The sequence below is a fragment of the Lepeophtheirus salmonis genome, chromosome 6 (genome assembly GCF_016086655.4).
Source record: "Lepeophtheirus salmonis chromosome 6, UVic_Lsal_1.4, whole genome shotgun sequence".
Taxonomy (NCBI): Eukaryota; Metazoa; Arthropoda; class Copepoda; order Siphonostomatoida; family Caligidae; genus Lepeophtheirus; species Lepeophtheirus salmonis.
The window spans coordinates 3,248,481-3,379,718 of record NC_052136.2 but is presented as its reverse complement, the minus strand read 5'-3'; the positions used below and the strand labels follow the sequence as shown (position 1 = coordinate 3,379,718).

General features: G+C 31.6%; 3 protein-coding genes across 3 annotated transcripts in view; 2 read left to right on the top strand and 1 right to left on the bottom strand.

Annotated features, from left to right (window-relative positions):
• Positions 1 to 3,374: 3,374 nt before the first annotated feature.
• On the bottom strand, positions 3,375 to 6,189 carry LOC121120203 (inter-alpha-trypsin inhibitor heavy chain H3). The gene has a single exon (XM_040715047.2). It carries the CDS (start codon positions 6,050 to 6,052, stop codon positions 3,506 to 3,508), a length of 2,547 nt encoding a protein of 848 aa, XP_040570981.1. The 5' UTR covers positions 6,053 to 6,189; the 3' UTR covers positions 3,375 to 3,505.
• Positions 6,190 to 31,992: 25,803 nt separating this feature from the next.
• LOC139905821 (dynein light chain roadblock-type 2-like) lies at positions 31,993 to 105,218 on the top strand. The gene is made up of 6 exons (XM_071889568.1): positions 31,993 to 32,029; positions 60,105 to 60,149; positions 73,763 to 73,796; positions 75,231 to 75,307; positions 83,846 to 83,936; positions 105,171 to 105,218. The coding sequence occupies exons 1-6, from the start codon at positions 32,012 to 32,014 to the stop codon at positions 105,215 to 105,217; spliced, it is 312 nt and encodes a 103-aa protein (XP_071745669.1). The 5' UTR covers positions 31,993 to 32,011; the 3' UTR covers position 105,218.
• A 21,675-nt stretch (positions 105,219 to 126,893) lies between these two features.
• LOC121120644 (uncharacterized) overlaps positions 126,894 to 131,238 on the top strand; it is a 7,725-nt gene continuing 3,380 nt past the window's right edge. The window contains exons 1-3 of the mRNA XM_040715514.2: positions 126,894 to 127,035; positions 127,102 to 127,311; positions 128,506 to 128,602. Coding sequence (XP_040571448.1) covers positions 127,030 to 127,035; positions 127,102 to 127,311; positions 128,506 to 128,602 — 313 coding nt within the window. The 5' untranslated portion in view covers positions 126,894 to 127,029. The remainder of the gene's footprint in view (positions 127,036 to 127,101; positions 127,312 to 128,505; positions 128,603 to 131,238) is intronic.

The window sequence follows — 131,238 nt, the reverse complement described above, 5'->3', positions numbered from 1 at the left end:
TCCCCAAACACTACTTTTTGAAGCTCAATGAGGTTAAATAGGGGGTTCAGTTACAAATCAAAAAGTGACGCTTTATTAATTTATTTAAAATCAAAAAGTTTTTGGGAAAAAAAAGAAATCGGTGAAAATTGCAGTTTCGTTTTTTCCGGTGAAAAAAAAAAAAAAATGGAATTCCAATGCAATATTTGATTCGTAGAAAAAATAAAATTGTCGAAATTTGTAAATGAATTCGTTTGCATATAAATAAGACAAATAAAACTTAATGTTTAACTGAAATATTTTTGAAATAATTTTTCAATATTTTTCACTTTTTTCCCCCATCATAAATGCATTTTAGACATCAAATTAAAACCCTAACATAACAATATAGTATTTTCAATTTATGGAACATTTTAGTATTTGTTTTTTTGCAATATTAACAAAAATAAACTAGTTATCAAGGGTTATTTATTCGGCGAATTTATTCTCCATAATTTTTTTGATTTTGCAAGTACAATTTTTTTTTGTTAGGTTCCTCTTTTCAATGCTAATTAATGCTATTAACTACTTTTTACTAAATTAGGGCTAAAATTTTTCGCAATTTTCTTTGCAAATTTCGATTTGGCAATTTTTGGACAAAAATAAAAGATGTAATTATGATCTAAACAAATTTTTTTCATGCATATATGTTGGTATGTCATTTAAAGTTTATAAGACCATTTTTTTTAAAATTCATAATAATACATATATGCTGGGTAGGGCAGCAAAACGTGGACTTTTAATTAATTTTTATTTTCTCATTATTATAAAAAGGTTCAGTGATTATTTTTTAATAATCTGTTTCTGCCGTCTTTTTTGCATAAACAAACTATACCAATCATTTATTCATTTAATCATCGTGAGCGAGTAACAAGCAAAAAGGCAACGCATCTTAGATCTCCTAGATGCTGGAGTTGATGTGATGAATATTAAGTACATTGGTAAGTGTTCTGGGAGCCTGGTTTTTAATTTGACAAGATGAAAATAAATAAAGAAGACCTCTCTAGGATGTCAGGAAGTGAAGGGCATAATTTAAAGAGTGATACGAAGTTCTTGTTAAGTTTGGTGAAAAATATGAAGGATGATTATACTAAGTCGATGAATCGCCTCGCCAACAACTTCTCTGTGGCTCATAGGACTATTAGGAGCTATAAAGTACAACTTGGGATTAGTTTCTTTCACAAGGACCCCACACCACCTTCTGAAAGAGGAAATGAAAGCCAGGAGGCTCGAGAGGTGCAAGAAAATCATCACATGGATCAAGGTAATTGGGTCAATTGTGAAAATTTTCTCGGACAAGAAGATTTTCACAGTTTATCAATTCCAAAACCGCTGGAACGACTGCTGGCTTTCAGAAACAAAAGAAGAAGACGAAGAGATTTACTACACCAAATTCACGGTCCAAAAAATGTTTTTCGGTGTTGTGGCCTCTGATAGAAAGAAGTTCAGGAAAATCGGCCAGGAAGCCTACTATAAGGTGCTTAGGTACACCATCTTGCCAGGGAGGGTAACTAAATTTGCACTCAAGACGGCGTCAATTATATTCAACCCCTGATTGAATACTCGAGTGTACTCATAAAAGACGAAGCGTAACCCTGAGGATTTGCTGCAGATTTATAACTGTAAGTCCTTGTTGAACTAAGAGTAGAATTGGGGATCAACATAAAAGTAATTCTTTGGTTATATCCTTTTCTCCTTCCTCTCTTGTCATCGCTGCTTGATGCTGATCTAATGAGACGTCATGAGCATTATTCTTTCTCTCCTCCAAAACATTCTTCAAATTGTCAGGGTTACCATGAGTATTTTCGGTTTCTTTTTTTTAACATTGCCAAAATGCCTTCGATCAGCAAAACTGATATCCCATCTAAAGAAGACCGATGTTCTGCTTCACCAAGATCTTCAAGTGTAGCTGGTAGAAAGTGATCTATTGATATTGGAGTGTAAGTTGTGCATATAATTTTTTTAATAACATGCTCTACTTTGAAAGGGCTCTTCGATTTAATGTCTATGAACCAGACTGTTTTATCATCTATTTGGTTAATAAAAGGTCTACACCGATGACAATCGTAAAAAAAAAAGAAGTTGGAGAAAGTTTCATTTAAAGCTGTGTAGAAGATACAAACCTAATCACTTTTCTTTTTTTTTAACAAACCTATTCTACATTGGATTTTAATAGTTGTTATTCTTTCATGATTCATTATTAAAAATGGTCATTTTTTATAATATAGTTGTTAGTACTTTGTTTTAATATATTTATGAAAGAATTCAATTCAATTTAAAAAAAAAAAAATATGAAGTTAAAAAAGAACCGAACTTACTTTTTAAATATTAAATACTTAAATGAATTTTACACCATAAACTTGAATAATATTTTAAGAAAATAATACATTAATTAATTTTAATCAAGACATGTGTCGCACAATTTGATGTATACTTCCAACTTTACCTTAATCCCTGAGTAGCTCTCAGAATAGCCTATCATCTGCCTGTTATAGTTGCCTTCACAAAGACAAGCTTTTCCAATATGTTGACCAAATGTGCCATTTGTATTCAACTAAGAGTGGGAATAAAAGATGCCAGTTGACGCCATGAATGCCTGGATTATTTATAAAGAAACTCAGGGAATTGACATTTCTCGCCAACAGTGTTTACTAAATGTAGCCATTGAATAATGTAAAACAGATAATTTGGAACACCATATGGACCAAGAAGAGCAAAACATTTGGGCAGACAATTTTACATCCTGAAAGCTTAAGAATTGTAGAAAACAATACTTCAAAAACAAAACACCTTTTGCCAAAAATGTAATATGTTTGTGTGTGTTAAGTGGACAGGAATTAAAAAGAAAATTTGGGAGACTATTTACAATTTTTTTTTTTGAAAATTAAAAAAATTGTAATATTAAACCTTTGGCTCGTTATTTTTTATTCAAATGATATGATCTATGGCATAAGGGTAAGAAATGACTTTATTTAAATAAAAATCAAATCAAGTGGGGGGGGGGAGGGGTATTCTATGTGGCTTAACTAATTGCAACGGGCTTGGTATTTAAATTAATTTTTTATATGTATCCATAATGTTCCAATGTAATAGTTAGAACTCATTCCCTGTTTAAAAATTCAAGTTCAACTATTTATTTATATAATTCATCAATTCTTTTATGAAGGACTACTAAAGAGTTTACTTAGTTGTCCTCTGTTGTTATTAAAAGAAAAAAGTGAGATTCTGAGGTTTTGTTGACTTTTAAAATTATCTAGTAATTCATGACTTAGCTAACTTCTTTTATTTAGAGCTTTTAATCAAATAAAAGCATGTCAATATTCTTTCGATTTGTAAAGGAGAAATAAATAATGTTATATTGGTCCAAGATATATTGAATTCAAATAATTAATTAATATAATTTATATACATATAGGTACATAAGGTTCAATAAATATACAAAAGTCCTATTAAACTAGTACATGAAAGACACAGAAAAAATATTTCTTTATGAGCAAACCGTTTTTTTAAGAGAGAAGGCATTACGAAAGACATCATTCATCTCTGAAGCAGAATTAAATGCTCCATCATCTGAACGACTATGACTAAATTGAAAAAATTCCGACTTTCCTTTGAAATCCACTTGGTTAAAAACTCTCCAACAACAGGAGCCTTCAACCTTCAAAGAAACTAATTTGAAACCCCCCAAGTCGGCTTCTTCATCTGATAGAAGCGTTATATTTTCTCCACGAAGATAAGTTTTGGCGAACAAAGTAATATTACCAAGGCAAGGGGTCAGTGTTTTGTTTTGCTGAGGAGTAGTAGACATGGCCGGACTATCATATTCATCATATAAATCTGCATTATCCATGAGTTTTTTATTCAAATTTGATATAGTGGTAGTGGAATATCGAGTAGTGGTAGTTGTAGGTAAAGGTCCACTCGGGCCATTACCACGAATGGATCCTCTACTTGGAAAGTGGTTAGAACCGAACAAACGGTTCGAGCCTGGAAGTATATTTCCTGTATTTTTAAGAATAGGTAATTCGTCGAGATAAAAGTCATATGTGTCCTTTATCACAACCATTGATGTAAATGGCGTAACAAAGTTATACTTGACACTTAGGTCCAAGGCCTGTTTCTTACTTAGTTCTATTTCCGTTTTGTTTGGAACTTCACTCTTTAATTCATTGTTATAATGGAGTAGTAAGCTTTTAATTGTCTTGAATGCCCACAGTCTTTCAATAAAGTTTTGTGAAGGCGATTGAGGAGGTTTAGAGTGAATTGGATTAGTACAATGTGCAGGAAGAGGAAGATCATGATGCATAATTTGCCATTCTTCAGCTCGTAAACAAAGAGTAAATTTTTTATTTAAATCACCATCACTATTTTTAGCATTGAGAGTAAATGAAAGAGATTCCGGTTCAGGATCTCTTAATTTACCAACGACTATAAATTCTTCATTTTTGAAAAAAGTTCTTAATGTAGGCTCAGTAAAATTTTGTACTAAATCTCCAACATATTTAACTTTTACATCAGATAGTAGAGGTGATGATAATTCGGTAAAAAAGTTTTCTAATTGAAGAGCAGCATCTGCTCCTGCATGAATTCTTCGAGCAAATCCTCCATTTGAAGTGGAGGTGGTTTTAATCAGATCAAAGTCGGCTCCTTCTCCAAAAGCTAAGCCATATATTAAAGCATGGATATCAGAATTCTTAGTGATAACATTTGAGACGATTCTAGATGAGTCCGTTTCACCAGAGGTAGCTTGACCATCAGTTAAGAATAGTAACATTTTAGCTGTTCCATAGCTTATTTCTTCCTGCAACGACACGTTTTGAATCATTTGAAGACCTCTTAACATTCCATCGTTGATATTGGTTCCACTTATAGGAATCAGTGTAAGAATGAACTTCAAAGCTTTTTCTTTAAAAAGATCTGTAGCTGGATAAGAAGTGACACCGGATTCAAAAATCTGGTTTCCATCATCCTTTGATGGTACCCAATTCCAAACGTCATCACTAAAGGTCAGTATATTAAATCGATCTTCAGGTCCAAGTTCATCAATGATAGTTATCATTGCATCTTTCATTTGATCAATTTTTGTGCCTTGCATAGATCCAGAAACATCTAGTACAAAAACTACATACTTCGGTAGAACATTGCCATTACCTTTGGGAACGATGAAATGTACAAAGTATCCATCGATGACTTGAATTTCATTTTCTTCTTTGCGGTCAACATCATAGCGAACCACAAATCTAGATGATTTAAGGGAATTATTTTGTTGATATTCAGGACTCAATCTCAAGAAAATCTTTGCTTTGGAAGGATCATCATCCAAATTCCTTTTAACAACAGCTTCTTCATTTTTACTTAGAAAATTGGAGCCTTTGGCATCGTCTACAAAATTGTTTTGGTTCAGAATCTCAGGAACATTGAGATATGATATTGGAAGAGATTCATTAATATTCACAGTAATAGTATATTCAGGGATAATGTAACCCCTTGTGTCTAAATGAATTCCATGTTCGTAGTATGATCGTGTACGAGGTAATAGCTCTTCGTAGGTTATAATAAAACGAATTTTTCCCTTAGGTTCCACATTAGATTCAACAGTAAAATCTTTATTGGAATTTTTTAAACTTGCAGAGACTAAACCTGCCGATGTACCTGTAGACACTGCACTGTCATACTCCTTTTTCGCTACTTCCTTCTCCTTAACATTTGATACAAATTCTTTTCCATCAGAGAGAATCATGGAAAGGTTTGAAATAAAGGCCTCGTCCGGAAGCTGGATTCTAAATGAAGCTTCTTGGCTTTTTGTTGAGGATGGATTCTTAAAATATGCAGATATTTTGGTTTTTGCATATCTAAACTGAATATCAGTCACGATCTCCATTTTGCTAAAAATAATGTTCTGAATTGGACCATTTTTCTCTAGTACACCGACTGTAGTACCAAAGGATCGTCCGCAGGAAAGACAAAACAGTCCGGAAGAAATTAGAAATGTGAACAACAACATTACCTGAAGAATATACTTCGTAAATAACATGAAAAGCGAGGAACTTACGAGCTTTATATAGATATATGAAATAAACTCGTTTTTTTTTATGAATTCCCCACTTTGAAACGTAGTGAAGGTTAACTAATTAAAAAACTAAGAAACCCCCGGCTTTAATCATGTTCTTTTTCACAAGTAAATATTATTTTTTTGTCTGTTCATTGCGTAATAATAAACTTTTGATGGGATTTTTGTGGGGAATATCAGGAGTAAAATTATTAGTTATTAGGGATAATATTATCTTATTTTTGTTGTTGGATTTATTTTCCAAATTTTCCATGTGCAGTTAGTTCTATAAGGAAATTCTATAAATAGTTAGATGATCACTCTCAATGGTTATTTTGTATATTTATGAAATTACTTCTGTTACTTCAAAATTTACATATTGTACTTTTATCAGCTGTCGATTTTTCTGTTTCTTTCCTCTAATCAGTGTTCTGAACCTTGATTGGTTGAATTTGAATGATCTTTTGTTAATTATTTAAGGTATGAAGAATTCCCAACAACAATTATTGAATAATAATATTGTTGGATCGATCATAGTAAAGATACTATATGGGAAAGAGGCCTCATGTATATCTATCAAAAATGTTTTTTTTCTTATCTCTAATTCTGATTCGTCTAAAATTCTGTATATGCTCAATTTTAAATCTCTTGCGTAGTTCATTGTTATCACGTCTTTTGACTAAGATCCATCTAATGTAATTTAATACAGGTCAAGATTTTGGACAGGGTTACGTATTTTTCTTTAGATTTAACTAGAAACATAAACTATTAATTAATACCATAGTTTATAGTATCTGAATCATAACTATACTCTTAAAAATTATAAAAGTTATTGTAAAACAAAAGTATATAATCATAATCATCTACGAAGGGTATTTATATTTTATATTTTTGTATCGAGGTTACGTGAATCCTGAACATAATTGATATGCATAGTTTTGTTTACTTTTTATCTCAACCATCTTGTCTTCTCTTTTCTTTTCAGTCTCTTTAGTCTCTACTATAGGACTGTAAGAAAAGAGAGGTTAAGGGAAAAATAAGTAATTGAATCTAAAAACAAGGAAACCTATGTTCCTAACACTGACCAATAATATCGTGTTATTGTTGTGACGTAGTCGCCCTTATTCTTCTCCTTTCACTAGGGGGAGACGGCCTCTTCTAACTGGCTGCCTGCCTGGAGGAACATGTAGCAGCGTCTAATTTTAAATCAATCAGAATTGAGAACTACTACATCCTACCTTCCTTGTCTTGAGTGTCCACTCTTTGTCTAGAGTTCTTTAGTTACTACTAACTTAAGGACTCAAGGGAAAGAGCGGACATTCCAAGATTAATAGAAATACAAGTTTACAACGCTCTTTCCTCTGAAGTTTGAGTTCCAGCTCGCTTTTTGATAGTGAAGTCAAAGAGTTTATTATATTATGACAATTAATGATAGAATTTCTAGTATTATATGGTGTTAATATACTGTTGTTATACTCTATGACGTCAAAATCTGTCTTTCTTGCCCACCAGTCGGTACGGTACATCAAATAGAACATTTTAGCAAGCCCGATTACATGATGTTCTAAACACAGACATGGTGTTCCAAAATAAGGTAAGGTCTCAAAAAATGAAGCAACATCTAATATACATACATTCTTGAAGTCTGCATGCCCACTGGATCAAATCTTTCCCAAAATCATTATAAAACCCACACAAATCAAAAATGGTTTCCAATAGTGGTAGACATAGTCACAGTGGTTACTCCTACTTGTGTATCTGATCCAGGTATCCTTGAAATCCCTGTGGAGAGACTGAACAGCTTACTCGCTCTAAAATCCTAGTGGCTCTTGGTATCGGTCAATAAATTGCTTGACATGGAGAGTACAGTGTACCTAGGGGCTAATTGTAATTGCAAGTTTGCAATAATCTTTCTTCTATTTTTGAATAAGCTTGGCACAATTTGAATAAAGAGTTTTGCCAAAACACCCCTGCCTTAATTTGTCGAACGATGGAAGGGTATCAATAAGTAGAAATAAATCTTTGGGTACAATTTGCTCAAGAGTATCCAGCATGGAAAGTAAAAGTACACAATTGGGGGTATTTAGTTGGCCTCCTTGATAGCCTTCCCGAACTAATTAAGGACATTTAAAAGCCTTTTGCCAGCAAGTGTATCATTGAGGCTATCAAAAGTCACATTGACAAAAGTAGATGTAGTTCTGACGGAGAGCTAAATCCCAAATGACTACATAATTGGCTTGTCCAATTAGGGGCTCATGTATACAGTTTTTGAAGTCCCTGGCAATCTTTAAGTCTTCCTTGTCAACATACTTAAAATCATTATAGTTTGCATTGATGTTGCCAAGAGTTCTCAAGGTCGTTTTCTCATCTTTTAAAGGTTTCTTGGTCTCACACCAGCTGCAAGATTCTGAAATACCAGCAGAATATTTATCAATTTAAAATCACATGCCAAAATATGGGTGACACTTATGTTCAACCCATCCAGGATGGTTCCGACATTAACAAAATTTCAAAAACAGTCCTCCACAATTGCAAGCACAAAAATGTTCTTCACCCCAGAGGGCTTTTGAGGTGGAGGGGTTGTTGTAAGCTGGATCTTGCTCTTGAATACTTAAGCATAATTTGAAAAAACCCCTGGCCACTATCCATGGCAAGTTTCAGTTTGAGCTTCTTGCATTCTCTCTTCTCAATGATGTATTTTATACAATTTGGTAGATCACTTTAGAAGTCAGACCATTTTTCTATTTTTCCGTAATTAGAGGCATTTTTTTTTTTGAGCTAGAAACAGAGTTAGAGTCCTTTTCATCCACGTCCTTGGCATCAAATATGAACATTTCGCCCTCAAAGAAAGAATCAAGCTACAGTACATCAAATATAAAATTTTAGCAAGCCCGATTACATGATGTTCTAAACACAGACATGGTGTTCCAAAATAAGTGTAAAGTCTAAAAAAATTAAGCAACATCTCATATAGATTTTTGAAGTCTGCATGCCCCCTGGATCAAATCTTTCCCAAAATCATTATAAAACATACACAAATCAAAAATGGCCATTCTTTAAAACCATTTTTTTAAAATTAGATGCAACAGATGCTGTAACACCTATGCTCTTGAAGGTACTTCGCAGCAAGGACCCTGAGTTGATGGTCTTTCTGACACTGAAATTAAGTTCAATGGCCATGTTGATGCATAAATTTAAGTTAAGCCATTGGTTGGTAGTATTCTTTGTTTTCCTAATTTTCACTTTTATTTTGGCACCTTGGCTTGTCTGAAGAAAGATCAAACCATCCTCACCCGGTTCACATTTCTTCAAATAGTCAGACACCATAATGGACATGGCAGTGGACACTAAGATATCTTGTCAGCAGCTTTTTTTTTAACAGAGGAGCATTGATGCCTGATCCCTCGTCTATTCTTGCAATTGCAAGTCCCACAGGCATTGTAGTCCAGTGAAGAGATTGCATTTTTCATGGGTTCTTTAGTTATTTGGCTTCTCCAAGAAAAGAGAGGGTAGGAGTAACCTATCTTTGGCTTTTGCGATTCTACAAATTTCCCATTTGCATGGTTGATCCTCTTTTGTTCTTGTGAATTTTAGAATGGATCTCATAGAATCAGCCAACTCTTTGAAGCTTGGAAAAGATTATGAAAAAAATCAACTTAAATCAAAATACAAGAGCTACCCAAGAAACAACTATTATACCATATGTTTTGAGATCTCAAGACTGTGTAACAATTGTTACACAAAGCACATAATAAGAATCCTTCATCGTCATTGAAGTCATAGTACACTTTTTCTACTATTATTTTCTTCAAGTAATAAGGTATGGGATGAATGATATCCTTTTCAAGGCAAAAAAGACAATTTTTTCGCCTGTTCTCCTCGTGATTCCTCTTGAAGTAAGGCATTTCTTTTAAAAGGATAAATAAATTCTCTAAATTAATAATGATTAACTTTAAATAAGTATTTCCTTAAAATTACCTTATTTTTAATCGAAGTATAATTGTAAGAATAGATGGTCTTGTTGCTGTGTCCGAATTAGGATTGAGATAGAGGGAGCAATCACAGAGTACTCAACATTTTTGTTTATATGTCGACCGAATATGTACAAAATAAGTCAATAATGATTTTGATTGGCTATGAATAATCCCAAATCATACTGGTTAATCCAAAAAGGATCTGCGTACCCTTTTGCTCACATCATTTGATGAAATAATTCAACTTTTTTTAATTTGTTATAACTTTGTCAAATCTTAACCAAATTGGTCATTTTAAAAAAATATATATATTTTACTAAAGGTGTAAAAAAATATCTACTTTTTAGTTGGAATGGTTTTACGGCCCAAATATAATGCAAAAACTTATATAAAAGTCGGTTTTTAAATGTATCTTAGTTTTTTAATTACACTACCTCTGCACAAAAAGTCGAAGCACATATCTCTGACGGATATAGATCCCTGATTTTAAAATTTTCATTTTTCGATACCTATGGCCATGCAGGCTTCAAATATGTATATGAGATGTTCTTTCATTTTGTTGTAGACCTAACTCTTTGTTTATGAACACCGTGATAGTGCATATATATATAGAGGTCTAGCTACAGACAAGCGCTATACGTAAATGCACGACAGTAGCGCCCTCAAACGTTCAGAATGCAACAACAAGACATATAAGTAAATAAATCTTCAAAAAATTAAAATTTTCAACGAACATTAATTAGGTATGTTGGTTACAATAAACATTAAGCCCCAAACTGACATTTTAATATCACTTTGACATTTTAATGGCTTGATAAAACATTTCCCTACTTCATCTAAGAATACTTAGCTCATTTAATTTTCAGTGTCCTTAATCCAAAATTAAAATGGCCTGGGGAATTTATTGTGCTACGATACATTGTTCCATCAATTGGAAAGCCAACCGTTTACATTTTTTTAGATTTCCTCTTAACGATTATATGCCCAAAAGCTGGATTCAAAATTATCTTCGAGCAGATTTAAAAGGAAGGGCGAGTTAGTCATGCAACGTTAGTTTTAGACTATGTGAAAAACATTTTGAGGACTGCATGTTCATGAATGCTCAAAAAAAAAAAAGGAAAAAAAAGAAGAAAGAAAGACTAATACATCATACAATTCCCACTATGTTCGGTGTACCAAATCATCCCCCCAAAAAGTATATATACTTGTAAGAAGATATAGGGATTTAAAAAGTATTTTTTCGTAGATAAGATTTGCATGGATGTCTCTTCAGTCTCTACACCTGGTAAATCCGAATTAATTAAATTAAAAGCTTTATAAAAGCTATACGTTGTACCGTTAGATATATTCAAAAATATACTTGCTTTAATGTGAAAGCTTGAAAATCTTTTTTTAAGGATCTAAGTATGTCCTTTACCCTGCCTCATTGGCTTAAAGTTTTTCCATAATGCCTTTGTTGATGATTTTGCGTAGTTTTTGGACCAAAGGTATAGAAAAAACACACAATTGAATGCCAAAAAAGACATTAAACAAAAATATAACCAATTTGAATAATTATTTTTATATATTTTATTATTTAAGTATCAAGATTATCCAGTGAAATGAAGGTAAAAAAACACATTTAGATGCGCGACCCGCAGCACTAAAATTGTATACTTCTATCTATCAATGTTATTATCTCTTATATTGAGCCATTTTTACGGAAAAGACTTCAACATTTTCAAAAGATTATACACTTACCTCAGTTTCTTATTTTCTAATAATTTTTCTAATACAAATTTGAAAATCAGAATGATATACATATATATATTTTGTAAGACTTCTATAAATAAAAACGTAAAAATCATAAAAAAGTGATTATTTTTATTATGCATAAATTTATTGAAGTCATTATTTTTCAAACAATCAAGTTATTGCCCATTATCTTCTACGGCTTGAAGGAGATACTCTCTCTGATTGGGATTTTTATTCATTATGTTCGCATAGTCAGTCATCATTTTTATTCCTCTTTTTGTAATATCCGAACATTATATGAATAATTTATTGCTATCATGTCGACTTCATTTCCTGATGCAACATGCTCTTGAAGCCAATCTGAACCTATATTTAGTATGATTAAAAAAGATTCGATTCTAGACCAATAAGATTATCTAATTTAGTTTTTTTCAGTTATAATCTAAAATATAGGTTTTCCTCTTCTAAAGCTATCAGGTTTTTAGTCAAATATAATTTCAGGGCTATATTCCTCTTGTGATCATCATCTAAAACATTGCTGAATAGAGCGAACAGAACCAACTCCTGTATCAAATACCACATATGATTATTAAGCTTTTTCATGATGACAACCTCTCTTAAATCATGGTCAATTCTTCTGAACAATAGCATGTCGGGGAAAAATTAAAATCATTTACAGGAGCATCCACTGAAAATGCTGAAGTCATCCACATTGGCGTATAAACAAAGTTAGAACTTTTTTCCTCCTATCCAGCGTTTTCATTGTCCCTTTATCATATTTCATTTCCTCAATTAATAAATAAATCTTTTGGGAGTATATGTTTATGGCCATCTTAACGGGCTTGATGAATTGCTCCTAGTTTCTTCAAGTGAGTACCTAGAGGGGAAGTGAAATTATAGTGAGTTCTGCTTTTTTTTTTTGACAATCAGCTCTCGGAGAGGTATCTGATTTCAAAATTTTATCCAACTTCATTAAACAATTTGCCCCATTTGTCCTAGTAGTGTTTAAACCAGAGGTTTTTCTAGAGACTAAACTTTTCTCAAACTTAGCCTGCAACTACCTTCAGTAAATGCTGTATACACGCTAGATAAAATAACTTGATGTCTAATTGGTTTTATATAAGCTTAGCGGCTCCCTTGTGAATTCCACTATTCCTGGAGGTGGTGTCAAAAACCAGAGCAGTAATCCTATCCGTGAATTTTGATGTCCCTAATATATCTTTGGGTGCATTGGCTTGGCATTCTCCTGTTGAGCTACAAATCCCAACACTTTTCCTTCAGGATATCCGGGTTGGATCCATGAAAATCTCTCAACATTTTGATATCCCTTTGTCGTCCAGCATATGAAGGAAGATCTCCAATGAATCATTATTCATCATTATTTATCATTAAACATGTATGTTTAAATAATTTTATGGCTTGAAATAATTCTTTTTCGACGCGTAGTTGATGTAGATAATGAAAATATCTAAGTCAGCCCTGCCGGATTTTGCACGTGGCAAAAACAAAGGCTGTTAGTGTGTTTCCAGATAGTCCTAAATGATCAGCAGCATTGCATATTATTTCTAATTTCATAATTTTTTGGGCTAAGCCATTCGCAGTGTAAATCATTTTTGCCTAGTCATTTCCTTAATCTTAATTCATTAATAAAAAAAAAGTTGCTAAAATAGATTATTAATGACATAATTCAGTAACTTCTTATCGTAATTTTACGTTTTCCAAGAAGATATGTAGAATAAAATAAAATGTAAATCATTCTGATTTTCAAATTAGTATTAGAAAAATTATTCCTACATAAGAAATTGAGGTAAGTCTATAATCTTTTGAAAATATTAATATATATTTTCCGTAAAAAATGGCTAAATATATGAGAAAATAACATTGATAGATGGAAGTATACAATTTTAGTACTGCAGTCCGCGCATCTGGATGTTTTTCTTTCCTTAATTATACTAGGCAATTTTATAGTTACATAATAAAATATGCAAAAAATATTATTCAAAAGTAGCTATATTTTAGTTTAATACCTTGTTTGGCGTTTAATGGTGTGCTTTATCTATACTTTTTGTCCAAAAAAACTACACAAAATTATCCAAAAATACATTTGGGAAAACTTTAAAGCCGATGAAGCAGGGTTTAGGGCACACTTAGATCCCCAAAAAAATTATTTTCGAGTTTTTCACATCTTAAAACATGGGGAAAATGCAGAAACATATCAAAATTCAAAAAAGTATACTTTTGAATAGGTCTAAATCTAGGAAAAACTATCTGTCTTAACTACTTACTTCATATATTGTTAGAAATATATATTCAAGTCTGATGAACATTAGCGATGAATAATGAATCGAGTCCCTGATAGAGTCAGTTGCCAAAGAGAATAAAATCTATTATTAATTATTTTTCATCAAAAAAGTTATTGGTTACTTAGTATTTAATATATATTCTTAGTTTCTGAATCATAATTATGGTCGAAAAACATCGAAAAGTTGTTTTAAACAAGAATTAATTATCTACAAAGGGTATTTAATATCCATACTCGATTTATTTATTGAAATTACGTGATTTAAGAACATAATTCATATATGTATGTACCTACATTTTTTTAGTTTTAATTTTTATTTCAAACGTCTTGTATATTTTCTCTTCGTGCTTTAAGGCAATATCGAGGTTTTGTAGTCACAAAATGTTGAAATAGTCCGAGGATTTTTCTATTTGATGGATTAAATAACGATGAGATTCAAATAATTCAGTAATATTTATTTCGTTAATTTACTACAACACAGATGAATAAGTATGTTTTTTTTTTCATTATTCAAAATATATAAAATTAATAATTTTATCTATTAGATTATTATTTTAAAATCTAAAAACTTTGACCTTATAAAATATACCTCCATTTTTTCCCACAAAAACTCAATTTTTAATAACTACATATGGTGCTTTTAAAGATGCTATTTTTTTCATGTTGAAAAATGAGTAGAAAACTTTATATGCATTCAATAATTAAACCAAACATCAATATGTAGACTCCAAAAGCAAAGTTTTTAATTTTCCTGTTATTTGACATAAGAGACAATATATGATAACCATGATAATCCCCGGAAACAAAAATGCTTTTCCAGAGTAATATCCTAAGGTGGTATGGAGCAAGAAGCCGCAGTGAACATGATATAAGATTAAGCGGTGATAACGGGTCTATTTGAGTGACTTTCCCCACGCATTTAAACCCTATGTTTTCCTTTAAAGCCTAAAATTCATAATTCTATTATTTCTTTTATTTGATCTCAGTTATACAAGTGATTTTTTTATTTGTTGGACAAAAATAATAGGTACTTGATCATAGGGAGGATCGGCACATTTTTATTTAAATGCAAATTACAGTAAAAGTTATAACCATTAGTGTTCTTGTTGTACAAAAATTTGTTATGTCTTAGTCGAATAATCTTCATGGAATTGAACAAAACGTGAAGCTTTACACTCCAAGTAATTACTTTTTTATGTAATGTTATTTATTGGAACTTATGTCTTAGCAAAGAAAAAAGAAAATGCCCTGCCATTCTTTAATTAAAATCTTTATTAATCTTTTTCTGATATACAGCCATTGTCAAATTGATTTATTCTATTCAACCGCCATCGTCAATACAGATTGCGAAAAAGCTTTTAGCGAAAAGAGTTGCAAGTATTGCAAATGAAGTTCAGGTAAATGGCGGCCCACTCCTTGTCTACAAATGGCATGGCTTCAACTTTCGGGTGATGGATGCTACAGATCATCTTATAGATGTGGGGCCAGAATGAACAGTCGAAGGGATGGACATTTGGACTATACTGTTGCCACATTCTCTCTATGTTGTCAGCTAAGAAGGTCTGAGTAATTTTCGCAGTGTGAACAGGGACCCCATCTTGATGAAAGACTGTGTTGCCAACGGGGAAATTTTCCTGAACCCAGGGGAGCAGATTGACCATAAAAAAATAGATGTATTTGGCTGCCGTGAACCTTTATCCTCTGAGAACCAGATCAGGGCGTCCATGTAGGCATCTGAGTTTATGATTGATTTTTTCAGGAGCCCGCCGTCTTCTCTATGGTCTTGGATGTGTCTTCTTAAAATTGTAAATGGTGTTGGAAGCCATTCCCATCCTCCCAGCCACCTCTGTTGGAATATGATCTGCACGAAAAAGAGTTGATGCCCTAAGCTTTGAATCTCGCTGCGATGATATTTCTCGTCTGATTTAAAAATATCGAAAAGTAACAGGTGCTTGAGATATATGGTTACCTATACAATTACAGACAGTTCTAATTTCCTCGTACAAAACCTCTCAAATTAATCTAATACAAATGTGTAAGTTTCAAGCTTCAACACAGTACTTATCCTTAGAAGTGTCTATCATATTTATGAACTTTGTAATTAATAAAATAGAGTAGTAGGCTCTAAATTGAATTTAGAAATATTCAATTTTTTAAATTTAATTAAAATAATTTAATAGGGAATAATTATTATATTATTTTTGAGAGGCAAAGAGGTATCTTATTGTTAAATAGAATAAATATTTAATTTGAGCTATTCTGTATTATGTTAACATTTTAAATTAATCATATTGTTCAAACTTTCAATAAATATATTAAGTCGTAGGAAAGAGGGTTGTAATTCCTCCCCTATAAAAGCTACTATTTAATAGGATAACATCTTGCTGAGTCTTACAGAAATCTATTGCAAATGACTTCTATAATCCAGAAGTTATCAACAAACTTAATGTCCCAGGGTTTATTAGTAAACTATTTTCTGGTCCATAGATGAATGAATAACTGTTAGACTTCGTATCAAACTAAAATAAATTATTTAGAAGATATAAAGTCAGTCAAAATAATTATTCATTGACTATCAAAATATGAAATAGTCAATTGTAAGGAATGGGTGAAACACAGAGTATACTTCTTTGGAGAATTAGTTTTTTTTTACTCAACACATAATTCATAAAGATCTTATAAAAAAATATATAAGTCCTTTAAATATGTAAATTTTGACTTTGAATCCAAAAACTTAATTTTCTTTTCTATGTAGAATTACAATATCTAAAAATGTTACTATTAACATCTTAAAAGAAATGTTTGAAATAGAAATATATAAGATAAAGCCACAAACTTTGAAATTAAGGAAAAATATTCTTCTAATTATAAAAAGATAAAAGAGGATGTAAGTTTAAATTAAAGGAAGTAAGTTAAGTTATGTTAATGTACGTCTCAATTCAAAGTTTCTATTGAATCAGAGAATGAATATATTTTGCATTAGAATTCTAGCATGAGTTCAACTTCAAAATAAGAGAATAATATGAAGAAAAAAAGAAATTGCGTTTTGGATTGGAGTATCGATCATCTTTACGGAAATTTAAAAAAAATATCCCAAATTTTATTACTTTGGGAAATTGTCATCAAGTTTATAAATACAGAAAAACTATGTATAATAATATTTCTCTAATTATGTATGTGTAAATTAATATAATATCACTTATAAATAATATAGCAAATATAACAAAAGATAATAATGTACCATAGTAAATTAATGATTTAATAGTAAGTTATTTAATTAATAATATATTAAATAAATAAATTATTATGAGGTTTGATATAATTAAATGAGTGTAATGTCCAGCAATCTCTTCTATGATAATTTTTAAACAACATTTTTTACTTTTTATGTATAAAATTTACTCAAGCTAAGCTTTCCAATGACGTCACAAGCTAAAGAAAGAGAGATGGTTACTTTATTAACTATTTTTTACTTTTTATGTATAAAATTTAGCCCAACTAAGGTTTCTGATGACGTCACCAGATAAAGAAAGAGAGAGTTACTTTATCAACTAGAATGGGGACTCGATCGAGCGCAAAACCTTCCTCTAAAATCTAATTGAGTTATTTATCTCAATTTATTCTCAAGTAATGGTCGATTATGCAGTTTTAATCAACGTTTTGTGTTACCTTTACCTCCATTAATGTTATAGTCTCTTACCGTGCCTATATATAATTTTCGTACCAAGTTTGATCAAAATCGATCCATTAATTTTTGCTGTAATCCTTGTGACTTCGTTGCGGATGTAATAAAGGTTAGCAAAAAGTATGTTTTAAATAGAACGTTTTCACGTCACGTCAGAATTGTGATGTCTTATAATAATGAAAACACTTTTTGTATAAATATTAAAGGGCATTGTGTACTACTATTGGATGTCAAAATGGAACCAACAAATAAACTTAACTTAAATCTAACTGTCAATAAAACGTTTATCCCTCTAGTTATATCTGACCCTCCTAAGTATTAAAAATAATCTTATTTCGATGTAGTATTACGCCAGTGAAAATAATCTATAAGGGGCACGGCGGAGGTTAAATTCTTCCGCCTCTGAGCATCAAGGAACCCTTCTAATCTCCTATAATACAGCTCAGCCCGTGGATTGTGCAGGTGAATTGCCTGGGCCCAATGCAGGTTACATTACTCCGCTGGGTCTTTCTTAAGCATCAAGGACACCTTGTATTTTCCCAAAATATTCATCACCCGGGTCCTTGAATCACAAGGAGGCGGTGACAGAGAAATTTAACCCGCCTCGGGGCCCAGCAATTCATTTGTACAACCCGTGGGCCCAGGTATATTATAGCATATAAAAAGGGGCCCTTCATTCTTACAAACGTGGTTGTGTTGGAATTTAAACTGCCTTGGGGCCCAGCACTTCCCCTGTACAACCTAAGAGCTATTGGGTATTTTTGGATATTACAAGGGGTCGATGATTCTCAGGGAAGCTGCTGGGGGCTTTTTTATATCATTCAATAGTTTGAATCTCGAATATAATGTATTTGAAGTGAACTTGTATGCGATAATATTGTCTTGCAATGAAATTACTCACAATCATATTGGTTCACGATGATACAGGTGTGCGCGTCTAAAACTGAATACTCCTTTAAATTTTACGCCATGCACACATTCGTAATTTTATTGAGTTGAAACCGGTTTATACTTCGAGGCAAGGATATTGACTAGTTATAAACAAAACTCCAGCAAAATCTAAGTAGCAACAGTGAAACAACAGCCGATAATATGGAGAGACGTTGAGTCGCAATTTTGGAACTTTCCGCGTGGGGAAAAACTCCCACTGAAATTGCCAAGGTTCTGAACTGCAGCCGCACCACCGTTTACAGCGTGGTAGCCACAGGGACTCCTGAGGCGACCACAAAATCTAAGTTAATGCCTCGAAGGTCGGACGAAATGGTTGCTGCGGTGAAAAAGTATGTCAAGGACAAGAGAGGCAAGGTCACCGTCAGCGTCAGCAGAAGGACCATGGACCGGCTAGTTAAGAAAGATCTTGGCCTCAAGGTCTACAAGAGAACCCTTCGTCAAGCCCTCAAGCTGTAAAATTGAAAGGAGTGTTCAGTTTTAGACGCGCACACCTGTACTACCCACAACAATTTTGTCTCACAATGTTACATTGTTAAATTAACGATTTTACTAATGCGACGATATTCCTCCCCCCCCCGCATCCTTTTTTACAAACAAAAATGAGTCTTATCTCAGTTCTTATTTAGAACTGAAGACTGTTTTTCCTCCAGGTCAGTCCTGGATATGAGTCCTAAACTTATTTAGTTTGGTCCTTCACTCAACTCTTTTTTTCTTTTTTTAAATCTGTTCTAGCACAGACAGTCCGAAGGACAGACGGTCTTACGGATCGGTCCCAAGGATTGATAGGACCGGTCCTAAGACTGGACTGGACAGAATAAATAAGGACTGACACAACACTAACTGCGATCATTTTACCGGACACAAACTGTATCACCAACTTGCAGAGAATATATAATTTTTATAATGCAATTTGTGACGTCAGGGAAAACGCTCTGTTCTTTTGTCGTTGTTTTTTATGAATAAGACTAGCTAAACAATAAAGGAAGTGATTGACAACAACAAAGAATTTGAATACCCATTTTTTTGCTCTCTTCATGACGGGGGAGGAGATGAAGAGGCTGTAAATTTCATTACTAATCAGGGAAAAAATGTTTTTAAAAAAGCCCCACTACCATTAGCATGATAATAAAATGAAGGAAAAGAAAGAATCGGTTTCTATGGTTTTTGTCCTAGGCTACACATTGGTTTGTAGAATGTATTTATGTAGAGCCACTCATGGTTATATGACCATTATGCGGTAAAATGTGTATGTGTGTGTCCTATTTAGTGATTAAACTTTCAAAATGAAAAGTAATAGATATTATGTATGTCCTAGTACATAACTTACAGGGTCGTCCAGAATTAGAGTCCAATTTACTCACTTTAAGGAGATAAAGTAAGACTATTTTGCAGTGGAACCTGAACTATTGGGGCCATGGGGTCATTTGTAGTTTTGTGTTGGTAAATATTGTTCGGCTTAGTCTAGTCTTAGCACCGTTCTTATCGGCTTTTAGGACTGTCGGTCCTTGAGCCCCCCAAGACTGCCTGTCCTTAGGACCGGTTCTTAAAGGCAATAATAAGTGAGAGCTGAATTATTAAAATTAATTCATATTTCAATGTCTTGAAGCATAAGCAATTAGTTACAAAAAAACAAAAATAAAAAACAGAGTCCTCTAGCTTACGTACAAGTCCAGAAAATGACATATGAACATGATCGACGAATCTCTATTCGCGCACTCCAAGCAGTGGGGCGTCTCCAGGAGCAATGTCTATACTGTCAGCAATTCTGAAACATTAAAGAGGAAAAGGGCTCTGTTAAAAAGGCCAAACAGGATCCGGAGAAGTTAAAAAAAAACAAAAAAAAAAACAGCCCAGGCCACTCCCTTCAAGTCCATAGGGGCCCATGCAAGAGATCTTGATCCTCACACCAGACTGCCAGAGAGCTATCAAAAAGTGGGCGGAAAGAGCCTTATGAGGGTGGAGAGGCCACTTTTGACACCAGCAATGAAATACACCCATCTCCTCCGTTGTAAAACTATTTTTGAACTCTTTTTCGAGATTTTTGACCTCCCTACAATCCCCTCGACATGCACCCAAAAGGTGTAGGCCCGAAATGTCCGTAATCCAAACATCGAACCTCTCAATGCCACTACCAGCCAGCAGTTGACGCCAAGACAGAAGACTACATCTGGAGTGGGTGCAAGGCCTTCCTCCTCTTCCTAGAAGTCATCATTACTGCTAAAGATGACTACATTAACGATTAAGAGAACTACGACACACATCTATTTATAATATTACTTTTGTTGAAATTCTATTGTTAATTAATAAATTATTTATTTTTAAAGTTTAAAATTCAAAGTGTTCAGATTTAAATGGACAACTCAGTTTTAAGATTTTTGTACATTTCTTGAATACAAATTCATGTTTTTATTATATAGTTAGTTTTGGATTGCTCTAAAAATACTAAAAAAACTTCAATTCTATCTGTTCGGTACTGATTAATTTTGTCAGTCCTAAGGCTGGTCTTTATCTTCTTTTGACTGGAACTATAACAACAGAAAAATAGAAGAAAGGCCTTCTGTATTTTTCTTATTGCCAACTGTTAATTATTAAGATATTATAGTAGATGAATAAATATTAATTAATCAAAGTATATTGTATACGATATTAATTTAATTGCAGTCCTTGATTGATAAAAAGCAATATAAAAATTTCAATCCAGTGTAATACCCTTTTGAGTACATAATACGGTTTACAAAAGTCAACTCACGAAAGTTAATGAAAAAAGGTGGAAAATGTACAAGTGGCAATTGTAAATATATTCCAGTGTGGCTCGTATTCAGCCTTTCCTCTGACGTCAGCATTGTTGATGTCTGCCATTTTGTATGAAAAAAAAAAAAAATTATGAAAAGTTGTCTCTCAGGAAGGCCTTGTTCTTAACACGAAGCTCCGTCTTGAGTCAAAACAAAGATGTTCCCGAACTTTTTTGTGGCCAAAGATAGTACTTTCTTTTCCAGAAGTTTGATGTAAAGCATCTGGGAGGACAGACTCCATAACGCCCAAGGCTATGGTTCTGGCTGGATTTTTTGTTCAAAAGAACTGTCTCACTGAAGCTGAGCTATTCCCTGAATGTTCGGTTGTGATCTAACGGGCTGTTCTGCTTATTCACTCTGGCATAAACGGTACAAAAAAACATCAGAAAAGAGAAATAATTTACACCAATTTTTGGTGAGCCTAAAGAAAGTTTAGAATCATCTTTGATCAACCGTCTCACCTTGCTTTGTTCAGAGATAAGATGTCTTGTTGACCTCTTTCGTGATTTTCCTCCAATACCATTCCAGATGGAAAAGAATAAAATGTATACCACTAGATCAGATCATATGAACCACAATTCATATATATTCCGGTTCCACTCGTACTGTGCGTAGAGATTTCGTCATTCAAGTCATAAATATTGCAACATACAGTAGGATGTCACCATATTCTACACTTCAAATCAAGTACAAGAATGATGCATGCGGCGTTACCTCACTAACAAAAAAATTGACGCTATATTTTTGTTGTCAGCTCTCTATTTTTCTGCTTCTTTTCTTCTAATAAGTCTTTCGAACGCTGATTCATTGAATTTGCATTAGCTCTTGCTAAACTGTAAACAATTCTCAACAACTACCTAATTCCATAGCTAGGAAGAATTGACTAACTACCAACCAGGACTGTGAACTTGGACTCGTCTAAACTCAGTGCGAGTCCCTAATTATTCCTTTTGTTTTGTATTATTTATGAAAGTTTATTGTGGCCCACGCCAGTTTGGTGCTGAATAGTCTGTTTTTATTTACGTAGCTGTTTTTTTTTTGTAAGCTAAAGGGTATTTGCAACGTTGAGTAATTCATTCTTTATTAGTAAATTTTACCCAAGCTAAAGAATAATATCATTGAAGGAGTGCAATTAACAATGTCGAGAATGGACCTAAATTCCGAGATAAAGCAGTCTTTGACGCCGCCATAAACAAAGATCTTTCCATGTATTCCTCGAACTTTAGTGCCCTTGCGTAATCAATCATGTCAATACCATCGCAAGAAGTTAGTGTCAAACGATTGTTCTCTGCTATAAAATTCATGTTAAGTGATCAACGGGAATCAATGAAGGAGGATCTTCTGAGTGCAATCCTTTTCGTGTGAACAATCTGAAATATGTAATCACTGATTACATGTATGTGGGCCACTTTGCATAGTATGAAAGTGTGTTTCATATTTTTTTCGTTGTGTTTATCAAGAATGATAGACAGCTTGCAATATACGCATACATATATCTATCCAAATGTGGGTCTACTTCCTAGATTCAGGAGTTCTATTTGAAAAGTATAAGAAGACCTTGTGTTGGATCAGTATAAAAATCCTAAAAAGATTGGAGCCCCATCAGTCCAGTACTGATAAAATTTGATAGGACTAGTCATTATCAGTCTTTTAGGGTAATGACAACAGCTGAAGTGACATACTATTTCATTTCAGCTGTTCAACGTAATCTCCCTCAAAAAGACAATATGCCAAAAGTTTAAAAGAGGGAGTGTGTGGCTAGAAATTATTATTTTACATTCTAGCTGTTATTCATTATTTTTTTCATTTTTATTTACCTAAAATCCAAGATAGGGGTGGAAAAAAAAAATATAGCTAGGACCGTTGGACTGAAGGACCGACGTATCGGTCTTTAGTAACGTTGAATGGTAAAAGAGATTGGACCGATATAAAAAAGATTGAAAGTGAGTTTTGAGGAGGGAGAGGGACTGATTAAGTAATCTGTCTGTGAGACCGATCCAATACTAATAATTCTCAAGTATAATATGCTCTAGCCAAACACCTCCTACTTTAAACTACGGGTATTTCGTCTTTTTGAATGCCGGTAAGATAAAAATTCTACAGCTAAAAGGAAACTAGTTACTAACTACGTCATTTCAGCTGTTGTAGTTACCATAAAGTCCCAATAAGAATCGGTCCTAGGACTGACAAAATTACTCAGGACTGGACTGATAGACTCCAATCTTTTTTATTTAGACCAATCCAACACTACATAGATATTGGTCAATTACACCTTGTTAAATGCTGTAAAAAGTATTGATATTATTCTAAAACAAAACAAAATATGTGAGTAAGTTAATTTCTTTTATGGTACACTAATTCAGGACCTCCCGGTTTGTTGTTGTTCCTTATTACCTTTCTTTTTCTCTCTGAAGAGACGCAGAGAGCAAAAAAATACAAAGTAAAAATATGGAAAAAACCGTTTGACCATTGTTGCAATGCGACAAAACTTCCATTTAGGTCTTTTTGTGCTGTTTTTGCAAAAAAAAAAAAAAAAAAAATCATCTATTTTTCAGGCTAATTCGACTTTTTTTTCTCATAACATATTATTATATATGATTTCAATTTGTTTCATTTCTATATAATATTAAAGTAGAGTGATCATATTTTGACTCCAGAGAGGGACATTATGTGTTGTTAGGGACGGGAGAGAAGGAAAAGAACTAACCCCAAGTGGCAAAATGGATGTTGGGTAAAATGATGGATTAAAAAGGTACCAGAGAAAATTGTTGGGCTAATGTCGTTGCGGGGTACAATCGTGGTGCACATTAGAACATTGTGAGACAAAATTGTTGTGGGTAATGTCATCGTGAAACAATTTAATTGCAATCAATATGATTGTGAGAAATTTCATGTTCAGATAATATAATCATGTGCAATTGGATTGCAATTATATTATATTCGGTTAATCAAACAATTGAATAATAAAAAAATCTACAGCAACCGCTTCTTTGAGCATATCCTAATATCCCTCGGGTTGTACAGGTGAAGTGCTGGGCTTCAATTAGTTTCAATTGCACCTCCACGGCGTTTCTAAACATCAAGGCCCCTTCTAATATGCTATAATAGACCCTGCGAAGGCTTGTGCAGGTGAACTGCTGGGATCCGAAGCAGGGTAAATTTATCCTCTGCCGCTTTCATGAGTATCAAGGAACCCTTTCAACAAGAATTGTATAAAAACGCTATATAAAAATGAATGAAATCTCGCAGGCGTTTAGGTCAACTCATATTATTATTTTTTTTAAATAGAGAAGTACTTTATATAAAAAGTGAATGTGACTTAAGATAAGGTTTAACAACGAGTTAATGTACTACCGGTTCAGCTTGTCATATTATTATTTTTTTCTCAAGCTGTTAACATTACTATTGAGGAGAGCACATATAAATATTAAGTAAATATGTGCTTGTGTGCTCATGAAAAACAGAAAGTAAAACCGATGATTTGTGGGGGAGTTATCATTTATATTATGAAAGTAAATTCTGGGTATTCGTTGATCCATAAAAACTCTGAGGAGTCCTGGGTACTATTGCTTTTTAAAAATATATTCAGGAATGTATAATGTTAAAAATACCCGTAATAGAAAAGAGTTCCAACAAGAGCCGATGCTTGGATTTTTCGTAGTTGAGGGGGGTTAATATTTTCCAAATTTTACGACTGATATCTCATTTTTTGCAACTCTAATATGAGATGACTTAAAAAAATAATAATATTTGGGCCTTTTCATGTTTTCCAAAAAATAATAAAAGGGGATTTCTTAATAAATAATTCGGTTCATATTACTTTTTTAATGACCTTTTTTATATTGTCCCGTCATTCCAAGTTTATAAAAAAAGTCACAGCGTAGAAAATTCAAAAATTTTGAGTTACATCTTACTCTTCCAACTCTAATACTCCATTTGGGGAGGATCACCCCCATCATCCCTAGTTTTGACTTCCCCGAAATTCAGCAGATGAAATTAAAAATAATCAATAAATGTAAATGTTGTTGGGATAACTCCAAGATGAAAGTCATCGAATAATGGGCTACAAATTATGACTTTTATATTATATACCAAAAGCTCATCCGTAATTACGTTAAAACTTTTTGAAATCAATACGGGTAACTATTAAATATTTATTTGAACCTATGTACTTTTTTTCAGAGTCCTTCCTTCATGGATAGGCATTGATGAATACTTAATTTTCAGACAAAAATCAAGACAAAATATTTTAACAATCTTTTCTCAAATATTGACCAAATAAACATGGCTCATTACATAAATCATCATTTAAAATAAATGAAAACGACCTTAATTGATGAAATAATTGTGATATGACATTTGAACTCTAATAAGTATGAACTTACACAATTGTGTTGTCCATAGAATAAAATTACTATCAATCTACGTGTATACTATTAAGATCCTAATTAAGTCAAAAGGTAATATAATCTTAATTAGTTTTTACATGTTTTCATTTAGACTAATAAGAAAGGAAACAAAAAAAAACCCTAAAAACATTATTTTATAATGTTCCCCCTAATCATAGTAGTCATAGGATTAGTCGTTGTTGTTTTTTTATCACTTCTTATTTATTAAGATATGGTCCAAGAATATTAAAAAAAATATTTTATGCTATTTTTGGAAATAAAAAAGAGACTATAAATCTAAACATTTGAAATTAAGGTTTGTATCACTCCTTAATAGGAACTTCATTTTAAATAGCAAGTTCCTTACCAAAAGTGGTCCTAGTTATCCGAAACTAAGTTAATATGGTTGCTTTGTTTGTTGGTCGTATATAATGGAGAGAGAATACTTATTACTATATTGCTGTGATCCTCTCACTCAATTATATAGAAATTTACAAAATTTACCATGTTGTTAAACTGATATTATCTCTAAAGTTATATCTCACAAGGAAAAAGTTTTTTGTAGCCACGTGGTCGTTTTTTCGTTAAAAAAACTGTTTACTCTGTTTCTACTGCTTTTTCCATAATCAGGATTTTGAACGTTGAAGTCGAATGGACGCTTATTAGTCTGTGAATAATTGGCTAACTACCAACTGATTTTGGTCTTTTTCGGTAGATTTTGAGAAGAAAGATTCCTAGATACAATAAAGGTAACGAAGTGCATGTCGTTATCTCACTAATACAATCATATACACTGTATTTATTGTCAGCTGTCGATGTTTCTGCTTCTTTTCTCCGAATCAGTGTTCTTACCGCTGTTTTGTTAAATTCGGACTAGCAATTGTTAAACTGTAAACAGTTACGAACAATGTTTGAATAATAACTAGATAGGGGGAAAGAATTCCAAATGATTTTTAGTTTTTTTTCTGTTTCTTTTCTATCGAAAGATTGGGAGATACAACAAAGGTAAAGACGTGCGCGGCGTTACCTCTCTAACACAATAGTATACACTGTAAATTTTGTCAGCTATCAAATTTTCAGCTTTTTTCCCCCCCTAACCAGTGTTTTTAAAGTTGACTGGTTAAATTTGAATGAGCTCTTGTTAACCTGTGAACAATTCCTAAGAATGATTGAAGAATAAGTACATATTTGGGAATAATTGCCTGAGTAACAACTGATTTTTTGGACCTTTTTTCTCCTTGTTACTTTTCGGAGGAAAAGTTGCGTGATACAATATAGGTAACAACGTGTGTGAGACCAGATAAAACCAACGACCTAAATGGAATTTTTTGATCAAAGAACGAATGAATGGAAAAAGTTTGTATCTAATCATTATGTAGGTTTAGTATATAACATGAAATTGATACTAATCTTGGGAGGTTAAATGCTTATAAAAACAGAGCTTATACATTGCAAAAAAATAGGAGGTACATTAAACTATAATTAGACTATTTCATGACGAGTGATTAATCAACATAATTTCAGAGTCCCTCCCTCATAAAATTACAAGAAACATAAAGTAACTTAAGTACAAAAAGAGAGCAGTTCTATAAACTAAGGAACATGTTTGTTTGCAAGTTGGTGGATCTTGAATTATATATATTATTCTTATTTGCTGATACCTATGGGCTATGCGTAGTTTTGGTTAAACAAAGAAATATACCAATATATAGGTATTACTCAGCATGAACAAATTTAATACGTTATTTATAAGTGTATTAGAGAGACATGTAATGACAAAAGCCACGATTTTTAGTCAAATAAATATTGTAGATTAAATGTACAGGGTTAACTGAAATTAGGGGAAAACGTTAATAGCAAGTATATATAATAATGGTGACGTCATCAGTTTTTTTTTTTTTTTGACTTTCTTGACAATTTTGGCCGAATGTTTTTGTTTCTTTCTATAAATGGAAAATTTGACATAACTTTTTTGTATTCTTTATAAATGACAAAGTTGACACAAGATTTTTTTTAGAAAAGATCAAAAGCTTTTTTTTTTTTGAAATATACTAAATTTGAACAAATAACAATTAAAAAAAAAGGGAAATTGATTTATTTCTATATTTTTTAGACTAGATAATTTTTTAAATTGCAGTAACTATAAAAATTCTGCCAAATTAGAAGGTCAATGGTTTTTAGGGTTCTGGTAGCGCTGCCCCTATACATAAAAACCTTTCATGAATAGACACTATTTTTTAATTGATACCTAATAGTTATTTAGTTAACAAAATACATTTGAAAATTATTTTTTCAAAAATGGTTTGTGAATTTATTCCCAACTTAAAGGTACTTCACATTACATTTATGCTTGTTTATAAAATGTTTTATAAAGAAGGGAGACGAGGGGACAAAACTGTTCACACAAGTAAGTACTTATATAATATGTAGGGAAGACGGAGATAGTTACAACACTTTTTGCTTTTGTCTAAAAGCCTTTGAGTTGGTTTAACTTGGACAATCGACATGTAAAAATCTTACACAACATAGCAACATATATTTGCTATTATATTATGAATTTATCTATATATTACGCAGACTGTTTAACACCCGGCATGACGTGCCTGTAGATGCACGGCGCTCGTATCACAGCAAAACTCAATAGGAATTTAAAGGAAAATTATGTCTATATACATTATGAAATGTGAAAAACCAAGCTAAATGCAAAATTTGTATAGAAATAAAAATTATGCCACAAAGTAAATTGAATTTTTTGAGAGAAGTTTAACTTCCTCTTAATGATTAAGATTTGAGATCCTCTCAGGTTTTACTGGATTCAAAGTGCCCTAGTGACTATTATTCTTGTACATCAAACAGTTCCTATACCAGTTAGTAGCTTTACTACAGATCATATTAGAATATGATATCTAAAATATACCTGCTAGTAGGTACAAATTAAAGAAACTGAAATGGATATGGTAAGCCTGACAATTTGAAGGATGTTTTTGAAGGAAAGCAGCTTAGCTGTCATGCCGTTTCATTAGATGAACTAGTAGCAATCGTGAGAAGAAGGAAATAAACAATTAAAAAAAAGAATAATTCAGAGACTGATTCCGATGGGGAAAGAAATTATAGAAATTAAATTTCTAATTTAAATTTTTTGAAAAAAAAAAAATGAATATTAAATTTTTCGGAGGAAAATTTAATAAAATTCATAGTCATTCATAGAATGCTAAATTTTTGAGAATTTTTTTAAACTAAATTGTAAATATAAAATAAAGTAAAAATCCCTTCATTTTGGAGGGTGCTATTTTTTTTCATTGCCTAGCAAAGTAATAAATACCATTAATAAATAAGAATCGGAATCGCAAATTAAATATTATTTTCCGGATGCCGATTATTGAAAAAAAAAACCGATTTTTTTATTCCGATTAATCGTCCCATCACTAGTATATAGCCAGGGTATATAAGCTGAAATTATTCGAATGTCGATACTCAATTCTACTCCGAATCTAACAAGGACTTACAAAATAGAATGCTTAATAACAAAATTACTATTTATGCTCTACGCCGCAAAAAGTATGTGCTCTTGCAAACCTATTAGTCTAAACAAATTCCACTTAAGATCCCACAAAGTGCTGGAGAGGTTCAATAGGAATAGAATTGTCTTACAGTTTTGTTTTTTGCTCATTTTTGTTTGTTTGAACGATGAGTGACAAATGATTGTCACTAGTGTTAAATTAATTAATTAATATTATTTTGTGATGAATTTACATGGTGTTGTGGAATGTATAGATATATAAAGTTAATGTACAAAGAATAAAATAATTATGTGACTTAAAAGAAAAGAACAAAAAAACAAGAGCTTACACTCATAACACATGTGCAATCCTTCATTCGTTTATGATCACTTGTTCTACTTATTACTTTATACTTTGTCTTCAAAATTTAAGTAATAATGCTAAAAGGTCTGACAAATAAAAAAACCTTGCTCAGATTGCCATCTAGAAAAAGATTCTAGGACATATTTTATACACCCTTAGTGATCAGGCATATGAATACGGGGGGGATACTATTACCCAATCCCCTGATTTAAATCTTGCTGCCAAATTGGTAGAAAAGATACAGTTTATTCTCAATATTTTAATTATTAATATTTATTGTTGTCAAATTATGTCTTTTTAAAGAAATAAGTTTTTTGTCAAAATTTTACAAATAAATAAAATTTATTTTCGCCTACAGTTGGATCGGTCTAGACAAACTAAAAAGACTGGAGTCCTATCAGTCCGGTCCTAATAAAATTCGTCTTTTCAGGACCGGTCCTTATCAGTCTTTTAGGGAAACTACAACAGCTGAAATGACGTATTTACTACTAACTACGTTATTGGAGTCTCTAAAGTTTCATCGTAATTCATAACCTCTTTCAAAGAGACAAGATACCTGAAGTATAAAATAGGAGATGTATGACTGGAACGTATTATTATAAGTTCTAGTTATTAATTATTATTTTCTTTGTTTTTATATTCTTCAATGCTATCTAGAAGAGAAGAATATAAATAGATAGCTCGGATCATAGGACTGAAGGACCAATGTATCGGTCCTTAGGACCGTTACATGGTAAAAAATATCGAACTGATAAAAAAAAAGACTGAAAAGGGGGAAAAAATATTCAATTAGATTTATGTTATTTATCAATAACATAATTCCACTTTAATTCATTCTACAGGTGTTCTTACTATATTATAGCCACTGGGCACTATCCAGGCTATTATACATCCATGCAAAATTGACGATATGGGGACAATTGAAAAAAATATTTGATGCAACTGACTCTCTTTTATTGCACGTTACAATATATCAAATAATTCCTCGATGAGTAAGTTTGGAACTTTGATAAAATTATATCAACTAATACTAAAATAATGGATATTTCAAATGATATTACTTTAATTTGCCATTACTATGAATGAAAAGCTGACTGCATTATTTAAAAAAAATTATGTTTCTCTAAAACAGTCTCAAAATACATTTCTACCCGTTACCTATATCGAAGAAACCTTGCCACAAATTACTGATTTTTCATTGACTATTACTTTTAATAATACTAAAAAGTTGTAATGTACATTTTGTGGGTTTCTCCAAGGTTGTGGGTGGCTCAGGTTCTGCGGTTCTATCGATCCCGGTCTCAGTTTTTCCATTTCATCAGTTTTGGTCTCGGTTCTCTTTTATACAGGCTTACGTTTGCAAGAGGCACATAAAACAAGGAGTATCGGTAGAAAATTTGTCCCCAGCAAATTATATTGGATACAAACAGGGCTGCAGCTTCTATTTTACGTAGAGTGCATAGGCCCTTAGTTCCAGCAGGGGTCCCAAAAACTAAGGTTCTTAAGCCAATGGGTTTCAAAGTGTGGGGAGTGAGGGGAGGCTAATGGTAGAGGCGCAGGAAGATTGAAAAAATGCCAATCGCTATCATTCTATACATATTTAGTTCACATGTTTCGTATACAGAAGGCCTCAGCTAAAAATGTATGAGTGTACGGGGGCCTTGGCTTAAGAAATATAATAGTTATCATATTATAGGGGCCCGACAAGCTTAGTAGCCTACCTGGATCTATAATCTACCCACCCCTTCCATCTAATATTTACATCGACCATTTTTCCAGATCTATATAAAGCCCTTAGCTATTTGGAACTCAGATACTACTGTATCACCCTGGCGACGTAAAAAATCATTAAAAAACGCTGCAATTACACACACAAAAAAAACAACTCAGAAAATGGACTTATTGATTAAAACTAATTTATTTCATATAATACATATTTTCTTTTCTTTAAATATTCTATATAGGAACAAAATCACAAGAACAGAGACGGATAAGCAATATATAGCGGTCTCAGTTCGACTTTGTGGTTCTGGTTCTAGCAGTTCAAGAACCGATACTGCTAGACCGATAAAGGCAACCCTTGGTTTTATCTTTCTTGATAGTGTTCAAGAAGAAGGGCCTGTAAGAACTGTACTCCGTCTTCCCTACATTCTACATACTTAAAAGTGTGTGAGAAACAAAGGGAAAAAGCAAAAAAAAAACTAACATTTTCAAGAAAAGTTCATCACTAAAAATACTTCTTGCATTGGAAAAACATGCCTCAACGGAATCAGGTAAGGAAGCTTCTGTTTCTATTATCACTAATTGAATAATTAATATAATGAGTAATTTCTAAAAATAGTCAAGTCAAGAAAAGGTGTATTAAATAATAATTATTAATGATAATTATCAAACTTTTAAAAGGGTTAAGTTCAGAGCAAGTCGGACACGAACACCAAAGTATGTTAATTAACCTAAATTAAAGAAAGAAACATCCAGAAAAGGGTTATGATATTATAATATGTCGTGAATTCATTTTAAATAAGGACTGATACAACACTATTTTCAACTACTGCACAAAGAAATTTCAAAGAAAATTATGTTATAGCTATTACCCGAACTTTATCACTGGGAAACTGACTTATTTTACTTACAAGTTTCTTTCCTGTTAATCTCGGCTATTTTTATTATACTTTTTTTTAGAAGCATTTATTTTTTGCTGGTGTAAGCCCCATGTCTAGGTCGAAAATGGAGATTTAACAACATGCTCAAGAAAAATACTATTTTTAAATTTACAATTCATGATTTTTTTAATACTACTTCACTCTTGTGCTTAATAACATTTATACCTAAGCAAGGGGTGTACCGATGTATCGGAATCGGCTCAATAATGTCCATTCCACTGATACGTCATTAAGTAAAAAAAAAAAATCAATTTTTATAATTTCAAATGGTCAACCAATAAAATGAAGTGAGGATCATAGTAAATACTAACCTAGGTTTAAGAGTATGGGCTCCTATATGTAGGATCCCCGAAGAAAATTATTTTGATTTTATTTTTAAAATAACATGTAATAAGTGAAATAATATAATAAAAAAATTAAGGTACATCTATTGAAAATGAAAGTCCATTCAGAGGTGCGATGCAATATCTAATATGAGCCCATCAGGAATAGATTGACTCCTCAGCACATTTAACTTTTTAAATAATTTTACATCTATGACTCATATGTTTATGTCCTTTATTGTCAAGTCTTAATTAGTAACAAGTTAAACATTAAAAAAGTAAATCATTTTTTTATTTCTTTTTGTATTTATATATATAATAAGGAATCTGAATCAGCTAAAATTTTAGCATAGGTACATCACTAATATAAACACATCACTATTAATTCTACCATTAACATTCAACCCTATTTGGGTCAATTGTAGGCTTTGTATATACTGAGTAATTTTCCCTTGAAGTTGCCATCGCGGAGTCGTTTATGAGTCTGTATTGCTTCCCTTCTATCATAATCTAAATTACAAAGTCAAGGGGGTTAAGATCAAATTAAGTGAGTGGTCAAAATTTTGTTTCCCAAAAGTATCATTGCACCATTTTTTATCTTCATTTGCAGTCTGAATTGGGATCCCATCCTGCTAGATGCTGCAAAATTTCTGGCTTGAGTAACTAAATCTCTTTAAATAATACTCTTAATTCAATGACGTTAAATATTATGAGACACACAAACCGGACCAGTGGGTATTTATTGTACATATATCCCAATAATTATAGACATTTTTTAATCAATTATAGGATTTGTAATCAAATTTTGGAAATAAGTTGAGACACCTTGAATTTTAACTATAATTTAGAGTAGAGATTCTCCACTAGAGCCCGCAGGCCAAGTCCAGCCCGCAATTTTCTTAAATAACAATAATAAAATATACATAAAGGCACTTGGTATTGGTATAATTAATCTAACTTGGGGTTTATGGTTAGTCTGACATGTGTTACCCTTTAATCTGGAGAGGGGATTCCTACTTTTTTTTTTTTTTAAAACTTGATTACAACAGAATTTATATATTTAAAAAGCTTAAATGAATGGAATTATTATCAATGAATATTCAAAATTAAACCTTAGAAAAAATTATGAATTTATAAACTTGGCAATTAAATTAACCTAATTATATGTAAGTAACAAAGTTATTATTTAACATTTTGATATGCTTAATATCAGTCATAGCACAAAACACTTTCAAAAAATTAAATATGAAAAAAGAATGGCTTATGAATAAGAAGCTTATAATATTTCTTTATTATTAAGGTATAACATTTTATAGCATTTTTTTGAATCTTTTTATAATAATATAGCACTTTACTAGAATGAATATAATAGAAAGTTAATTGTTAATAATCAGAGGCGTCCGCAAGGGGTGGGCTGAAGGGGCTGTAGCCAACCCCAAATTAAGGAATTTTTTGCTTTTTTACTAATTTTCTTGGGTACTGGAGGTAAAATTTTGTATGCAAAAATAGAGGTTCCAATTTTTTTTGGAAAGATTTATTTTCTTAAAAAAGGTCATTTGGCAAATTATGCAGCAGAGCAAAAAAATTAATTTTTGAAAATAGCTATGGATTTTTGACTTTGTTTTTCAAAAAATTTAATTTTTTTGTGAACACTTGTGGATTTTTGAGATTTTTTCCTAAAAAAATTAATTTTTATAATTAAAAAAAATAAATATATATTTTTTTTACCAAAGACTATCATTAGCAATTTTGATTTAATTTCCATTTTTGGAATAGAAAAATCACTCGAGGTTGATATAATAAAATAGAAAAGCTACATTATATACCAATTATAATTATATTTATATTATAATGGGATTTCAAACATTTCAACACGTAACCTCGAGGAATTTCAAAATAATGGAAATCAATATTGTAAATAACTACTTTATAATGATTTGTAATCACCGGATCGATAATACTAGGATTTGGTATGAAACTTAAAATATTTTTTTTTTGGCTTCTAGTAATTTTTATGAATTACTTTATACTGGCATCAGTTTAACTTAAATGCACATAAATTAAGAATGACGTGCATCTTTTTAATGACTCCACTCTTTCAGTCCGTATATCTCTTAAAAAAGCCCAACATTTATCAGCAACATTATTTTAGTGCTTTAACAAAATTGATATTTATAAGGTGTTAGAGAACACTTTGCCGAAAAGCCACTTATTGAAATAATAAATATAATGACTCATGGTTTTTATTACAACGGTTCTAATAGTAGTTTGAGGTAACTGTTGAAGCATCCTCAAAATAATATAAATTAATAAACACTTAATGATTGCAAATAATCATATATTTATCTTTCAAAATTAGAGTAGCATGAATGGGAATCATAATTACTGAAATAAAAGAAAAAAATATTTGAAATTTGAAAATCGCGCTCTTTTCGTAATTGTAGCCTGCAATTTTTTTTATTTAACAAAGCTGTCATCATTATTCTGTTATTATTGAAGAGAAACCACTAATTATAAAGTAATCACAAGTCCATGATAGACGAATGAGTAATTTCAAAGATTTGTTCTGTAGTTATGTGTGTATGTCTTTGTTGGACTCGGAGTAGAATTGAGGATACACATGGCTGTCATTCCTGCTTATATCATTGTTAGATACGGAGTGGGGTTTGTGTTTATTTCTCTCATCTCACAGCTGCCACAACTGATTTAATGAAACGTCATCACAGCTAAGCTGCTTTCCTCTATAATATTTTTTAAATATTTCTTTAATTGAACAGATGGGGTTGCATTAATTAATTATAATTAAACATTATAGTATTACATTTACTCCATCTGACCTAGTATTTTGTTCTAGGTCCATACACATAAAGTATATTTCCTTCTCAAGGAATGAACAGGCGCAAACCTACGCCATTGAGTTCAAGCGTCCAAGACATTCTTTAAATTATCAGAGTGATTTGTCATTTAAAAAAACAATCATACCGGGGTTTCATATTATTTGAATCTCTGGCTCGGATTAACTTTGTTGTTCATGGATTTACTTCGTCTTTAATATTTATTATAGCAGGGATAATACATTATTTTTCTAACACTCACCACATTATTATAAATAAAAGTAAAATTACTTTTACCCCTGTTGTTATAAAATTTTGATTTTTTGTGTGTTTACTAACACCCAAAAGTGAGGACCCCCTCCCACTATTTATCACCAAAGTGTTTTCTACAACAGCCCAAAGAATATTTTGAAAGTATTTTTATAAGTATCAACCCTTATTTCGCTAATATTATCTCTTTTATTCTTAACAACATTCATTTACATTTGAATCATCATCTTATATAAATAAAAGTAAAACGAAAAAATGTCCATTTTTTTTGCATTGCTGTTTATATCTTTGGCAATAAAAAAAGTGCTTAAAAACACTTGACCTTCCAGAGCGTGGTGCACATTTGAAATCAAAATTAATGGAACAGAATCAACCAACGCAACATTGGGCGTGATTTGGTGTAACAGTATCAGAATCATAAACACTAATCACATTTTTAGCCTCCTGGCTTGCGTTTTTGTCAAACTCGAAGAAAAACTATAAAATATGGGGATGTTTCTCTAAGTAACTTCCATCTTTGACGACCGCTCTAACAATACTGAGTTAAACAATCACAAAACTGTCTAAAAAGTTTTTTTTGTATGAACTATCCTTCTTATGGCACCTAGCGTAAACCGATGGCACATGAGATACACATTACTAAAGTCATCTATCGGAAAAATAATGGATTTTTCCCTTACAATAAAGTTTCTGTTGGGGAAAGTGGCTTTGGGCAAAAATATTTTTTTATAACGTGTCCTTCCATGTTTTTCTCAGAAAATTCGATATCGGATATCTACTTTTTTTCAAATTCCTTGAACAGTAAATAGATTTTATGTGTATAAATCCTATACACTGAAGGAAAGACAATCTAACACAAGCAAATTTTACATGATTTTCTCCACTACAACTAATTTTCTATATATGGTTCAAGAAAAGTGTGGTAAAATCCCTATATTGCAAGTCCAAAGGCTTTGCCAACATGTAGAAGTACTTAAATATTTTTGTCGAGTCCAGTTTGAGTCCACAGATGTCTTTGGAGTTCATTTAATGTCGATAATAGTAACTTATTTGTCGATTTAAGTCTTATAGCTATTCTTGAGTCCCGTATAAACTACTTATAATAATTGGAAAATAATGGTCAAATCCGAATCAAGTTTCAATTGTTATATGTATAATATACATTGTATAGAAGTATTTATATATATATATAGTACATTTTGAGTGAGTGTGTCCATCATGGTTGCCCAGCCCGTTTGGTTCAGGAGGCTGAACTTTCCATTAGTGCCTCTTTTGAACCTAGTTGGGACAATACGGGGGTTCCAATTTTTGGGAGGGAGTCATATAAGGGGTTTATTTTATTCCCCAAAAACCAAAATTATTTTTGGATGTCAAGGAGATTAGATGGGGAATTAAGTTAAAGTTATAAATTAAAAAGTGATTGCCGTCTTAAAAAACAACTATACGAATAAGGACGTTTTCTAAATTTATTTAAAATCAAAAAGTTATAAGCAAATAAGTAATCGGTGAAAATTTCACTTTTTTTTTTTTTCAGGTGCAATAAAATGCAAGAATACAATGGGATCTTGGATTTGTAGGTATACAAAAGTTTGTAGAAACTTGTCTGAAGATTCGTTTCCATATAAATTTGACACATAAAAACTGATTTTTTAAATGAAATATCAATTATTTTTTGAATTTTAAGAGTTATATTAAAAAAAAAAAAAATCAGCAAATGTATGCGAAAATTCATCATTCAGAGAGATGTTAACATCATGACGATCTATTAAAGAATGAATAAAAAAGGAACATGAATCTCACCACCAGTCTTACTTCTTTTCTAATCCCGAAATGGTTATTGATTTCTTTTTTGGCCCATTCTTAGTGATTACTTTAAATTAGGGGTGTAACAATGTATCGAAATCCGTCTTTTTGGAAGTATCAGAATCCGTTATCGGAATCGGCTCAATACAGCCGATTCCACCGATACCTATACATAATTATTTATAGGGATAATACGTCTTTCAGCTCATTTTTCGAGGCAAAATAACGATTACAAGTATTAAAAAAAATTCTACATTAGACGACGTTGTTCAAACAAATTCAAAAAAAGAAAAGATGGGGAAAGTACATAGAAAGTTTATACAAATTTGCAGATTTGTAAAGGAATTTTTCCTGCAAGTAAAATTGTTAAATATTCAAATTTTTAGTGCCCCATACATTTGAATTGTATCATGAGTCGTTCAAAAAGTCCATAACGTTTGGAGTTGGGTTGAGTAGTTTACTCTGAAACCATTAAGTAACTTTTTCAATGAATATTTTTTTTTTGTGTCTTTGTTGAATAATATTGTTTATAACAGAACTGGAGTCGAGTTCATATTTTCTGAGTCAAGTTCGAGTCATCAGTATCCATCCCAGGTCCATTACAAAAACACGATTCTAGTCTCGAGCACTGGTTTATACATATTTCAATTCCTAGGGCAAGCATATAAAACTCAGTTAGAAACTGGTGACAATTCAAGACCATTTGATCTGATGTGGCCCGAACCAGTAGTATAATAGAAAATAACCTTTTGTTAGTGCTAAAAGTATTTTTTTTTAGCAGTGAGGCAATTGAAATTAAATCAGAGGCCGAGGGACAAACTCCTTAATATAAATAAAAAGTTAAACATTAAAAAAAGTTAACAATTTATTTATGAAATTTCTATATACATAATAAGGAATTTGTATCGGAATCGTCCATAAAGATGATATCGGAACCGGAATTGGCTGAAAATTTGGTATCGATACATCCCTACTCGTAACTGAAATGTTTTTTCTTTAATCTTTAAAAAAATAATGACAAGTGACAACAGCTTAGGAAAATACAAAACACTTTTCAGGATACCAAGTAAAAAAATCAAATCTTGCATTCGCTTATATCAAGGAAAAAATATTTATTTATTTTTAAGAAAATAAAAAGGTATATTTATATATTAATGGTTTTATGTTATTGCAAAAATCAATTGACAAGTTCTGATTGACATAGTGTTAAATTGCTTGCATTTCACGCTTTAAAATCTTATATGACTGCGTGACAGTCACTTTAAATATGGATTTATTAAAACAATATTGTCAGTTGAATCTTATGATTGTTCATAAAGACAAAAGATATTGCTTTTTCTAGAGTGAAAATATATTTAAACAGTTAAACAGTCAATTTAAAATAATATAATTTTAGAAATAATTATGTGGAAATACTTAATTTTCGAAAGTTAGAACATTTACAGATGCGAATATCTAAAAATGTGGATAATTTGGGGTCGAACATATGAGCGAATATTTAATACACTAAAAAAATTATTATAAATCATAATTGAACCACTGTTGGATCATTCCTAGGTCTGATTTCCTAATCCCTCCTTTCACTCTTTTTTTATCGGCCCGATCTTTTTTACCACTCAGGGGTCCACAGGACCGATTAGTCGGCCATAGCTATCTTTTTATTTTCTTAGTTTTTAGGTAGGTTTGAAGAATATAAAAGCGAAGAAACTAATGAATGATAGGTAGCCAAAAACGTATGATAATACGTACTAGACACATATCTAGTTTCTTTCTCTATAGCTTATGATAAAAATGCAAGAGTAACTACGTCATTTCAGCTGTTGTAGTTACCATAAAACCGTTAAGAACCGTCTTTAGGACTGACCAACTTTATTAGGGCCGGACTGATAGGATTGCAGTCTTTTTATTTGTTTTCTTAGACCCAAAATCCCCTAAAATTGACTTATTACACACCGTTTTTGACTTATCTTTATAGTATCTCGCAACGTTTCCCTCAAATAGAAATAGGTAAAAATGCCTACAATTAGTTGATACTCTGCCAATTCTTCCCATTTAGTTAATTATTAGATATGCATTGTTGAGAATTGCTGATTAACAATAACTCAAATGAAACTAATCAACGTTCAGAACACTGATAAGGAGAGAAAAAGCAGAAAAACATGACAGCTGATAATAAAATATAGTGAAAATTCTTATGTCAGTAAAGTAACACTCCACTGATAGCTTAATGTTTGATCTCAGTCACGTCAATTTTTGAGTAAGACTGTCTTAGTACATAATATTATGTTTGGGAAAAAGTAATTTCGTATTTCTCGCCATTTTTTTTAACTTAGTATATTTTGTTCAATATTGATCAAAATAGATCATACGATAAAGCGTTGTAAAGGTGTGAGTATAAACTACAAATAGATTATTGGGCATAACTGATTCAGTCGTGAATTATTGTACGTCGAGTATGGAGGTCTCAAAGGAATAAATTCGCCTTATTTTACCTTTTTACTATCTGAAAACGAAAAATGCATCGAAAGGGACCAAGAAAATTTGTGATGTATAATACTCTTTTAGTTTGTTTTGGAAAACAGTGATTTAAGGATTTTTTTTGGCTCATTTCTGCACTCTACTGTGAACAACTCGACCGTTTGAAGATGTTGGTTAAATAGAAGCAGGAAACATTAGTGAATAGGAGACAACAAGGCATAATCAAGACAACGACAGGTCTGACATATCTTTGATGACGCTTCAGAAGCTCCGGTAAGCTCGGATAGAAGCTCTTATGCATCCAGCCAAGCGTAATGACCTGGTAGCAAGTGACTTCCACTTCTTCCTGTATATGAACAACGCAGTTGGAGTAATAATGCGGCCTCAATAGAGGCCCATGAAAATTGGTTTCCCCAGTTTTTTGACAATAGGGGCAAGGGCTTCTTCGAAAAGGGCATTATAAAGTTGGATTCTTGTTGGCAACTATTTATCTAACAAAGCGGACATACTTGGCTTAAATCAGATGATTGTAAGACTTCATTGACATAAAGCGAAAAAAAAAAAAATACTTTTCACCAACCCATTAATTATTTATTAGAATCTTTTTAATTAACGTTGTTTTCCCTATTTTTTATTCTTTTATGTTTGGTTATCTGTTACACATAATTATCAAACGTATATTTGACCTCATTTCCCGAAAAGTGTTCAAAATGTCCTTATTAAAAAAAAAAATATCGATGATTTATTTAGTACGAATAGTTATGTTTGTTATGACGGCTAATGTAGTTGTTCATTTTTGGTGTTCGATCCCTTGTTTGTGTATCCTATGTTGTAGATAAATACTAAGACCACTTTGAATAAACATTCTTTGAAACCTCGATCAATATTTCCAAAATTTGCTAGAATCTTAGGCACAAACAAAGTACCCCACCCACAAGCCATGATCAATTAAGAAGTTACAATTTACAGATGTGCTGCTTCAACAAAAAAACTACTTGGAACATAAATAAAAGAAAAAAATAACGGAGAAAATTCTAATTCCTTATTTTATTTCATATTTAAATATTTTTTATGGATATTTGAGTCAATTATAAACATTGCATACACATTTATAGGATGAGTTACGATAGCCAAGAATTTTTGGCTATAGTTTATAACCTTTTAGTGAGCCTATCAAATAATATATGTGTCATTCCATGTTAAATCAACAGAAATAATTAAAAAAATGTCACCCTACCCCCTCAGATTTAGATAACTTTTGGCACACAAGCTCAAGTTCATAAATTAATCAAGTGTGCCAAATTTCAGCACATAATTCTTAGTCATTTCTGAGATATAGATACTCGTTTCAGAACAAAATTTTCAACGTCACTTTAATGCCTTTTTACTGGACGCTAAAAAAAAAAAATCTGAAATAAACTAGGAAGTACTTGATCAACAATAAAAAAATTTGCCCAACTCTTATGAATATGCAACTTTGGCAAAATTTTCTACATAAGTAGGGGTATCACTAATCCAAAAATCATAATGGCTTTTATTTATCATAGCTCCCAGTATGGGATCTCAAAGTTAGGTTACTTTTCTTTGGAAACTTGATTAATTTTACTTAGATTTTTATATATTTAGGTTATTTTATGATTTATATAGACTGAAGAAAGAAAATGGAACTATAGTAATCCATATTCATATCTGAATTTTGGGTACTTTCAGTGTAATTAGCGGTCCCTTCAAATCCTTAATATGAATAATCCTTGCTAATAGAAATGAATGATTATTCTAATAATCATAAAAATGTCATCCATACTCAAATTTAAGTGAAATCCTTCTAGCTTGTTTTTGTATTGATGGGCCATATATATATGTTAGAAGATGAGATAAAATTATGATACACACATATAAGTATTATAAGGATACTTCAGTCCCTGGAGTAGGAATATAAAAATACACTTCAGGGAAATAACAGGCTTCCCCCAAGCTGTATTGGTTAGAAATATTCTACTCAATTCTGGTGTATCAATATACATACATATATTAGTGTTAGATCGGTCTAAAAAGCAACTAAAAAGACTACTGTCTTTTTCCTTATAAAACGTATCAGTCCTAGGACGGTCCTTATTGGTTTTTTATTGTAACAGCTGAAATGACGTATTTAGTAACTACGCCATTTTAGAAAGTTAAAGTTTTATCATAACCTCTTTCAATGAGACGAAATACCTGAATTTTAAAGTAGAGGGCGTGTGGTTGAAACATATAATGATTAATACTAATTTTGGGCATGCTAAAAAAACCGAAAATCAACATGGCCACCCTGACAATTATAAAAGTGTTTGGAGGAGAGCATCTTAGCTGTCACGATGTTTCATTAGATAAGCTAGAAGCAGCTGTCACGAGGAGGGAGGGTGGGACAAGAAAATAAACAGGGTCTACGCCGAGATCGATCTTGAATTCTAATTTGAGTCCAAGAAGGACTTACAATAATAAGTTCGAATGTAATTGAATGTAGTTGAAAAGGAAGTTCACTGCACAGGAGTTAAATAATAATAAGAACAGCTGGGGAAAAGATTACCAACTCCAAATTACGAGCGAGCTAACAAATGCACGCGATTTTTATCACGTGCATTTTTTATTCAAGCATCTTTAATTCTTTTCTTCGTTTTTATCTTCTTTAATTCTAGTTAGGAGTGAAGATAATATTAAGATATTAAGAACCGTGTAGGACCAACTTATTGGGCCTTAGTTGAATGGCGAAAAAGACCAGATCAATTAGAAAGAAGACTAAAAGAGAAAGATATAAAAGTCTTATTTCTAAATCAGTCATAAGACCAACCCAACACTAATGTATATTGATATAAATTATTTCTTAATCCAATTTCAACTTTACCATTTACAATTTATGTACCAAAGTAAATTTATTTCGATGGTCATATAAATTGTATCAAGTTTAATATATATTTATAAAGTGTATTTATTCTCCTCATAATATTCAGAGAAACGTAGTAACTAGAATATCTCATTTCCCGGGAAATTGTCCTTGTGCAGATGCCGGGATTTTTTATTTTTATTTTGGGATCCAGTTAGTAAATGATACATTTTGAAAAACTTAAGTAGAAAGAATCAATTTTAAGCTAATTCTAACTAAAGGATTAAAAGGGATCTGCAAAACACCCCAGAAATGTTCAGCCTTCACGATTGTTAATAAGGAGTCCTTGCTGGAAACCTTATATGTCTTCTCCTCAATTATATCTTGCATTGCAAAGTCAAGAGGTTGATATTAGGTAAAAAGGTAGGCAATATCATTTGGCCGTTTGGCACCAAATTAGAAAATACAAATTTCCACAAAAAAACTAATTTTGACACATTACTATCATTTCTTGACAAAAAACGAATTCTTTCGACAAATTTAGTAGCATAATTTTAGCACCTTTCCATATCCCCCCTGTAGTCATAAGCATTCTCAAAAGTTGCAAAGTAAACAAATATGGCTTGCTTATTAGTGGTTGTACCCTGTGTATAATGAAATGAATAAATGTTGTTCTTTCTAGAAAATAAATTCTTCCGGGAAAATTGGGCTAGGTACAAAATACCGACCAAAACGGGATATTGAGCAAAAGGCCCTTGTAGGTACCTATAATGCATTCTGATGAATATGGAATAACATTTAAATTTAGATTTATTACTTACAAAATATATGTATATTGAGAAACAGGATTAAGAAATCTATATAAATCGCTCTTGAATAGTTGGCTGGAGCGAGTGAAAGATGGAATAGGTGAAATATTTGATATCAAGGTTATGTTTGTACGCCTTCTCCCCCCCCTCTTGTTTCTCATTTTTTTAACATCTCTCCCCATATGCTTTCTTTTACTTATAAAAAATACAAATGTATAAAATATGTATGTACATTGGTACTTTAAAAAAAAATATTTTTACGACTTTAAATTAATAACTGGGAATTGTTTTTTTTTTAATTACACAAATGATCAAATATTATAATTAGATCGGTTTAAATAAATAAATACATATGTAATAATAAATAAAAAAATCTATATGTAAATATAGAAAGTGCTGTGCTTTTATTATTCATCATACAATCAATACTAAATGCTTAAACATTATGCGAATTAACAAGTTAAGGCCACCTCATTGGAGGAGGACGATGAAAAATCCTTTGAATCGTTGCTAAGGATGGAGAAAATTTCTCCAGTTGATTATTTATGAAATCTGTTTCAAGCATAATGAAGAGGTTTTGCGAATATTTTTTTAACATTCCGTAGCTGATCTTTTGTTCATAAAATAATATTAACAAACATTTCACTAGTTTTTCATCAAGAGTGAGCTTGAAGCATCCATCACCCGTTTGACGTTCTCCAATTGTATAAGATATAAGATTGAAACTACTCCATGAACAACTTATTTTTAAGAACTCTGACATGGATAAAATGTAGGATAAGTTCTTCATTAATTAATACATAAGGTGGTCCAAATAAATTGAGAAAATCTACAAAAGTAGCGTCGGACTTAGAACTTTAACCCATAAACTATACCAAAAATTGGCATTACATTTTAACAGCTGTTTTTTGAAGGTTGGCACTAACTGAAAATGAGGTGAATTAAAAAAAATCTAACATCAATCCATGTATTGAGGTAGTAATCAAATACATTGGAGATGAAACATATTTAAATTAGGATTAACATCATTACTAGGGACTGCGTAAAAATATATCAATTTAATTGAGCGTACGTCTCATATTAAAAAAGAATATAAATAAATGTATAAAGTTGTATAAGAATGGTTAATAAAATCTCCCTGGACAACTCTTATTTTATACAAGCCGATACTATAAAATAGGAGTTGAGGTCTTATTTTTAACAACAAGTGTGTGTAGCTAAGCTCATTATACAATAGAAAATAAGTACATTATATAAAATACAAAAGCATATTAAACAAAGTTATTTAGCTCTGATTGTTATTCTTTTATTCTTGAGAAGAGAACATTTAAGTATTGTGTAACTACGTGTGAGTTTGATAATAAAAAACGCTGGGTAACACCGAGGTTTTCTTCAGTAGGTATCTGCTATATTTTTAGAGCAGAATTTGTAAGAACTCCTTGCAATGTCGAATACGATCCCGCCTTCAATTTCCTTGGTATAAACACATCAAATAAATTCATATCCGTCTTCCAACCATTAATAATCATCGATGATTCACCTCTCATTTCCAGTGCTGACTGCCGACTCGCATGACGTAACTAAATGACCCTCTTCAAAGTGGGAATGAAATGTCCGGAATGAATTTACTGGGAATGAAATTACTAGGAATGAAAAGATAGGGAATGAATTTACTAGAAATGAAATGACCTAGCATTAAATTAAACAATAATCACTTTATTGCAAAAAATTATTGATACACTTGGAAGTTTAAAATTAATGAAATTGTAGTCTATACATATTGAAAAAAATATATAAAAAAATACTTGAAATAGCTCAATAAATACTCCAAAGATAAGAAAACATCTTTTTTTTTTCAAAGGTATAATAAGAATGTAAACATTCCTTTGATAAAATTTGATGTAGGTTGGTGCTTATACCATGTGACACAAGCTATGGATATATATATATATATATATATTTTAAACATACAAGAAAAGTCATAAAACTTTATTTTCTTTTAAAAATGTTATTTTTAACTTTCATCTTTATTTATTTATAATTTTCGTAAATGCTAAGTATTTCCCCTATGTTAAAAAAATGATAGGGCAACACTGACAATTTGAAGAATGTTTTATGAAAGAACAGATTAGCTGTCATGTCGTATTATTAGATTAGTTTCAAGCCGCTGTGAAACATACGGGATGGCCCAAATAAATTGGTAAAATCTTTAAAGGCTCATAACGAACGAATTAGATTGAGTGGAACCTTATTTTTTTTTTTAGAAATATTTGAAAGCCACATTTAATGATATTTAATTATTTATAATGAAATCTGCGTCCCTTAATAACCTCGACTACACGGTGCCGGAAGATTTGGAAGGCCTGGGCCATCTAGTGCAGATCCAGCTTTGTCATTGTACGGTTGATGGACTTCTTCAGTGCCACCAAAGACGAATAATACTTGGTGCACATCCCACATGCTCTATCCTCTTCCAGAAATATAAATTTCATGGGTTCAAGTCCTGACTGTTTACAGATCAAAAATCCAGGCTCCATATGTGAGTACGTTTTGTAGCCAAGACATGCTGAATTTTTTTGGGATTGTGGGCTAGAGTACTATCTTGTTGGAAGGCGTACTTCCTTCCTTGGGATACTCCATTCATCCAGGGAATGACCATCTCCTCAAGCACCTTCAGGTACACGTCCACCTTTACTGTTTCGCCCTTCTTGAAGAAGTGGGTGGACATGACGGTGGGTGGAGATGACACGCAGGATGATGGTTCCGGCTGGATTTTTCATCTGGAGGATGGTCTTAGAATGATCTTAGAAGGGTCTAAACTGATCAATCTGTTGCTTTTGAGGTTGAATGATCGGCCAACCGTGAAAATTTTCTCGTCTGAAAAAAAATTCAAGAATCCCCCAGTTGACTTCATCGAGTTGATGATTTTGCTGGCTCTGATCACTCTGGTGGTCTTGTTGTCCTCAGTGAAGAGATGGTTGATAGTCTTGACTCTAGAAAGATATCCCAATTGGACACTGGTTGCTTTCTTGATGGTTGTCTTGCTCATGTGACTGGTCTTTATGAGCTTGGCAATGGGGGTTGTCGGAATTCCATTCATGGACATTTTAAGCCCCACCACGAACATGAGGGATCGTTTTTTGTCCACTTTCGTCTTGTTATGTTTCGTGTGGCCATTAAAATGCATTTCGCCATCAGATATTCAACGCACTCAATTGTTTGTACGTTGTAAAAAAATAACATCACAAAATTGGGCGTACTTTGAACTAATGTTTTTCATGAAAGGGGGTGTCTCTGATCCTCACTGCCTCTAGAAGGGAGTTTAATCGGTTATATGAATAAATTATATTAACTAATTAAATAATATCATTGCAATATGAATCGCCACAAAAGGTCGCAGAGTAAAAAATGGTATGCCATGCATGATTCGTCACTGTTCGACAGCTGCCTAAAAAGGAAATTCACTATCCCTTTACAATTTTCTTCTCCTTTAATTTTTGAAAAAAAAAAAAAAACAATTATTGATCTTGTTTTATTTTTTAAGAAAAGAAAAAAATGTTTATTGTTTTCTTGGAAAAAGTTGTAAAATATTCTGCATAGGGGGTCCTTGCTTTCTTCATATGTACTTGCCAACATAATTTTGTACTTTAGATTGAAAATAACAACATAAGGTTTTTCGGGAAATATTTTATTTTGTTATTTTCTTGTATTTGCTACATGGTTTTTATTTTATGTTTGAATAATTTTGGTTTTGCATTCGTTTGAGTGAACCACAAAAATATATTTTCCTTGTGGGTTTTACTGTTTAAGTTTGAACATATACTTACATACTTTTATTAGAGTGGGTCCTAGCGTGTACTAACAAAATCAATGTTAATTTTAATATCGAGGTTTCATTACGGAGTTAAACGACAGCTGAAACAAAAATAAACAAGTTTTGTTTTTATCCCATGTCTCTCACTGTGTTATCTCGCTAATACAAAAGTATTGAATGTATTTTGTCATGATTCTACTTCTGTTCTCCTAATTAGTTTTTTGAACAAGATTGGTTGGATTAAAATCAGCTCTTGTTAACTGTGAACAATTATGAGTATTTATTAAATAAATATTCCATAATTTGCAGAAAGATTGGCCAACTACCCAATTGGTTTTATGCCTTTTTTTCCGGAGGAAAGTTTACAAGATACAATAAAGGTGACAACGTGACGTTAGTGTAAGAATATTGGAGTGACTACAGACAAGACAACGCTTGTTTGATCTCCTCCACGCCAGTGTTAGTCCCAAGAAGGCTGTAGTGGCCGTTTGGATCTCTATCTAGACTCCCTAAACATCAAACAGTCAATGCCAGTCCTTTACAGAGCCTAAACTTCTGCAGCAACAATATGGGTTACTTTTGACCTTCATTCTACTTTAGATTCGCTCCAAGCTGTTAACCTTACTACGGGATACGCCATGGACACATCATCCATCGTCAAGAATGAACAATCTATTTGGCAGCGTGTCAAGACTGTTATTGCTTTTCAAGGAGGACATATTGAATCAAAAATAGAGCAAAATATAGTATTTCATAAATTGGTTAGAGTAATTTTATCTTGATTCAATAAAAATCACGTTTTTCTCATTTTATTAATACTACTGCAAGTTTAGGGTTAACACTCCGAAATATTGGCAACATTTATTTATGCTAGCATATATAAATAGTATTGAAACATTATGTTATTAATTAAAATTGGAGATATCGATATTTTTCCAGCTTATCCTTCAATATAGGGTAAAACGTTAAGAAGCGATAGCTACCGAGGAATAAATTCGGGAATATGCATTTTATTTAAAAGCTCAATATCAAATTGTTAAATAGCATAAGCTTTTCTGAAAATGATGAAATTGTAATATAAATTAATTTAAAATAACTTTTATTCGAAAAACCCACCGTATGCTCGGGTTACATGGCGGAGACGAAGATACACTTGGGTAAAGGCAGCACAGAGAGTTTCTTCTGAAATATTGCCCATTTCTGGATGATGACCCGCTCATTCAGTGTGTCTTTGGTGGGGCTTGGTACAAGCCCTAGCCTGAAGGATGTATCACAGAGAAAAGTCCATGGGATTTAGTTCAGGTCTCCTAGGAGGCCATACATTATTTTCCCAAACGCTCTTGAATCTTGTTTTTCACCAGTGCATAACACATTTTGCAGTGTGAGACGATGTCCTGTCTTGGTAGAAGATATAAGGGGCATCAACATCAACAAGTGTCCTGAAGCCAGGGAAGGATCTTGTCGACCAACATGACCTTGTTGACGTGTGGGTTGATCTTCACGTCCTCCTCAATGAAAATTAACTTCATTTTCTTTCCGTCTGACATAATACTGGCCCAGGTTATGACACTAGGTGGCTTCTGCCACCTGGTGATAATGCAGTGGTCCTAACAGATGCTGTCAATGTACAACACAGTCATGCTGAACAGTGAACAACTTTGTGTGTGCGTCGTCTGCCTATGTGCCTCTTCGTCTACGCCAAGTTATCCAGACAAAGAGTGGCTATTTCGAACAAAATATATATCACCATTTGATCATTTTAAAAAAAAATTCTGCTAATCAATAAATTTATATTGAATTCCTAGACTAAAACATACCTTCCTAAACTTATTCTTCACCTTGTACAACCGAAAATATATTAGGCTGCGAAGTTATTATTTTATAAATATAACTTAATGACAGGTGAGCATGTTAAAGTAAAAAAATGACTTTTTAAGGCCACCCTAATTTATACTTCATGTTTTAAATGAAAGAAATTCTTTTAAATAATAAATAAACTTGCAATTGCTCTTACAATTTGAAATGTTGAAGGTAATATAGACTTACAGTGTACACGTTACCAACATAAATACATTTATCAATGTATACACTCGTATGTAAATATTTACAAATATATATTATAGGGGGAAATTATTCAAAAGTAAAATAGAATTACCATATCATTACTTCTTAGAAAATAAATATTAGAGTTGTAAATTCTAAGCATTTACTCGTGAGTAATTTGTTGTTGTTGACAACAATTTTTTTGTTCCAAACTTATTACAATGATTCTTTAATTATTGATAAGGGAACAACTTGGTGAAAGTGCTGTATTGGGCCTTATTTATAAGTTCTAGTCCAGTCTTAGAACTGATCTTAAGACCGTCAGTCTTTAGAATTTTCATAATAATGTAGATGGTTTATTAACCGATATAAGATATTTATTAAGATCATTGCAAAAATACTTCTATTTTCATAATCTATATAAATAATGCAATTTTGTCTTTCTGTCTGAATGTCTTTATGAAAACGAGTCACTAGATATACTGTGTATAGTGGTGTATGGTGTATGTAATAAATATGTTCTAATCTAAGACATAACAATATTGTCGTATTATTGAAAATTTGAAGACGTGTGCATATTGTCTTTTAATTGGCGTCTAATTATTCTGGGGAATGCAAGGTACAATCGTTAGTAATACAATTTAATACGAAAAATTGTATATTTTGCGGGTATATACAAGCGGGACTGTACAGGGCCACGGCGTTTAAAGGAAGAACACACATTACTATATAAGTACAATTGCTTATAAATTACAAAGGAAAACACCAGAGCCGATTTTAGGAGGGACCATTAGGGCATCTGCCCTGTTCTGTGCTTGATTATAAAATCTAAAGACCCCGAATTTTCTATTTTTTAAAGGACTGAAGACGGCAGATTTATGGTTGCTCTTGGCTCTGCTAACGATGGTAACGACCTTGAGTAACGATTATTTAACACATATTTTTATATGTAAACGAGTATTATGTAAAAGTAAAAAAGAACCAAATATGTATATACTTTCATATTTTATTAATTTTAACTTTGAGATAACTTTAATTCATTTTTTTACATTATATGGAATTTGTAATCAATATTATGAAGACATATTACAAATATTTACCTTATTTTTGGAATTCCGGATAAATAAAATTTTATCGACGTCATTTTTTTTTTTTTTTCCCCCAATTGAGCCATAGAAACTTCTTCTTTATGCTCGAACATATACATTATGTCAATAACGTACTGGGAATTGTTAATCTAAATTCCCCGCGCATAAGGGATTTAAAAATATTTATTTCTCTTGTCAGCAGTACTGTTTTTCATTATGATGCCAAGTTTGAGTGTGATCTGAAGATCGGTTTGCTTGCAACAGCTAGATAAGTCAGTCTACCTCACGAGTACTCCAAGATTTTTACAATGAACGAAATTATTGAATAAAGAGTTTGCCTTAAATTTTGTGTTGCGAACGAAATTTCATGTCTTGACGCGTTGAAAATGTTACTAAAAGTTTTTGATGAATCAGTTTTATGAAAAATCCGTGCATATGAGTGTTACAAAGCGTACAAGGAAGATCGTGAGATCATCAAAGACTTGTCGCGTTCTAGACGACCTTTTCTTTGATATCTGCGGTCTGGTGCATAATGCATTCGTTCCAAAGGTACTAACAGTCAATAAGGAGTACTATTTGAGTACACTAATGCGTTTGTATGGGAAAATACGTCAAAAATGGCTGGAATCATGGAAGAACAACTAGTGGATTTTACAAGAACATAACGCACCATTGTACAGTCCCACGATTGTGAGCGAATTCAAAGCCAAACACACAATAAATAACATTGCATAATTTTTATTTAGATACATTTTTCACCGGTACTTCTTTGGAATTAAACATATTAAACGATATCTAATTAAAAAATTTTTATATTAAACTTTTTGTCAAAAATAATTGTTAATTTTAAAATTTGCAATAAAAAAAAGTGAGGAAGATCAATCCTTGCTGAAATTTGTAGTTTGACATTATAAAAAAGGTTAAAAACTCTATTGGCTCACTACATAATAAATTTTATAGCAATACTCATTTAACTTAAAACAAAAGTAAAACACATTTATCTGAACCTTAAACACAAACAGGATATTCTAATGCGCAAAATTAGTCTTTACAATCGAAATAAGTGGCTCTTTAGGACGCACTTTTTACAGCATAGCTTCTTTTCAGCGTGTTTCTTTTCCCCTTAGCTATTTTTAGCGCCATCAAAAACTTCCCTATTAATGTTGACTTTCTTGCATAAATGAATACATTAATACAATATTGATAACCTAAACTAAAGTTATATCTATTTTACGTTACTGAATTTCCAAAATCTAGTCAAAACATTCCAAATTTTGTTCCAATTTTAGCTAGAAAATGGCAATATAATCCGTTTGAATTTATCAAAATTGCCGTTGTATTCCTAACATCGAAAGAAAAATAAACAAACGAAGTTAGATGGATCTTTCCTACGAAGCATTCGGTTATACTGGATCATCGTTTCCATTCTTGATAAAATTATTTTTGGATACCTAGTTTTATGTCTTAAGAACATGCTTCACCTTCATGTTCTGTTCAAGGAATCTCGTCTCCTTTTATGGAGGGATGGTTCATTGTGCAGATGTCCCTTCATATCAAGATCTTTGATAGTGACTATTGACTTCTGATCTTGTGAATCATCACCTCTATGCTCAAGAACACATCAATTCCTCTAGATCTTGTAAGGAATCATCGTATACTTCTTTAAGAACTAAGGAGTTTCATTAAAAGACAGAATAATCGACTGAAAGACCCAGTGAGGAATACACACAGAATAATCATCCTCCATCCACAGATCATTCAATGAAATTATTGAGTCCATTCCTCCTTAAGTCTCCTACTCTAAGAAAGCATTCATTGATAAGAGTCATTCAGTGTCCTGAAATGCTGAAATCATTCATATCTATCACATTGATATAATTCCATTTATAAGATGGAGTTTGTGATGTGTAGTCTATATGGCTAATTAAATAACCTGAACACTTCAAGCTCACCCTTGATTTCTTTATTACTTTTGAGTCTATTTTGTCATTGGAAAACATGTGAAAGATAATTCTATTCTGTTATATTATTACATATAAATTATTTTTGGGAACTTTTAAGTGCTTATATGTTTTAAAAAAATATAAGTGACTTACGCATACTTCAACTGGAATAGCTGAATGTCGTTGCAATTCTCAAACTTATTAAGTCGGGGATCCTTTTATAAACCGCTTCCCACCATATTGGAACATCATTCTTGAAAAGATCTAGGATAGATAGATAATAACTAAATGTTTTCCATAAGAACTAATTATATTGTGTTTTATTAAAGACAATATTTAAAATGATACAAAATAATAATACGATTTGGTCGGACAAATAAATTAAAACATAAAAGATATTCCTCAAAATTTAATTGCCTATTTATGAGTTATCCGTTATTTTATGTTTGTATCTTATTGATTCCTTCAACCTTATTTCAATAGGAAAATGCTATTTAATTATTGTAACTATAGATATGCAAGTTATCAAAATTATTACTGTTATCAGTTGTATAATTATTATATTGGTCTGTGTTACAAACTGTTCAAGCAATATGAATATAGGTATGCTTTAGAAAATTTTATTTCCTGAGTATCATTTAAATATTTGCAAAAATATATATCTCTAAAGAAATAATAGTCAAAATCACAAAGCGTACTTAAGACATCATATTCAGTTATATTAGCAAGATCATTATATTAAGCTCTACATTGATTATGTTTAGCATAAATGACAAATTAAAATCTTATTTTTAGTTTGTTTTTGACATGATCATTTCATGTTTATTACATAATATCCGATTATTCTTAATATATTACTTATTTCTCCACTATTTTGATGACAAAAATATTCCTAGTATTAAAAAAATAATGTTTATTCCTAATTAAAGAAAATATATTGAAAATATTCATAAATGACTTGGATGCGGTCGATCAAAGTTACATTGTAACTAAAAGTTGACTACCATATTCATAAATTTTTTTGTAGAATGATTACGTTATACACAATTTGGTATGTCCAAGGTATTTATTAGATGAGGTATTCCCCTTCTGAATGGAAATAAAGAATATTAATGTCATTAATGTGTCCATAGATTTAAAGATAGTGTTGTTCCATCAAAAATAGAAATCAAGAAATTGTACACTTCCATAAAAAATTCTGCTAAATCATCTTCCAAGTCTACAAGAGCCATTATTGCTAACAATGTCCAAAATTTCCAAGAGCTGACGGATACTTTTCCGGAAAAACTACGAGTCGTTGCAGACTATTTTCAAGAAATATACATAGGTAGACCGTACGGCTTAGTCAGAAGGGTTGCTAGGCATCAACCAGCTCTCTGGAACATGTACTATAGAGTGACACAGGGATTACCAAGGACAAATAATTCAGTTGAGTCGTGGCATATGGTTTTCCTGTCCTCTCTATAGTGCCAGCATACCTCAATCTAGAAATTAATAAATGTAATTGCGCGAGAAAATGGACTCCAAGACGTAGTTCTGCAATAATTATTATCAGGCGCTAATCCTTTAGGAAAGAAAAATCTATATAGACGAATCCCACTCGAACTAGAAAGATTAATTTAATTGAGGAATATATTAGCAGTACTCGATTTCTTGCGCGGATGTGCATTTAATTTTGAAATGAATTTATAATAAATATAATTTATATGTTTTTAATCTTATAAAAATAAGACTTTTGACATTATATAATTAATTTTTGTGTTGCTATAATTTTATTTAATAAGTTATCTTCTTTTCTAATTTAGAAATGTAATTCTAAATCTATACAATTCCTCAGCAAACAATTAATCCCAGTTATTTCATTGACAATTCTCGGAATAGTTCATTTTTATACTAAGAAAGATTAATAAGCACTTGTTTCAGAGAACAAGTTTAAGAAATTTGAAAAGCTGAATGATACAGTTGACTGAGAAAGTTAAAGGAGTTCATTATCGGAGGAGATAGTATAAGAAAAGTGTTAAAGAATGAAGTAAGGGGCCTCATCTTTGAACGTAACATCCCTTAGAGATGGTGCACACGAAGTATATAAAATAATATATGGGTTTCTTCTAATGAACCATAGATCAACTAAATTAAGGTAAGAGTTGAAGACCTCAGGGATTTTCTTAGTCCACGGAGTTGACCATCGAGTCTTGTTCGCTTCTTTCATCTCTTCAATACCATACTAACTTTTTTTTAAGAACAAGCTTAAGAAAAGCACATTCTGTGTTTGGAATAAGTTTTGACAAATCTGTGTATAATTACTCTTGAGTCATCAACAAATTCAAGAAGAGTCTTAAGTATCCATTTTCCCCAATACATTGTATCAAACACAAAATCCTAGAAGAGTCAGAATCAGTAAAAGATTAATGTAGAGTTTAAGTATGATTTACCTAAGTTTAGGAGTGTTTCTAGCTTACATCCTTTGGGGGACTTCGCCCCAAAAATTATCAACACCTTAATACAATACTTATATAAATTGTTTTATTATATATATAATAAAATGTTGGGAGGTGCCGAAGAAACTTTTGGCGCTAGCGATGCCACTCTTTAAGTCAATGATAGAGATAGTAAAAACTGAATGATATAGTTGATTGCAGAGAAAGTTAAATAAGTTCCAGTAAAGGAGGAAATAATTTAAGACATGAGTTAAAGAATGAAGAACGGGGAGCCCCTATTCCATACTATAGGTGGAAAATACCTTGAATTTTGATTACAATTTTAAGAAAAGTTTATGCAAGTGTGCTTCTGTCACTCTATTCGTATTCCTCGTTAGAGAGGATAAATCATGTCCTATTCCACTTGAGAAAATAAGTCAACTGATATAACTGAATTTCAGGGTGAGGATGATAAATGATTTCACTATGTTTTGCCAATTCTCTAGCTCCCTTAGAGGCGGAGCTCAAAAGTATATAAAATGATATAGGAGTTTATTCTAATACACCATAGATCAACTCAATTCAGGAAAGAGTTGAAGACGTCATGGATCTTCTTAGTCCACGGAGTTGACAATTGAACCTGGTTCACATCTTTTATTCCTTCAACACCTCACAAAGGAGATTTGGCACAAACAAGCGAGGAAGATCGAAATAGAAACAATAAATATTGGTCTTGGTTATGAGGATATGCAAAATTTGGTAAGCTATTCTACTGAGGGTGATAGATTAAGAAATACAGCACTTTTCAACCTGCCAAATAGTGATCGAAAGACTGTTCCTCGTCCAGGACTCATCTCTAGAACAGGATCTCCTCCGCGAAGTATCAACTTCTCATCGTCTCACTTTGCACTCCGTTTCTCTTATTAAGATCTTGGGGAAATTTAACTTCGAATAGTCTCAGCACATTATAAGAGCAAAAGCTTTTCCGCTTTTCCAACACGTTGGTTCAACCCCCCTCTTTTGGTCATTGCGTTGGGTAAGACTCCTCCGGTATAATAGGAGAGTCTATTTCAAGGCTCAATGCAGGCATACTGCATGCCATATACTAAGTAAATAGAATGCTACTCCTTATCTGAAGACTCCATGCGTGCTTAGTTTCAACATGTGGATAATATAATGTATTGTTATTGGACTACTAGTGATGACATGATCCTAATCTTATGATGGAAAGTAATTCCAATATAATATAAATACGATACGCCGAAATGATACTATGCCAAATAAAAGTAAGCTAAAGAGATCTGCGCTGAACGGAGCCACGCTAAAAAGATACACGCCCAAATGAGTGTTACGGACTCTAAAATAATAAGTAGGCAAACTTGTTTAGTATACTTACAAGTTAGCAATGCAATAATTATTCAAAATTCTAAGAAATAGTAAAGCACACTAATTACAAATATTTTGCTTTAATATAATTATTAAATAAGTGTGATACAACGCTTATAATTCTCAAATCAAATGTTGAAGTAGCTGACATATGTTGTAAAATAAATTCCTGATGATTTTGTTTGTCAACACTCCAGGAAGGGAATTTTGCATAGATTCTAGTATTATTAGTTTAACGATATGGTGGTAAAAGGAACAAAGTCAGTAGTAAAAGGTTACAGAATTAAGAAAATTTGATGAATTAAGCCATAAGTAATTTGTAAAAGTTCCAAACAAAAAAAAAAATGAGATGAATACTTTTAAAATATTTGCAAAAAGAGAAGAATGCAATTTTGAATATTCCTTAGATGGTCGGATATATTAATTAGAAACTTTTGATTTTATTTATTGAAAATTCTCTATTTATAAGTATTGTTGCTGTCCTAAGACTTATAAAACACCTATTATATATATATATATATAATAGCCCAATGTTTAAAACACATGTTTGATTCAATTATAAGCATTTTACTCAAATTTGTGGGAGGAATTAAGATACTCCTGAATTTCGGTAATAGTTTAGAGCGTTTACTTGACCTATCAGACTTATACTAGCTCCGGTATGCCCCCTTTCAAATTTAATTAATCAAATTTTCTTCTTTTATTGGCTACTTTCAGTGCAATTTGACGGTCCTCCAAAGAGTTAATTAGAATAATTTGCAGATAGAAAAAGCCGATAATTCGACAAAGAATACAAATGTAATCCATATTCATTCTTTAGAAAAATCCTTTTAGCTTTGTTTTGTGTTGATGAACCACATATAGTATTTGTATCTTCTTTGTTTATAAAACAAATACATATATAAACAACCTTATAATAACATATCATGTATATTTGATGGGGAAAATATTATATTTCTGTACAATAATGCGAGTTTTGGAAACTCAATATGACATATTTTAGAATACAATGTCATAACTTTTTCATATTTACTTTTAAAAAAAAGGTATACATGACAGGGTAAAGTTTGACTGAACCAACTTTTATTTGTTAAAAAATAATATATACCTTATAAATATTAAAAAAAAAAAAAAGAAAAATCATTATATATACATTATAATCAACGAAGTCTTAAATAAACTATTAGCTGAAAAAAGTGCATGCTAAACTTCAAAACAGCATGTGTTAAAATTTCACTGCATTCTGACCGTTAGTTTAGAGGTTAGAATCGTTTTAGTGAGCCCAGTTTTGTAAACGTCCATTCACTGGCTGCTGTTTTCACAGCTGACAATTTTTTTATTCATGCGTGTAGTGGTAGATCCATGTTTCCTACAACGTCACATAGAGACGTAAAAATTCTTTTCTATTTTACTTGAACAGCTCCAAACAGCGCTCTAAATGTCAATGCGATGTTGTATCCGGTCCGGTATGAGCAATCGCACCAACTACTTCGAAATCAACTTGTGCATGCACACATTTTTATATAAAACTGTAAAGGGACTACCCCTTCTGATATCTTCAAGATGGGATATATCTCACCCAACCTCATTTTATGGTTTTTAAAAATTATTTTGATATATTCCAAAAAACTGCCAATTTTGCGTGATAAGAGCATTCACCATCGTCACTGCTTCTACGTCTGCGTTTAGGTTTAGCATACCAGTCAATAAAAGCTAATTTCCCTATTGCAGAGTCCACATAATGATTATATAGCCACAATTTGGGTCAACAGTATTTTCCCCCGTAAAAAAACAAGAACAATGTTTAATCAACACACAAAATTCCTTTCTCTCCGTTGTCTTTAAAATGACAAAACTTGGGTCACAAAAACAATCATAATCTCTAAACCAGAGCTTCCCTTACCATTATACCCCATACACCACTTAAATTTTTTTTGTTTTCTGTCGACATCCTATTCAATTTTTTAAAGCTTTTAATTTTAAATATTTTCGAGAAGTAATTTTTGAATAATAATAAAAATAATCAAACCCCATAAAAAAGTGTCAATATCAAGCAACAACACAAAATGGTGTCTGTTTCTAAAATGCCCTGAGCTTATTAACGAATATCATACCCCTACAAATTGGAACCCACTAATACATCTTAACCATGAAACCCTATCAATAGGAAGAAAGTTGAACCATATATGCTATCCCTTATTATTAATCCTAAAGTGATTTTGACTTTGGTAATATTACTATTTATTGAAGTATTTTCTGCTTTTTCAAATAATTTTACTAGGCTGCCACCTAGCACATCACAAATAAAATTAGGATATCAACAATATATTTAATATTTAGCCATGAATATGCAGAACATTAATTTATTATTGGAATTATTATGGGAAAATTTACGTCCTGGGTAATTCTGTGGCCTGCCTAAATATGTAGACCCGCAAATTTTAATTATGCTAAGATAGACTCCTGACAGATCATTATCACCCCTTATGGTCAATATACCCTGTCCAATACGAAAACCTGAACAACTATAAAATATTTTAAAATGGAGAGTAAGGAGTAGTTACAAGTTTGAAATTTCTATGAAGGTTTTATAATTTTATCAAGAAAATTTGGGAGTAACTTTTATTATTATTTTATTTTGATTTAAATCATGGAACAATCAAAAGGAAACAGGATACTTATATTTCTCTGTACGTGAGGGACATTACCAACTCTTTAGGGTGCTCCCACACCACTGCGTATCCAGTAAGGGACAGATTTGAGACATCTGGGTCAACTTGAAGGCTTACAGTATCAAGTTTGGTTTGACTCCAAATTATGTGAGTTTTGGCATCCATCCATGTGCCCCCATCATATCCAGATCTGAATCCCTTGGATTACAGCATATAGAGCGTTGTTGAGAGGAAAGCCTGTCAAATCTCCCACAGGAATGTGGATGACCTGAAGGCTTCCATCATTGCAGCCCGGGATAAAATAGATGAGACCTGCATCAGGAAGACCTTCTCCGTCTTTGTTTGGAGGCTATTGTGGCATCTAATGGGAATTCTATTTATTAAATTGTAACTTAATTTTATGATGATCTATTAAATACAATTGCAAGTTTCAATCTCTTATTGTTTTTGGGATTTATGATCAAATATTGTGGTACTAACTAAAATGAATGGTCCGTGACCTTTAGGAATCTTCCAATTTGACTCCTTAGTTAACTGTTATAATAAAAGAAACATTAATTATATATATTCATTTTATTAAATTTGTTCAAAACTTTTGACGGAGTCACATGTCCTTCTTTACAAAGTACATTGATGATTTTATATGTTTGAAAAGTAAGAAAAGGAAAAAAAAGTATCAACAGGTTAAATAAACAATGAGTGACGTCCATCCACTAACAATTTTAGATTTCGGTTACGTGGACTGTAGATCCCTTTGGGAACTAATGTTCTCAACTAACGGTCAAAATTAAATTAAATTTTGACACTGTTGGAAGGTTTTTGACAACCAGGAATTAGGTGGGTTGCTATATTTGGGTCATACTGCGGACTTATTGTGTAATGTTATGTATTGTAAAGAAAAACAAAAATAAATATTTTATTAATTTCTTTTCTCTTCCTCATTAGGCAACCGACTTGGAAGAGATTATTCATCGTATTCAAGATCATACGGTAACTATTTCAACATAATAAATATTATTTTATGTCAAAATAATAAAAAGGAAAAAAAACAAAGAAACTAAAATGTCATTTTAGTTATTTATGCTTCTCCATTTTGAAAGGGAAATTTGTTGAGGCTTGATGATTATGATATACAAAGTTCTTAGAAATAGATTACGTATACGTCCACAATACACGCATAATGGATGTAGTAACAAGTCTTATGTCGGTCCTTATTTAAGACTAATGACTAAAGTCCTGTCTAGTTCAGTCCTGCATATGAGTCCTAAAACTTATATAGTTCAGTCCTTGATGACGTCCTCATCTTTATTTTTTTTTAAATCCGTTTTCGTACTGACAGTACGACAAACCGATGGTCTTAAGGACAAGTCCTAAGACTGGACTGGACAAAAATATGAAAGGATTAACACCATAATAGTAATAAACTCCCCTATATTTATTGATAAGCATTGTCCTCTATATTTTGAAAAAGAGTTATTATAATTTTTACCGAGTGTTCCATTAAAATAGGAACAATTTGATTTTTAAACTTCTGACCTGTCTTAATCATTAATGTAGCCACCCGTGGCAATGGCTTCCAGGCTGCGACGGAAGACCTGGCACCCGCTCCAGATGTAGTCCTCTGTCGTGGCGTACCAGTGATGGTTGAAAATGACTTTTGGGGTCTCATTTTTTGGATGAAGGACACTTCAGGTCTTCCCCTTGACATGCAACCAAGCAAAAGGTGTAGTATAGGGGGTTTGCATTAGGGCTGTAGGGGCTCAAAAGTGTCAACAAAGGGCTCAAGAGAACTCAAAAGAGTCTTGCAACGGAGGAGATGGGGTTCTTTCCTTGCTGGTGGTAAAAGTGGCCTGTCTACCCTCACAAGGCTCTTTCCATACACTTTTTTGTTAGCCTTGCCAATCTGGTGTGGAACCCCAGATCTCTTGCATGGACCCTCTTGGACTTGAGGGGATTGGTTTTTTTCTTTAACTCCTCCGGACTCCAGTTTGACCTTTTTGACTGAGCCCTTCTTCCTCTCCAAAGTTTCAGACTTGCTAACGGCGTAGACCGTGGTCCTGGAGATGCCCAACTGCTTAGAGTGCGCGAATGAAAATTCATCAATCACGTTCAAGTGTCATTTTCTCGATTTGTACATAAGCTAGAGAGCTCAGTTTTATTTTATTTTGTATATAATTGTTTATGCTTTAATATATCGAAATATGAATTAATTACAATCACTCAACCTTAATTAATTATTGAACAAGTAAATCTTCAGATTTAAATGAACCACCCGGTATATGAATCTTACAATTTTTTTGCCTTTTGCTGTGTTATTGAATTTTAATTGCTAATTATATAAAACAAAGAGGAAGAGCTCAAGAAATTTTTCAATTTAAGATTTTGAAGTCATCAAAATATTAGTTATTCGAAAAAAATAATAATAATAACATGAAAATCGCTATAAGATAGATCAATAAATCTATGTATAACATATTAAAATGTCTAAATATATATATACATATTCTTAGCTAGAGATATCTTGTCATTGAAAAGCTGCTAATAAATATCTGGTTTTGATTATTAACAAACAAAACAAACCTTGTGTAAAAACAAAATAAATCAAATGCTTTCAGGAATACAGGTACATCTAGAAGAAATTGGGACCTGGACTCGTAACTTGTTAGTCGACTTGGACTTGAGGCCCTATTTTGACGATTTTTTTACTCAAATTGATAACACAATCAAATATTTATGAATTGACATGGATTCCATATATACGACTGAGGTATCGACTTGAACTCTAATGCAAGTTTATACTAAAAGCCTTAACAATAGTGCTTTGTCTGGCCTTATTTATTTCGTCCAGTTCAGTCTTAGAACCTGAATATAGATCCTTGGGATCAGTATTTATAACTGATTAGAAATAGAAGATTTAAAGTTGAGTGGCGTCATCCAGTACCAAACTATATCAGGGGTTAGGACATATATGCATGACTAAACTGTACGGGATTGCAGTCTTCAAATCTAAATAAGGACCGGCACAACACTACTTAACTCTGTGGACCCTGTCTAATAATTATGGACTGAAATGAGTTTTCTAAGAAATCTGAGGACTCGAATGGGACTCGATAAAACTATTCAAAGACTATAACTACACAAGGACTTGTGAGAAAACATTTGAAACTGGATTTGAACTTGCCTTGTAAGGGCTTTTCCCCACCTATGACATCCTGTCATTTGTAAAATATATTTGTCCGATAAATGGCTTTAGTAATGTGTAGCTTGCGTTGTATAACTACGAATGGTGTACTCTGGATGGTGTTAGAAAGATCAGATTTCTCAGTCAGTTTTGTGATTGTTTGACTCAGCATTGCTTGGTGTGGTCGTCCAAGGAAATCGTCGAGTCCGACCGTCATGTAGGGACTGTTTTGATTACCAAGAAGATAAGCATTAACAAAATCCATTAAATATAATGGATTTCTTTTGACTATATATATTATTTGGATATTATCCCTTCTCTAGATAATATTCTATATTCAGAAACAATAGTGAGTCAAATGCATGACTTGACAAAAATTAATCTTGTACTTTTTTTTTTGTAAAGTAAAGAAGATATGATGAGCTGAGTTCCATATCCTTTATTTTTTATTACCCAACAGTGAAGAGGAACTGCAAGTTGAGCAGCTGACATCCGACCAACCGTTATTTTCCTTCATTGAGGAAGAAGGAAAGAAAGGAAAGAGAAATTTTCCTCTCAATGGCATTCCATTCATTACTACTCATTTGTTGCATTCAAACACTTAAATAATAAAAAAGAAAAGAATAGCAAGACAAGAACAGCTCAAACATTCTTTTTTTACCTATGTTCACTATTCACCCCCAAGAAACTCATCATTTCCTCAATAAAACCAAAATTCATGTACAAACATGGTAAATGATGTAATTTTACATCTGTGTGCAGTTAGGTTTTCACTTTTCAGACATTTCTAGGAGGGGTCTTAGTTATTTTTTTAAAAGATATTTTTATAAATTTATTAAAATATAAATTTGTTAATTGTTGATATCAAAATAAAATGTAACTACATATTTGATCCCTCTATAGAGTTGCGACACCAAAAATTACATATACATTTAATTGCAATTTTATCCCCTTAATTTTTAATTACGAGTTATCATTACGTAGCCAAACAACAGCTGAAACAAAAATGAACAAATTTTGCTTGTATCCCGTGTCTGTAAGTTTAAAAATGACGGTGCAATAACGTCGACGTCAGTGCCGAGAAGCCTGCAGAGACCATTGGTATCTTCGATCCGGACTGCCTACAACATTAAGAGGTTTATTAAAGCCCCACATCCAATAAAAACCAAAAATTATGTAGCAAATATATGGTTGTCTTCTGGCCTGCTTTCATGTGGCCCTCTTCTGATCCTCACATTAATCCCTTGGAATGTAATTTACCAGAATTTAATGTGATCTCCATAGATTCAAATAATATGAAACATCGATATGTTAGAAAAAAGTAATTGAAAATTAATGTGGACAAACAATTTGAAGGATTTCTGGAAGGAGAGCAGCTTAGCTGTTATGCCGTTTCAATAGATTATTAGCGAAAGATGAGATAAATAGATACAAACCTCTATTCCTTATCTACCGGGTGGCCCATCTAGCGGTTGCTTTTTAAACTACCTTTTTTTGACGTCTGACAACTGTAGTAACATTTTCATTGTGTTTAATATTTTGTAAAAGATTTCCGGTTTACGAAATAATTAAGTTTACACTCGGAAAAAAATTGGGAATACCGAAGACTTACTTCCAAAATGGAGAGTCTTCAAACGAAACCGCAAGAAAATTACGTTGTTCGAAATAAAGCGCCTTCCAGGCAGTTTGTGGATAAATTTGTGAAGCGTGTGTGCGAAACTGGTTTGTTAATGGATAAAACAACGCGTTCCCGTGTTCGTCCAGTGCGCTCAATCGAAAACATTGCTGCAGTTGCCGAAAGCGAAACAACGAGAAAACGAGCAAGGAGCTGCCGTTACGGTCAATGGTGAGCGCTATCGGGCTATGTTGGAAGATTTTTTGTTTCCCCAAATGAAAAAGGAAGACATCAACGACATTTACTTCCAACAAGATCGCGCTACGTGCCACACAGCTAACGTTACAGTGGATCTTTTGTGCACTGTCTTCGACAATCACATCATAAGCCGAAACGGCAACGTAAACTGGCCACCTCTTAGCTGCGATTTGACTCCGTTGGACTATTTTTTGTGGGGAACTGTCAAGGATAAATGTTACGCCAACTATCTAGAGACGATTTGAAACACGAGATTGGAGTCGCCATTGCAGCTATTGAAGCTCACACAATCAAAAATGTATTGAAAAATTGGGTCGACAGAATGGGCTACTGTAAGGCCACCCACGGCGACCATATTAATGATGTGGTGTTTCATCATTAACCGGAATGTTAAGGCTTTCAAATAAAAAAAAAAATTATTGAAGAATATTTATCTGTCTTTTTTTATAGCAATATCAAAAGAAAAAAGTTTCGAGGTTAAGTTTATTAGGTAACATCTCTTGGAAGAGTACACACCAGCTTTTAGATAAATTGGTCTATTTTTTTCAGTTTGGCATTTGTTTGAATCGAGGAAGTGGAGAGATTTTCAAAAAATGGACGTAAAATAATTTCGTGTGTTGATTAAACATTACTTTATGAAAGGCAAAACCCTCAAGAGACTAAAAATAAGCTTGATAAACATTATGGGTACACTACACCTTCGATAATAGCAGTTTATAAGGGTTTTCAAAAATTTTGGAGTGACTATGTACAAGTGACGTTGAACGTTCTGGACGCCCTCTTGAGGTTACTTCTCCAGAAATAATTTATAAAATCCATGATATGGTGATGGATGACAGAAGAGTGACGTTGCGTGAGATTGTAGTGCTGTGTGCATCTCGAGTTGTTGTGATGGAAATGACTTTTTTGTGGACCAATCGTGGGGTTCATCTTGCAGCTCGCCTTTCAAACTGTCCAATAATGATGAATAACCTTTTCAAGATAGCCGATGGGGATTGTTCCTTGCGAATCCAAAAGACAGTTTCCATAATCATTCCAGTGGATTCCTCGATTGAAACGAATGTCAAACAAAAAGAAATATACGGATCCGGCTGAAAGTGTGTGTGTGTTTTTCCAAGATATACTACTAACTAAACATAACCTTGATATGTACCAGTAGTGCCATCTTTTGGACTTTGCACAGACTTTTCAAACGGCCCCTTAGTAGCTAGGTCATTTCATCTGTTGTAGCTACTAACTATACATTATTGGTGTATATTAACAAACTAATGAAACTTCATGACAATTAAGCTGCTTTTCTATCAAACTTTTTTCAAATTGTTAGAGTTGCCAAGTAACTCTATAGTTTTTTAAAGCATATGATTGACAACTCTAAGTTTTTTGCTATTAATCTATTTTTTTACGCTCAACAGTGTAATGGTTCCTTCTTACATTAAGATGTACCATTGTTGAAGATATTTTTTTTTGTAAAGGAATGTAAGTGAAAAAACAATGAAGGAATAAATAGTTAAGAAAAACATTAAAAATCACTTAAATATTGTACTAACAACGAGTATAAGTAATTGATTTTATGAGGAGAGAAAAAAGAAATGGGTAAAGTTTTCATCTTAAGCCTTTTATTGTCTCTCTATTATTAGGAAAATACCATCCATATATACATAAAATAAATTTTGGAATTCCTATATACACCTTTAAATTAGGGTGTGAAATTTGACCCTACTTTGTAAAAATATATTTAAAAAAATCTATTTCCATGATAATAGTATTAAAGTCTCCAAAATTTCATTAATTCATTTTGATGTTTTTTAGGGTTCACTCAAAGCTAGAAAACAAAATGACAAAATTGATTTGTTAGCTAGGACAAGGATACTTAACCTTTTTTCAGAGATGCACAACTTGTAAAGCAAAATAAAAAACCCCCAGATAAATACCCCTTTACCGAGTGGTCCATTAAAATCTGAATTCTTCAAATTTTGAAATTCAACAAGATATAATTTATTAATTAACAATACAATTTCAACAAAATTAATGCTATAAATGGATGTGGCTGAACTCTCTTAATCATTAATGTAGAACCCCTTTAGCGGCAATGATAGCTTCCAGGTAGCAATGGAAGGCCTGTCACCCGCTTTGAATGTAGTCCTCTGTCATGGTGTCCCAGTACTGGCTGACAGTGGTTTTGAGGGCTTCGGTATTTTGATGATAGACACAGCAGGCTTTCCTTTTGATATGCACCCGAAAGTTGTAGTCGAGGGTGTTGATATCAGGGAAGTAAGGGGGGAGGCGGCAAAAGTGTCAAAAAAGAACTCAAAAGAGTCTTGCCATGGACGAAATAGGTTTCTTTCATTGCTGGTATCAAAAGTGGCCTCCCCACCCTCACAATGCTCTTTTCATCTACTTTTTTGATAGCTCTATGGACAATTAGGTGTGAAACCCCGAAATCTCATGGCCTCGAGGGGATTGCCCTAGGATATTTTTTTTAAACCTTCTCCTTTAAACAGAGTCATTCTTCCTCTCCAACGATCCGTACTTGCTGACGGCGTAAACGGGGGTACCGGAGACGCCCAACTGCTTGGAATGCGTGAATGGATCATTGATCTCGTTCTAGTGTCATTTTCTTGACTTGTACGTAAGATAGAGAGCTCAAATTAGTTTTGTTTTATAAATAATTGCTTATACTTTAATAAATCGAAATATGAATTCATTTCAATAACTCAATCTACACGAATGATTGAATTAGTAAATGTTCAAATTGCAATGGACCAGCTGGTAGCTGTTAACAACAATATCGCATAAGAGGCCTCAAGAACTGTGGCTGATTTTGTGGACAGGGCTGTTGAATTGGAGTTATGAAGTCAGAATCATGATTTGAAAATTTTGTACCGTCACCGGCTACAATTTTTTTTAAATATATGTAAATAATACTTATTTTTAGTCTAAGGCCTACATCCGAGTGTTCGTAAAGTTTATTTCCTAAATGGATATAAATTATAGGTATGAATTAATATAAATTTAGGAATCTTGGAAGTTAACAGATTTATAAGTTGACTTCTCACATTTCGAACGTTCAATTGTTCTGTAAATGACGTAACTTTCAAAAAAAGGCAATTGTGTTTCCTTACTGAAGTAGTTTCATTTTAGTTATTTATATAATGAAGAAAAAAAACTTTGTATTCATGTTATTATAAGACTACAGATTAATTTATGTTAATATCAATAATCATACTAAATCCTATATTATACATATATACTTATTGATTTTAGATTTACATATTCTGTATAAATGATGAATATGAGGAACTAACTCTAAATAATGTTATTACTTATCCTGGGGGATGGAACAAACAAATATCTTTAGACATTTGTCATAAATAATTTTAAGCAAATTTAAAATGTGTTAATATTCATCATGAAGTTTGAACAAAATACGGGCAATTTTCCTAACTGACAATTTTCCTCCATGTCAATTATCTCAAGGACAATCTTCCACAGGCAATTTTCCCTTGGGCCGTTTTCCTAGTACCGTGAAAATCCTACTTCTTGTCAAAGTATTGTTAAGAAGGAATGTACGTATTTGAACAAGAAAATACATAGTGGGGACTCCAAACTTGAAGATGCATGACTAAATTATTAAAAACGGGATTCTTATGGAATCAAGAAAATGCAACTTTAAACAAATTTATGATATGTTAATTACATATCCCGCTGTCATGATGACAAAAAATATAATTAAAAATTAACTTATTTATTTAATACATACTTATGTATGAAAATTTGAAATCATATGTATTAGTGATAGGACGATTAAAAAAAAAAAAAAAAATTCTGATACCAATTCCGATACGATTTTACTAAAAAAACCGGTGTAATATTTTAAATAATAGTTAAAAATACAATTTTACTATCAGGAGCGTCTGCAGAATTATATTTGGAGGAAGGAGGGGCTGGTTCTTAGAAATTTTTTTTTGAAAAATATACAAAATTAAAAATTTTTTTTTTGAAAAATATACAAAATTAAAAAATTTTTAGAAAAAAAAAAAAATTATATTAAAAAACAAAACAAATGTACAGTTTAATGTTTAATTTTTTTTTAAAAATCCACAATAACTCTCAAAAAATAATTTTTGAAAAAAATATCAAAAATCCACAGCTATTTAGAATAAATTAATTTTTGGGAGAAACATTTTTAAAATCCGGAATTGTTCATAAACAATACAATTTTTTGAAAAAAAAATCAAATTTTAAATTTTTTGGAAAAAATCTCAAGATTCTTAAGCTGTTTTTAAAAAAAAATTATTGAAAAATTAAATTTCTAATATTAAATTAAAAAAAAAATTGGAAAATTAAATTAAATAGATATTATATTTTTTTGAAAAAACATACAAATAATATTACCTTTTCTAGTAAGAAGCAAAAATTTCTTAATTTGGGGGGGGGCAATTTTTTTCCCAACTTAGAAAATAAATAATTAAACACCAGTAATAAATATGAACTGAAATCGGAAATTAAACGTTATTTATCTACGGTTGATCCCGATTTCAGAAAAAACACCTGATTCTCCGATTTTGATTAATTGTCCCATCACAAATTTGGATAATTGAATTTACTCGTCTACGGAACGTTTACCCCGCTTTTTCACACCCAGAAAGTTCACCTCCCCCTTTTCACTCCAAGACATGTACGTTCCGAAGTAAGCTCATCGTAAGGAAAGTTGATTCCAAGACGAGTTCATCCCGGGGAAAATACATCCGCGACAGGGGAATATATCTAAATGAAAAAAGTCAAACTAAAATGTAGTGTTTTATTCTACTTTTTAATATAAAGATTTAATTTTTCAAAATAAACTTATTCTCCTAGTCAATAAGTTCCTCATTTAATTAAGAACTTATGCTTAAAGAAATACTTTATTTAACCCTGAACCCTCGATTGCAACAAATTTGTTCCATAGCTTAAATATATTTTTATTTGCGCAAATTGAATATAGATATATTTTGCTTATTTAGTTATCACTCCTAGTGGCGATTGTCTCAAATTATTTGGGCCTTTATTATATTATTTATAGAATACATTTGAACTTGTACAAGATATTTACACAACACACTCATTTTACCTAAAGGGCTCAAGGGAAAGGGCGGACAAATAAAACATCTACAACAAAAATATAAGGGAAAGAAATATGGGTTTCATCTACAGCTATTGCACCGACCGATACTTAAGCAGTCTTATGATTCATGAAAAAAAAAAGAAGTTATTTTGTATAAAATAATTGTTAATATTTTGTTTAACAATTATTTTTAGAAATAATTCAATAAAAAATTTAATTTTTAAAAATAAGTATAAACTAAAAAAATAAGCAAAAAATACTTCTTAAATACTTAGAAAAACGGAAGTGGAAAAATTTATCCTGCCTCATGGACCAACAGCCCCACAACCCGTGGGTGGAGGTGTATTTTTGCATATTTGAAGGGATTCTTGGTGCTTAGAAACATGATAGTGGTAGAGTTTAAACTGAATTTCGGTCCAGCACTTCACTTGTACAACATGAGGGCCGGGGTCTATTTTGGGATATTAGGAAGGATCCTTGGTGCTCAGGGAAGGATCAGTAGATAAATTTATCTTAACTCGGCCCCAGCAATTTGCCTGCACAACCTGTGGGTAGGGGTGTACTATATAATATTAGATGGGTACTGTGCTGCCTAGAAACATGGGTGAGTTTAAAATTTATTGTGGCCCAGTACTTCAACTGTACCATCTGAGGGCCGAAGTGGGGTGTATTTTGTCATATTAGAAGGGGTCCTTGATGCTGGGCAAATCTACTCTAGGTATAATTAAATGTGTACTTGTCCAATCATTGTTCCTCATTCCTCCTTTCTCTGTTTGTCTCTTTCGAGAAAGGTTTGCGTGCATCTTTACACGAACTTGGCAATATTTTCGAATAATTTTTGTCTTAATATTATGACAATCGGGTAGGATATATTTTTCGATACTTTTTCATCAAGATCTTGCAAGATTTTGTTTATATTTCTTAACTCATTAAATTTTTGAGTTTCAGTAAGGTTGCAAAATCGCTTCTCCGCTGTAATGATTATATTTTCGAAGACTTTCTTGATACAGGGCTATAAAGATTGTCCGGTATAATATTTTAGATCAAGCAGTTTTGAATATGGGCCAATATAAATAGTGTCCAAAATAATAAAATAAGACAGTCCCAAATTGATGCAACCCCATAAAGTATAATCTTTTAGATCATGGATGAGCCTGGATACTTTTTTATCGAAGTTGATCTATTATTACAATACACTGCAATAGATATTACTACTATCAAAAATATATTACAATTAATAAGTATTGGTTAATTATGATAAATCGTTATAATTATACCCACAAAGTATTACATAAATTGCCTTAAAGTCTTTTAAAATATACCTTATGGGAGCTGACAATTTTAATCAGCAAAGAGAAGAAAAACTAATCTAATAATTATATTGTAATATATCAAAATATGTGTTTTCCTAAGGATGAACTTTCCTAGCAATGATTTTGCTCGGGATAAATTTCCTTTGCGATTAACATGCTTAAAGATGAGCTTACCCTTGGATGAACTTGCCTTTAGGTGAAAAGAGCGCTGTGAACTTTCTTGTAACCAAATTCACTGGTATGGGTGTTTGAAATTAACAAAATCGAGTAAATTTTTCTTTCCAAAAGATACCCTGAAATTAAACCAAACTCTGAATTAAGCGTCAATAACTCGTTTAACTTTTATTTCATTTTGTTCAAAACTCATATATAAGTTAACTAGAGTATAAATATCAAAATATTCACTTATATCCGGAAAAATAAAGTAATACTAAGATAAAACCACTCAAATAGTAGCTTCCAGTAATTTCTTTGACAAATTTTTAAGGGCAATTTCAATCATGTCGTGAAGAAAACCAAAAAAATATAAAGGATAATTTATTAAATTACGCTTACTTAACTGTATTATGGAGAAAAAATCAATTTGACAATTTTAATAGGTATATCAATAACACAAGTCATCAAAAAAATCTTTATTTGTTTTTCATTTTTTTGAAGTAGGGATTTCTTGAGGTTAATACAATATTAAATCTCTTATTTACTGGTTTATATTTGTATTTATTTATTTCCTTTGTAGTACAATGTAGTTTATTGTGATATAGTTTCATAAATTTCAGCTCTTCACCTCTAGAAAATCCATGACCCAAAAAAATTAAAATGAAATCAATATAGCTGCTGTATTAGACATATTAGACTCAAATACTCCAATGTAAAAAAATAACCAATTGTTTATGTTCCAAAATTAATCCCTTTAGTTTAAAAACAAATGAAAAATGGAGACTTTTTTTTCTTCCCTAGTAAAATATGGAAAAAAAACGTAGTTTTACACAGTTTTTGAAAAAAAACTTTGGTATTTTAATATCTGGTGATTTTTTTAAATTTTTTGTTTTTCTTTAAATAAATTATAATTAAAAGGTATTGAAGGAGAAGTTTTAAAAAAAGAAAGTTGATAAATTTATTTGGCAACATATCTTATTTTAAAGTTGTGGATGATTAGTTGATAAAGGAATTAACTATTGGTGATTAGGCAAATGTTGGTTTTATAAAAATAAATCCGGCTTCAATTACTTGACTTAGACAAATTAAACAAACTTAAAATTGTTGCCCGATACTGGATCTGATGACATCCATTGTAACTATCCATAATTATTATTTATGGAGTTATTTGTGTTCAAAGAATTTTGTCCATTTCAAATTATGAAAATTATTAAAAAAAAAAATAGTTTTTAGTGTATTATAAATTGAAGGAATTAACCGATTTTCGTAAATTGTACCAATAAAACACAGGAGCTAAATTGCAATGTTTCAATCTTTTGTAAGAGATTCTGTCAAAGCATTTTTTGACAATATTTATTGTAGACTAAACCGCACGTTCTTCCCTTCTCCGACGCATGATAATGACTGATTGTATTTCAAAGAAAACTTTAAAATCTTACCTCTAGAATGAAACATCGCCTATCCCACTACTACTTTTAGACATGGATTACCTTGCATGATAAAAAAAGAAGTTATGTTGTCACACCCATTATAAAACCATATTTGGGCTTTATTTTCATATATATCATTGATTTGTTTTAACTATATAAAAGTTGCTTAAAGTCTATAAAAAAGTGTAATAATTCTCGAAAACTAGATTTGATATGGAGAAAAATAATTAGAAAATTCGTAACTAACGCTTAAAGTATTAGTATAGATAGGTGTGTAGCATACAATATTTCTTAAAAAAAGTTGATTTGGATAATTTATGCGTCAAACGTTATTAATAAAAAAATTAAAAGGCTCTTTATTTTAAAAATAAGAATTCTGAGAATAATAATTTTGAAATATGCAGTTAATCTTCATCGACGTTTTGCCGTAAAAAAACCAAAATAAAAAAGATTACAAACGTTTTTGAAAGAAGGAACGTGCAGGATTTAGTAATGCTATATAAAATGATAAAGGACATGTATTATAAAACCAAAACATTTTAAGAGCCCATACAATTCTTCTCCAAGAGTAATTATCTTATACCACTAGCCCAGTGATTCCAAAAGATAACAACAATTCAGAGCCCCAATGCGTATTTATTTTGAGGATATATCTAATTTTGGGCTCTAAGATTTTTATATATAAATTTTTTATGAACTGTAAAAGACAATGCTTGTGAATTTTTGAGGACTTTTTTTTTTACAGAAGACATTTTTTGAAGAAATGGATAACCTCTATATGAGCCCTAGACGACGCATTGAGGGGCATTTCATTTGAAGTGTATACACTCTCAGTTCATCACCATCTCTTCATCAATTTTGATAATTTATAGCAAGGGTGTTTATCCAAACAAAATAACACAATTTAAAAAAAAATTAGAATTTTACGAGCGCCCGTTTAGAAGTCCCTCAAAGTTTGAACTTTTCAAAGGATCCTCACACTTCAGTGGGCCATAAATCGCTCAGAAAGAATAGATTAAAAAAAAAAAAAGAAGGTTTCCTTCAAAATACCAATAGGACTATAATTTTACTTTTATTATAAAATAGATTTGTGCAAAAAATACCATCAATACATTATTGCGAAACATTAAAAATGGTGCCCTAGCTATACCACAACTTTGATTTTGGCCCCCAAAAAGTATGAGTTCTAACGTACTCATACCATATGAGTATGTACAAAATTATAGAGGAATCTCTATGAAATCATTTTCATTTGGCCTAGGATTATCTCACAGGACCGTTGAGTTAGCAGAAACACAAACCACAATTTTAAGAAATATTTAAGTAGAAACCCCAATTATTGTAAAATATTTTTATTTTGTTCACTATTATTGTTTTTATTTACTAAAATGGTTTTAATGCCCTACAAAGAGTCGAAAGTGTTTAGGCACTCTTACCCACAAATCGATTGATAAATAAATACACTTTTATACATAAAGTGAATAAATAGTTTTCTCAACACTTAATTTAGTCTTTATTTTTTTAATGCTTACATCAAAATTCTAAGGGAGTTACGGGCCTGATTGTTGTGAACAGAGATGGTAAGTTACAAATTATTAAAATGCTGTTGAGTCAACACAAAAACAATCTTGAACAAAAATCAAAAAATGTCATGTTATTTACCGGGACAAACGATATTATTTACATCTCTCTATTATGCAAAATTTGGGAGGTTAAGAGTCTTTTTTTTTTTTTTTTTTTTTTTTTTTTTTTACAATTATCCTATGAGCAATGTTTTAGAACTCATAATTAACTGTTGATTGCTAAGAAAAACATTGTCCTAGTCGCCACAGAACGAGAAGAGGATTGAGAAAACAGTGCTAGGAGCAGGGTTGTTCCAGAAGGCCATCAAGGAGCAGTCTGAGACCTCGAAGAAGACGATTTACAATGCCTCATAGGAAAATTGTAAAAAAAAAAATACTCTTAACCTCTAAAAATTTGACCCTTTTCCGGTCAATTATAGCCTTTCTAGATTCAATAATTTTAACTATAGCTTAGAAAATTCAATTGATTTATGAAACTTAATTTGGCTTTTTAAATAAAATCAATCGATTATCTAATTAATTCAATGTGACGATACATTTTTGCTACTTTAAGTGCAATCTATAGTGCTCATAGAGAAATAAATATATAGAGATCACAAAAGGATTTTGATTGGCTGTTCGGTATAGCAAGGCAGTAGTAGGTTAATATCTTCAGTTTGCACAAGAAACGAACTTTCATTGAGATATGAGCTAGTTGAGAGTTGGATACAGGACGCTAGAGCCACTTCAATCATTTTTTTTTTGTAAGATAAATTGTTTTGACTTACGAGTTTCATTCCAAGAACGAATATAACACGCATGTTAAGGTATTACTGTATATTAATTTATCTCTTGGTATAAAGGTGTATATTAATTTCAACATCAACTGTAGGAAATAGGTTGATTGGTAAAAGGTTTACAATACCATAAGAGTTGAATATCCTTTCTCTAGTTGGATTGTCTGATTATTAATATCAGAAAACGAATCATATATGACGTCATAATATACCCTTTTTGTCGGCTGATATTTTGCTCAATTATTTGCTGAGCTTGAGGCCTCTGTATATTTCTTTCTCTATGGGAGCGCCTTCAAAGGATTAATCAGAAAAATTTGTTGATAGATATTGACGATATGTCGTCAAAGAATACAAACCCAATTCACACTCAATTAGAGTAAAATTATACGAGCTTGTGTTTGTGTTGACGGAAAACAAATATAGTGATGTGCCAATTTTATCCAATGTTAATATTTGATTATAATACAACTTTTTTTTTCTTTCATTCCATGAACTTATAAAATAATATTTTAGTTTTTTTAAAATTAAATCTAATTTATATCAAATAATAATTAGTCAAATTAGTACGAATATTATAGTAAAAATAATTGGATCATCTTTTAATGAACTAATGTGAAAATTGTCACTGATTTTGTTTTACTAATGATTATTACAGGAGTAGCTGTAAGAACTACCATGGATATGGCCACCACTAATCAACACTGTGCCGTTCTTTCAAGACTTAGCGATCAAGTAAGTAGACTACAATATCCAATTTTGAATAGAAATATGTACAGGAACACTCCTGAACTCGAAGCTAATTCATTTTTGAAGGAACATCAATTAGCGATGTAGTTCAGGTTCGAATCTACTTTCCCAGCAAAAATAACAACAACTGAAAACGGATCAATCTGTTCTCAACTATTTAGTTTTTAGCCTTATAATGATTTAACACCATCGAACAAAAACACTAACAAGCGGCATTTAACCGACGTAGGATTGTTTTTTTTCTCTTATAAATGTAATAGTAAGTCGGATCAGATTTCAAAGTTTTGTTTGAACTCAGGGGCAAAGTTTTCTTGGCATTTTGCATCAAATTCACAAAACGTCGAATACAGAAGATGGTCGAGTTCTGGGGTTCTTCTTTAAAACGTATTTCTACTTACTTAGTTAATTCTCTTAAATTTACCAAAATTAAAGTGATTGGCTGTTATAATATATAAAATCACTTATCATTATGACTCAATTGAGATTAAAGATCCTTTAAATTCATTAATAGAAAACTCAAATTTATACATTCCGGCCATTTCTGAATGTTCTTTTTTTCGACCTAGACAATTAATGGAATTTAAGGTAAAAAACCACAAAGAAAAGAATTGAGAATACAGTTGAAATACTAACTAAACAGAAAAACAACATGGAAACTAAATTATGTTCCTCCATTCACGCAACCTCCATCATAAAATGTAATAACAAAGACTAGGAAGGATAATTTTGTAGAGTACAAGTAGAATAATACTATAATTTTTCTCTCCAAAGGAACATATATATAAGAAAGATAAACATAACGCATGAAAAAAATTAAAAACTTATCAGAAAGTGAGTTTTTTCCTTTGCTAAGCTTGTCACCTCTTTAATTGAAGAATTATCATTTATCGTCAAAAAAATAAATCAAATTGTCTAGGCAACCATGCAGATTATCGGATTTGTTTTTTTTAACATGCTCCCGATTAGCAACACTGATTATGCCATCTGTAAAAGACCAATAATTTGCTTCACCAAATCTACATGTGTAGTTGGTAGAAAGTGCTCTTTGTATATTTTAAGCCTAAATTGTGCATATAAATTTTGTTATAATATGCTCAGTGATGGGCAAGTTAAGTTATCTTTTTAACTAGTTGAGTTAAAGTTAATTATTATTTTATTTTTTTAATAACTAATTGAGTTAAAGTTAATTTCGCTATCAATGAAAATTAACTAGTTAATTTAAGGTTAATTTTGAGCTTAATTTTTGTAACTCTTTAAGTTAATTAACTTTAGAGTACTTTAAGTTAAATTAACTAAACCAACCTTGGTTCAGTTAAAATTTATTAGAAAATAACTATTTTAGTTAGTCCATTGAGAGATTTATCAAGGCTATATCATAAAGATTATTATGTCGGTCTCTATGGCTGAGATTTTCTCTACTTCCAATTGAACGATCGAGAAAAATAAAGATTCAAACTCCCAACAACTTCTGTTTTGAAGTGAAAAAGCAATGCAAGATAAATTAACTAATTAGATGGAGATCAAATAAAGTTACAATTTTAGATTTTTTAGTTTTATATGTAATTTTAAACTATACGGACAATTATTGCATAAAAACTATTTGATGTGGAATGAGCCAGTTCCAAAGTTCAAAGTTTGATAAACCAAATAGTATGGAAACAGTGTTTACTAAGTTATTGGTGAAGATTGGTTATTTCAAAAGTTTTTTTAGTATTTCAACTAAGAATACATTTATTTATTTAATTTTTACTAATTAACTAAATTGATTTAAGTTAAAGTTAAGGTAATTTAGTTTAAAAAATTAAGTAGTTAAGTAAAAAGTTAATTTGGATAAAAAAAATTTAATAGTTAAGTTAAAGTTAAAAAAAACAACTGTTTATATAATTAACAAGTTAATTTAAAAGTTAATTAACTTAACTTATTAACTTATCTAAGTAAAATTAAGTTGCATTAACTTGCCCAACTCTGAATAGTCTCTATTTTCAAGGTCTCAACCGATGATAAACGTAGAAAAAGTTGAAGGAAATTTTATTTGAGAATTTACAGAAGGTACAAACTTTGTCACTCAGTTTGAGTTTTTGATTTAGCTATTTATAGACTGGAAGTTGGCATTATATAACGAACCCATTTTTCTTTTGGTTTTGTATAAGTATTGACAATCATGTTTTCCAGACCTCTTTAAAGATTTCTTCATCATCTACCTTTAACTGTTTTATGCATTTCCTCACGAATCAAGTCTTGCTTAAAATTATTATTGGATTGCTTTAAAAAACCTATAAAGACTGCAGTCCTTTCAGTTCAATCTTGATTAATTTTTTTCAGTCTTAGGATCGATCATTATCAGACTGATTAGAAAGACAGTCATAGAATCGCTCCAACATTACTTACAACATGCTTTTTTGTAATTTTTCTAAAACAATAATAACTTCGGATCTTTTTCAATATCAATGTTATAGTTTTATCAATGTTTATTTTACAAAAAGCACCCATTGATAAAAATTATTTACTTTTTAGGTACATTGTAGATAAAAAAAATCTCAATGAAGTTTCTAATGAAGTTAAAATATTGCTACTATTTTTTTTTCTTATCAAAACCAATGTTTAATTTTCACTAAGGGAAAATTTATTATTTCCATTAAAATTCTCATTACCCTTATCTAATCTCTATTCAAACCATTTCGACTATATAGTAGAAGGTACCTTCCCCTCTTGAATAATATATAATGAAGTCCTTATTTTGAAATTCTACATATAAAATATATGTGAAAATAAATTGTCAGACCTTTTTATTTTCGTTGTAAATACATTTTAGTCATTGTTGAGTTATTTAAAGATAAAGAAATGTCAAATGCGGAGCTGAGCCATGGTTCTTACATGATTATCAATTCAACATAATTATATGAATGACGTCATACATAGTCATACTATAGATCCACCCTAAATGAAGGAGTTTTTATTTTGTGTAAGATATTTTTTATGTGAAAACAGCTGTTACAATTTTTTCTTCGCCATAAAAAAAGATCACATTATCCAATTTAATTTCTCTAAAATTTCAACCCCCCCCCCTCCAATATAGTCCTGCGGACACGTCTGTTAAATTAGCTACAAAATACTATGTAATGAAGGAAATAAACTTTAATTCCCCACTCCGTATCTAGTAAGGGAGGACATGGGTAGGAATTAATTCGATGCCAATCCTCAATCTCTGAGTCCAACAAAGGCTTACACGTATAAAGATAACATATTAATAAATAGTGTTTTGTTCTAGCCTTATTTATTAGGTCCATTCTAATCTTAGGGTAGATCTGATTGTTCTTTGAAATTAATGTTCCAGTCCCGCACACACTAATTTTGTTAATAAAAAAAGTAAGAATAAAAAATATCTTAGTACAAAAAACAAACAAACTAGTCATCGTCAGAGCTAACAGTCCACAACACACTGCGGACACCCTCTTAGTATATATGAATTGCCCTTATCAAAATTTGTGTCTATATCTTTAATGTGAATAATATCAAAAAAAATTGGTAAATAAATAATAATTTTTGAGCTTGATTTGTAATGCGGCAGCATAACTGTATACTTATTTCGAATAATTTGCAAGTGTTATCTTCTTTATTAATCAAACATCTTAAATAACTAAACAAAGATTACATCTAGCTTAAATCTAGCTTCCTTCAATCTAAAATGATGCTTCATTGAGAGAATTAGGGAATTTCATTATGTGACCATGATATACAATTTAAGTATTCGGTGAGTTGATTCAATTTGACTGAATTCAGTGGAACATTTGTTCTTTTGCCAAAAAAATTTACTAATTGTCGTGAATAAAAGTCTTCAAAAAGTAATATTGATTCAACTTCAGAGTCATCAACCGTGTAAAAACTATCGTAAACATGTCTGAAAAGAAGTCAGCGGGAGCACTTTATACAGTGCTCCCTAATGTACAACATATACAACCAATACTCTATAAACAAAAAAAGGAGGGGCATAATATATAGGAAAAACTGTATTAACCGTATTGTGCATGTGGTCAGCAGGTCCCTTAGGGGATCAAAACCCACCCCCAGCGATATCCTGAGTGTAAAGAACCCCTTCAATATACTATAATACCAACACCCGTAATTTGCCTGAACATTAAGGATCCCTTCTAACATATTATGATACACTCTGGCCCATGTGTTGTGAAACTAGACCGCTGGTCCAAACAGTGGTTAAAAAACCACCACTACTGGAGCTTCCCTGATGATCAATAACCCTTGTTATAGTACCGAATTCAAAGGCAAAAGGTCTGTAAAGGTATGTGAAACTTTGGTGTTGATAAAAACAAAAAGCTGCCGCTAGTCTTTTATAAACGTTATCCAAAAAAATATAGTTTTACTTATAAAAAGAGTGCTCTAATATGCTTTTTTTGCATCGTCTTACATCGCCAACTCAAAAAATAATATATATGAAGATATATATAAATACAAGGTTTTACCATAACGCGTGTACGACTGATGTTTGACTTCCACCACGCTTTCCATATTGACGTCATAGTATATGAGTGGTTGCTTCTTTTTTTCAAAATCTGTTTTTCTTGCCCAGCAAACGGTAAGATACATTAAATTGAAGATTTAGCAGTAGTGACGTAATAGACCATCATGATTGTTTGGGTGTTTTGTCAAAATCTGTGTCTTTTGCCTAGCACTCGGTACGATACATCAAATTGAAAATTCTATCAAGGCCGATTTCATAATGTTCTCACCTTGTATTTCTATTAACCTTATTTATTTGTAAGCTGTTTATATTTCCGCTTCTTTCACCCTGTTTCGTGTTCGGATCTTTAATTTGTAGAATTTGAATTAGTTCAAATTCTTCTGGTGTGAACAATAGTGATTCAATAGTTGTTAAGAATTCGCTAATTTTGGGTTTTTTTTGTTTATTTTGGGAGGAAAGGTTGGGATATACAATACACCTAACACCGTAAAATATAAAAAAACTAAAATCTTGCATGACATAGCCTAATTTCTAAATGTTTAAACAGCGTAACAGGAGATTTTTATTTTTTCACCCATTACGATGCAGAGATGAAATTTGTGTAAGTTAACACACCAGGGGGGTTCACAGGGGGTGGGCTGGCATCCAAATATTTAAAAAAAAAATCCTAAACAATTTAATATTATAAATTTTTTTTATAATAGCTTTGGATTTTTGGAAGTTTTTTAAATTTAATATTTGATATAAAAAAAATATTATAAAGCTTTTTATTTTTTTTTCCCAAAAATTTAATATTGGAATTTTTTTGTGTAAATAGCTCGGTTTTTAATGTATTTCCAAAAAATGTCAAATTTGATTTTTTTCAATTTTTTTTGTGTAAATAGCTCGTTTTTTTTAATGTATATCCAAAAAATGTCAAATTTGATTTTTTCCCAGAAAAATTAATATTTGTAATTTTTAATGGAAAAAAATTTAAATCCATAAAAAAAATCAAATTAAAAGAAATGAAATAAAAAAACATAATTTTTTTTTGAATAGATATTGAATTTTGAAAGTTTTTTCAAGAAATTTAAAACAAATTCCAATTTTTTTTGTGCACAGCTGAGGATTTTTTAATTTTTTTTCCATAAAATTTAATATTTGAAATTTAATTTTTGAATTTATTTGTGAATAGCTATGGATTTTTGAAATAAAAAAAAATATATATTTGGAATTTTTTTCAAAAAATTCCAAATGCCAAGCCCCAAAAATATAATCCTGCGGACGCCCCTGTACACCCACAAATTATTCAATAAAGAAAAAAAAAGAGAACACGCATAAACTGTTTTTCCTTTCCTATTTGGTACATACATACTTTTTTTAATTACTATGTTAAATATAGTTATATTATATAAATCTCATCACATATTGCGTATCTATGCATAAATTTATATTTATTTCATCATTTTGGGATTAAAGACAAAATGAAGTATTATATTTGAATGCATTACTTGAGAGAAATGCATTTTTATTACATATTTATCATCTCATAAAATGCATTCAAATTGAATATGATTTGTTTCAATTTTATTATTAGTTTAAGAACAAATGTATATGTTTGAACAATAAAAAACTGTCAAAATTTCAATTTAATGTAAGAATGCGTGACTTAAAGAAAATGCGACAAACAATTTATTCTTTTTTTTTTATTAAAAAAAGTAGTTTTACGTTTGAAATTTATGTTCAACCGAATGAAAGGAAACAACTTCATAAATTAATATAGTTAATTATTGCTTTTTAATGTAATATTTTTCAAAAAGGAATGTTTGAACTGCAACAGATTGAATATTTCTTCTCTTAATCCCTTCACCCGATCCATACAGACTACAAGTGTTCTGTTGATGTCATTATTTATTCGGTCCTGTACAGTTATAGGACCAATCCTAGCAGGTCCTTAAGTTTTTATTAAGCCAAATAAGATATATGAAATACGTATTAAGGATATATATTGGAAAACAATATTCTTATTTCCATTATAAATGGAGAAGTTTTTTCCGGTGTTGTCCGGGACATTAAAAAATTAGAATTAATTAAGAATTCTTAATAATGACCGTAAAATTAGATAATCATCCTTTGTTTAAATCCAGAGGTGCAATCCCGACTGGAAGTCAGGAAAAACCCTGATGGAGGACCGTAGTGATTCTGACGTCCAAAACGATCATCAGAGCTGAGTATAAGGGCGAAAGACTAATCGAACTATCTAGTAGGTAGTTCCTTCCAAAGTTTCCCTCAGGATAGCTGGTGCTCGTAATCGAGCTTCATCCCGTAAAGCAAATTATTATAAGGATTGAGGACGAAACGTCCTCAACTTATTTTCAAACTTTAAATGGGTGAGAAGTGAGACTGGCTTAAGTGAAGCCTACCTCTTTTTTCAAATCGGAGTACCTAGTGGGCCATTTTTGGTAAGCAGAACTGGTCCTCTGGGATGAACCAAACTTTATTCATGTTGGTGTTGCTACGTATCTTTGCACCCTTTTTTTATATGGATATTGTCTAAGTTTGACCGGTGTTGCACGGGGCAATTAGAAATTAAAATTAATTTTGAACTCTTCCACTATTTTTATAGGTTATTATAACGTTTGAAAAGACAAAATATTCAAATTGAACTGTTGTTCGCTCATCTTTCATATTATTGTCAAACATCCTTTGTCTTATTCTCTCTTACTCTTTCTTTTTTTAAATATTATAATCTCCTTTAGAAAAAGTGTGCAAAGACATATACCAACATGCAACAAGAATAATTCTTTAGATTTATTGTTCCTTATTTTTCGTGTTTTAAAAATTAGTTTTTAGAAAAATGCAACTTAAAGGCCACCATGACCCTGAAGGCCAACAAATACAAAGCAGAACCATCTCTTGAGTCTGAAAAACCTACATTAAAATTTTCAGCAAAATTAATTCAATCGTTTGGACGTTATTCCTGGACAAACACACCCGCTTACACACACACAGACATTCTTGTTTGAGCCATTCCACGTCAATAAAAATATGTATATTAAATAAAATATGAGTTTAAATATAGAAGAATAATACTAATATACCATAAAAGCTACTATACATACTTTAGTTAATGCTTTCATTGTAAGTAAAAAATCAGTTTTGCTGCTTGGTAGGGCCGTAATTTTGAAGGACGCAACAGAGCCCCAAACTTTTATTTTTGATTGAAATAAGACTATTATTATGATTGAATGTAAATTATAGTTTGTGTTCTTAGGCATTTTTATAACGTAACTTTTGTTAGAATCAAGCCACTATAAGGCTAATAATTACTTTGAGTAAGCCTAGAACGGCCCAGGTGAGTCAGAGAACCCAAATATTTCACACACCATCTTTTTACATATAAAAAAGCCTGCTCACCAAAAATCATCAAAATCGTTGAAGGCCATGCCGTGAGGGTGTGTACACTTGACTGCTTTAAACCAAAACAGGAGCGTCTCTAATATTTTATGTTGGAGTTTTAAATTATACAAGCGGTAATACCTGGCATTGCTCGGAGTCATTAAGCGTCGATTAACAGGACCAACAAGTGGGACTGATTTTGACCAGACGGCTCTGCTGTTCTTGGTCCTATATAAGTTATATAATTATGAAGTAATCAGGGATACACGCACTCCAGATTGCTTGAATGGAAATTTGTCAAACACGTTTAAGTAGCATTTTCTCTACTTGCACGTCAGCTGGAGAGCTTAGATTTGTTTTGAGTTGATACTAGTTGTTTATGCTTTAATATATCAGAAATTGTATTAATTTCGTTCATTCAACGTTAATTAATTATTGATTTAGTAAGGGCTCAGATTTCAAAGAACCCTTTGGTATTTACAGAAGAATTGATGACGTATAAATAAGGGGAAACAAACAATAATTATCAAAACTTCGAATTTGACCGAGCTGGAAAGTTGTTTTATTGTCAAAGCAGGAATTTAACTTGATGAAAAACTCTCAAACTTAAACATTTTGACACATGGCCAACACTACTTTAAACGCAAGTTTTTCATTTTATTTTTTAGGCTCGCTCTGCTGTTCGTGACTTGGATCCAAACAATGATGTTACATTTCTACGATTGAGATCTAAAAAAAATGAAATTCTTCTAGCACCTGGTAATTATATATATATTTCAATCCATTTATGTCAAAACATACAGTTTCTATTTTTTTTAATATAAGGAATAATTCTTGTGAAACGTTTTTATTAAATTTTCTCTGTTTATATTAGGGTGGAGCTTATTTTTAAAAGTTGCAAATTGTAAATTTCCACCTAATTTTTTGTTCATGACTCATACAATTTGAGTGATATATACTAAAATTAGTTAATATATAAAAATTCTACTCAAATAAGTCAACCTGTGGGAATTTTGATCACTTTAACGACTTTTTTTCTTACCCTCATGTCAAAAAATTTAAATTTGAAATTTTTTCCAAAAATTGACCCTCCCTCCCCTAAAAAATATATTATATGTAGAGAATCGATATGAAATCTTCGCCCTCTATCGAATTCTCAAAAAAACAACAACATAAAATCAGTAATTTTAAATATTTTTATTTCAAATAAAAACAAAGTCATTTTTAAGTCATGTGTCTTAAGGGTTACGGGATATAATTGCCCTCAACCTTGATCACGGCCTCTATATAGCATATGAAGTTGGAGCAGGCAGGTGCCTGGGTTGACCAATGGTCTTAATACTTTTTAAAACGGCACAAACTTTGGAAATTATATTTTTAGACAGAGGTGTTTGCATGGGCTTAGCTATAGGCGATGTAGCCCCCACCCCAATTAAGGAATTTCATCTTTCTACTATAGCTAATTTTTTTTTTGAAGGATTTCCTTTCTTTAAAAAAAAAAGTAATTTAAATTATTCAGCAGAGCTAAAAATTTAACATTTGAAATTTTATTTTTCAAATTTTTTTCCAAAAAATTTAATTTTTTGTGAACAGGTGTGGATATTTAAAATTTTGTAAAAAAAAAGAAAAAAACATTTTTTTCTAGGAAGAGAAGTCGAATTTTTGAATTTTATTTCAAAAAATTTAACTTTTTGTAAATATCTATGTATTTTTTTTCAAAAAATTACAAAAATAAAGACCCCACAAAAAAATCTAATTCAGCAGACGCCCCTGTTGGACCAAAAGGAACAATTTGAAGCTTTCAAAATAAGCGCCACCCTAACATATTTCAAATGTACCTACGTGAATAGAATTTTAAATCTAATACATAGTAAATTTGTTAATTTGCTTCATACTGAATTCCCGCCTAAGAACAAAAGATTTATATATGTACTAATAATCCAAATTCTTTGTTCTTTAATTTTTATTTATTTAACTCTCTTATGAATAGATAAGAATAGACAAATAAAATAGAGAATTTTTCCTTTTTCATTATCCCTACTTATTGTAAAAATAATATTATCTCTATATCTTATAATATATACATGTTTTTTGTGTGTTTTTATTTTATTTCAATATTTACTTTCTAAAAAGGTTTCAAAGAGCATCATTATGTACCATAAGAGGTACGTTTAATGTAAACATTGTTCAATATCTAATTAATTATACAATCTTTTGAATTCGCATTATACAAAAAATTTTCAGTATTTATTTTTTATATATTTAAAGATTTCTTTATCCTGGAATTTGATCCCCCCCTCCTGTTTAATCTTAACTTATGCCCCTTGCTAAAGTGTGGTTCATCTAAACTTTTGCAAGCTGAGAAAGAAAAGAAAAAAAAGACTTCTCTGACATAATTTCTTAACGAATTTTATTAAAATGTTCACAAAATCAATATTTTAAATTTATTTGAGATTCTACAATGTCCATTAGCACGGGCCACAAACAATGTATAACGTATAACTGCCTTACTGATCACCCCATTGGGTTTGGTTTGGAAAATTAAAAAACTAAATCGGCTCCTTATTCCAGCTCACAGGGATCCTGTGGTGCTTGGGGAACCTATATAGGAAATCCGTTTAACATTGTCCGGGAGTCTAAACTAGTCCATCCCTATGATCTGGGAAGCCAAGAGCTCGGTGGGTCGTACACTACATTCTCCAAATAAAGAAAATCGAGTTTTTTTTTTGCTGGTATGACGGGGGGCCCCATCTGCCTGCCAGATCCAAGGCTAGTCTTTCATCACGCTGCAGATTCAAGGATAGACACTGATTGACACTTTGAGGTTGACAGTCGTGATCCAATGTACGTTATAAGGACTAATTCAACATGTGAAATTCCGTTGTAATTTATATTATAGTTGGACCCTCAGGTTGTACAGATGAAGTGCTGGACTCCAAGGCAGTCTAAACTCGACCGCCACCTACTTTCTAAGTATCAAGGACACTTCTAATATCCTATAATACACCCGGCCTATTGATTATGCAGGTTAATTTTCTCTGCTACCGCCTCCTATAGCAGTAAGGAACCGGCAAAGTCTATTTTGGGATATTATAAGGGATCCTTGATCCTCAATTTTATTGCAACTAAATTATATTTAGATTATAAAACTTTTGAATAATGTCTTTTTTTTTTGTGGGACAGATATAAATCATATTTTTCAATGTGACTGATCCAATCCAAACTTTTCACCAGACCGAACTATTTCTGTACAACAAAAGTTATAATGGTCTTAGACCAGTCTCTGTAGGATTTTCATATTGAAACTCAAATGTAGTATAAATTTATTTCAACCTTTGGAGTTATTAAAAAAAATAAATCAATTTCATTCAAATTTGAGAAATAAGTGTGATATGAAATTATAAAATAATATTTATTTTGTATTTGATACTTCTGCTTTTTTGGCGAATTATATTAGCCATTTCGTTTAAAATTTCAATAATTAAAGTACCTTTTTAATGAAAAAATTCGGCATATCCTTCATTATCAATAGATCCGTAAAGGACGGTGTTGTTGTTTGCCAATTCCTGTTTTATTGCATAGGTTTTACGAAAAAAATATATTCCTTAATTGTTTTATAAAATGTTACATTTGAAAGATCATACGTATATTCTTTCATAGTTTCAATATAGTCCAGGCATTGTAAATATCAAATTTCCATCATCAGCAGTCGACAGTCTTTGCCAGATGAGTAATCAACCCATATTTAATGACCATTTATTCTTTCACAATAGTTTTACTTATTTTTAAACAATATATTGTAAATAGTTCTATCAAATCAGATTAAAAAATCCATCAAATTTGGATTTAATTTTCTCTGAAAAAGAGCATCTCAGTTGTCATGACGTTTTGTTACATTAACAGCAATCAGCCATCATAAGACGGAAATAAACAAAACTAAATCCTACTCCGTATCGAACAAGAATATTGACAGAAATTCCAGCGATGTCAATCCATAATTCTACTACGAGTCTTGAGTATGGCTTACACATACAGAGTGTGACAGGGAAATGTTCTACTTCATTAATTTTTTTTTTTTTTTGTGCTAATTAAGGTTTCAGGTGACATTTCGAGCAATGTTCCGATACATGTGTCGTTGTTCTTGCCCATTGTTTTGATTTCATCAAAATCCAGCAACAAAAAAATGAGTGATCATGAATCAAAAAGACAAAAGGTTTCAAACATTGTCGGTGTGACAGTGAGGACAGAACAGAGGATCATGGTGACCAAGGAAAATAGAGAAGGAGTGTAATGGATGGCAGGAATTAGAGAAAATGGTTTGAAGCGAAATGAAACATTTCTCAAGTCCCTGGAGGTCAAGGAAAGTCAACAACATCAATTCACCCCTTGATTAACGAGCTCAACGTGGACAAGGTCACTATCAGGAGTGCAGTTTATGATGACCTCGGCTTTAAGAACTTTGTAAGGACTTCAAGACAACTCCCTCACCGACAAGATGAAGGCCTTAAGGTTTGAGTGTTGCAAAAAAGTCTTTAATTACTTGAGTCATCTGTCAACTGTGAAGATCTTCTCAGACATGAAGATCTTCACAGTCGACCAGGTTTTGAACCACGGAAACTACAGATTTATAGCAGCATTACCTGAGGAAGTCCAGGACACCTTCAGGACAAAACGTCCGGCCCAGACAATGTGCTTGGGAGTCGTGGCTTCTGATGGGAGGAAAATGGATCCCTTCTTCTTCAAACCCAATGAAAAAATTGGGGCTGAGGCCTACTATACATTCCTATCGAGGAAAATCTTGCGGGCTAAAGGTTAACCATCCTGAGACCAACTACATGAGGACCCAAGACAGTCCATAAGTTCTTGTAAATTTCTTGTTTTCCTGTGTTAAACTCCGCCAAATTCCTGGAAAATGGGATCACGGGAGACAAGCCATAGTAGAGACTCCAAATAAGTATAAGAACAAGCCAAATCGTTTTCTGTCAATCAATCCAAGTTTTCTTTATTAGTCCAATAAGGAAAACTCACATAAGTCTTGATTAATCAAATTTATACATTATACCATTAAAAAAGTATGAAACAAACTTTAGATCTCAATTAGGAGTAATAAAACTTTTTGTCATATTCTTTAATGATTATGTTCTTCATACATTAATTACTTAATTAGTAAATAATTTATTAAAGATTCACGAATGAGTCATTTTTTGTTTTAAATGTAATATGACACATTTAAATACGACTGATACTTTCTAATCTTTTTGAAAAATACAAAATTGTTAAATAATATTTGAATATACAGTGCAGCAGCATCAAAATAATCTTAAACACGAATCCTGATAGGGAGAAGATCTTAATATTTTTTTTACTTCATATATGCATATATGACAATATTTTCTAGACATATTTGAGACAATAATAGGATTTGTATTCTAATTAGTTTGTTTCTATATGTCAGACTAGACATATACTACGGTTCTGATAACAGATTGAACGATTTCATAATCAAAGTACCGAAAAATGTAGAATGGATAACTAGGGGAAAAAAGTTTCTTTTCTAAAAAAACCCGCAATTTTTCATATTTTTATTTAAAAAAACAAACAAAGTCATTGTATGGCATATATATTGAAGATTACTCGATATGATCGCCCTCGGCCTTGATTGTTATCCCAATACGGCCTCTGAAGTGGGACAGACCTTGATGACGAGGTATCTGTGTATGCATGCAAAGTGCTCATTGATCGCAGGTATTAGGCTTCCTTTAGTTGTGATTTTACGCCTATTAGTGTGCGCCTCAAGGAAACCTCAGACAAAATAATCCATCAGATTAAGATCGGGATTCGGAGTGACTATAAATCTGGCGATTTACATCTTGAAAGAAAGGAATTTGAGATCCTCGTAAGTACATGGCCAAACTATCTTGTAACTGAGTTCAAGTTACTTTTCAATGGAGACGAAGTATCTATTTGGGGGCCGGTCAATGATGGCTTCTGGATAAACGCTGCGTCTCAGACTTTCCTGGAGTCCTCCTGTGACCTCAAAATAGTCCTCCGGGATTTTTTTCGAATCCTCCAGTTTCTTCCTGGTTTGCTGAATGTAATGTATTGTCAGCCCAGTAGTGTTCCAGATGTCACATCTTTAGACAATAGTAGTCTTATATGCAAATGTTCAGTTTTTTTTTTGCATTTTTATTGCTTACTTATAAGTTTAATTTAAATATGTCATATTGCAATGAGTACAAATATATCTTTGATGATAGTTTTAATAATGAGTTTGAGAAGGATAAAAAGGTGTTTAAAAATTAGGGACTGAAATATGTGCGCTTTAAATGTGCTACTCTCAAAAGAAGGTAAATTCTAATATTTGAAGCATTCACCTTAGCATAGGTCATTTTGTAATTTCTCTTTTTGATTTTTAGATTAAAAGCTTATGAATCAATGGTATTTTCTGCTTTGTGTGATAATACAATTGCCAAAATATTCACATATAAAATATCTAACCCATCACTAATCAAAATGAGTTTAAATTTAGAAATATTTCTTACTTTAATTAGATCTCAAATATAAAATCCGAAATGAACATATCCCAAATGAGTAAAAACATATGTTATTTGACAAACAATGTGTAATTGATTGAAAAGTAAGGAAATCGATTATCACGCTCGTAAATGTCAAAGAGTGTATCGGAAAATTGTATATCTTAATCGGATTAATCCAACTAAGAGGTTTATTGTTTCAAAAGATTACTCCTTTTTTATATACATATAATCTCTTAATTTTGTATTACGCCTTTTGGATCCCTACTCACGAGTGAACATATAATATCTATGTACACAATACCTGCTCTATGTAATGATTTATATCTAAAATGGGTGATTATTTCCATACTGACTGTTAAATCAACCGCGTTAAATATTGATTATAGATTATTCGATCATTATGTTATGCGCAGAGATACAGTAGAACAGCGGCTCCCAAAATAACGGCAGCATATGTAAAGTTTGTCACGCGTCATTACTAAAGAAAGGACATATATCCACATTTTCTCGGATCCGGGTCAGTTAAGATCTTTAGACGAAATATTTAAGCAAATTTCGGGTACCAACTTTCGGATCCAGATCCAAAATTCTATAGATATTTATCTCACATTTTATGAGCAGTTTACCCTAAGTTCAGACCCAAAATAAAATAGGATCCGGATTAAGGATATATTTGTACTGATTACTGATGCCGAAACGATGAATAACCCAAGGTTGCCCAATCAGGAGGTTGCTAGCTTTCATCATAGCATTATTCGAAAATATCGAAGATACGACAGCCGAAACAGAATCGGGTAATCGAAGTATGGATCTTAAAAGCATTTCTTATCCCTAAGACCTCGAAACTCTAAGCCTGATTGAGTTGCAAATTTAAAATTTAAAATTTCATTTCTGAGCAGTAATAATCTCATCATTACCACATCGTAAATTTTGAGACAAATCTTTTATTCCTAAAAATTTCTCATGGAATGACCCATATATATATAAAAGGCTAGCTGCCCAACTATTTATTACTATTTCAGTACATAATTATTTGTTGTTATTATGATTATTGTTATAATGATATCTGCAAAATCACGTGATGCAACTATTTATGTTGATATCACTCTAAGTACTAGTCTAGATATTTTGAGTTGCTATATTCGATATAGATAATGTCTTTTTTATAACTAGGATTAAGTATTAAGCTTTAAGCTATAAGCTTTTTAATATTTTTAAAAGTTCAAGGAATCCGATGCCTGATCTATAAAAGCTATAAAAAGCAAGTAGCAATACGGCGACCACATGATCAATTTTTGTTGAAACTTCGTCACCTAGGAGATTAAAAAAAAGAAGCTGAGGGTACCGTGACTAATTAAGCAACTTTCATGGATTTACCCTTTTAATGGGGTATGAGAAAAGCGAAAGAGACTAGCACGGTCTTATGATAGAATAATGCAAAGAAGACGCTGTGAATAGTTTTTTGAGCATGCACCATGTTTTTGTAAACAAACAAAAGACACAATGATTTTGGGATGAACTGAATGTTGACCTCTAATAAAGACATTTTTTCGGTGTGCCACTGCACCATCTTGTTGAAGTATCACAACCCTGATCCAATCCCTGTTCCAGGTAATCAACTTAGTCCTCAACTTGTGAATGTAACCTGTACCCTGTTTTTAACCAGATGAGTGCCATCGCCGGCCCATTGGATATGACAAATCCCATGCTCATCACCGACGCTGAGCTCTTGGTAGTCATCAGAATACAGGCTTCCTCTCTATGCAAATATCGTCATCAATGGCCTTCTCGTTCTTCTAAATAGTCTGTTTGCTTGCCTTAGTCAAGTTTTGCATCCCTGTTGGTGTGTGTTTCGTGCAAAGTAGGTGGATTCTTTTGTCCCTTTGTGAGGCCATTTTTCAATCACAGAGCTTGTCAGCTGACAGGTACGTGCACTTTTTGACGATGACATGAAACCAATAAAGATTAAAAAGCAGTTGGGGGATCTCCAATATAAACCCAGACATGAACGTGGTGTTCCAGTAGGATGGTGAGTCTGTACAAGTTCAAAAAGGTACAAAAGTGGTTGGAGGACAACTTGCCTGTCTGACCAAAGAAAATATAGCCCCTCTTCTAACCAAATGCCAGTCCATTGTACATCAGTCGAATTAGGCTGAATTAGAAATGATTAGGCTAGCCAAGACATCTTATTAGTTATTTTTATTTATTGACATACCTTACTACAACTGAAAGCAGAATTACATTTTGATAAAGTTCTAGATTGAAAGCGTAAATATATTTTCGCTGTACCCGGTAGTTTGATACACTCAAATTTCATATTCAAAAGAACACGTCTTTTTTTTAACTAATTCTTCCTTAACAAAGATTTGAGGGCTAAACGGAAATTTCAATAAGACTGAAACATATATGTATATGGTTGTATGTATGTAGACACAAAAAGAGGATTATCTCAGATTGAGCCCAATTACCATTATATATTTGGAAATGAGTAATGTGTATTGATATATTGGGTCATATGATGAAAGAAATTCAATATGTGGTTCAGCTTAAAAACTGAACATAACCTAATTTGATGATCATTACTATATGAGAACCTACACATAAAATAAATTGTACTAAAATCAGTCATTCAATGAATATGATCAGTTATTCAAATGCAAGAGTAGTTTATCATTTGTCTTAACTAAGGTGTCGGGTGATCATACTTCGAAGATGATCCATATACAGTATGGTTGGAAATAAACTTAAATGACTTTGATCATAATTTTCAACATCTAACAAATGTTTTTTCGGTTTGACTAATTTAAACAATGACTTCTATATTTCTTCCTGACTGATAAGTTTTTGTTCTAATAGCTTGAAAGATGAATTCACAAGAACAAAAACGAAAATCGTGGAATTTTAAAAGTGCCTCTATGCTAGTAACACACACACATAATTTGTATTTAATAAATAGCATCAGTACATGGCACTACCCAGAGTAATTAGGCACCGGCACTGAGTTCACTGAGTTTATTTGGCCCGTCGACAGTACTTGAATTAGCTTGATGAAACTTATGGAATACAAGATATAATATAGAACATAACTCCCCAAGAAATCCTCAGTGTTATTTTTTGTTTTTCATAAGCACACTTACACGTAACTGCTTTTACAATAATTCCGTATGCTAAAAGTTCTGAAAAAAGTCAATATATAAATTTGAATATGGGCTTTGACGTTGTGTACGGAGTGCTTCTTCCCATAAATACCTCAATTATTAAAATCAATTCTTTATACACTGAGAAATATGGATATTTGTAGTCCAAAAATAAATCCGTTTTCTCTTTGAAGCGCACGTACTAAGAACTGGTTTCTTAAGACTGGTGTACTAATTATGAGTTATGACGCAAGAAGTTTGATGATTATCATCGCACTCAAATTATGTATCTCTTCATTTAGGACTGTCGCAGTTTCAATAACAGAATCTACACTTTCCTAGAAGTGAATTGTACGAGTTTTTGTGATGGGAAAAGAATAAGAATAACACAGACACTCTTCTCATAATTTATCAGAGTCTACAAACTTCTTCATCTACTAAAAACTTATTCTGTCATCATTTTATATATATTTTCACTAATGAATAGAAAAATGTTCTAGTTTCCTTAGGTGTTAAAAAAAATTATCGGTCATCTGAAAGGGGTGATCTGCAGTTCATTACATCATCTACTTATTAGTGACTTCAAACGGCTTCATCTCATAAAAACTAATTCTGTCTATAAATTTATATATTTTCTTCACTAATGAATATAAAAATATTTAAGCTTCCTTAAGGTTAAAAAAAATCTATTAATTAGAATGGTCGTTTTTGTACCAAACCGTCGAAGCCAATTCGGAGGTCATTTTAAGTTAGTAAATATAGCTATATATTGCGACTTTTTCTTAAATTTTTGCAATTACAGTTTAAACACTCTAGAACGTTATTAGGGTAAATTTTTTGTAATGTCTTTAAGAAAAATTTATGCTTTAAAAGATGTATATATTCATGGTGTTTCATGCATCAAAAAACTTCTTATCGATCAGCTGTTAGAGCAACTTAATATGTGTGGAACAAAAAAAGATTTAAAGCACTCCCTCTTTTGTAACATACCTACAAATAATACTTACATCAATTCAGATGACGTATTCTCTCCTCTAAAATGAAAGAATAATAATAAGAGCTTGAGATAAAAAAACAACAACTGATGATCACTTTAGTCTTAAGAGCGCTCACTAATAAAAACAAACAAAATTCATTTTAATGTAGCAGTGCTTATATTTTAATTATTAAGTATGATAGTCATTAGAGAGCAATAACAAAAAAGTAAGCGTATTTCACTATACGACTATATAATTATTTTTATATCTAAAATGGTACATCAGGGAGCACTATATACTGTGCACCCTGTATAACGTCCTATCCTATAAGCACAAGCCTGCAATATGTCATTGATACAACTATATTATTAATTCTTAGATCCAAATAGGCTTATAATTTACACCATGGAAAGCTATACCTATACAGTGCACCCGGTGACTTAATGTCACACATTCATACAGACAGAAAAACAAACTTTGCTTTATTAATATAGATATTATCATTCAGAGAGTTGAATTATGCACCAAGATAACGCTATTTTTACAAACTAATATAATTAAAACAACATTTCTTTCCTATTGTAATGTAAATCTTATGGGAGTGTCTTTTTATACTCAGAAAAAAGGCTAGTTGCAAATATTCTTGGTCTTAGCTTCTAATATTATATTTACTCAGAGCTGTAGTACTCAACTCTGGGCTATGACTTGAATGTGACTCGGACTGGAAGCATGATGACTCTGACTTGACTTCGATTTTGAAAAGGATGACCTCGAATACAGCTCTGGCAAATATTCCGAGTGGTATGTGTATGTTATCCCACTGTAGAAATGTTGTTACCCAGATCAGCGAATTTCCAAATTTGATATTTGCTTCTACATTCATTTTCATCTGTATGTCAGTATTATTTTTTTATATTCGATTCATCGCTAGTGTAAAACGTTCTTCTGTTGTTTTCAAATCATACATTTCTTTTGATGTCCACCGCTAGACTCACCTACCTACCTACCTATAAACCGTAAAAATAGCATAGTCATTCCTGACATCTCTATTATGACTATAATGAAAAAATGAATAATTTTTTTTTGACAATCTGTATGTTATCAGATAAAGAATTTAAACAACTCTACCTATCTATGCACCTCAGTGTACCTAAGTGACTCGCACACTCTGGATGATTGAAAGAAAAAGATGAGTCAACTGATTTCATTGAACAAGTTGAAACTTCAAAATACTTATCTTTTAAAGCATTCACACGGTTTTCCTTTTCTGTTATAGCCTTTGATTGACTCTTTGAATGAATTGATTGGAATGTTGATACTCAGAGAACTAAAAAATGGGGAAAAAATCAAACAAAAGAGAATATAAAAGGTTTACAGTAATCATTACAAAAATAAGTTGATTCGAGTTTTGATTATTATTGTTGCCATTGCTTTAAAATTTTGAGATTTGTGTTTTCTATCGAATCGTTAATAAATAACTATAAATCATAGATCTTTTTAATTACAGATACTCGTATAAATATCCACAGTAGACTGTCCCAATTTTTGGGTTGACATCTCCCCCCCTCCCTGCACAAAAACCTTTGCTCCTGGGGACAATCAAAAAACTACCTTTGACAAAGTTTGAAGCCTCTGAGGCCATTTTATTTTGGACAAAATTGAGTTTTTGATTCAAAATTGGCCATTTTTAGGCGTGCACTCTTTTTGGAAATTTTTGACTTGGTCATCACAAATTTGGATAATTTTTGGTGAGGGTGTTTGTCTGATCAAAAGAATAAAACTATTAAATTTCAAACTTATACAAGCTCAAGGGTCCATTTTGGCGTCCCTTAAAGTTTAGCCTTTTTCAAAGGATACTCGAAATTCAGTGGGACGTAACTCCACTCATACTCAACCGATTTCAAATATGTTTATTATAAATACACAAAAGAGCAAGCACTTTAATTTGTATTGTTTGTCCCAAATATGAGTACTTGTACAGTGCCGGCCTGAACTATTCCATGCCCCTATGTTAAATGGATTGCAAATCTCTATCTGGGTGAGGATAAGAATAGCAACAGAGAGTAAGGCCGGTGTTAGCAGTTTTTTAATGGTATTTTCTTTGAAAATAAATTTATCATTTATTTTAGAACATATATATTTTTTCTCTCAATCAGGCATGCTGCCTAATGGAAGTAGAAGGCAGATAGGTTGCAGTGGCTAAAGGTCCTCCCTAATATTATGTTACTGAATAATTGAAATTCGGTTCAGTTGCTGAACTACTCAAGAATATACTCAAATCAACAAATAAATAATTAATTATGGACTTGAAATAAGCTCGAAATAAATCTGAGGACTCTTACTTAAGTTGCAATATTTAAATATAAAAAACTGAAATTATAGCTATCACTTGAGTCACAATTTGCAATATGTGTTCACATTGCTGATTCTTCTGCTTCTTCTGTCCTTATTGATAGTTTCTGAATATTCATGTGCAGAATTCGATTTAGCTCTTGTAAAGGCACTGTGAACAATTCCGACAAATTATTAAATAATAATTTCGTAGCTGGGCAGAATTGACAAAGTATTGATTTTTTTTTTTGGTTCTGTGTGGAAAGTTCCAAGCAGGGCCAATTGTTGAGTGAGCAGGGGCATGAGACAAAGATATGTGTGTTAAAACCTTTTCTTTTTATCTTTTTTAAGTTTGGTTAATTAGAAAGATTATAATTTTTTTATCAAATAAAGTGCAGGGTTCTATTTTTTTCACATTTTTGTTTTAAAATATTTTACAATATAAGTAAAATGTTTCTTACTATTATCAAATGACACTATTTAAAAAAAAAAATTACATTTCTTTCTAATTTTAAAAGAATCTTTACTTAAAAAGAGGTGAATCCTGTTTCTATTTTTAAGGTCTTTAATAATAATTTCTTCATTGTATATGTATGTTTTTTTAAATAAAACTGCTGTACCCCTCGCCCCTATACCTCTTCCCCATTATTGGGTACAATAAAAAGTGATGAATATCGGTTGCATTTTATAGCTTGCCTGTTTTTTGGAGTTGACAAACAGAAAAATAAATATTCATTCCTTAAGCTGTTGACATTATATATAATAACCCCTACCTTTCATTTACGAACAGTACGTTTCCCCGTGTCGTACTACTTTCTAGTTATAAATTTAGCTGTCTTGTTTTCATGACAAATAACCATTAAAAAAACTTGAGTGTGTATGAGTTATACTCATACAAAGGAAAATGAAGTTACAAGGGTATGAATTATTTATGAATGCCTAACTTCATACACTTAGACAGATAGAGTTAAATGAAGGAAAAAAAAACTACAAAAGGGCATAACAAAATTATTACTTTCTATTGTTTGACTACCTTAAACATATGTACATATTTAATTATTTAAAGTTTTTCAAATATGTAGTATTAAAAACAATAGACAAGACCCCTTAATTTCTAAATACAATATTTAAATATAAGTAGAGTTGTAGAAAAAATGCTTTGTTGGTATGCTTAAAAATGAAACTGAAAATCATGATAATTTGAAACATGTTTATGAGAAGAACGGCTTAGCTGTCATGGAATTTTATTAGACTAACTTCAAACAGCCAAAATATGAAAAAACTAAAGACATAAAGAATGGGAACCTGAAACTTGCATTAGCATGATTAAATTAAGAAAAACGTGACCAAAATAAAAAAAAATCCATTAAAAAGAAACTCCAACAGGAATCAAAATGTATCCAAATATGAGATATTTGTTATATATTGATGTATTTCATACTTGTAGATAGATATTGTTATTACGTGTACTGATATACCAATTGGTCCATTAAAAATTAAAATCTGAAGGATTTGAATTTTAACAAGATATAATTTATTAATTAACAATAGAATTTCAACATAATTAAATCTATAAATAGATGTGGGTCTGAGCTCTCTAAATAATTAATGTAGCACGCCTTTAGTTTCCAGATAGTCCTCTGTATTGGAGTCATAATGCTGGCTCACAATAACTTTGATAGCCTGTGTGTTTGGATGAAGGGCATTGAAGGCCTTCCTCTCAACATGCAAAATTGTCAACAGAACTTAAAACACTAATTCAAAAGAGTTTTACAACAGAAGAGATGCATTTCTTTGATAGCTGTTGTCAAACGTGGCCTCTTCATCATCACAAAGCTCTTTCACACAATTTTTCGATAGCTCTCTGGCAGTCTAGTGTGGACTCCTTATATCTCTTGCATGGAACTTCATTGACTTGAGGGGATTGCCCTGGGTTTTTTTTCTTTAACTCTCCCGGATCCAGTTTGGCCTTTCTGACAGAGACCTTCTTCTTCTACAACGTTTAGAACTTTCTCACTGCGTAGACGGTGGTCCTGGAGACCCTTAACTCCTTGGAAGTGAGGCGAATTGAAATTGGTCGATCCAATTCAAGTGCCATTGTCTCGACTTGTCCGTACGCTAGAGAGCTCATTTTCTTTTGTAACTAGTTGTTTATGCTTTAATATATGAGAATATGAATCAATTTCAATTACTCAACCTTAAGTAACTATTCAATTAGTAAGTGCTTAGAGTTCAATGGACCACACTGTTATTCTTATAAGACTCAGTGTAAAAGTAAGAAGTAATGATGAAGTGTACAGATTCATATCGACCACGATGGACTGCGATAGGTGAAATGAGTTTTACACTTCAAGATTAATTGTTATTCCTAACAAAATATTAATACCTATGTTTTTGGAACCATCAAAAATGTGCCAACATGTCATTAGTTTTGGAAAATAAAATATAAACCTCCTATTAACCCGTTTTTATCATGATTACTGTATCACACAATCTTTCATACGAAAAGAAATAGACAAAATGGTTAAAAATCAGTATATGTTTGTTAGGCAAATCTTTGCAAAAACTATGGAATAATTATTTCAAACTGTGTATAATTTTTTACAGCACTTTAACAAAAGCGAATTCTAATTCAACCAATCAATGTTCACATCGCTCGTATAGAGGGTAAAGGAGCGAAAACATCCCCAGCTGACAATACAATACTCTAACGTCGTGATAAATGTAACATATGTTATACTTATATCATTCATTGACAAAATATAAATGGTTTTTATCATGTGATCATGTTTTTTAGGATATATTTATCCTTACCTATTGTCACTATGCCTAAAGGTTCTAAGTAATGTCCCCATTTGATCCTCATCAAGATTTAACAATACATCCACTACAACAAGTCGTTGAGAAGTAAGAAAACCATAACTAATCATGATTGGTTTTTCTTGGAATCAAATCTTATGTATAGTAAGAGACATAACAAGATTCAAGGTCAAAAATAATATAAAAAAGATGTCAAGGATTTGCTACAATTTCCGTTGGCTCAAATGCTCTTTTCATTTTTTTTTATTTTTTCTATGGATAAAAATTCTTTAATTATATTATCTTTTTTTTTTCTATGAAAAAGATAAAATATAGATGATGGATTATTGAGAGCAAATAAAGGGGAGAAAAAGAAGTATTTTGAAGAGGAAACTAAGCTACATTTATGTATATACTATCTATTAATGAAATTCTATCTCTCTTTTCCCCCATTTCAATATTAGCTATATTCAATATTCATGCTATTATATTATTCAACCTCATCTAATATTAGAAAGAGGCTAAGAATTGAATGAAAAAAGTACAGAGTTTGAGATTGAGCGGAAAAATAAACTATTATAACATTGCCTCTGTTCTAACAAAACACTTATAACATCAATGAAGTGGCAAGAACCTTTGGAGGGGAATGCAAGACTTGAGTACATGACGAACTTATTGATTAAATGAAATCTGGATTTAATGGGAGAGATTTTTGATGAAAAATGCTTTTTTACGTTCAGTGAAGAATTGGAAAGAACATAAATTTCGACAAAATAGATTTAAAGATGAGAACATTTGGCCCGAGATATAGTTGCTTTTTTTAATTACGTGAAAGGAACGATGAACAACACAATTAGATAATTACTGATTGGAGAACACTATAAAAACACTTCTTAAGGTTGATTGAAAAAAGAAGAAAAAAAAATCGAATGACTACAATTAGAATTCAAGTCAATAGATGTGTTGAGGCTCCTCTCTGACTTTTCCTTATAATGATTAAAAATCTGAAATTATAACAAGCACTCTGCCTTTGGTAGTACTCAGGCAAGTCTATCGAAGAAAAGATTTGCTTCTTTGGTGGGGAAAATATAGGAACATCTAAACTACTTTGTATTTGAGTATAAAAATATGAATAAAATATGGGACCAGTTAACCCGCGAATTTTTTCAAAATTCGACTTGATTTTAACACCAAAAGATTTTTGTTCTATTTATATTGGCCTTTGGGACGAAAACATAAATTTTACTTTAATCAAACTTATTTGATATAAATTAGGAAGTACGAAACCCCCTCTCTCTTTCTGCTTGTTAAGTATATGAATATGATTGAAGTTTCTATAAATATATTTTGAGATAAAGTTGTACTGTTGTATACCAGAAAAAACAAAATGTTTTGTATAAAAGTCGTTCTAATGTTTTTCTTTTTAATTTCTTGGATTTTTACTACCAATGTGAGGATTGTAGCTACAACTGTGAACACAAAAAAATTGTTATACTGTGGATATTATTTTATACAATACACGAAAACCTCATTATAGGATATAATTTTATTCCCAAAATTCGCATAAAGTATTAAATATTTCACATTAAAATTTTAATGTTTTACTATAAGAATAACAAACTATTTCTTTTAGTTGTTAATACTTTTTTTAAATGATGATTCTTTTGTCGATGTCTTATAGTATTACAAGTAATTTTAGTATTTGGATTGATATTTACAGGTGGGGCCACAAGATTATATATATAGTACTTGGTTTTTTGAAAAATTAAAAATTTTTCAACCCAAAAAATAATTCAAGTATTTAACAAAAATCATTTATTTGGGTGTGAGAGGGGGGGGGGGTACCTCTCCAGACCCTCTCTGTGTGTCCCCCTGATTTATGATTACTAAATGGATAGAAGAGTTAAAAAACTAATACAAAATTGAATTGACGTAATTATTATAGTCATGTAATTAAACAAGTGTTGCTTTTCTTTAATTCTTTTACCACGTTGTCAACAGGATATTCACTAATGGATGTTTAAAATATAGGGAGCAATTTTCACTAATTAATAAAGTTTTTGCATTTAGGGTAGTTTTAGCTTGACTAGGGTCTACTACAAAGTTAAATGTGCACGATATTAAATGTCTTAAATCTTGAAAAAATGAGACTGTTTGTATAGTGACTTTGGTTGGATAAGTCACCATTGTATTGAAAACTTTACATCTAAACTGTTCTCACGACAACGCCTTATCAAATTATTCTACCTTAAAAGCAAACTTACAAAAATATTTTTTCAGATGAAACCAAATCCGGGCTCTTCTAGGATGCAGGTTTTTTTTACCGTTCATACTTTGGTCCTTTTTCGTTTTGTGTCAACTCTCTTTATTTTATTGCCCTCCACGACCTTCTTCAGATATAAATAAAAAATCCCTTATAAGAGATTAACGCCTTCCTGGCAATAGGTTTCTCTTTGTGAGATACTTTTTTCTCCAAGCTCAAACTTTTACTTCAAAAATTACTTTATGGATGGTTTCTTGATAAATGCCAATGATTATGATTTATGTATAAGTGTGGAATACTATATGAAAAAAAATAATATGATAATGAACGATTGTACTTTTGTCAGGTAATGGCAACATGAAAAGGATTTATTAATTTACAGACTCTTGGGATTTTTTTTCTCCAAAGAAATCACTACTTTTATTTTTCAAACGAACATCTTGCTTACATTGCTAAAACGCGATCAATTGATTTTTAGAGTACTTTAAACTCTTAATATTTTTTATTTGAATAAATTTGTCTCTTACGAATCAATCTTTTCAATCATACAACTTCATAGCCAACAAGGGTTAAAACAAGATTAAGGAGCATAGTTGTAACATAGGTATATGACCTTGGAAGAGCACGAGCCTTTTTGTAGTTGAAACATGAACAGTGTTTATTTTCCAAAGCTGTTTGTAATATTCTTCCATTTTTAAAGAGTGAAGATATAATTAAGTATAAAGGTAATTACTAGTGTGTAATAGACAAAGAGGTACACTGAGGTGTTGTAAAGGAGGTATAAGTTGTTGGACTCGGAGTAGAATTGAGGATTGCCATAATTGCTAGATACAGATTGAAATCGGTGTCTATTTTCTTCATTTCATAGCCACGTGCAGCTAATCTATTGTAACGCCATGATAGCTAAGCTGCTCTCCTTTCATACATTCGTCTAATTGTCAAGGTTACCAGGTTTATTTTTTTAACAAACTGGCAAATGTAAAAGAATCAATTTGTTACATAATTTCCCTTACCTATAATTCTCTATAATCATATGCAACAATTTACAAGATGAAAACATTAACTCAAGAACGCAAAAAGTTCCGAAAATGAAGATTCACAATACCTCTCCTTATGTCGTATTCAGTAGTAGTTTCAGTGGGGCTTCCATCACTATCAAGAGTCCCATTTTGGTGTCTATTTGATATGTCTATGACACATACTAAAAACCTTTGCCCTCCATGACCCTTCATCCACCACTGGTGGTATTGTAAATCCACTTTAGTGTTTGTACCCAAAGCGCAGAAATAATTAAATTATACACTAATGATCATGGCTTATATCATTTATTGAAGAAAAAAAAATCAGTTTAAAAGAAGTAAAGATGAGCGGTAACTTTTTGAATTTCTTATATCTGCTCTAATAGGTTGAAGAAAAAAAAAACATATTTAGAGTTAAATATCATTTTTTGAATCTAAAAAAATGTCTATCATTGAACAATTAAATCGCCATCTCTTTAAAGATTTGTATATTTCTTAATATTCTTCAAGATAAAAGAAACCGATTAAGTACATTTAATAGCCATTTATATATTTAATCCCTTTTCTTAATAGTTGAAATGGAGAATTGTTAACGAACTGAAAATTAAGTTACCTACTATAGAGCAAGCTCCCTTTGATCATGAAATATATTCTACAAAATTTTTTTATTCAGTATCAAAATATGAAAGACCCAAGATACTTTTATGAAAATTTTATTTTATTTATTTTAGTGTTTTTTTAAATTTATTTTTTATTTAATTGGCGCTATTTTAATTAATTTTATCTCAAGAAACAAGAAAATCCCCTTCTGTCTTTTAGATTTACAGGAATCAACATTATAAATAGTATTTTTTCAATCCTTATTTTATTGGTCTGGTCTAGTCTTTGGACTGGTCCTATTGGTCTTTTGGACCAGGTGCTTAGGATTGTCAGTACTATAACTGATTAAACAAAGAAAAAATAAAGTGGAGTGCCTTCATCAAGGATCGAACTTTATAAGATTTTAGGACTGAATTGGGTCTGACTGATCTGAACGGGACGTCAGTCTTCAGTCCGAAATAAGAAATGACACAACACTAATTATATACAGGTTGAAGATTTTAAATAAGAAACAAGTTATGACATGAATAACTTGGCAAGCCTGAGATCTATGTTTACAAAGGTGTATTTATCAGATTAAGCTAACAATATTGTACAAGAAACAATACAAAATATTTGAGATGTCTTCCACATACGAACGCTGTGCGACCATTATTGTTTGGCTCTGAGCCAGGTGCACGACCAAGGACGCAAATGACAAAAATCCTTGGAGATGCATATTTTTTAAATAGATCTGTTTTTTTAAATTATACATTGAATATTTTTCTATAATATAAGCTTTTATATTTCTTATCACTATGTGTTATGAGTAAGTTATAAATGTCTAAAGAAGAGTGTTGCTTTTCATCATTTTTCAGCCTAAAAGGATGAAATATATCGAGTTCAGAATAAGATACAGAATAAATAAAAACACACTTTAATTATAAAAAAACACTTTTAACTAAGTTTTATTAATCCTACTTTTAATTTGGGGAGTGTTGTAAGGGTAAAAAACGATAGTAATCCTGACTAACTATAATCCCAGATATTTCAAAAAATCAGATGACTGAAAGAAAAGATGTGATCAGGTTTAGATTCTGCTCTAAAAGATACATTCCTTTTTTGGCTTTAATTCATTTGTACAAAATGAGTGTTCCTCTACATATGTAATCAATCTTGTCAAATGATAGTTATTAATTTATAACGGAGAAGTGATTGGCACTTATTCCATTCAAAAAAACGTCATGTTTGTTTGTAATTTAATTTATTTAAAGTACAATGACGGGAAAGATGATATGTATTGTGTTCATATAATATTCAATTATAAATTTAATTAGGTAAAAAAAAAATATTTTTCCCACAAAATGACACTAATTAATTTACCTATATGACTTATATAGCATATAAACAATACCTATTTATCAAACTACCATTTTTAATTAAATTTAAAAAAAAATGCAATTGCATAAATGAAATGCCAAATGGTTCTTTGGCAAAATTTGTCCGTTCGGTAAATTTTTATTCACTAAATAAGTTTTTCACCGATATTTCGATCACGAGGGTTTTCTTATAACTACAGTTGGATTGTTTGTAATGAAAAGAACAACCTTTAAAAACAAAGAAAGGATAAACGGTTGTTGCGTGCACTCTTTCTTTTTTGTTATTCATTATTTAATAAGTAGTTGTGGTGTTAAATTCTCCCTGAAGCATATGTTAATATAAAACTGTAAGTGAAGGCTGAAGTGAGCCCACTAGAAGTGGGATAAAAGAACTGATAAATTACTACAATGAGATAAAATATGTTTATAAGGCCATTTGTTAACCATTTTTAATATTTTCATAGAAATAACACCCATTTGTTAAACTCAATTGTATATTGTTTACCTATACATAAAAAGACGTATGTGATGGGCTCAATATTGAAATTAAATAATTTCATAAAAACTGTAATTGATGAACTTCACAGACCTGATTATTTTATATAGATATATCTGTTTACTATTTATATCAAATAAATACTTTTTCTTCCATAAAAGTAGGACAAATAGTCAACAAATGGCCTTTTGAACTAATGTTGCATTTTAAATGTAAAAAGTCCATCTCTTAATAGCAGTAATTCATTTTCTCTCTCCATTGTCATATAAGGGGCCGTTGATATTAACAAGGGTCTTAATTAAGTAATAGCATATGTCTCATGTCTCGCTCTCCCCTTCTCCTTACACACTTTTTTTTTCGTACAAAAGTGTCACCTCTACTTATAACCTACGTTTGATAATTGTGTTATTTTTTCTAGTTTGTCACTTTTCTTTCTCTTGACACCTATTATAATATATGTATATGATCTTTTTCCAGATAAAGATTTTACCTTGGTTGTGATTCAAGATCCACGTAAGGAATAAATGAAGAAAAATATAAAACCATGAATAAATGATGGATATGGATGTGCACAAAAACAATAACAAAGTAATCAAATTAGAAAATATTGTATGTACATCATATACTGAGAAAAATAAAAGTTATACTACCTGTTTATAATCATAATTTTATTACCTTTAATTATATTTTTTGTAGTATACTCTTGTAAAAAAAACCCAGCATTTTCCCCTGAAATTCTACCTACGTCAAAGAAATAGGGAAATAGTCATGTTTCTTTGATAGCAAAACTATAGAATAAGGTGTGGAGGGACATTCTGCAGGGAAAATTTTCACCACCTGTAATTTTGTAGCATACATTTTTGCCTTTGGTAAAATTTGGCTGCATGACATATTCTCCGGGTTTTTATATTATATATGTTTGAAAGTTACTTTTATCTTTACTAGAGGTGTATAAAATATGTACTATTTAATTTTGCTTGCAACCGAGTTAATCAACAAGCGTGGATATTTAATTAACTTGTCGAAACGGAGTCCTTATATTAGTATAGAGTACTTATAATACCAAGTCCAAATCAAGTTCGAGTTTATGAAAAAAAAAAAAAATGACTATATTCCAGATCCTGAACCCAAAATTTCCTATTACCGTTATCCTCTACTAATAACAAAATTAATTTTACAACTATAAAAATTCCTTACATTTTATTAACAAAAACAAAAAACAATGGCAATGAAAATTCTGACCCCTGATTAATATAATTCAATTTATTGGTTTGCTAGTCATAAATATTCATTCATATTTTTGAGATGTACAATTGTAGAGCATAAAGACATTGTTCTCAAGATTCCTCTTCCCTGCGGTACCTCTCTAATAAATGAACAATATATCAAGATATTTTTTGTCAGCTGTCAATTATTTCATCAAACGCAAAATATACTTTTTTAATTTATTATTTTTGATATTATATAAGTGAAGTAATAGGTGTAAAACTCTATTAATCGAGTCTGGACTGAAGTAATTTTTAATTAACGCAGACATTACTTGGACTCGTTCCCATTATGACTCAGAAATAGCATGAATTCAGAACGATATTATGTCAGAATTGCTGTCATTTGCCTTTTGGGCTCCGAGTTATTTTTGAGTAGTTCTCATTTTAAAAGAGATGTTTTGCTAGAAATTTACACTCAACGAGATTCCAGCATGTTTCACAAACTTATTGTGTTGAAGGTCAACTTTGCCAATCAAAAGAGCTTAGCAGTTCATGAATGTATCAAACACGTTAACGAAGTAACAAAACACTAAGTAAGTGTTTGGTATGGATAAATTGTTGTTAAACCCCTTTAATTTCACGTTATTAATTAAAGAATTTGTATGTTATTAAATAGTGTTTCTTGAGAGGAGGGGATATTGTACAATATTTTGAGAACCACGACCTTAGATTACATTTATAAAATACGAACAGTATTGCCCAGAGTCGACTAAAGACAAATTTTGATTTCGAAGATAACTCCACAAGAAATCCCCAGTGTTACTATCCGTTTTTCATGAGGACACTCACACGTAACTACTCAATAATTTTATCCATTTATATGACGTGTTCCCTCCTCAAGAATGAAAGAATAATAATATGAGTTTGACAAAAATAAATTAATATGACGTAATGACTGTTGAGTACATTAGTCTCTAGATCGCTCACTAACCTAAACAAACAAAAACAGTCCTTCCCATTTGCTAAATACAAAACGCCTGGGAGAGTTACTTCATTTTTACATACAAGCGATTATATTTTATTAAAATCTTAACATATACTGCAAATGCATAGGAATTTTGTGTGATATACATCAGAGAGCAATAAAAAAGAAAAAAAAGCTACATATTCTATGCTACATGCACACGCCTGCAATATTATATAAATGCGACTACAAAATTTATTTATTAGATCAGAAATATGTGTATGATATACACCAGGGGGCACTAATATACATCTACCCCCCCCCCCCCACCTACTACATGAAAAATATATTAAAGGAGTTATAGTCCATGTTTAAGCTCTTTTTTCTATAAAAAGAGATATATTATTGTGGTGGAATGAATGAACCCAAAATTATAATTAACAACCCGTCTCTAAAACTCAGGTATTAAAAAACAAAACTCTAGTGTCATATATGTACATGGTGAATACATTTATTTATCACCATGACAATAAATGAGAAGCCATAAAAGTTGGGATCAATTAAATCCCTCCTCATTTATGTTGTTAAACTCACTGTTTAGTCCATTTATATATATTATTATTGAACTACTATAAAAAAGAAATATTGATACTAATCTTTGAGGGAATATTGACGAAATTAGGGATGGGATGGAGTAATAACCCAATTGTGTACTCGTGCTTGGAACGTTAATTTCAAAAATAGCTACACAAAAAGTAGACTGTACCAGACCAACCGTTATTATTTTCTCATCTCTATTGTGCAAATTTTGAAAGGTCAAGAGTATTTTTTTTACAATTTTTCTATGAGCAATGTTATAGAACACATAATTAGCTGTCGATTGCAAGGAAGAAAACATTTGCCCCGATCACCACCAAGAAGAGGATTGAGATGGCAGGACTCCTCCGCAAGGGATTGCCCCAGAAGGGCATCGGAAAACAGACTGGGGCCTCGAGAAAGATGATTTACAATGTCTTCATGCTACAATGTTTTCTATGCAATCGACAGCTTTTCTACAACAACGCTCTTAGGAAAATGGTAATAAAATGACTCTTAACCTCTCCAAATTTGAACCATAGAGATCAGTAAATAAAAACGGTTTGTCCGATATACGTTTTCCTACACGTCAAACCGTCCCTTTCAAATTAAATAAACTATTGGAGTAGAAAGTGAGGAGTCTTGACTTTTTTGAGATATTTGAACAGTTAGCACTTTGGTGGATCATGAAAGTACTCGGTCGTGCACTACAATTCGAACAAACCTACTCATAATCCCGATCCTGTATGAGTGCTTGACGGCCAAGTTATGACAGATAAAATATAATTCTGTTTTTTTTTATTTTTAGTCAGTTGCCGAGATCCAGAAACATAATTTTTCATTAAGTGGTGTTCTGCTAATTTGAAATTTTGGAAATTTTTTGAACGCAAATAACTCAAGTATTAATTTTTTTGTAAGGCTATAATTGGTGTTGATCCCTTCAAGAATTTGAAATTGAAGTGTCCAGATCAGGTAGGTGGAACTAACTCTGGGACCATTAATGGAAGATTATAAACTTTCTTTATGAATTAAAATGGTTAGGATCGTTTTTACTTCATAAATTCAATTAAAAGCAAATATCAGAGTTGATATAGGATAAAACGACAAATATACCAAGGGTTTGAAACGGTAGCACAGGGACTAATATAGTTTGGAAATTCTGAAATTAATTTCATCAGGCGTCTATTCCTTGTAAGAGTGCAACACAAAGAAAAATGGAAAGATAGGCCAGCTTATGCCAACCTTTTTTTCGTCAAAACTGGTGATATTCTAAAAATCTACTTTGGTTAAAACTTCAATTTGACTGTTAAATCAATATGATGCAACTTTAATATTTTTCTCTTTAAAGGGAATTTTTACTTTCTTTTGATAATTTTATGCCGTGATTGAGGGCTATGGAGGTCCTTTTAAAAATTAATATGCTATTACATCAAACCATCAAATAAAAAAAATTGTCATACACCATATTTTCAGGATCTGGATGAGGTCAATGCTTGTTACAATTGTATTGCTCGACAGCGGTAGATAGAAGGCCTCATTAAGGGTTTGCAGAATACGACTCCCGATCAAGAAATTTTTGAAAGTAATTATACTGTAATATTTCATGGTAGATACAAGAAAAAACCATTTTGCCTTAAATAATGAAATGGGATCTCCTCTGGTCTCATCCCTCAGGCCACAGATCAACTCTACATTTCATCTCTTCCTCCCAACCAAATCCCATTAGAGACAAACTCACAACCTCTTTCACATAATGAGATCTTCTATCTGCATTCATGATATACCATAGTTTGAAAAAAAATTAAAGAATGTCTTGGAGGAGAGGAGATTAGCTTTTATGACGTTTCGTTATATTAGCTACAAACAGGTGGAACTAGGAGGAAGGAATAGACAAGGACATAGGCAAGAATTCCTCCAATGCCCATCCTCAATTATTACTCCACAACAAATATTCAAGGTTACTCACTGGCTTTTATTAATACACAAAAATGTGCAGTCTGCTGTCATATATATCAATAACAGCTTGTATGTGGTAGAAAAGGAGGTTCACTCCTAAAATAATTAAATAATAATGACAACAGCTTAGGAAAAGAAAACACGAAATTAATGAATAGGGTCACCCTGATATATAAGGTGGAATAACTCCGATGTCAATCCTCAATTCTACTCCAAGACTCACAAGAACTTACATTTTATTACTCTGGAGCAAGACTTCAATACACTTCTTCGTCTTTCATGAGCACACGCATTTGTTATTTCTTAGATGCTCTGTATTCTTCAAAAATTAAGTAATAATGAAAACAGCATTGAAAAGTAAAAATCCCTTTCAGATGATCAACTAGAAAAAACCACTCCAGCTTCCCAGGGCACTTTTATACACCTCTAGAAATAATAACTTGCACCCTAAAAACTATATATATATATTATCCGTACGGTGGTGTGACAGTCAGTAGCTTCTAGTTAAAAAAAAGGGTATGCTCATAAGATTTTCACAGTGCCCCATCTATGTTAATAATATTCACATGTTATTTTGTTATTAACATATAGGGGGTTGTAAAATTTTGCCAATAGAGGGCGCCACTCGTTGTCGCTTTGTGACCACACTAATATAAGTAAACAACACTCATGCACATTGTATAATCAATGCTTAAAATGCATTCATTTTTACATCTCTACATATCTCGACAATTTCAGAGGAATATTTTGGTTTGTTGTAATTCAGACTATACATATAGTTACTAATTACTCACAGATATTAAAATATCCTCCTCAATTATTCGAGTCTACCGGTTCTAAAAATATATAAATATCTAAACCCATCCTTATTTTGAAAAAAAGTTTAATAAATAAAGAACCCAACTTTTTTAAGGTCTCATTTTATATTCGTAGAGATTGAATTTTTAATTTAAAAAAAGAATAAAGAGAATAATGTAAAAAATAATTGACTTCTTTACTACTGACCTGCCCTTTCAAAAAGATCAATTTAACTGATAGTGATTATTATAGTATGTTGTTAGAATGAACCTATAACTTTGAAGAATTGGCATGAAGGGAGGAAAAAGGAGGAAAGGATTCTTATCTTTACTTCATTTGTTTCTTCACCATTAAAAATAAATGACGAATTTGATTAAAATTCGTTTGAGTCCAATTTTGACATAAAATCAAACCCATAAAAAGTCACAATTTTTGTTTATTCTTGTCAAAGTGAACAAATATTCTTCGTAATAAACCTTATTTTATTCAACATTTCTTTCTCATTTTGAAAAACTTTCGATTAGGTAGATATAAACTTGAATCTTATAGAAGGTAAATCTACCTACAAAGAGGTAAGAAGTATTTTAATAGCATCCACAAATAATTCTTTATGTTTCAATAGTTGTCTTTTCTCGATGCACAGCTTATTATTATGTTATAATATATGTATAATACGATTTTGCTGATTAAGTAATATAAATATATAGCCGTATGTATATTTCAAGGGGGGAAATGTCAAACAGGCTTGCTACTTGTACAGGGTGCGGCTTGAAAGAACATTTTATTATATTAAACAAATTGCAATTAAGTTCCTGAATTTTTATTCTTGCGTTTTATAAAAATTGAGCATATTGTATCAGTTTTTAATATATGAAAAAAAAAAGTCAAATCATGTTCACAAATTCACATTTGCAAAATTCTTTGAGCACCAATAACCCACAAATTATCAGGGTTGTCTGGAGGATTATATTAATAGATTTTTTTTCTGGGGGGTCATTATGGTCATCTGGTCATTATGAGTGAGCAAAATCCCAAAAGTAAGAGCAACTCAGATCTCATAGACGCTGCAGTTGAAGTGGCGAAGATTATGAAGACTGTGAAGTGCTCCAGGAGCCTGGTTTTCAAGATGGCCAAGATAAAGATTAATGGGGAACACCTTTCCAGGTACGCAAGAAGTAAAAGGCACAATTTAAAAATGGATCCAGAGTTCCAGTTCAGCTTGGAGAAGAAGATGTAGGATAACCACCCTAATCGATGAATAGCCTCGCCAATGGGCTCTTTGTGCCTGCTAGAAGGATAAGAAGGACCGTAACACACGATTTGGGATTTTCCTTATACACGAGTACATCCCACCACCTTCTGACAGAGGTAATGAAGGCGAGGGGGCTCGAGAGTCCACGTTTTGTTGACCACCCCTGTATGAAATAAACTTATATATATATATATGAGTAATTTTATAACGCTGTTGATAAATTTTTGACTAAGCACCCCAAATGATAAAAGCTAGCAACGGCCCCTGGACAAAGGTATAATTTAATTACTTTAATGTTGTAATTACATATGTTTCCTATGTTCTTATCATATACCAAAATATTTTCCCCCATTTTGTAACTTGTATTTTTAAAAACTGTATGAGTTTTGTAATTATTTTTTCCTGATACAACAATGTAAATCTAATTTATGAGAATTATTTTTTTTATCTGTGGTACTACGTAGGGCTGGAGAAAATCAATTACTTTTAAATTATTTATTGCTTTCAGATATTTGAAATAATATATATGGAATTTTTATTGCATAGGTAGATATTGGATATTTCATTTCTTGTGAGAAGTGGAATGAGTCGATACAATATCTGTTCCAAACTATGCTCCATTTTATTATCATAAATCTATAGATTCTAATGCAATTATTAGTTAACGCAAGGTCGGTTGCATTTAAAAAAATTATGCCAAAATAATGTATTGATGTTTTCTGGTAGCAATATAATTATGACTAAAATTACAATATAAAGCCAAGGAGTCGTATATTAACTTTATAACCAAATGTGTTCAAAGTTCAAATTTTTGAGGTTACATAAAGTATTATATATATTAAAAAAGTTAAGAAATTTCACAGCTATTCATAAAAAATTTAAAAAATGCATAGGTATTCTAAAAAAACACAACTAAAAAACGTTTTTCTCTTGAACAAAACCTAGGTCATAGTGTTGGAAGATCATTCTATAATTGTATATTTGTCTGCATCAAGTTAAAATCGAATAATCGGATACGTTTTCTTGAAGATACCTCGTCGCCGCCGTCTTAAATCCTTTGTTTATTTTCTTTTTCTTCGCCATCGCCGCAACTACCATCATCTGGAATTTAACGATGAATTTATTAGCTAATTCACACCAATCAATTTTTTTATTAATATCCAATATAATTACCTTTGGCGTCAATAAAGGCCTCAATTCGACCTCGTGTCTTGTTACAGATACTCACCGAAAGCTTCAGCCATTTTGGACTCGCTGTTGTTATGTAGCCGTCTTTTCAGGGAATTAATGTGAGTGTTTTTGTGAAAAAAAATTCTGATTTTTTTTTTCATTACAGTCTCCTTGTTACTTTACACATTTCCCAGCGATGCTTTCATCTTTGTAAAATTCCTGAAACTTTGTTAAGTAACTGTCGACAGATTCTAGATATCTGTGTCTAGCTTTTATGTACAAGTCCTGCCATTTTCACGTTGGGATCGGATACTTTTTAGACATCCCTCGTGTATGATTTTTAAAAAAGAAAAAAAGATAAAGCTAGCGACGCCCCTGGTTCAAACTGTATCCTCAAAATAATTTTTTTTTGGAACAAGTGAACACTATGCCTACAAGATAAATTTTCATAGCTATATACTTTTTAATTATTCTTAAAAAATCGATGCTTTCGCATCGGATAATGGAATCATTTTTTCACCCAGCGATTTGTACTTGTTCCAGCATATAATCAGACTTAAGGAATTCATTTCTTGTATGATTATCAGCAAGTTAATACTTGTATTGTAATACTGGAATCCCATGCTAGTATTATGTCAGTCCGTGTTCATTCGATGTAGTCCTAGGATCGATTCAATCAGTCCTTTTTGATAAATAAATTTGATCGTCGTCATCAAGGACCAAAAGTTTTAGTACTGATATGCAGGAATGAACTGAACCGGACTGAGATTGAGCTGGATGGGACTACAGTCTTCAGTCTTAAATAACGCAACACTATCAAACATTAAAAAAAATGTTTTTTGATGAATATCTAACTAGACCTTTGAAAGTGTTGAATTATTCACATTACACTTAATATTATAGCTCAAAAAGATATATAATTTATACTATAGATAAGATAAATTGAATGTTAACACATTTTATGTTCTTTGGATATGAATATGTTACGTTCATCCCCGTCCAAGTCATTATGATCATGGACTCATATCAATCAAAGAACCCTTCAAGCTTATGATCTCCCTTCTGTTTCGTATTCCAGGCCGAATCTAACTTGTTTACCTCTGCAACGAAGTTGAACAAAGGCTATGTTTTTGCCTCTGTTTGTTTGTTAGTCTCGGGATTACAGCAAAAGTCACAAATCAATTTTGATCAAACTTGGTACGAAGATTATATATGGTCACAGTGAGAAGTATTAAATTTTGAGAGGTCAAGGACAAAGTAATACAAAACGTAACAATGCAAAATCCACTATAACTTTGAAACAAATTGAGATGAATAACTCAATTTGATTTTAGGTGGAGGTTTTGAGCTCTATCGATTGCCCATTCTAGTTTTGATTGAATCTATACCAACTGATTGTCTTACCAAGCACTCGAATCCCATTTAAAGCTTGCAGAAATTATCATGTTTTAATATTACATATTTTTTTCTTTTATGACGAGATGTTGTGTCTGTCACAAAAAGATGGAAATGGAAGCACGATATCTTGTATCAAATCTCATAATGGTTTAAACTCAGATTTTATCAATAATAGAATTGTAATGCAAATATTTTTTCTTTTTGATTTCGGTAGAAAAGTTATGTAGTTATTGTCCACGGTCTCATCTACTACAAATAAGAACCTCTAAAAAGAGGCTTCAAACATATACTAACGTAGGAGCCTCTTTTGTGAAACTGATTATTTTTTCTTATCCTTAAAAAATCTTGCGAACAAGTATGGTGAACATATATGTATATATATACAAATGTCCTGTATGTTCCACGGTCCTTGTGTAATTGTTTTTTTTTGTTGTATTAAAAATACCACAGCAGGAGACTCGAATATTTTTTGAAGGGTTCGACTGTCTGTTTCAGACATGTGTACTACATAGTAAGTAGGTTCATGTTTAGTTAATTAGGAATTAATTTCAAATCCGAAACGGTGTTTGTGACAATGAGAAAGAACCCTTTTTTGTACATTAAAATTTATGGAAATGAAATGCTCTTTCATTTAAATTGTTTTTGAATACATCTGCTGCAAAGTACACTTTAACTTTGAAGGTCTGCTACTAAGGACTCTTATCTACCAAGCATTTGTATAAACTAGTTTGGTACATATTCATTGGTCTGATGTTGTGTACTAGATGTACACAGTACATGGAAAGAAGATAGTACTATAGTTGAATATTTGTTATTTTAATACAAATTCCTAGAATATAAATATTCTGTGGCACATTATAAAGCTCAAATACCCACAGTTATCAAAGTTATCACAGTTTCAAATATCCATTCAAATCTGGACGATTTTCCATTCACGCACTCCAAGCAGTTGTGCGTTTCCAGGACCACCGTATACGCAAGTCCCAAAAGTTGGAGATGAAGAAGGGCTCCTTCAAAAAGGCCAAACAGAATACAGAGGAATGATAAAAAAGATTGTAGGCCAATCCCCTGAAAACCATGAGGGCCAATGCAAAAGAGCTCCGGGTTTCACCCCAAACTGTGCAGAGAGCTAACCAAAATGGGGGCAGAAAGAGCCTTGTGAGGATGACTTATGTAGATTCCGTTGCATGACTCTTTTGAACTCTTTTTTGAAACTATTGGCCCACCTAGAGCCCTGATGCCAAACCATCCATTACACATTTTGGGTGCATGTCGATGGGAATGCCCTGCAGTTTTCGACATTCAAACACCGAGGGCCTGAAAGCCACTATCTGGTGGTACTAGGACGCCATGACAGAGGACTACATCTGTAGCCGGTGCCATGCCTTCAGCTGCCGCCTGGACCCCTGTCATTGCCGTTAAAACCGGCTATATTAATGATTAAGAAATCTCAGAAGCACATCTATTTATAGAATTGATTTTGCTGAAATTATTGACTTTTAATATCGATATTAAGAAAATGACTTGTAAGAATATTGATACTATCATTTTCATTATTTCAACATCCTTTATTAATTAATAAATTAATATATTATATCTTGTCAAAGTTTCAAATTCAAAGTGCTCAGATTTTAATGGACCACTGGGTATTTCTCATATATATATATAATGACCATATAATTTCCATAGATCAAAATGTAATGAATGTATAAATTAATAGTTAATTATTAAAATGAGCAATGTTGAATCAAATAATACATTAAAAAAAAAAAAAAAACTGGAACATGAATAATTTGATTGTACAAGTTGAAATTTGTACTCACGATGGGCAAGAATTAGATGTTTTTGAAGTATTTGATTCGTCTCAAGACTACAGAATCCACGACTATCTAAAAAGTATCTACAGAGCTAGCCTTAGATATTGCAGTTTGAATTGCCCGATGCCTTTTTTAAATCTAGGTAGGGTTAAAAATAATCAAGGCCTGTGCTAAGATTTTATTTGGTAGTTTTAAATATTTTTTTAAAATTTTTTTGACTGATTTATCATTTTTTTCAAACTCTACAAACAGGTAATTTTTTGTTAAAAACAATTGTCCTCTTCAATTTCCCCCAAAATAAAGACCCTTTGATAAATGATTTTTCTTTTAAAAAGTAATGTTTATTTTTCATCACATTTTTGGATCCCTCTTCTGATAATGTATCAATATTTAATTTCATTCACATCTATTTATAAAGGGGTTCTTTTTCTAAAAATTTGTATATCTTATATTTACCGATGTGCCTTCATTTCTTTATTTTTTAAGGCACAACACAAAAAAACATATATTCTGAGTATTATCCTATCTTTTCCCCACTCTCATACTCCTGAACAAGGTGCCCCCCTCCCGTTACAACGGCCCTGAAAATAATAATTACTAGAAAGGGTCAATGTCTGTTTTAGCGTGAGCAGAGTCTGAACCAAATATGGGGGTCCTTTTTACAAAATTACCTTATTCTGAAGAAGAAAAAATATTTTCGATAAACAAGTATTTAACCTGTTAACATGAACTCATTTTCACAATAACACTTTTACATTGAGACCTTACCCTATTTTATTTACAATATGACATTATTGAATTATTTTAACTTGCGTTTAATAAATGATAGGATTTGGTTTAATTAATTTTATAGAATAATTATTTAGAACACGAGTTGTCATAATATCTTCAAATTCAATAGTATATTGTTCCTCTTACGTCGGCATTAATGATGTCGGCCATTTTGGATAGCTAAACAACCAAGTTGTATAATAAAAAAATCATTAATACGAAGAAAAATGGCAAATTTTATTGTTGTGCATTTGGATGTCAAAATGGGTTTGACAAATAACAAATCTTTAAACTACAGTGTGTGTAACCAAAAACTTGAACAAGCATAAAAGGTTCAAAATAAAGTGTACAGAGTAGTGCTTTGAAGTGTTTGAAACTTTTACGACAGTTTTAAGATTCGATGAATAAAATTTGTGAGTTACTTATTCAATGTAAGCCCAGGAACTTTACCAACCAGTTGTGGTGCTCCGACACTACTGTGTATGGAGTAAGGGACATATTTTAGGGATCTGGGTCAACTTGAAGGCTTATAGTCCCAAATTCGGCTTGACTTCAATTTATGAGATTTTTGGCCTACGTCTACGGCCCCATGTTCACCAGATCTGAGTCTATTGGATTACAGCATATGGAGCTTTATTGGGAAGGAATCCTGTTGAACCTCCAACAGGAATGTGGATGACCTGAATGCTTCCATCATTGCAGCCTGGTACAAAATGGATGAAGCCTTCATCAGGAAGACTTGCTCAGTCTTTAGAACCCATTTGGCCTGCATCAGGAAGACTTGCTCAGTCTTTAGGACCCGTTTGGCGGCTGTTGTGGTATCTAATGTGAATCATATTGAATAAAGTATAACTTAATTGTATGCTAATATATATTAAGTAAAATTGTAAGTTTTTATCTCATATTGTTGTTGAGATATACAAATAAATATTTGTGTACTAATTTATGGTCAGATTTGGGCTGTAGACGTTATAGATATAGATTTTCGATCGACAGCAAAGATTTATGATATAACAATATGTATTTGAAATATGCTATTATATCGTTATACAATCCTATTACCATAGTGTAGACAATAAATTGATAGTTACATTTACTTGTATAAGATGCTTTTCTTTGAGTATCCTTCTTTTCTCGTTCCTAATCAATCAAGAACAAAATTTATTGTACAAGTTTAACATTTTATAGGGGTTTCATTGCATATTACTTACATATAATTCAAAAATCACTGTGTATCATTCCCATCAAGTAGTATTAAATGAAAATATTTACTTTATTTCTATTTTTACAGCCATTTGATTCGATTTATTCATAATTTATTGGAAATTTGTCTATTTAATGAAGCCCTAAAGGTGATGAAGCCCTCAATTATGATGCAATTTGTAATGTCAGTAAAAACTCCATTAACTTGGATACACCCTTATTTGTTTTCTGAAATTAAGAAGATAAAAATCTTCTTGACAACGACTGTATATATATGGTGCGTCAACAATAAAACAATATTGAACAAAAATCAAGGAAAATAGAATATCTAAATTATTTTTTTTACTTCATATATACATATATAGAGGCCAATATATATATATTTTCAACATTCTTTATTTGGTTTATATATTATATGGAACATAATTCTGTGAAGTCGATGGAAGGTACCGTAGTTCTTCTCCTCCAAAATTCCATGACTCACATCCTGATTTATTGTGTGAGAGACATAGCGGGGTGAAGCTACCAAGATGATACTTCTCAACCCATCCTCCCGAATAGGTTGATATTTAGTCAGGTGGCGATGAGGGCTTTACAGTTAAGAATTGCAAACTCCAGAGTCCTTGTTACTTCAAAAGTTCCCCTTTTCTTCATTGAAATTCCAAAAAGAACAAGACCTTTAACATTATTTTTCTTCCCCATTCGTCAGCCCTTTTAGTCAATATTTCATAGATTTATTTGAGTGAATTACAAATTTTTAAGGGGTGTGTTGAAATACCGTTATTTGATTGAAGGGACTTATTCCTAGCAGAATAATTTGTTCATAGAAATTGACAAAAACTTGCATAAAAACACCAATGTAATCCCCTCTCAATTTTGAGAAAAATCATTCTATCTTGCTTATGTGTTGACGGGCGACAAATGTAATATTTATTTTTTACATTATATATCCTTACAACCTAATATTTCAATTGCATATTTTTTCTCGATTATAGGCATTGCACTCAAATTTCTGGAAAGAGGGTATCTGAACACTTTGAATTTTAAAGTTCAACAAGATATTATTTATGTATTAACAATAGAATTTCAACAAAAGATGTGTATTTGTGCTATCTTAATCATTAATGTAGCTTCTCTTAGCGGCAATGATGGCTCCCTGGCGGGGGCTAAAGGCCTGGCACCCACTGTAGATGAAATCCTCTGTCATTGCAAAACACAACAGTGTTTTTAAGGACCTCAGTGTTTGAATGACGGACACTGCTGACCTTCCCCTCGAAATACAACCAAAATGTGTAGTCGAGGGGGTTGGCAAAAAAGAGTTCAAACTAATTAAAAGACTCATTAAAAAGAGTCTTACAACGGAGGAGATGGATTTCTTACATAGGCTCTTTCCATTACCTTTTTTGTTAGCTCTCTGGACAGTCTGATGTGAAATCCTGAGAGCTCTTGTATGGACCCTCATGGGCTTGAAGGAATTGGCCTGGATTGTTTTCTTTAACTCCTCTGAGTCCAGTTCGGCCTTTACAACAGAGCCCTTCTTCTTCTCCAAGTTTTTGGATTTGCTGACGGCGTAGACGGTGGTCCTGGTGATGTTCAACGGCTTGGAGGGTGCGAATGTAAATTCGTTGATCACGTTCAAGTGTTATTTTCTTGACTTCTACATAAGCTGGAGAGCTCATTTTTTATATATGTAAATAATTGTTTATGCTTTAATATATCAAAATATGAATTAATTTTAATAAATCAATCTTCATTGGTTATTGAATTAGTAATTGTTCAGATTTCAATTGACGCCCCGGTAGTTAATAATCTTTATTGGATTTATGAAACTTATATTTCCCCCAATATGGTCTCCTTCAACTATGAATCTATCAATTCATCATTGTATTGATCAATTTTGGGTATTTTTAGTGTACATGAATTAACTTTTTGATTATTCCCTGGGTAGTACATATTCTAAGGTTTACTTCGTACTCAGAGCACATGGAGATGTACTCCAGTTTAATGAACTTCAATTTATATAGTTTAATAAAAATAGTGATCTGTTTATACCTTGATTGGATTGGAGAATTGGCTTGAAAAATAATGTAGTGAGCCGGAAATGCCTACAGAGGCTGAGTCAAACAACGACTTCTTGTCATCAAATTTAATTTAGAGTATATTTGATTGAAACTCTAATATTAGACACGATATGGACCCTTTCAACCATAAAATCAATCAACTTCTCATCCTTTTATTGTGTTGATCAATTTTGACTACTTTTTTTTGGAAGTTTTCAACACACCCAAAGAGATAATAAGAATAAACACATAACGTATTTTGAAGAATGTTTTGTAAGAGAGCAGCCTAGTTGTCATGAAGTTTCATTAGACCAGTTACATCAGCTGTTACAAGAGAGGAGGGGAAGAAGGAAATGAAGAAGGACATTTGCAAAAACATCTCCGATGTCGATCCTCAATTCAACTCTGAGTCCAACAAGGACCTACAATTAAAACTCCGCAACAAATCCTCAAAAGTTATTCTCCGTCTCTTATGAGCACACGTGAATGTTCAATCAGGATTTGATTATAATTGAATCTATGTCGGTAAAGAAGTTCACTAGTGTCGGGTCGGTCTGGACTGAATGAACCGGACCGACACTCCATCGTTATAAATATAGTAAGTCGATGGACTCTGGTCAGGACCGATAAAAATTAAAAACGGAAAATATGTGACGTCACACACCTTTTTTGATGATATATATATGAATTATGCTAATTCATTTTCTTGTTATTTCCAAATAGGGCATTCCTATATCTCTGCAGGCCGGTTGTATAGTTTGAAGAGCTGTGGGGGACGACTTCAGTCTGCAGACCGATGCAGGACCAAGTCACGCTTCTAGACTTTTATTTTCGATCACGTGATCGACTCTGACCGATAATGGACCGATCCAACACTAAAGTTCACTACTCAGGAGTTAGATAATAATGACAGCAGCTGAGGAATAGAGAATTTTCATTCTTTTGACAACCCATTCCGAAAAAGGGGGAGCAAAAAAGTACACTGAATTTCCATCACTAGGTATTTATGACAATACAAATTAAAAAAGATATGAAAAGTGTGTAGAATATGGAGCGAAGAGGGGAATCGATATCGGAATCAGTTGATATCGATTGGTATTGGAACATCCCTAGTACCTATTCTTCATTCTTATTTGTGAAAAGAATGGCATATCTGTATTTATGCACAAATATAATACAATATAAGCCGATAGGAGGAGAACGTTGAGTGAGTATTTGGATACACTTAATCACAGCTGGTTCTTGCGTGAGTTGCCTTTTCTTCAAAACTTTTTTATGAGCATCTTTCTAACATGCTTCATTGAATCCTTTTTCTTCAATATTGAATGTCGCTTCCGGTAAGGAGAGGACTCTTATAATATGTAAGTCTTACATACATACACGCTACATATGAACATATTAGAAAAATGATCCATTGAATCAGAGTATGTAGTAATAATTGTTCAAACAACTGATAAATATCTTACATTCTTTAGGAATGAATCAGATAGAATTTATTAGCGTTCTATGTATGTCCTAGCACAAGTGTTGAGATGATTATTATATGGTAGTATTGTTAGATGGATCCTTTCACCCCAACCAATCCTCCCCCTTCCATCTACTTGTCATGATCCAACCATATGTTGTTGCAGCACATTTAAATATTAGGTATTTAACGAAACAATGTTGAACTTTAAAAACAGAACGTTTAACATGTGCATTATATACAGGGAAAAAAATAACTATTTGATCCCGGTCCAATTTTGTAAGTCCAACTAACAAAGATGTTCTATGGAATTAAAGTGCAGAAACAGGCTAACTCACTTCATGATCTTAATGTGCTTCTTCTTGAGCATGATTATATCAAAGGGAGGGCTTAATTTTTAGATAAAAAAATTTCAAAATCAAAAGATATTTACAAAAATTAATTTTTTATTTGAATAAAAATTTATTCAAAAATCCATAAATATTAACAGGAAATTAAATTTTTTGGAAACAAATTTTAAAAATCAATAGCTATTTACAAAAAATTAAATTTTTTGGACAACAAGTTCAAAATTCCATAGATATTCACAGCAAATATAATTTTTAAGAAAATAATTTCAAATATTACATTGTTAGAATATAGATTTTTTGAAGAAAATTTCAAAAATCTATACATATTCACAAAAAAGTACTTTTTTTTTGGAAAAATATTTCAAAAATTCATAGATATTTACAAAAAATTAAATTTTTTGGGAACAAATTACGAAAATTTATAGCTATTCACAGAAAATAAAAAAAAAAAAATTTCAAAATTCCATAGCTATTTAAAAAAAGTGGGCTGTTGGCGTAATTTTGTTACAGCGGTTTGTACCAAGTGTTGAAGCGTCTTCATTATGAAATGAATCAATTATTAATTAATAAATAATTCATGGTAAATAATTCAACATTTATCTTTTTAAATTGGAGTAAGATGAATAGGAATCATAGTATTTCATGATGAATCGTAATCCAATATGTATATATATATTTTACATCAAAATGTCCGTGAACGGTTAGATAAATTATTTATAGTGATATTTTTGACTTAATTATTGAAAATTACAAATTAATAAGTAGTCTGTGACACATTTTATAGTTCAAATGCACAAAGTAATTATGTAAATTACTCGTAAATACACAAAAAAAAACAAAAAAAAAACTATATTATCAATTTGTAGTTGATAATTAAAATTGTAATTTAATAATACGTTATCAGACATACAAATTATGAAAATTGTACTGTCTGCTTTTATCAGCTACAACTTGTACAGAAATCGCAACTTGTTCAAAACATATATAAAAGAATACAAAATTGTCTTTTTATATATATATATATTCATTAAAAAAAATATATGAATGAAAGGAAAAAATGGCTCTTTTAAGATTTTGAGTAATGGGAAGAAAAATATTAGTCACATCGCTTTAAAATAAGTATGCCCCATCATATGATCTCCCAGAATTATTAATAAGTGGTAAATGTCTTTATAAATAGACAGAAGATTTCCGAGCCCAAAACGTGATAGTGTCTATGTGTTTTGGCTTATAAGAAAATTTAAAGATATATATTTTTTAAACTGTAATTTTTTTATTGTGTTTTAGAACAATGAAATACCTTCATTCCAAACTTTTCCCCTCCTACGCCACTGAGTCTGAACGATATATCGGCAAGCCAATTAAATCGGGCTATGGACAGTTTGAGATTAATTGGTAATACGCCAAAGTTTCTCGGTTATTACCGTTAAAAAAAAGTTTATCAATTAAAAAAAGCGCTTAAAATTCACTAATCTTTGAAAGGTTCTGGGAATATTCACCTTGTACATTGTCGATATTGGGATATAATAACTTGAATACAAGTTGTAAGAGATCCATTCTTGGGTCCCCTTTCTATAATATTTCAATACTTGCTGTATTGAATCAATGAAAATGGGAAATTTATATCTAAAAAAAAGGCATTTATCACCTAAATTTTAATAAAATATAGGCAAATTCGTGGCCGGTCGTCTAAGTTTCTGACCTCAATCTGAAGATGACATTACTTGCATATAAAACCTAGTCATATATATTTAGCATCTGTTGACATTTGATTAATAAAGTTGCAGTCATTTTGGATGCACAATTGTGGTGAGTGTGTCTTGACAAAGTACCTTCTCACACCTCAGCGCTTGGGAAAATCCAAGAATTAAGGTTTGAATTATGGTTTATTTTTGTTCCTTCATCTCAAAATTGCACTTGGAGGACACAGATTTTCGTCAAATGAATAGGTAATCACCTTCGTAAACTATTATTTTGCAGAAAAAAAACGCCGAGTACTATTTGGACAGGTTACAGAGTTGGGATCATCACTGGGAGAAGTTTATAGAGTTACAAGGGCACTATGTTAAAAAATAAAAAATAAAATTCCGAAAAAATATATTGTATCTTTGTTGGATCGAAAACGTTTCAGACCACCCTATTTCTTACGTAGTCTTCCTATTGACCTTCCACTTGTGATTCCCTGTGCCTAAGTAGTTAATTATCTTGCGTTATTTTGAGTTGATTAAATGTGAAAATGTGAAAAACGTTCAAGGCGAATCCTCATGACACGCTTTTGAAGCCTCTGACGCGGCTAGAGGGCCCATTCATGAAAGTTTCTTTTCCTCAACATGAGCATTCAATAATTTTTTGACTCTGACAATCAATGAATGTAATTTAAGACAACATGTGATAGTTTAATACTATAATTTTCATTAGTTTTTAAGTTTATTTGACCACTTAATTATTCTCAAAAAAATTAAACTTGCAAAATATGTTGGAAAATAAAAATTTATATGTTGTTATATACACAACAATGAATTCACAATTGAAAAGTTACCAGTAGGGAAATTATAACAATATATTTATCAAAATCTTACCCATAGGTAGGATCTTTACTAATATGGCGATGAAGAAAATTATATGTACCTTATCTATAAAGTGGTTTTAAATCGTCATATTTGAGCTATTGTTTTTAATATATTTACCAAGTATTCAAGGGTTAATTTGAAAGGAATATAAATTGACCAATTATCGGTTTTTTTCTCTTTAAATAATTTCCTGTTTAATAGGCCATATTAGTATGAATAGATATCTTGTGCAGCAAAATACAATATGCCTTTAATCAAATACAGCAAAGTTTGCTAATTAATACAAACATATATGCATAAATTAAATTTGAAATTAAGTTTTATCATAAATTTTAAAATTATTTGCATCTTTCAAAAATATATTTTTTATTTATTAATGAAAATTAGAGGAGTCGTGAGTAAACACAAAAACAATTTACAAAAGAAAATATTTTTCTCATACATAACGCATTCAATTATTGGATTTTTTATTCAAATTTCTAGTGTGAGTTGATACACACCCAAAAATATAGTTTTGACCCTTTATTGGACTTATGAGAAGGTTGATTTGGGTCTGATATTATGGCTTTTCAACTATAAAATCTATTAATTTTTAGTAATTTAAATACAATTTGAAGTGTACATTGCCACAAAAAAAAAAAAACCCGAAAAAATTAGTTTAATTATTATTAACAACTTATTTTATGTCAGTAGCATGTAAAAAAGGGGTTATACAAAAAAGAAATTCTAATATTGATTCTAAACTGTTTTTTTATGATATCTCAAGTTTCTCAGTTGAACAAAATTCTAATTTCAATCCTCAACGGAGATTATTAAATTTTGGCTTTTGTCGTTTTTTAAGAGAAGAGGTAAGTGGAAAAAGTAATTTCGTATGTTTCACTTTATGTCAATGCATTATAAGAAGCGTTACAATCATTTGATTATAGCCAAGTATGTTTTTTTTAGTTTGATAACTTGTTGGCAACGAAAATCCAACCTCATAATGCCCTTTTCATAGAAGCCCTTGTACCTATTGGCAAACAACTTGGCCAAATTTGTAGCCCGAAACGCATTGGCCATAGACAGAAACAGTTGGTAGTCACTTGATAGCAGATCCAGACTGTGGGGTAGATGCATAAGAACTTCCCATCCAAGCTCCCATCAAATATGCATGCAGCCTGGTCTTGTCCTGATGACGTCTGGTTGTCTTTTATTCACCAATGCTGATAGGTTCTGTTCGATCTCCAGCTTCAAACGGTTGAGGTGTTCACAGAACAGGTTAGAATTGAGTGAAGAAAAAAAATTGCTCGAGCTTCGTATACACAGCAAATTTTTTTGATCGCTCTCGATGCGTTTTTTTCCTTTCAGGTTGTAAAAATTTGACATATGACGAATTTCTCCCTTTGGACCGCTATACTTGACACACAATAGTTCAATACTGAACCGTCCAATTGCGATACTGTCCAAAAAGCGTTTGTAGTATACACTTACACCTTTACAACATTTTATCGTATGCTCTGATGTGGCTAATAATAAACAAGATATATGTACTTTGTTAAAAAAAAATCCCCAACATTTGAGGATCTCTGTTGCGTTTTCAAATGAAAAAAATATTTTGGAACCAGGGTCCTCTGGTCTCGTGTGATTACAACCCGAATATTGTGTCCATTTAAATTAGATCCATCAATTTTGAAATTATTTCATTGTGGCAAAGACTTTTTGATAGATTAAAAGCAGTTTGCAACACCTCTAACGCATTAATTAGAATAATTTGATAACATAATTGATAATAGTTTGTTGAAGAATACAAGTGTACAAATCATACTGGCTTATCTTTATGATGATGGGAGGCATGTAATTTCTCGCGGTTTATTTCGTCATAATAAAGAACGATAAATTGATAGGCTTTATAGATAAAAGCTGCCATATTGGGGTCAATATAAGTTTTCTAAATCAAATAAAGGTTTTAAACTATAGTTAAAATTATTCTGCATCTTAATTCATACTAGTTATTTGAATACTATCCCTTAAATTGACCCAAGTATATCCATTAAATATTGAACTGTATACATATATATACCCCTGATCAAGATTGTTTAATGTTGACGTACCATACATGTACATTTGCTTATTTGATAAGTCTTAAGTGTTGCACAGATGTACTTTTATTCAAGATGGATTTTTTTTTCCTAATATGTATATTCTCCTATTACAAAAATATATATTAAAAATGATTCATTAAAATCGTATTTCAATACAATAAATCTCGTATTTCCGTCTTTTATACGACTTTTAAAAATCACACAACAATTCGGTGAGATTAAGGATATTTAATTGTATCTACTACAAATAGGTAATAATTCCCTCACTAAAACCGTAAAAAAATATCCCTCAATACATTTGTGTGTGAATTATACTCATTTGTAGGAGAGGAAAAAATCACAGGTGGGTGAAATAAAATTACTAAACATTGCTCATATATATATATATTTTATTTTTTTTGGTTCTCTCTCATAATGTTTTTTTTTTCCTCTCTCTTCCTCCCATCCCCACCCATAAAACTGTTGCCCGATTGCGCTTATAGAGATTCCTTTTTTTTTATTTTTACAAGCGCCCGTTCTTTCTTCTATCCTTCTCAACACATTTTCTTTAAAAAAAGTTCCCATTTCGACCCGTATTGTGAAAAGTTTCTTTAGTCTCTGATATTACACCCTTGTAGAAGGTGCATCATTCGAGTGACTTAGTGGAGAACTTACCTAATCAACTGCTCTCACATTAACCAATAAATACTCAATCAACATGTTGGTAAGAGCTCTTTATACCTCACCCAAACCATTGAAAGTGAACTAAGTTTTTGATTTATAATTCCAGAATCAGAGTCCACATCTTATAAATGGTGATCGACTCACACCTCGTCGTCCCCACTCTCACGGAGAGCGGTGCTCTCCACCCTCCTACTCACCTGCTCAAGGGAAAGCTCGTGCTATTGTTAAAAAATATCGGAAACATGTGCGGAATATTGAGTTTAAGAAGTTGAAATCTGTTGTACCATCGATATCTGAGAATCAAAAAGTGTCACAGGTACTTTTATTTTGAATTTTTTTATGAATCCCTTATGACAGTGGATCTCAAATGAGAGTATGTGCCCCCCAGGGGTACTTACATGGGAACATATAACATATTAACATATAAGGGGTACATCACTCAAAAAAGGTCCAGAATCTCTGCATTATGACAGTTAAAGAGATAGCCATGACCTTTCCGTATCAAATGTAGAGACATAAGGATTCTATTATTATAAGGTGACAAACAGTTTTCTTTTACCCAGACTTTTTATATCCTAAAGTTCAGGTAATTTTATTTATAAATGGATAAAATGCTCAGTTTTTGTAACACAAATAGTGCATGTCGAAACCCGGCTTGTAATGAAACTCTATTTTTAAAAGAATCGATAATCAAAATTTGTTCTTTTTCTTAAATTTATTAATTTCAAAATATAAAAACCCTTTCCAAATATTGACACTGATTAGACCAAGGGTCCTCATTTTTGGAAGTCCACATAAAGTCACTTTATTCTATTCTACCTATTACGAGTCCTTATACTTTGGTTCTATATGCCAGAGATGTAGTTTTCTTGTTCCTCAGTCCGGACTTGACTCATTTTCTTATTAAATCGTCTTGAACCCATATGGACTCAGACCTATTTTGGACCCAGACCAATTAGAGTTACACTTGACACGACTATTGACTCAGACTCTGAAAATGTTGTATTAAATACATTTCTGTTTTGAGTCCTAGTAAAGTCTCCGACCATAAAAAATGTCTCGAGTCCTCACTAGACATATATCAGATACAGAAGTTCATCTTTTCCCAGCCTTTGGTCATATAATACGGCTAAAGCACACGATTCCGAACTTAAGTACAAGCCTGGACTCAATTCATTTTCTTATTAACTCGTCATGGGCTTATAAGGACTCTAAACTTAACAAAATCATGCTTGACATGGACTCCTCACATAAAGCTTTGTATGGTCCTGAGTTCTTGTAAAGTCTTGTTACTTAGAAAATGTCTCGAGTACAGACTAAAGTTTTTCTTGTTTTTTTTTCTACATGAGTTTTTGTTAGATATATAGAAACATATTCATAACAGGTGAATGAATAGTCATGTTTCTTAGCCCAGGGCTACTTTTGTATTATGTTTTAATAATAATACAATTTTCTTTGAAAATGCTTGAAATACTTTAATAATTTCCGTCATTTTTTTTTTTTTTTACAGACTGAGATCCTAGAAGAAACGATTCGTTATATCGACAGTCTTCATCAAAAACTCTTGGAGCGTATTCAAACGGATGGAATCCCTGATCAGCTCAAAGGTAAACATTTACATAATCCTTTTTTTGTTAAATTGGTTGATTCAACAACATTCCATACAATTTTATTGTTTCACAACGTTTGGATTTGATAGTTTTTTGAATGGGGGGATTTCTATTGATTTCATTTCAAAAATATTTCAACTATTCTCTCATATTCTTCTTTGTAAACAAAAAGAGGAAGAAATTGTCAAAGTCATGATTAAACAAAGGGCTGATATCCCTAAATCAGTAGTAAGCGATTTAAAAGAATCATTTTGACAAAGTAAAAAAAAGTAATTTTTTGTTTTTATGGAGTAGCAACAAGACAGGTGACTTGTTCACTCAAAGGCATTTTTGAGCAGTCTAGCATCATCATCGTTTCTTCATGTAGGTACCTTGTACCACCATAATATAAAAAGCAGGTGTAATCGTTGATGTCTTATCATATTCTTATTCATCTGAGTTGGGTAATTTTAATGTTGTTCCGTAATACATAGTGTTGGTTCAGTCTTTATTTGTTCTGTCCAGTCCAGTTTAAAGACTGGTGCTATCACTCCATGAGACCGGTCCTTTGAACTGTGAGTACTAGAGCTTATTTAAAAAAGAAGAAATCTAGTTGATCAAAGACCAACTTTAACAGTTTTGGAACTGATATGCAAGACTGAACTAAACTGAGGCTGAACTGGACAGTACTATAGTCTTGAGTCCTAAATAAGGATCGATAAAACACTAGTAATACATAATATAAATCGGTATGGGCAACACTCGTATCTTCAGACTTGTACACGAAACACCAGCGTAAAGATAACCCCAAATTACTTGAAAAAATAGATACCCTTTTATGTTGTAAAAAGGGCTACAACCTTCTCAGGCCTAAGGCTCTTCATTTGGTTAAGGCGGCCCTTTCTATGCACAAATGCTTGTCGCCAGGTAAAGTTTTGAGAAAGTATAGAATCTACATTCAAATGTATCCCCTTTTTGAATGATCCTATGGACTGGACTGGAGGTCAAGGACATGGCTTTTGCCATACCACGAATGGGCCTGATTGGATTTATGTTGATCCAAGCATTGTGGGCTACAACTTTAGCCTTTCTCCGAATTGACCTCTTCATCTCAGATCCTTTCTTGCTTTGGACTGTCTCACACTCCTTTAATCTTTTTTGATTGCATAGATTGCCTTTCGGCTCATCCCCATATCCTTAGAGATCTCAGTTACCGTCATTCCACACGATGACATGTCGAAAACCATTTGGGGTTTCACGTCCATGTCGTCCAGATAGTTTTTTTAATTTGAAAAGTAAACAAATATGACCGTTTTGCGTTATAAATCACTCAACCTTGTTAACACTGTCGTCAATTAATCATTTTTTTTGTTGCCTTTTTTTAAAGATGGGGTATTATAAGTTGGTTGCTTAGCGTACAAGGGGGGGGGGAGACAATTTTTAATAAATGATGTCATATATTGATGACAAGATAATAGCATCCAACTTTTTATGGCTATTGTTTTCCAATATGATGACGTTGCATAAATCCTATTTGTATAAAATTAAGGATGTGGGAGAAAATTGGTCAATTTATTTGATCCAAAGCATTGGTTCAAGATTTGCAAACGATTAATTTTTAGTTTACGGTCTGAAATCGCGGTCTGGAACGAAATATTGGTCTAAGTCGGTCTAAAAAATTCCTTAAGAGCAAATGGGGAGAAAATTCGGTTTTGCTTGTGTCTCAGCACGAGTAAATACCCGTTTATTATACCCCATTCTGAAGTTCAATTACCCTACTCTGTTCCTAAAAACATAAACAGAATCCATCTCAAATACATGATAACTCCCTTTTTTTTTTTTTTTTTTTTTTTTTACACATGTCAGGCCTTACTACATGTTATCACACATATGTAAGGCACCCTCAAGGAAGAAAAATGAAAATAACAAAAGGTAAAGACTTTTTTGAAACATAAAAACCGTTAAAAAAATGAATGCTATTGAAATAATAAAAAAAAATCTTTTAGTTTACTTAATACCTAACAACTTAAGTAAGGAATTTACTTCTTTGTTTCTTAGATTCATTGGTCAAATCCATGGTAAAGTACATAAAAATATCATTGATTAATTTGTAAAACCGTGATTAACATTCCTCATGTCAACATAAATAGGATTCTTGCCAAAAAAAAAAAAAATAATAATAATAAAAAATCCCACCAGAACCAAAATTAATAACAACTTAAATTAATCTTTTTAAAATAGGATAAGATTAACATTCCTGCTTTAAAAATTGTCTCCTTCTTTTTCAAAAACAGAAAAGTGTGTAATTAAGGATTTAAAACAAATATTAGTTGTAATTGATCGTATTTGAAGAAGCATTTACCTCTTAACAAACAATACAAAAAATCATTGCTCGTAAAAGAGTATTAAGAAACACGACTAAACAATAGTTCAAGTGTTCGTAGCAGTGGCATAAGCGTCTAGGATAATTATGTAAGCATACACTAGATCTACTCGCTATAGGTAGTTGTAAAAATGTATCCCACGGGAACAAAACCCCCATTATTCTGATAATGTTTGAATCACTTTATCTTAATGCTCAAAATCTAAAATATTTAGAACTAGAAGGACCTTTGTTAAAGCGCAAACCTCTCCCTGTGATCATTTTTCCTGAA

Bases quoted from the DNA above. Each gene is read 5' to 3' on its own strand.
- LOC121120203 (XM_040715047.2), bottom strand. From the start codon at position 6,052: ATGTTATTTACGAAGTATATTCTTCAGGTAATGTTGTTGTTCACATTT.
- LOC139905821 (XM_071889568.1), top strand. The intron at 60,150-73,762 runs GTAACTATTTCA...CAAAATTCTAAG, and splicing joins ATCGTATTCAAGATCATACG to GGAGTTACGGGCCTGATTGT. The intron at 73,797-75,230 runs GTAAGTTACAAA...TGATTATTACAG, and splicing joins GATTGTTGTGAACAGAGATG to GAGTAGCTGTAAGAACTACC.